The 144,179-nt window shown below is 38.6% G+C and overlaps 1 protein-coding gene across 1 annotated transcript; it reads left to right on the top strand.

Moving 5' to 3' along the window:
* The first annotated feature begins 32,016 nt into the window (after window positions 1-32,016).
* SLC36A4 (solute carrier family 36 member 4) lies at window positions 32,017-113,587 on the top strand. Its single transcript, XM_082780417.1, has 11 exons — window positions 32,017-32,112; window positions 44,857-44,980; window positions 45,701-45,791; window positions 47,014-47,102; window positions 48,034-48,129; window positions 50,500-50,584; window positions 57,769-57,996; window positions 59,164-59,262; window positions 70,443-70,612; window positions 75,489-75,658; window positions 109,334-113,587. Exons 1-11 carry the CDS (start codon window positions 32,019-32,021, stop codon window positions 109,633-109,635), a joined length of 1,548 nt encoding a protein of 515 aa, XP_082636543.1. The 5' UTR covers window positions 32,017-32,018; the 3' UTR covers window positions 109,636-113,587.
* Window positions 113,588-144,179: the final 30,592 nt, after the last annotated feature.

Raw genomic sequence — 144,179 nt, 5'->3', positions numbered from 1 at the left:
ACCCAGTTCACAACCTCCATTTTACTCCTCATTTTGCAGAAAGCTGTATCACTCACTTTTTTTTTTTTTTTTTTTTTTTTTTTTTTTTTTTTTTTTGCCAGGGCCCCTTCTTACAAGAAGGACATGGAGGTGCTCAACTGAGTCCAGAGAAGGGCAACGAAGCTGGTGAGGGGCCTGGAGAACAAGTCTTACAAGGAGCGGCTGAGGGAGCTGGGTTTGTTCAGCCTGGAGAAGAGGAGGCTCAGGGGTGACCTTATTGCTCTCTTTAAGTACATTAAAGAGGCTGTAGCAAGGTGGGGGTTGGTCTATTCTCCCACGTGCCTGGTGACAGGATGAGGGGGAACGGGCTAAAGTTGTGCCAGGGGTGTTTTAGGTTGGATATTAGGAAGAACTTCTTTACTGAGAGGGTTGTGAGGCATTGGAATGGGCTGCCCAGGGAAGTGGTGGAGTCACCATCCCTGGAGGTCTTTAAAAGACATTTAGAGGTTGAACTTAGCGATATGGTTTCGTGGAGGACTTGTTAGTGTTAGGTCAGAGGTTGGACTAGGTGATCTTAGAGGTCTCTTCCAACTAGATGATTCTGTGATTCTATGCAGCAGATCCAGTAGGTAGATACTGGCCACTTTTTTCTCTGAGGATTAGAAACTTTGTGAAAATAGAAAATTTCAGTTAAGCAAACTGTGAGGTCACATCAAATCTGATAAATAGTTGCGACTGGGAGAGAAAAAAAAAAAAAGGATAAATTCTGGAAATGCCAAAACATTTTGTTGTAACATCATCAGAATTAAATATTGTGTATTGCTGAAATACTCTGTTTTGACATTATCTATCTGAAACCTACAAAGTTTTGGATTTTTTAAATGGCATTAAAAAAGTCCTTCTTTTTCCAAACAAGAGCTTATGAAAAGTAGATAACAAGACCTATAAAAAGACTTAATAATAATAAAAAATAATAAAAAATAATCAAATTAAACACTTCATTTAATTCATAATTAATTATGAATAATTAATTCATAATTAATCAAATTATGAATTAATTTGATTAATTCATAATCAAATTAAACACTTCTTTAATAAGATTCCCACTTAGACCAAAACTTTTCTTCCCATTTTATGTAGTAAAACCAGTTGGACAGAAATGCTGTTATATTTTGTTTCAGACTAAATTATAGTTGTGATTTTTCCATATGGCTCCGGAACAGAGAAGTTTGCCATATGCCCATCTCTATTTACAGGGCTCTCGGTGGCTTTCCTTTTTTCCCAGTAACTCTGATCCTTATTTTCAACTATCATTTTTTATATCTGATTTATGTGTGTGCAATGGAAGGTAAGTACATTCTGGTTTTATATTACTAATGGAGAAAGATGTGGTAAGACTGAAGAATTTGGCTTCTTTAATCTTATAAACCAAAGGTCAACAAGAAATGCAATTACTGTGTATAAGTACATCAGGACAAACATGTGAGAGAAGGGAGAAATATTCACTGAGTACAGATGATTTAAACTGAAAGACAAACTTGACAAAATAAAAAAAAAACAACAAACCAACGAACATAATATGAAATAATTTAGGGAGGAAAGTTTCTAAGTATTGGAGAAGCAAATTTATGGAAACTAAAGGGAACAGAGAGAAGTGAATTTAGGATGGAAGCTGACCAGTTTATGAAAGATTTAGGATTTATGATATAGCAGCCCAAAAAGCTGTTATATCATACATAGCAGAATTAGATATATCTAATGATATATATATATAACTTTATATATATAATATATATATAAAAGCAGAATTTGGTAACTTTTTTGTGCCTTGTACCCATTTCAAGGAGGTGTAAGGGTTCAATTCTCTCGGTGCTCAACATTTGCTACAAAGCCAGCATTGAATGGGTCAAATGATCATAGCAGTACTGCCATGCAGCATGTCAGTAATGGTATGTATGAGTATTTTGCTGAAATGTATATTTATGCTGGACTGAATCCCTGATGAATTGAATCCAGGACAAATATGAAGCAGAAAAGCTGTTCTGGTCTACTTGCACATGTTGGCTGATGTCCAGAAAAGATCTTCATGCAATTTTCAGTCCTTAAAACCATGTTTTCTTCTTCAGTAGTGGCAATATATAATAAATAATAGTATCAAAAGTCTAAAAACCAGAATCATTATTAAATAATAATAATAATAATAATAATAATAATTATTATTATTATTATATGAATGTACATTATTATTATTATTATTATTATTATTATTATTATTATTATTATTATTATTATTATTATTATTATTATTATTATATTTATATTTATATTTGCTAATTCACAGATTTGGGGTGAATGTAACTCTTGTAGCACACAGAAACCAGCCAGGCAGGTCTCCACATGGTACAAACGAGCAGAGAAATTGCACTCTGCACGAACAAGGTGAGGTAGCAGAAATCCATGTGCCCAGAGGGAGACAAAGAAGATGAAACACTTGGTACTGCTGGTTCGAGTGCCCATGAAGACGTTGCTGCAAAGCAGCTCAGCTTCAACCCACCACCATCACCCCACAGCTGCTCCTAGACTGACACCAGATGGCTATCTCAATCTATAGGCAATTTTAGGTGTGTTCATACGTACACATAAGGAATGACCCTCCCGACTTGAACTTCTCTCTGATGATGACACCCTTTGCCCTTAGGTGCAGCGTTTCTGGCGAGCTGGATTCAACATCAGCCACAAAGGACATCTGCTGACTGCACCCTGCGGGGTCTCCATTCTTAGGACCACTGTCCCACAACTGAGGCTGGGTAAGGATGATGAGTTCTGAGCCTTCACGTTTGCTCTGATTTCCACTTGATGGCAGCAGAGCCCGCAGCACGGGAACGGCGGGGGCCGCTCCGGTGGGCATCCCACAGCTCTCCTCTATTACACACGCTCAGAATTATCTTAATTTTGATACTACAGTTTTCTGTTCATTACTGATGACAGAATGGAAACAAATTAGGCCTCACAGCGATGAAATGGCTTTTAAGAAGAATAATATAGTGTAAATATATTTCAGGCTCAAGCACCAGAGTCCTGTTTCCCAGACTGGGACACACAAATATAATGCCTTTTACAGGTGATGAAATCTCCACCACTGACACATGAGACCAGATTTATGCTAACTCAAGCCCATGTTCTTAAAAAAAAAAAAAATGGCTTGAGGAAATATTTCAGATTTCAGGTGAATTTTGCCTGTTTTCAGTACAAATGATATGTACAAATGATTCAGTACAAATGATTTGCTTTGAATTCCTATATGCTATTGTAAATAGAGAATAGCCAAATGTTTATCATTTCTGAGAGAATAAACAGAGAAGTGCAGAAGCAGTATTTTCTGAAAGATAATCACTGCTCTGTATGCAAGCCAGTGCTTTGATTAGGTCTATATTTGCAGGTGTTTCCTAAGAGACAAGTCAGCTTTTGGAAGAAAACATTATCTGTTGTAAACCAGAGCAGTTCTACCAGCTGCCGTGACTTTTTCAGCCCCATCTCCTGCTCAGCACCTGCAGGTCACCCGGCAGCCATGGTGTGGACAGAACTGACCTGGCACGCTGCAAGAGCTGCAGTGGAGGCTGCCCTTCTGCCTTTGTTCCAAGGTTTTGGTAAGAGAAGTAGTGTAAGTGTTTTCAAGTCTTGTCAGACACCCATCTGAAAATGGGACTTACATGTAAGCATTAGTGTCATCTTCTTGGAAATGTTTGCTCTTGCTAATTAGGTGCTCTCTGTTTTCTTGCCAGGCTAAAGGATAGTTTTTAAAAAGATGGACTTAGTCTTCATTGTAAATATGTCTATTCTTGTGAACTGAAAGAAAAGGACAAAATGTCAGCTGCACTGGTCTCTGCTTGACGCACTCTGATGTCACCTTTTCAGGACAGAAACATCCTGGTGGACAAAATCAGCCCTTCCCAGAAAGCCCATCTACTGTTTTCCATGGCAAGCCAATTTTTGAAGATGCTTACTCCTTGTGAAGTTAGATTCAATATGCCTCTCTATTATCTTGCATTTTTTCAAAAACACCCAAAACCTAGGAAATAAAGCTAAAATAAAAAGGACTTTCTTAAGGAAATCAATGAAGTAAATAGATGGGCATATAACTCCTTGTCCAGTTATACCTCTGTTTGTAGCAGGTCTTTGGTGTTTCACCTGTTGTAAGGGCCACAGAGGGAATTAACAGGAATAGCAGTGACATTCAGGACTGTGAATTATTTGCTTTTAAGGTCTTTATTTTTTAAATTATTTTTACTTTTATTTTTTTTAATGTTTATTTGTGGTTTAGTAACTTCAGCACTCTGAAGGTACCTGCTGTGCTAGTCACCAGTAACTCTGAATTGCTTATTCACTCTGTTGAGACAGGGTTATGAATAGGTTTCTGTGTGAGAAAATCTGTCCGTGGTCTCTTGGACACAGTTTTTTGACCTAAAAGTATTCTATGACTGCAGCGCACGATGAATTTTTAAAATTCCATGAATCATGATTTATTTCAGTCTTTGGGGAATCTGGAAAATACGTTACAAGCCTTTGGCGTGACTATCATAGCCAAGAGTGTCTGAGTTTTAAACTTGCCTAGGGCTTCAGATTCTCTTAATTGAGGGCTTATTAAAGGGTTAATACATTATTAATTGCTACAAATATATTACAGCTGTAAATCGAGCACAGGCACATCAAAATTGCTTATATCCTGTAGTCATGGACAAGCTGTTCACCTACTGGAGTCACAAAACCCCCTCCCTTTTGGCTGAAATAACCAGTTATTGGGAAATTTATTACACACGTAGTAACTTTTACAGCCATGCTTTGCAGGCAAGTTTGATCCAGGTTTAGCTTTTAAAGCCTGAACTTTCTTGGTAACAGCTGCTGTGAAACTTTGCATGAGGAAGTATTAATACAAGAAGTATTAACAAAATTAATGTGAGACTGCAGAAGGCTGTGCTCGTTAGGCAGCTGTGCTGGCTGTAGAGTAATGGGTTTTTCTAACAAACTATCCCCTGGAGCAGTGAGAGGCGTTCACCTTTGAAGGAAAGCTGGTGGTGTGTTCCAAAGGGTTACACCTGGAAAAGACATGTTTTTCTCCTCTGCTCCACTGCCTGGCTTGGTCTGCTGTATATAAATGATTTTTTAATGCTGCTGGCTCTATTGAAGTGTTCCTTTCACATGAATATCTCTTGCTAATTGGTGAATACCATCCTATTGTTATAAGTTTAATTACGCGTTAAGGCATTTAAGAGTTTTTCCTGGGAATAATCTGACTGTTATTTAAATCAAAAGAATGATATATTAAAGCTTCCCTTTGTTATTTAGAACAGGGTGCTTTAAACATAATTATTTCTCCTTATATATTATTGCAGTCATTAATTTAATTAGACCCTTCTGTATCTTCATTCAGGCATTTATGTGATCTTTGATATTATTTATAGAGTGGCAGCAGTCAGTAGCATGGCTAGATTTTAGTTACTGTTACTCACAAAGATTTGAAATTCTGGCATGAATTGGAAATGCCGAGGCATTCAGGTTAGATGCTGCTCTTCTAATGACTAAAGAAAATCTTATATATATATTTTAAATACATACAATAAATCCACAACTTTTTTTTTCCACATTAAACACTCAGGTCTCTTAAACCTTGTACGGTGTTTTATGGTTTTCAAATTTGCAAAAATATATTGAGAGGTTTTTTTGTTTGTTTGTTTTTCCCTGAATTCAGTAGAGGAATTTAAATTCAGCTCGGGAACTGGGAGAGGCTGCCCTGGATCTCTGGGTCCAAGTTCTCATAGCACAGGAAGCCATCAAGCATCATCCTGGTTGTACCTGGCAAAACCAAAGGCTCGTTTTCCTTTCCTTCCTTTATTAATCCTAACTGTGGGTTTTTACAGCCTCCAACATTCTTTCAATCTGAAGACTAAAACTTATTCACAACCAGTTACAGCTACACATCCTTTCTTTACCTTAAATATTTCTTCTGCTCTGCAGTTTAACTTCTAAGCCAGCTCTGTCTTATCTCATTGTGTTAATTAAGCAAGCTGAGGGCAAAACAAATTCTCTTTCCCTCTGAGTGAACTGAACAGAAATAAGGAGTCTTGAGGAGTTGGAAGAAGAATATAGTGTATGAAAATGTGGCAATCTCAAACTATCAGTCACACAATTCAGCTTTACTGCTAGAGCAATTCAAGAATAAAAGGGGAAGAGACTCTTTACCTCCTCAGTTGCTCGATAGGACCTGTAAATGGGTGATAAATAGAGCAATACAAACACCACTGCCTAATGCAGACTGAAATCCAGACTGTATATCCCTGCTGTCTCAGGGAACAAGCAATGAAATGGGACAAGGCAAGATGAGAGTAGCTCTGAGTAATGGCAATAGTTCTTATCCAGGGCTCTGACAGGCTGTTTTCTCATAGATGGGCAAGATCTGGACCTCACTGTCTCACAAAATTATATACTTCATGGCTTTCAAAACATTACATATGACATTCAGCTTTTCAGAACCATTCAGCAAGGCAAGCCTTGTATTTTTTAAGTCTTTCTTTGCCAAGTAAGCAATTTTCTTGTCAGATGGGAGTCTTCTTCATGCACACACACTTAGAAATCTCCTGCTGTGGGGTTACTTTCTGGAAAGAATTCTTGTTCTGTTTTCAGGAATAGCCTAAGTAGCCTAAACACTTTATGACTTACTTATTGTTATGTGGGAAGTATTAATCATCTACCAATTCCAGCATATAGGGCTGAAAAGATTTTGAGGTGGCTTTACAATGAATGACTGAGAAATGAGAAACACCTAAGTTACGGCTAGGAAGTTTTTGAAACTAAATTTATTTTATTTGACTGCTATATGGGTTTTTATGCTCAAAGCCAGTATTTAATAATTTCTTGGTAGATTAAATGTTGAAGCTACAATTAAACACAATATAGACTATTTTCTGCTGATTGAAAGTCCTTTGCAAAGTGACTTATCTTTATATTACTCTAGCCAGAGAAACAGAAAGACTGCAAAGAATCCCTATATCAGCCTAATTTCTTATGGAAATTCTCAGCTGGATTCCTTCAGATCAGGGTGCTCTATCTCTCCCCAGGCACACTTCTATTGATATTTTAAATGAAGCAGACACTTATTTGTCCAACTTTTAAAAACAGACCATGTTAGTAGTTATAATAGCTTGGATAGTATTTTCTTTCTGTCCTTCCCCTCTTTTGGCATTAGATCCAATAGAATGAAACTTTACAAGTTTTCAGTTTTCTCTTTTGCACTTTTTAACTTCAAAGAAAATAGAAGGAAAACAAAACAAAACACCAAGGCTTGGCAAGAGGGAAAGAAAGTACTGTGTGCTCTTCCAAGTACAGAGATTATAAAGTTATATAAATGAAAAAGAGAACAAGGAGAAAGAAAAACATTAAGAAATCCTGCACAGCTTTATTTCACTGGATCTTTTGGCCAGAAAACCAAAAATCTTGTCTTTCCCCACCTTCCCATGAGTTAAAAATGCTGGAAAAGAGAGTAAGGAAAAAAAAAAAAAGGCAGATAAATTAAAAAAATACTTGTTCAGAAACCAGATATCATAAATGAATATTATCTTTCCATGAATAGCTAGATCTCACTTATGTCATTGGAAATCAGAAGGTGCTTAACTGAAGTCTTGTACACTGCCACAAATATTTTGTAGCACAGTTAATCTTGAGATCAGAGATCATTCAGAGATATTTGTCCCATCGTCAGTGTCTGGATTTTCTGTTAGGACCTAGGCTTTGTCTGCTAGAAGTAAAAGCTGAAATTCTCAGTGTGCATCTCAGTCTTTTTTCTACCTGTCGTAACTTCCAGATTTTTGTTTCATACATAAAGGGTCTCCAATCAACACACAAGAAACAGGACTCAGAAGGAATCTCTGTCCTACTTTTAGTGAGAAAGCAGGAACCCAGGGCTTCCAATGGTCTCAAACTTTCAAAACTGGGATATCCTTCTGACCTCCAGCTGCACTCATGAAGAGCAGGAGAGCCAGAGGATAAGATCCTTTGCCACTAGGTTAAAAAAGCTACACATGTCAAGAGATGTCCTGAGAAAATTATTCTCAGGCAATTCTAATTACCTACATTTTTAGATCATTATTAGCTTTTAAATCTTAATTGGTGCCTGATGTGTCCATCATGTTGCCTGTAATATCATCATGATGACAATTTAAAAGTAACATAATGGGGCATAAAAGCCTAAGATTAGAGAATACTTAATGGTACTTACTGTATTGATCTAAAAATAAGAAATCACAAGGAAGAAATAGTACTAGATGGGCTAGTTCATAAAAGACCTGTACTATCCACCATGGATATGTCTAGCAAATTGCTGTACTTCTACAAATGGATGAAAGCAGCAGCTGGTGTACATTAGGACAGGTCCAATTACTTCAGGGGAATGAATGGAGCTTTCCAATGGCACAGAATCTGACCCTGGAAACTTCACCAAAAACAAAATGAGAGGTGATTGCTACTTAGCTTTATTCATAAATGATACATTAAATCAGTAAAAGTAAAGGGTGCTACTCTCAATGTTTTATTTAGTTTATGTAATGCTACTTTTGATCTTAGAGCCCTCTCTCCAAACATAACCAAAACAATCCTCTTTGCTCTAGAGAGCTCTACCACCTGAACAAGGAATAGGTTTGAAAATAAAAGCAGTTAAACAGTGCAGAACTCCAAAACTGAAGCTGCAACCTTAACTTGGCAGTTTTATCATGCTTTATGATTCAATTGTTGTAGATCTTGCTCCTGCATTTCTTTTTTCCAAGTACTAACTAGAGAGTACACATCAAAGATGTCCTCAGGCTGTGAATAAAGCTGAAGTCTCCAGACCTAAATCTTGATGCCATCCAGACTGAGTGGTGATATCACATCTACGTGATTAGATGAGAGTGGGCCTTGACCTTGGGCCAAGTCCACACAGCTTGAGGCAAATTCTCCATCTGCATCCACACTCCCATGCACTTGGGCACAGTCTCCTCTGAATGCTATTTGGTGCCGCTCCAGCCCTCCCTAGAGGTTGATTTTCTGTTTATACAGACACCTTTTGTGTCTGTAATGTTGTAAGAGCTGTTTCTGAGCCCACTGGTGTGTGGTTTTTTTTATTCTTGGGAAGACACTTGGGAGGTGTTTCGTCATTCTGCAATAGTGCTGGGCAAAGGCAGAACTGGTGTAGTCTCACCCATGCTGTGTTTTGGGAGCTGCCCTGTGAGTGAGGTCGCCCCCAGAACAGACTCGAGTCTTGCATTGGAGAGAGCTAGCTGAGATTTTTCTGAATGTCTTTGGCAGCCCAGAATTAGCTCCATAATCAGAGAAATAACACTTAAAGCTTCGAGCTGCAGGAAAGACATGAAAATAAACAGAAAGATTCAAAAAACCTCTGCACTTGAGACGCACCCAAAAATACCTGAATATGTATTTTGAGCTTAAAGGGAAGTTAAGTTATTTTGAAAGTCTGGTCTTGTGTGCTAGATAATGTGTAAGTTTTGTGTGCTGGTCTTGTGTACTAGATACTACACAAAACAAAAACTGTTGGGTATTCACACTTAGAGTGACCACTATGACATTAAAATGTACGTTTTTTGGAAACTCCAAACCTCTCATACTCAAACTGTCTTCTTATCTATTTACTTGCTCTGCCTTTTGTTATTCCAGGCACTGGTGACTGAAAACCAGAAAATTGTTATTGATCCTGGGAGAGTTAGGTCCCATCATATTCTAATGGGAACTGATTTTAAAATTGCCATTAATTGTATTTACTAATTGGGTGACTTTAGTTAAAAGTGAAATTGATATTTCTAATTGTGTTGGTTCCAGTCTTAAAATGAAGTTTCTTAAACAGTTTTGTTAGGATAATAAATGAGGAGAAGAGAACTGCAATAATTAAAAAGACAGTCACCATGTAGCAGATGAGTCTCATTATCATTCTTAGTATGAACTTGACCACATATTTGCATCTGGAAATATTGCAGCTATCTTCATTGCATTTATCTTCTGATAATCAGCAAGATAACCCTTTTCCAGAACTAATGTTGGAAGAGTTTTAACCAAAAAAGAAGTATTAAAACCAGGTTATTTGCCAAGGTAATTAGGTGCTAATGGCTGTCCATTCTGGGATGATGCTCTGTGGAAACAGCAGCAGTAGACCCATCTAGCCAAAGCCAGGTGAAAAAATAAACTATAACAAATTTGCCTGTGGTATTTGTGCTATGCAGTTTCACTGTTGCGTAGCCTACAGTAATTCCAGGTTCAAATGGGCTTAACGTGCCAGAAACCTAAATCTCAAAGCACATTTTCAGGTGCCTGAAAACAGAAGCAAATAACTATTGGGATCTTCAGCTGCTCTCAAATTCCTTATGCCTCTTTATTGACATGATAGCTGCAAATAGCTAGATGATATGTAGATGTATCTGTACCATATGGAATATTTAGTGTAGTGCAAAGTATACATTATATAGTATATATAATGTAGATATACTATACAGTATATAACACATATATAGTATGTATTATACACATGCAAATATATGCTACATATGTATATATAAAAATATAGAATCATAGAGTGGTTTGGGTTGGAAGGGACCTTAAAGATCATCTAATTCCACCCTCCTGCAGGGACACCTTCCACTAGATCAGGTGGAAATATATATGTATATAATCTAAACTGTTATATGATCTATATATGTATATATATACAAATCTCTCTATATTATAAAAGTAAGAGAATGGTTGCTAAGACAAGTAGCAATGCACTTGCATTTGAGCATGGAAGATTGACACTGAAGTTAAAAAGAAGTATTTTGCTGGTGAGGAGGGTGAAGCACTGGGTGGGCTGGCAAATTGCCTTTACTCAAAGCCTGTAAGAACGAGACAGGTGAGCCCCAGGACTATCTTCCAACTTCTGTGTTACTATACTTCCAAATTCTGTGTTACTATAAATGGATGCTTTTGAGTTTGATTTTATAATACTAAATTGCATACAAATCATTTTTGATCGATTTACTCTAAAATATACTGCTAAAGTACAAATGTATTGAAATAGAATTTTTGCCAAAAGTGTTCACATAAGCAAAACCAATCTTTAAAATAACCCAACAGTTTCTGACTCAAAGTTAAATTTGCTGTGTTGTGAGAATTTTTGAATGCTTGATAGGATCCATTTTTTAGTGGTTATTACTGAGGGAATATGTTATTTATGCCCTTCATTTTTGTGGATGGGTTTTCAACATCATATGGTGAATAATAACATAAATATTAATTGCAATAGGAATATTAGGTATATTTTTGTTTCTTTTTGGCACGTGTATAGCATGGTTAACCATAGGCAAGGTTGGATTATTCTTATATACATATATACATATACATACTTATATACATACAAGATAAGTACAATTTTTGTCTTTTTAACAAGTCTAAATCTGACCAGGATAGTCATATTGGTGCTTTTCCTCAATGTAATTCTTTCTTCGCTAAAGATGATCTCTTGCATCTCTTTCTATGATGTTGCATACATTTTTTAGTATTATTTATTGACTTACAGAAGTGTTTGTAAGCAAACAAACATGCTGTGCTGAAGAGGGTGGGACTGTGAGACAGAAGTGAATAAAAGGCGCTCTGGAAAGAAGTACAGCTGCGAGTGGGGAGGGTAAGCAGCTCCTGCTCTCTACAGACACGAAATCTCACCCAGCTGACATTTTTATAGCTGTGCTAGGCAGACTAACATAGTTTCTGGCAATCGTTTATTGTGTAGGAGGCCACGTGCTAAAAAGGGCTGTGACGTTCAGAGGGTCTGAACAAAACAACTGACGTCGATGTTCAGGCGAGCCAAGGGAATTCTGCTGATGGATGTTGGTTCTGCCATGAGAAACTGAGCTCGCTTAATGGATGGGCTGGGAACTGATTATAGTTATGGCTCTGCAAGCCATCAGGAACCACTGCCTGCAGCTGACACAAAGAGCAGAAGGCATCACACTGACTGTGGAGTGCCCGTTGGTACAGGCTGTACTCGTGTCACAGCGCCTGGGAAATGCCAGGTATCTCAGAGGGCTTTCCAGGCCATCCCTTGCGGGCAGTCTTCCACAAAATGCCTGCTAGCTTTTTGTTTGTGCAGCGATTTGTGGTAAGAACAACTTGCAGCCTCTCGCAGTGCTCTGGGGTGCTGCAGGCAGCCCCAGGTCATCCGGGGTGAAATGCACAGGACCCTGTGGAGACGGGGCTCAGCCTTCCCACACTTGACTCTGGCACTGTGAGCCTTTATTGTCGGCCAATTTCTGCCATTCATCCGCACTAGCCAGGTATTGGCTTTGGTCAATCAGACTATTTTTGTACAGCTTTTTATTACAGAATAGATATCAGAATTCTTTACGGCCTGTTAGGCTATTATGAGATATATTTAGAAACACAATTAGTGATCCTAATTCTCCATTCCTCTATCCCCAGGGAAACTCCATTGAAATTGTTTCAGGTTTAAGCCTGTGCAGCAAAATAATATGGCTTATCATATGAGAAAAACATTTTGTGAAAATAAACAGAAATTTAAATATTTCCAGTGAAAACTGCATTCTTCTTGGGTACAGAAAGAGATATGATTATGTGGCAGGTGTTGTAATAAATGCATTGTTCTCCATAAATGAGGCAAGAACAGAGCAGAGTTAAGCTACAAGAGTACTTGTTTCCCATTCCACATAACTGAAAAATTATATTTTAAAAATAATTTCTGTCCAACTGGTCTTTCACCTAATTTCTAAGGAGTGTTTTGACTACTTCTAACATATAAGTAGTTTCCAAACATAATGCTGAGTGCTGAGTAGCACAGTGCACCACTTCAGTCCTCTATTATCAGTAATCTCTGACTTGTCCCCTCTGCCCTCTTTAACTCCAAATTGAGTCACAGAACAGAGGCAAAAGCTAGGTTATCAGGACCGATCTACTGCAGATCTGTTGGTGGACAACAAATTCTGTCATAAACCCAAGATTTATTTGTCCCATTTAATTTGGAATGACCGTTCCTGCTATTGAGAGTAGATTGGCGGAGTAGATTTCATTTTCTGTCTCTACAAAGTGTGTGAAAGACCCACCAGGGAAACATTTTTTCCAAAAGAATTTTTCTGTGTCAGATTTACCACAATTACAGTTCCTGGAAAGTTCTTTTGGAAACACAGAAGAGGTGGGATGAGCTCCATGAAGAAAGGCAGCACAGGAGCAACCTCTTCCCTCACAGCAGAGATGTTGGAGACATTTGTGATGCCTTAGACTGGAGAGCTCAAGATGGAACTAGGGACCTCCACCTGTAAAAATTCAGGAGCACTTGGGAACTGGGAGATTATAAGTGGTGGCATTTTTTCACAAATTTTTCATATTTTGAATGATCTTGAGGTCTCTTCCAACCTAGAAATTCTGTGATTCTGTGATTCTGTGTGTTGCATTGCTGCAAGGTTGCCGGGTAAGAGTAATATAAAACATTATCTCTGGAAAGCCAGCTGGGATTTGTCACCTATTACGAAGTCCCTTACACAGCAGTGGCATGTGAAAGCCAAGTATGTAAAAAGTCTAAAATTAGTTGATTAAAGTATCCAGCTAATATCCCAGTCATAAAGCTATGACTTGAGCTGGTCATATGGGCTGGTGTATGTGTTACGCAAATTGCAAATTAGTTGAATGTTTGAAGGATAGACAGTTCCTGTGGATCGTTCCTCAACAATATTTAACTTACCTCTTGTGTTTGAAATTCAGCCGTGTAATAGCTGTTTCTTGATTACAACAGCTAGCTTATCCTTACAGGACAGACTTTAAGCATCTCCACACACAACCGTACACACATCTTACATATACGAAATCTCTCACAGGACATACTGCCTGCAAACACAAATGTTAAAGTTGATAATTGATGAAAAGAACTGTTTTTAAACAACAGGGTTCTGTTTTTATTTTGTTGTGTTTTGTTTTTAATGACCCCTCAGCTGCTTTTCCCAGTCATCTGAGGACAACTATTTATAGTGAAGCTGACTCTGGATGTGAGGACATGAAAACTGTAGATTAATTGAAATCACATAAATGACTGAAACTAATTATTAAATGACTTAACATCCTCTCCTAGTGTGAGGATGTGCATGCCAGGAAAGCATTCGATGGAAAACTATCTTTGCCACAGAGAGTGCTGTGCCTGTCCAGGGTGGGCTAGGCTGGCCAGAGCACTGGGCAGGAGCATAAATCAAACCATAACTAATATAAGTGACTTTGCAAGAGTGAAGCAAACTGAGGAGGGACCATAAGTTTTGAGATGTTATATGTTTGAGAAATTGAGGCTTTCTATTGAAAATTACTAATTAGCCATGTTTCTATTTAATGATCTGTTCCAGCAGGAAGGCAAGGATAAACAAAACTTCTGCTTAAAGGTTAGAAGGGAGAAAGGTGCTACATGAATGCAGAGGGATGAGATGAATTTGTATTTCTTGCTAGCTAAAAATACTAGATTAATGGTCCTGGCATTCCAAACACGAGCCACTCAGAAGTACTTTGCAGGCAGTAGTACTTTGCAGTCTGAAGACAGGGAATAGTCTGTATAAATCCTTGCACTCTGCACCTGTGCATGTGGAAGGCATCCATGGAGATCCTGACATTACTGTGAGTATGTGAGAGAAAAATGCGCAAAGTTGATGGAATTCAGAGTCAGGAAGAGTTCTTTCTAGTCTGCATGCTAAATATACCATCTTCACATTTATGGAGGAGATATTTTGATTTAAAAGTAGATTCTTCCACATTTTCATGAAAAAAAAATGCACAAACACTTTTCCTTAATGAAATAATATATATATATATATAAACATGTATATATATATTTTTTTTTTCAGTACACTAAGTATGAAGCTGAAAAGATGTTATCTTACCGTGGGTATTGTTTCTTTCTCTATTTCTGCTGATTTCACTGATGTAAGAGATAAGTTCCTTTCATTGATTTATTTGATTTTAGGGATCAGATCCTTGGAAAAGTTGAGGATCCTTTTAGACACTTTTAAGTAAAAATTCTGAAGTTGTGCAATGCTTCTATGCTCTCACACATGCAGTAAGATTTCCTTCATCACTGAAGTTTGCTAAAGCCTAGTGGAGCAATCCTCCCGTGGGACTAGGGAGGAGAAGAAATCTAACCAGTTTATGACTGAAAATGATGATTTTGGGAATGGCATTAAATGATATGTTTGTCCCATGATTGCAGGCAGCCCAAATGTCCTGCTGGGTCCCCTAATCCATAAATAAATAAATAAATAAATAATCTAGAAACAGGAAAAAAAATGCATCTTCTATTGACTGGGGTAAGTTTTGTTACGTTTCGCCACCTGCATCCCGTTAGCACTTCAGAATAAACTTGCGTGTACACTGATGATACCACTGCAATTACGTTGGCTGGCTGACAAGGGAATGGGGCCCTCAGTAACTCAGTTTACTGCTGTCACCAAATGTTATCGCAGAGCAATGCTGTTAGCAGCTGTTTTCCTCCACATGAGACGTTTGCCATTGTGCTCTAATTTGTACAGTTTAACTCCTGCAATGGGAGCAATTACAGTATTTCATTAGTAGTACTCCTTAACAATCAACTCCTCCAGGAGCAGAAGATTACCAAGCAGCCATAGCTAAGATCATAAAGTCCTACCTACTTCTTTGTACAGAGAATAAACCCATCAGGGTATCACTGGAGAACTGGCCTAGCCACGAGTGAACATTAATACAAAGCATGACGAACCACAGAATAAATCTTTACCTTTAAATAAATGCAAACTCGTTTTATTTAAGCAAATACCATCAGAACCTCTGATTAATTTACTTCCAAAAAAGTAACACAGGCTTTGGAAACACTGTTGGCTTATATTAAAATGCGTGCTGTTACTATCCTGCCCCATTATATCTCAGCAGTATTTGGGCTCTACCTAGGAGTACTTAAGCTTTTTTTTTTTTTTTTCCTCTCTGTTTAGAAATGACCTCCATATTCTGTGCCCAGCAATTCTCTGCGATAGATAAAGACATAATGGGATTTTTATTGTTTATTAAATGGTAAGCCAACCATGTCTCACAAGCCTGAGTGTCTGTAACATCTCTGTGAGGTGTGAGCTGGCATAATTACTTCTAATACTGAGAGCTAGCTGCTCAATGGAAACTAATTCCAAGAGTAGGCAAGGCCTGATTTTTTTTTTTTTAATTTTTTTTTCAGGGCTGCTTAAAATGAACTGGATGGATATGCATGTACGTAGCAAAACGATCTTTCTGTGTGACAGAAGAAAATATTTTATAAGGCATATAGCTAATTAATGCTGTTACTTGTCTACATAAAAACTCTATCTACTGCTCTGACTGTCCTTAGTTTGCAATGGAGCAGCTCAAGATGCAGAAGTGTACAGGTCCTTGATGTAGATGTTCTTTGCATAATGTGTGCATCCGAAGAAGGCTTCTTTCAGCAGAATAAAGGCACTAAGCAGGGCATGTCCGTACTTCTTCACACACTGCCTACCAAACCTATATTTGTATTTGCCACAGAATCATTGCAGGTAAGCTCCGTGTTTGCAAACAACACTGATAAGAACTATGTTTTGGTGCAAAGTCCTGTCTTTTATGGGTAAAGCCTAAATCTCTGTAACATAGCAGAGGTGGCTGATGTAGCTGTACAAGACTTAATAATTATTCTGCAGCAGAAATCAGAATTTTGTTTTAGGGCTTCTCCTTCTCACTGGGATACTTACCCAGACTTGTGGTTTAACACATCTTGTGTCTACATCAAAATCTTGAGCTCACCCGAACTTGATTTCCTGAGCTTGATTTCTGGCTGTGAAGATGCTGGGCTGGTGCTCAGGAACTGAGTTCTGGTTTCCTGCATATCGCTACATGAATATGAAAAACAGCTGATGAAACAGCAGTTAATGATGCTGAGTTCACATAAAAATCAGTTCTGGAAACCACTCTTCTGTAAGGAAAATATTTTACTACATTGCCCAAACTCTGGATCACTTGTATATGACACAAAGTCTCAGATTCTAGAGGTTTCCCAGATTTCTGCTTTTTCTTCTCAGTTTGTTAGTCTCTAGCTTTAACATCTAAAGGTTAAAGGTTTAATTTTAAGTTTATAACAAGGTTTAACACCTAAAGGTGACGATTGTTTTGCTTGCTTATTCCAGGTGGAGCCTAAATCCATGAAAGCCTACGAACATCTCAATATTTATGCCAGAGAAACCAGGTAGTTTCCTGTGCCAACAATGCCAGTGACTCCCGGGAATGCAATGTGAATTAATTGACAAAAGGAATCAAAAAGTCTTTTGAACTAATTGCTTAGAGGTTGCTAGAAAGGATAGCAGTATAACAGTGATATATTTCCTCTTTCTCAGTGGGAATAGCATTGCTTGTCTATATTTACACTGCAGTGCACATCAGCACAAAACCATTATCGTCACTGGAAAATCAAGTACCATTCAGACAGGCATCAACACATAAGAGACTGTGTGGTTTGGAGAGAAACTCAGTGGGCTTGATGTAAAATAAGCCTGATGGGTGCATGCTAGCCTTGTGTAGACATCACGGTAAAAACACTATTTTGCTGAAAACTGCAAGGATTTTGTATTTTCAAATCATTCTGAACACAAAACTACTGCCAGGGACAATGGGACAGCTGGGGCTTAGCAGGCAATAATGCTTCAAACTGTATCTTGTCACAGCATTGATCACACCACGGCCACCACTGTAGCATGTTGTCTAGAAGAACTCATTTTCTAGGAGAACAGGTGGTTTCAGTGCAGAAAGGAAAGTTTACCACAGCCATTTTTAACAGGCTGTTGAAATTTCTTCCAAGCACCATCTTTTCCTCACACCTAGATCTGGCTTTGGATTACTACACAGATTACCGACTTGTTTTTATTAGTGGAAACCTGATTCAAGAGTCTCGGGGCTCTAAGGACATTTTATTTAGGGGACTCTTCATGGAGTATCATTTATTAAACAAATCTGGTTGGCGTGTATTATAGCAGTATGCTATTTCCCCAAACTTGCCTGATTACACGTCTGTCTTGGATCAGCGATGATGATATTTATTCCAACAGGATCTCATTAGTTGCAATGCAGGAAATTATTGCTAAATTAAATGGCTCAAAATATTACTTCAGTACATATTTACTCCTAGAGCTATTTTAAAAAATAGGTGGGCTCAATAAGTATAAAATTCTTCCTGAATTAAGTGATGCACCCATATTAGTAGCTCAGTCCTTTGGGTCTTCCACTATTTAGGGCCCAACACTCAACCTATTGAAGTTGTAGGAAAGTTCCTGTTATCTTAGATGAGCTTTGGATCAGACTGCTGCTGATCCTTTAGATAATGTTATATGTAAAAGAGAATAAGGGTTGTAAGAGACTAAGGGTTAGTTTTATCCATTTACAAAGCTACCATTGAGCGTTGAAAGCAGAAATAGATCATGCAAGATTTGCAGAATGAAAAGAATGGCTGATTTTGGAATAAAATTTAACTAGGTAACTTCTTACAGAGTTTTAGAAATTTCAAAACAGCATTTTCAGCACTTTTGGTTCTTTTCTAGCCAACTCTACTTCAGGTGGTATTTTTAAAAGGATACTTGGTGCATTGAAGTGCAAATAAATAGACGACTTTGCAAATTTCCAACTCTTCTTATGTTCATTTATAATTGTCTGTTATTAGTTATTTATACATCTATGACACAACATTCACTGCTGCAATTCTCTGGGCAATAAGCCTGTTATTTTTACTGTGTATGGTCTTTATGAGGTATATAGCCTTTGCTATTTGAATTATTTTCTGCAGAAGGACTGGTTAAATATGTTGGACACATTCTCAGAGTTATTATTTAAACATCTTTGGAATTAAATTAACTGAATTGAACTGAACTGTTGGCCTTATAAAAGAAATACATCCCCATATCCAGAACAGGGCTCCTTACTGCAGAGTACTCACTGCCAAGGGATTTCTTGTCTTTTTTGTAAAGAATATCAATACAAATAAGAAATTAAATCTATATTTAAGTTTAACTATTTCCTTACATTCTCAGGAAAGAGGAGGACATTTACATGCAACAGCTCCAAATGTTGGTAACAATTTTGGACTCTGCGGGCAGCTTGTTTCAGCAAAAAAATCAAATTTCTGCAATCCATGATGAGAAGAAGCTCTCAAAACTCTGCATTTATGTACGTAAAATGATATTATTTAATTTTTCAGTCTGCGTCTTTTATGTCCCAGCAGTATGGATGTAGCCAAGGGCAATGTCTGGTGTACCACATTAAATGCATCCTCCTGCACTGGGGCCAACTTCCAAACTCTTTTTCCCTCCCAAATCAAGTGACTGTTTAATTGAGAATGGTGCATGGCCTGTGCCAAGTACTAAATTATGTCTGGGAGTTGTTTAGGAAACTTTGAGCATAAAAATACCCCAGGCACTACCCTAACAATTAAGTAGGATAAACTATAATTTGTTAGTGCCCTGGCATTGTTTAATTTACTGTTCTTGCTCATAGTGGTACATACTGGTGATACAAAGTATCTCAGATGATATCAATTCTGAGCCATGCTTAGATGCTGAATATAATTCAGCAGTGGATTAGGTCCTACATTGGAATAAACCCCAAAAGAGTTATTTCCTATTTAAGAATGAGAAACAGTTATTTATTAGCTATCATATTCTCACATGGGATAATTCCCTGTTTTGCATTCTGCCTGCTACACTCCTCAAGAGGGCGAATGCTTACTCTTTATAGATGTCTGATGAAAGTTGCATTCATTTGGGTCGTTTTCCCAAGCAGATGAGCGCCCAGATGAAGTCTGGCAGCCAGGTCCCTGTATGCATGCAGCTACTTTCCAGGAGCATCCTTCCTGTGACATCCTCACCGTGGATACGGACTCAGGTCGGGCCTCAGCCATGGCACTTACGTGTTCAGATGCTGTAGCTGCATCTCTCTCCTTGGGACAGAGCTTGTGACTGCCAGTGTTGGAGGGAAGGATGCAAAGTTGAGAATTTTTGTGCACTTAAGCTTTAACTGTAGGTGTTTTAATCCCTTAGGTATTTTTTACACTCTTCTGGAGTGAATTTTCTTGACAAGATTTCAACTTTGCATCTTAAGATGAAAAGCAAGCTTTCTTTTTCAATGGTAGCAATGCAGAGTTTGTGAACACAGCTTGCTTAGAAGGCTCAAAATCCTGGAAGCAACAGAAGAAATCTACATTTATAATATATATATATGTATATATATTTAAATCTCCTCACTTTCCCTCTCCTGCAAAGATATATGGAAGAAACAACAATATCTGAATAATTGGGTTTATTGACACATAGCAAAGTTCTTTATAAAATTCTGAGAAATGGGGCTATTACACTGCCCACTGAAGTTATCCTATTTCATTTAGTTATTCATTGCATGCTCATTTAGTTATAGAAAAACAATCTAATTGTCACTTCTGCTTAAAATCACTTGGCCTACAGACAAAGTACTTGTTCAGCAAATTAATTTAAAAAAAAAAATCAGAGTGAAATATTTGGTGTGTGAATGTAGCCACTAGATGGGAGGCAAGGGCTGGTTAGGAACTGGGAGCATCAGCTTGGATGTGCTTCAGGAGCTCTCATCAGCTGCCACCGCCAGCTGCAACACGCACACTAATACATCTGGGACCACTTCTGTAAGTGTACACAAGTAGCTTATTCACTGAACTGGAAAGCTTATTTATTTATTTATTATTAATAATAATAATTATTCTTTAAATGAATCGGCAGTGGTGGTGATGCATTGTTGAGGCAGTAAGGTATTTCAGAAATAACTGTGATAATTCTTTGCCTCCAAATGGCTTTGCCGTAGGAAATTCTCCACTTTCATCAGCCATGCTGGTTGATGTGAACATCCTTCACATTATCTCATCTACATGATGACTATTAAAGATACATCTGCCAAAAGCTTTTACGGAGCAAGAGTGGCATTAGTCTACGTGTTAAGAGAGGAGTTCAAGTCCCTATAGCATCACAGATTTCAGTGTAGCATCAGGCAAGCTGCTTTTTTCCTTTTTTTCCTCTGTATTTCAGTTCTTCCTATGCTTCTCTATTATTTTTCCACTATCTTTTTAAGTGGCATATAATGGAATTTTCTTTCTTCCCCAGTGGAGATAGATAGTTTAGAGATTGCACTTTCATAATGCTGTAAAACACAGAAATGTCTTTGAGTAATTCATGGATGTATTCTTAATAAGAAAACATCTGATTATTTATATATTTATTTGGTGTTGTGTGGCACCTTATATTTTAACTTTAACCAGGATGAAATAAATTTGGCCCAGGCTGTTGCAGCAGATTAAAAGGCAGATTTAGTCCAAACCCTTTGCTGAAGTTTTAAATATACAGAGACAGACAGAAAGACGTGTAATCTCTGACAAATGACTTCTGTAGAGTCCCAATAGGACCTTGAAACACATTGAGTGTGCATTCACAGTCCCAATTTTGGGAATAACAGTAGTATCACAGAGACAGAAAGAGGGAACAGAAGGATCCCTCAACTCCCCCTTTGCCAACTTTGGCAGTGTCTTGACATTGGACTGGAAAGATTGAAATTTCACAGATCTTGGATTCCTGCTGTTGGAGTTATGATTTAAATACGATACATGGGCGAGAAGGGTTGTACCTTGGAGAAGCAGGAGCATGTTTCTGGCAGACCAGAAACAAACCTGGGCTTCTAAAGTTCAGTCCCCCATGATGACACAGTCTTTGGACGAGCAGTTTCCCTTTTGCTTTGGCTCTAACCTCTCTAACAGACAATGAAACATAACGCTGTAGGTTCGTTGCAGAGATTGACTACAGGCTGGTTTTTAGCATGATGTTCTAGTTGTGTAATGTGTTAGCTATACTGCAACCATCAGGTAGGTCAACCAAATCTGAACCAGAAGGTTGGCGACCTCAAAGACATGAACTTTATTCCAAAAGAGGAGGCATTGATAACATTGTCTGCGTTTTCAAAGCTTATCTTCTGCATCATACCGAGAGTTAGAGGCTAGCCAGCTCTGGTGTAGCAGACGGACACAGAAACAAAGGTCAGAGTTTCCTGCATCCAGTTCTCCCTGCCAGTACTCAGTAACAGTGGCTGTAATGCCTCCTTTTTTTTTTGGTAATAGCTTGTTCCATGGCACCTGACTTGGCAGTAGCCAGACAATGGCAGTCACTGGTGAAAATAGGTCACGGTTATTTTTATGTTGGTCTGTTCAGACAAATTAAGGTGGTATGGGAATAAAAATATTGGCAGCAGACACTTATCAGCTGCTGGTTCTGGTAGCACAGCAGTGGGAGGCTCTGAGGAAAGCACGGATGTGATTCCTGCTGATTTCATCCGATCTGGGTCAATCTCTCCACCCCTACAGAGTTATAATTACCAGCCGTTCAATAGCATTTCACAAATGAAAGTGTTTAGCAATTTTCTCCCCTATTCAGCACAGAACTTTTGCTCTTAAGGGACAATCCCAGCCACGAAACAACCTGAGGCTCCATGAAGAAAGGCTGTCACTCCTTGGGGAACAGAGGGGGGAGAACCAAAGAAGCAAGGTCTCATTTGTATATTTGTATTCTAGGTATGCAGTAGTTTGTGGCATTTTGGCCTGAAGCCAATAAAAGGTTGATAACATGGGACAGGGAGGGCAGAATCAGAGGAGACAAAATATGGCTGGGCTAAGAGATGGTCCTGGACAAATCATTCCTATAGGGTGTAATGAAGCTGGTTTAGAAACCAGAAGGAGAAACAAAAGGGTATCTTCCTTCCTAGTAGCAGTATACGAGGGGTTTATGTGCTATTTAGTCCTCCACGAACACTTTGAATGAACCTCTGTACTGATAAGAGGGCACAAAAGGGTTTTCAATGTGGGTAAGGCTCCTGTGTTAGCGGCACAGTGGTCATGTAACAGAGTTGACTTCCTCCTCTCTGGATTTCACAGGCTCTGCAGGGGACATCAGCTCCTTTGGGACATTTCTGTATCCCATTGACCCAGCTACATGGGAGAGGAGGTGGTCACCGCACTGGTAAAGACAATGCCATGCAAGGTCAGTATTCCAGAAAACAACAATTGTTGTTAGTGCATTCTTCTGCTCCTCTGAAGGCTTTGCTTATGGGGTTTGGGACACACAGTTTTATGCAACTGATATCCAGAAGTAAGCATTACACCAAGAATTAGAGCTTTAGGTTCAAAAATATCTGTGACAGGACGTAGGAAGATTTATTTCTAATTATAGTGCAGCACTACTTTGTGAATAGAAGACACCACTTCATTGTGTTTACACTGAAAGCTGAGATGATGGCAGCTCACCTGTAACACTGGCATTTCGTGAATCAAATGGGATCGCTATAACATGAAAAGTGTGTGAATTTTCTACTGCTCTCCTCCTCCCTGTCCCTTGTGCACTTCCATTCATCCTGTTCTGGCTACCAGTATTTCTTACATACCTTGGATGTCTTTTGATTATTATTTTTGAAAATGTTTGCTTCAGTGCAGCTTTATTGATTCCGTGAGGTTTACCTTCATCTCATGAAGGTAATGAGTGAATGTAGGTGGGCACATCAAACTGGTCAGCATGCCAGTGAGAGAGGCTTCTACAAGTAGCTCCAGTTTTTGAAAACAGGATCAATACATGAGTAAAATCTTGGATTAAGGTCAGCATAAGGGAAAGGGATTGATTTGGTTGGCGGTTGCAGGAACTAAGGTAGAAGAGTAAAAAACATTAATAAATTTCCATAGCCTATTCTCCCTTCCTACCTTCACAGAACCGCAATTCTTTGGTTGAGGTTGGGAGGGACCTCTGGGTCCATCTGGACCAACCCCTGCTCAAGCAGGGACACCCAGCAGGTTGTCCAGGACCATGTCCAGGCATCTTTTGAAGGTTTCCAAGGAGAGAAGACTCCACAACCTCTCTGGACAACCTGTGCCAGCGCCCTGTCAGAGCACTCCTTCAGGCATTCTCGTTTGAGTGGTGGATATTATGAAAATTTCTGAGCACACCAGGTGTGTGGACTCAGCACTACCTACACCATGTGAAGCAGAACAGCCCAAAACCTGACCTCCAGAGGTTCCTTCCAACAGGAATGAAAAAGGAACGGAACCCGAATCAGTGCTTATGCACTGACAAACAGGAGTGTGCATGCAAGGAGAAGAAGTGGTGGCTATTCTTGATTATATTGCAGTGGTACAGATGGCCTATTGCTTGCTCGCAGATTTAATACATTATGCAGGCAGAAACAGGTCATCAATCATTTTCTGAATTACTCACACTGGGTCTGGCTATAAAGACAATGTGTGTGATTGATTTTTACCCTGTTTAATAGAAAAGAAATTTAATAGAAATTCTGTGGATAGAAGTACAGCTTCTAAATGCTTCCTGATGTGTTGCTGAACCTGAATTTCTAAAATAAATGCCAAATGGTAGATTTCTTAGTTTTCATTGAACATTAAATAAATCTAAGAGCAGATAAAAAAGAGTTGGATCACCATGTTCACTGAACAAACCAGTGCTACTGCAAGTCTTGTACATACAGACCAATTTCAGAACAGGGAATGCTGATCCTGGAAAAATTCTATAGATGTGCTCAGTGCAGTGCTCAGTGTCTGATTACAGATTTCCTAGGATTTTCCTGGCTCTTTCCAGATTGCACTAAATAGTTGTTTGATTGTTTTGTTGTTTGATTGGATTAATTTCTTCCTCTGAATTAAATGGAAATGATTTACATAGCCTTTTTTTTTTGAATTTCTTTTATTTGCATTTCCTGCAACTTTAAAAATATTTCCAGTAACATCTTTTAATCATTAACAGGCTATGATTTTATAGTGTTCTCCAACTAGTTTTTCTCCAGGAAGCTCAATAAGGCAGATAATCCTCTCTCCCTTCACACTCCACTTTGAACACTACTTCAGAGGAATACAAGGGCCATGAAAGCTGAAGAGAGAATTCCCACAAGATGCATGAAAGGAGTCCCCGCAGCGCACGTGGCGGTGTGGATTTTCAGTTGCTTTGAGCTGTGGTTCTCTGGAGGTTTTCTAAAATTAGAGCAGACTCTGAGAGTAATGCTCCGTGCCATAGGCTATGCTAGTTCTCAAAGCAGACGCGAATCATAGGAGCATGAGGGTGGCTGACAGCCACCCTGGGGCTCTGCTGCTGGACCACGTCTTCTTGTGATATCACAGCCGGCGCCTACAAAAGAGTTCTGGGCTTATGTATTGTCTGGCTCTGAAAACTAGGAATAGTGGAATTCCCTTTTAAAAAGGGAGAGATTTGTCATACAAAACCGTGATTCCTCTTCTTTCTTTTGTCATCTATTTTCCATTTTTGTATATGTATTAAATGCTCAGGGAACACTGCATGAAGATGTGTTTGAAGGTACAAAGGCTGCTGGAGTAGTGTTGGGGGACTGTGGAAATGGGGATTATTGCCCACAGTGCTTTTTGGGAGCAGGCTAGAAGAGAACTGTCCCTTGATCAGTGCCTGGACATAGTCTTCCAGAAATCTGATTAGAGGTCCAGAACAAGACCACAAAATAAGACCTTCCTGACCACTTTTATTAAGGAGCATGGATGCTCCCAAGGTTAGAGTAGTACAAGACATAACCTACCACAATTTGGAGACTGATGTCAAGGCCTAAAGTGTCTCTAGTTACATACAAGATTTTAGATGCTTACATAATTTCTCAAGCATTAAGGTAGGTCCATACAGATGTTCAGACTAAACGGTGTTATACTTCTAGGACACCTGCAGAGCTCAAGCACTCCTCTTCAGATTGTAACAAAGGCAAACTTAGCAGGATAGTGTGGAAAAGCATTGCAAATCTGAGAAACTACCCAAAATTATCATATGATCTCCTTTAGTGTGACTTAGTAAGTTTGTCATGCACTGTATCTGGTTATCTTTATTTAAAGTATTTAAGATGAATGATATAAGAACTTAGAAAGATTCACAGGCATCTAAATATCTGTGGTATTTTCCCAAGTGATCTACTTTCTTCTCAGAAAGAGCAGTCAGGCACTGGGACAGGTTGCCCAGGGAGGTGGTGGAGTCACCGTCCCTGGGGGTGTTCAAGGAAAGATTGGACGTGGTGCTTGGGGTTTAGTGGGTGACACTGGTGATAGGGGGATGGTTGGACCAGATGATCTTGGAGGTCTTTTCCAACCCTAATGATTCTGTGATTTTATGATACTTATTGAAGGGATGCTGCACTTTGGCTTTGAACAGTACGGAAGGGAAATTGACAGCGGCAGCCCATTAAGTTAAACAAGAAAAGAGAACCTTGATGCTGGCAACGCTTGACTGATAAGTCCCAGTATATACAGATCCATATGCAAATATAGATCTTTTATTTTCATTAAGTGACAGAAAAATATGTTACTTAGGCCACATGATGATGATTCACATTGGGATAAATCCTGGTGGCTTTCTCATATGTTCCTGATATTTGAACTGTGCTGAGAATTTCTGTTTGAAGCGTGAACCACCAACAGCACTTTTGACAGCTGCAGCATCTTCTGTAATCATATTTATTCTTCATCAAAGCTCAAAGAGAATCAACACACACCAGGCTTTTAACAATTTGTTAATCAACAGCTGTATTTTACAGATTCCAGTGGGCTTCATCTAAAATGTTGTGTTCATCTCAGCTGTAGCAATCAAATATGAACAGTAGTTTGGGAGTTTTAAGCATAGCTGTTGACCACAGTGGTTCCTTTGAGATTCGTGTTGTTAATTGGTGACATTGACAACATGACTGCAATCTGCAGCTACAAAGTACTTCTTGTACTACTCCTCAGTACAAGAGAGACCTGGATATGATGGACAGAATCCATCAGAGGGCAACCAAGATGATGCCTGGAGCACCTCTGCTGTGAGGAGAGGCCGTGGGAGCTGGGGCTGTTCAGCCTGGAGAAGAGGAGGCTTGGGGGGGATCTCACCAGTGTCTGTAAAAACCTGCAGGAGGGTGGAAAGAGGACGGAGCCAAGCTCTTGTCAGTGGTGTTCTTTGCCAGGACAAGAGGTAGTGGGCACCAACTGGAGGACAAGAGGTTTTGTCTGAACATCAGGACACTTTTTTACTGTGAGGGTGACCAAGCACTGGCACAGGCTGCCCAGAGAGGTTGTGGAGTCTCCCTCCTAGGACATACTCAAACACAGTCTAGATGCAGTCCTGGGCAATTGGCTCCAAGTGGCCCTGCTTGTGCAGGGTGGTTGGACCAGATGACCCTAGAGGTCCCTTCCCACCTCAACCACCTTGTGATTCCATGAATTTATTAAATGCAATGGAAAATCAACCTCCAGACTTTCTTCCAAAAACCTTTTCATGTTGAAGAAAGGCAAGCTGCTCCATGCATAGCATGAAACTTCATAGCAAGAAGGTGTAACAAAGCAGTCCTTGAGGCAATACACATCAAACTAACTTCCCCTATAAACTTCAGTCTGCTATATATTCCTTTTTTTTTTTTTTTGAGTAATACTGACCTTTAAGATGATGACATTTTCAGACAGTTTAGGATTTTCAGTGCTTGATATTTGTACTGAGAAAAAGCAAAAATAGGAATCCTTGGAAATGGGCCTTTAAAGACCAGAACACAGAAAAAAATAAATTTATGAAAGGAAGCTCACGTTTGTGAGCAGGGAATTTGAAAGAGGTAACTCTTTCTAAAAAATATATGTATACATATATTTTTTCAGATCAGTGATAAAATGACCAGAGATACTGATTTTTGATACATGGGTAAGCAATAGGCTATTTGGGATCTGATGAAATGGGGATGCAGTATTCATATTCAAGGTGATTTCACAGTGTGCTCTTAAATATGAAACAGTGATATGAACCTTGGAGCAATGCCAACCATTTGCCAGTCAGACAGGATTATAGTCGACTGGCAAACAGATGGCAACATAATAGAAGGCCACCAATGGCTCATTAAAACATCATACAAAGTAATCACCTTGTAAGTTAGCACCTGAGCAAAAGTTAAAATGTGAACTGTCATAAAAAGAAGTAAGAAACAGTCAGGTGCAGGTGAAAGCTTTTTAGTCTGTTTGTATGTCTGCGCTTTTAACGTCCCCAAATGAAAATGAACACAGAAGATCTAGAAAAGACAGAAGAAAGGGACAAGAATAATCAAAACCACTGAATGGCTTCTTTGTGAGAGATTAAATAGACTAGGAGTCTGTCTGAAAAAGAGATAGCAGAGAGTACATGATAGTGATCTGTAAAACCAAGAATGACTTGAAGATAAACAAATAATTATTTTTTATATTACAAAACTACAGGTGGACTGTTAAATACCAGGTAGCAGGTTACCTGATATTTATGGGAGAAAAGTCCAAGACTTAAGAAGTCTCTAACCTAAAGCTAGTTGACATTTGTGTGAAGGGATTGCATACAAAAACAATACATTTCTGTCTACTTGTTCTGTTCTTATATTTTTTTCCCCTAAAAATTTTGGAAGTTCAGCCAAAAATTAAATGTGGGTTTAGAAAGACCTAGCAGAGCAACTATTCTAATAAAGAGCATTTTGTAGCCAAAATTTTTCCTGAAAAGAGACTTTGAGGATTTCAGGGTTAACTTTGAATAAAAATAAATAAAAATAAATTAAATGCCAAGAAGCTGCATATCCTACTCCACCTAGCCTTGTTCTGAACCAACAAAAATGACATGAACGGAATCCGTGATTTCTAATAGGCAAGTTTCATAAGCTAGGGTAAATAAGCATTTGGTGGCTGCAATATTCACATCATGAAGTAAATTTGCACTGATGGATGAATTACTAGAAATAAACCAGATGTTTGCATTAAAGCAAATCTTCCTGTCCTTTCTAAAGAGGAACAAGACAAATATTATAAATTCACGAATATCCATCACAGCATAGACTCGTGAATTTTCTGAATGTTTATTGATCACCACTGGCTACTCAGGTACTTGATGCATTTATTGGAGCATACTACAGAAATCTCCCTAAACAGATTACAAACCTTTTCCCTGAGGAGTGATCTCTGATGCAAATAGTGGCAAGTAGTAGAAACAAATGGTTTTCCACTGGCTAGGATGTGAAATAATGATGTATTGTGTCCTTAAATCGTTTCAACGCATATGAAGGATTTATTGTGTTCCAAGTCCTGAAATGCAATGACAAAGTAGAAGGAATGAAAACTCTTAGCTGAATACACATTTTTAATATAGATTAATGATTGGATACACTTTTCTGCAGGCAACAAACTTTGGTGGTGTTCGAAACAGCAGAGAATATAGAATATCCATGAATATAAACAAAAAAAATTATACTAAGTAAGTGATTGACTCAAATATTGTAATTAGCAAGCCAGTTCCTTAAATCAATAACGTGCAGTCACAGACTGCCTACAGAGACCCCTTTTCCAAAATAAATTTGAGGAAGCCAAAAGCTCACATGCACAGCTCATTTTTGTAATGAAACTTTGGAGAAGCATGATACTATGAAATAAACATAAAACTGAAAAAAGGAAAGTCAATACTTTCCCTACTGAAAGGTATACTTTGTAGATAATTGAATTAATGATGCTTGTATGAAGACATTTGAAGCTTCCAAGAAGCTTCAGAAGATTCTTGCATTTCTCCTAGGTAGGAAAGAAAAAATACTAATTATTTCGTTGTACACTCCCATTGCAAAAATAGTGCTTTGTTTTAGGAAACCAGCAGCTGAAAACTTTATTACTTAAATCATATCAGGCATAGATACAGAAGTTGTGATGAAAAAAATACTGATGGGTTATTCTGGGAGCAACTGGCATGAAGATGCTAGTTAAAGTATGGGAGCCAGGTTAGTGGGAAATCAGTCTCCATGTGTTGAAAAGTAGCAAAAGAGTAAGCTTGGCTGGAGAAAGTTTTATCAAAGGCTGTTCTTTTTAGTCTAGATGGTATAATTTCAGCTGAACATCACTTGGAGTTTTATGTTTTTTTTTTTTTTTTTTTTTTAAAGGTAAAACACCATACCTTCCTTTCCCTTCTTCTCTTATCTCTGTATTCTCAAACAGCATTATATTAAGGCCTTCAAATAAAAATTCATGGAATTATAGAAGCTTTTATTGTACACTGCTTAAAGTGCATAATTTCAGAGTAAAGGTTCAGGGAGCAAGGATTCTGAATGTTACTTCGGAGTGACCTGGAGTTCTGATTATATCTTTGATTACAGACTATGGTTGAAATCTGTTTTAAAACCTTGAAAAACTTGTTTTCCAAAGATTAAAAAAGAAAAAAAGAAAAAAGGAAAAAAAAAAGCTATTTTGTTTGGACAATAATAAATATTACAGAAAATACTGTTTTCTTCTAATATGGCTAGAAACATTTAATATTTTCCTAAAGTGTGCTGCTTCAAATTGTTTCACTCTCTACGTTTTCCTGTAGTTTACTTTACTTATTGGTAAAGCTGTTAGGAAATCATACTCTTATCTACAAGAGTGCACAGAGAACATGTACTATTCATGTATTCAAGAAACAATTGCTTTTAAATAACACATCATATCAAAAACTCTTTCCTTGTTCCAGCTGTTGATGCATGATTAACAATGATTATTCCAAATGTCCTTCTGTGGAATAATTTATTGTTTTCATATAGGGAAAACTATTTGAAATTGTTGGAGCGGGTGTGCTTTCAGGAAGCCAGATCACAAATTACCAACAGATCTGTTAAGCGTTACTGAGTTCTTGACTCCCACCTTGTGTTCAGTCTTTGCTTATTAATTTCAGCTGGGTCATGACAGTGCCTTGTCTGAAACTGGGCTCCCCCGCCTCACAGAGAGTGGCAGATGTCACCATCCCTGGGGTGTTCAAGGAAAGGCTGGATGTGGTGCTTAGGGACATGGTTCAGTGGGTGACACTGGTGGTGGGGGAATGGTTGGACCTGATGATCTTGGAGGTCTTTTCCAACCCTAGTGATTTTATGATTCTGTGCCAGCAGGACTTCATGGGGCCACCAGACCTGGGACTGGGGCAGACACAAGAACCATCAGGCAGCCTGTGCTGGCCTAAGAACAGCTAACTCCTTAAAGACTATGAAGGAGATTAAAATGGATACAAGTTAATGTTGAAGCATTGGAAGGGAAAGCAGTGCTTTTAAGTGTACCAGGCATTGTGTACACAAGGGGCGAGCTTCGCCTCAGGTTGTGCTGCCCTGAGGGCTGATTACAAGGTGGAGACAGGAGTGTGGGGACTGAGAGGCCAGGGAGGCTGAGGGAAAGGCTGGGCCAGCTCTGAGGGCCACGAGGGGAGGACTACAGCAGCACTGACCCCTGCTGCAGCTGACCTGCAGCCCATCCCACACAGGGACAAGCCCCGCTTGTGCAGATTGAAGAAACTTGGGTATTTTAAAGGGCAGGAGCTTAGCACTCAGGGCAGGACTGGTGTGCTGGGGGGGTGGGGGGGGAACAGAGACGACAAGCACGGGGCGGGTGCTTAGCAGGGCACTCAGTGGTAGGACCTCATCAATGTGTATAAATATCTGGGGGAAGGGTGTTGAGAGGATAGGGTCAGTCTCTTTTCAGCTGTGCCCAGTGACAGGATGAGAAGCAACAGGCACAACCTGAAGCCCAGGAGGTTCTGGCTGAATATGAGGGGGCACTTCTGTACTGTGAGGTGACAGAGCGCTGGGACAGGCTGCCCAGAGAGGCTGTGGGGTCTCCATCTCTGGAGATATCCCAAACCCGCCTGGCTGCCATCCTGCACAACGTGCTCTAGGTGATCCTGCTCGGCAGGGGTTGGACTGGGTGATCTCCAGAGGTCCCTTCCAACCCCGGCCATTCTGTGACTGTGTGACTGATGTCGTGTTGGGGCACAGTGACAAGTGCAGGTGCTTAGCAGGGCACTCAGTGGCAGCCCTGGCGCTGTGTTTAGCCACAGCCACAAGCCGAGGGCTGAGGAGGCGCCATCCCCGCTCTCGCCCCCTCAGCTCTCGCCCTTCCGCCGGCTCTCCGCGGCTCGCCCCCGCCACCCGGGCGCATGCGCAGCGGCTGTGGGCGCCGGCCGGCTCCACCGTGGCGGAAGGAGAGGAGAACCGGCACCGAGATGGACGCCGCCGGCAAAGAGGAGCTGGGTGAGCCGCGCCGCGCCGCCCGCCGCTGGGACCGGCCTCGGGGCAGCGGGGCGGCAGCGGGCGGCGGGACGGAGCGGGGAGGGCTGCGAGGAGCCGCCGGCCGCTTTCCTCCCCGCTCCCCCCGGGGGCGGAATGGTTCGGCCCGCGGGGGGCTGCGCTCGGCGCGGCGGGGCGGGCGGGTCGAACCATCCCACCCGCGGCGGGGGCGGGAAGGGGCTGAGGGGAGCGGAGCGGGGCTGTGGGGGCTTTGGGGGCTCGGGCGACTTTGGGGGCTCGGGCGACTTTGGGGCTCGGTTCCCGCAGCCAGCAGCCGGGCTGAGCCGGTGGGAAGGAGCTTGTGGGGGTGTTAGGGGAGCAGGCGAAGGTGTTGGGAGCCACTGGAGGGGTGGGAAGACCCCAGAGCCTCCTGTCCCCTAAAAAACCCCTCCCCAAAGCCTCCCCCCCCACCCAACGTCTCCCCTCCAAAGCCGGCTTCCCCCTCAAAGCCCGACTCCCCCCCAGCCTCCCCCAGCTGGTTTTGGAGTTCTTTGAGAGGTTATGATCTCGGCTAAAAGTTTATGGGAACCCTTTCCGTTCACTGCTTTAGTTTTTTCATGAAAAATTCTTGTGTCTCGCGTGTCCGTGTGTGGGTATTTTAGCTGTATGCCTTGCAGGTTGCTCCCCAGACCCACTGTCAGTGTGTGTGGGTACCTGTACCTTCATCTTTTTACTTCTATATTCATAGATGGAGCTGGTTTAGTGCCGGGTATTGCTGAATTTCGGCTGGAGTGGGCATGCTGGAGGTCTCACCTCAAGTGTTTCACAGTAATCCGTAGAGTGCCTGGAGACTGACCAGATTTTATATACCCTCAGGCTGATCCGTCTTGCAGCGAGGGATTGCTGCCTAGGGACTAAAGCGAAAGGAGGAAATTTTAGCTTCCCTGCCAGCTGCTCAGGTTCACAGACCCACCGGAGGTCGTGGAATACCCAGAACCAGATTATTTTTATTTTACAGGAGTACCTGTTTAAAAAATGGAGATAAACACCTGATAAGAATTCAGAAGCTTTTTACATGGTTCCGTCTTATTGAGGGCTTAATAGAATTTAAGTTCCTGCTGATAAACTATCAGTGAACGCACTCCATCAGACTGCCAGTTATCAATTGGCAGTGTGTTAATCATGTAGAAATGTGTAGTTTGGTCTGGGCAGGACAGTGGATTATTTAAGACTAGGCTTTTTCCAAATAAATGATCCATTGTAGATGTGTTTCTCTAAGAGAGGAGAGAGCATAATAAGCTATGAAGGCCTTTGGCTTTATAATTCAAGTGTCTTTTTCTAGTCTTCTGGATTTTGGGGGTTATGATGCAAAAGCAGACAGTTCTTCCTGCCTACTGAGTGACATTATTGACTTCTCAACATTTATTGACGTTGATAACTTTTAGTCACAAACAAATGCTATCATAAAGTTGGATAAATTGACTTTATTACATTGCAGTCTGCCATAATAAAACATTGCAATAGCTTTAGAGTTCATGGCAAACAAACAAAGCCAAGGAACGGTAATGTGAAATGTTATTCTTCTGGAAAATGTATCTAGTGGTACTTTATTGCAATTAAAAAAAAAAAAAGTTTATTTTAACACAGATGAGATTTCCTTTTTAATTTTCATTCTGGAAAATGCCTTTTCTTTTTTTTTTGAAAATAAGAGGGAGATGATTTGTGTGGTTGAATGGGATTATCTGTTAGCTGCCCCTTGAGCTAGAAATAGACCCAAAATACTTCCAATCCAGGCAGTCATGCCCCTGGCATTGCTGTTCACCGTCACTTCATGTTGATCAGGAGTTTCTGTGTCTGCTGTGGGAGCACATGACTGAGTAACTGGCTACATCCCATGGGAGTCCAGTGTTTGGGGAGTACTTTACAGCTTGGCTTCTGCAAGAAGTGTTGTGAAGGTCCTTCATACATGTAGGTTGAAGTTTGGGGAGTGGAGGAAAGTATTTGTGGTTAAAGGATTAACTGAGGGTTATATTGTGAGTTGCTTACTGAACCAGCTGCAGTTTCTGGAAATAATGGATGTTTGTAACTAAATCTTGAGAGCCTTGGTTCAGACTGCTGAAAATTGAAGAGATCTTCCACAGCTTTTAGATGATGAATTTACCATCTATAAACTGAGTGGAGTTGCTGAGCAAGCCAAGTGCCTCATCTTTTCACAATGGTGGCTGTTCCCTGATGTTGATCTGTCTTCTGTGTTACAGACCAGGGGAGCTCACTGCAGGGCATCAGCTGCTCAGAGACTTGGTCACGAATCTTACCCTGTAGAAGCCTGCAGGTTTGGTTAGGTGACAGCACCTCTAGGCACGCATGTAAGTTACGAGTATGGAACTCTATGCTACGAGAAAATACCAGCATAAAGCCCTGTTGGAGCTAGTATAAGGCTTAAGTGGCTCTGATTTTCACTTCTGTGCAGCAGTCAAGGCAACAGCAAATTAAATTGGGTCTGTATCCCTCTTAGAGAGGTAATAAACCTTTCATGGGACTGAATCTTCTGTCGTGTTTCTGGCCGTGTTAGCATGTTCTCGTGTAGAAGCTGTGACTAACTGAATTATCTACCAGCCCCCCTTTGATTAATGCTGTAGTAAAACCTTTTGCACATTCAAAGTGCTGCTCCAGCAAGATCTGTCTTCCTTCTCCCTTAAACGAAACAAAACCAGCTGGTGTAAGTGATGATAAGCTGTATCCTGTCCCCCAAGCACTTTATACTTATATGTCAAATCCAGTTCTTTGTAAAATCGTACTGACTTCAAAAGCCCTCAAGGGAAAAAAAAGAAAACAAATTGCTAAACTGGATTTGGAAACCAGGTTTTAGACAGGAATTTGCCTAGGAGGTGACCTTCTCGGAAGGAACAATGGCAGATTGTATTTGACTGGTTTTAGTATTTCCTTTGTCTTTAACTTGTGAGGCAGTGGTGGCAAACTGCTTCATCCTTTCATTTCAGCCCAAAATGACCGAACCTAGTTTTTTCCCTTGTGATAATAGGTTCAGATAACTTTTGAAGTGCTAATTGCTTGAGCAGTACAGAAAAACCGAAGTTCTCAGTGAAAATTAATTTGCTTGCAGAGCTTTCCAACCAAGGGGTTACTTGAGTATGCTATGGCCAGCTTTAGAAGTAAGTACGTTTAGTTACAGTTCAACAATTTCTTTGTCAATATGTCCATAAAAAGGTTGGCAAGGTGCTGTCAAATTCTAGGGGGCAGGAAAATATACTTGAAGATAGGAAACTGGAAATATTGGTCAGAACAACTTAAACATTATAGCTTAATCTCCAACTATATAACTAGGGATTGACTCATGACTGAACTTCCACAAGACGTCCTTGAGTGTTGTGTGATTGTAGTGTGACACGTATTTGTAATGGATCAGTGATTTCTCCAGCGTGTTAAGGAGTCAGTGTAATGTTGCAGTGCTAATTTGTGGAGAAGTTGATATGCATTTTGTTGCCTCGCTGATAGTAGTGGTACTCTTAGAGGTTTTTTAGCATCCTTCTTAGGTGGGTGTTTGCAGAAGAAAGCAGAAACAATAACAGATATTCAAATAACTGGTAAGGACAATCTGGATGGATGATTTTGTCTGAAAAGAATTTTGTGGTAGCACAAGGAGAAAATAGATTTGTATGGGGTGAAGGAGAGATGGGGTTGAAAATTGCTTCGTGCTTTGGCTAAGTAAAAACAAAAGTATGCATGCATGTGAATTGCCTCATTCTGAGTTGTGGTGAATCACAAAAGATGATGCACATCATGAAATCATAGAATGGTTTGGGTTGGAGAGGACATTAAAAATCATTTATTTCCACTGCCATGGGCAGGGACACCTCCCACCAGACCAGGTTGCTCAAAACCCCATCCAGCCTGGCCTTGAACACCTCCAGGGATGGTCCACAACTTATCTGGGCAAAATTTTCAGTGAATACCTTAACTCAACTGGATCTTTAGTAGTGCTGTTTGTATACATTTGGGACAGCTTGGTGGAGCATGGACCTAAGGTGTGTGCTTTGTGAGACAACAGCCAGCTTCACCTCCGATTCAGGTATGGCATGCTTGTGCTGCTCTTGTGGAGTGTAATAGCCTATTTATGCGTACTGGACCTTTCTAGGAAGAAACCTAAGTGAATGTGTGTATTCCATGCTGATTTTCTGGCTGTGGACTTCTCATAACAGAAAGTTTCAGGCTAGATCCAAGGATGCAAAGCACTTGCTCTTCTCCTTTGTGGGTACGTACCTCCTTTATGAGGCAGAGAAGCCTTAAGCTTTCTTAGCTGGCATGCTCTGGACCACAAGGTTGAATTCATTAAATCTGGATGTTATGCAACTCTGGATGTGAGTGGGAGTACAGATTGTGCAGCTGGGACACAGCTGCAGTATCCCAACAGTTGAAATCTAAGCAAATGAAACCCATGCTTAGAAGTTGCATGATTCCAAATTTATATAACGTCCCACCACTGTTACTGTTAACTGGTTCACTTACTTAGGTCCAGGGTATACGCTAGTCATGGGATAAAGGACTAATGATGGGGGAGAAGAGGTAATTCAGGAACATTTATATTGTGTAGAACAGCGGCCAAATATTTTTGGCGTGCTTTATGTAACATAATATTTGCGGGAAACCTGTAGTAGGTGTCGTCACCACAATGTGAGTTGGTGTCTATTGCTGTTACCTGGGTTTTAAATCTCCTCTAGTGGAATTTATCCTCAAAGGGGTTATTATATTAGAATAGGACATGAACTGTCAGCCTGGGTGTACAGATCAGAAACAGATGTTGTGAGTTCTCAATTCAGCTATTTATGAGAACGTGGATGAATAATTGACTTGATCTTCTGCAGTTCCCTCAGTATCTGCTGCCCAGTAGTATGTTAAGGGATGTTTGAAGACACTTCAGCGTACTGTTATCATGGTTATGAATGGGTCCCACAAGACAAAAAATGTACATAACTAAATGTACACAAAGATGTAGATTTGAAAGTGCTAATTCTTCTGTTGAGTTTTACAGATGGTGTTTTAGTTGGTGCTCTCTCTAAAATCTGATTCTTCTACTCTAGATTATATTTTCAGAGGCTAAACTTTATGTTCTGGATTTTTACTGTTCTTTTCCTCTCACATGTAGATATATGTGAGAGATTTCTGTAGCTGTACACAATTTCTCAAGACTTCCTATGAGCTATATGCATAAAGGACACAGCTCTGTCTTGTGTGGGGAGGGCCATTTAACGATAGTAACATTTTTCTTGGTTGTCTACATTGCCAATGTCAAATTTGTTGCTTTTAACTTCTTTTTAAGAAAAGATTCTCTGTTTCCAGGCATGTGCTCAAGCTAATAAATGTCTGGATAATTGGGTTAAAATATCTTGCCTCTGGTAAAGGAAAGCCAGTCATAGAAGGTAATTAGTTAAAGCCTCCTACTGTGCTCCAGTTGTGTGCAATCTTCTTGTGACCAGCCACCAGCTGATGGCAGTGGCCGTGGAACTTTGAAAAGCTTAGTTTTATTTTTGAGATGCATTAAATGAACTTCTTTTTAGGATTACCAGTTTAATCTGCATTTAAGAAGTTTTGTTTAGTACTGCAGTGTGGTAAACTAATATCCAAATTAGTTGCAGAACACAAATAGTATGAAATCTATCAGCAGATATTATCTGCAGGAAAGAAACATGTACAGATGTTTGTTTGAATTTAATAAAGCTTTACATTTTTTTAGTGGGATATTTGGGAGATTATCATCTCCTTTCTGTGGTCAACTAAACTGATTTTCAATGTTCAAGGTGAAATCTCTTCCTTTCTCTAGAACAGCTGGTGCTATATTCTTCAGATAAAGAAAACCTCCGTAAGAATACTGCTTTGACACTTATCAGCTTGGAACGTGAATGTTGGCCGGCTTCTGGTGGTGGGATGTGTTTGGAAGAAGCATGTTTAACAAAATATTTATCATCCCATCATTCTATTAGCTTTTATTGACATTCAAGTCTTCCTTCATATCATCTTCTAGGCTGGTGACGGTGGACAGGTTAGCATGAGGAGCACTGGAGGCAGAATGTAGGTGATGTATTATGTAGCAGGATGTGCTACGTGTGCAGAAAAGGACTTTTTTTTTTTTTTGTCATCTTGTGACTGTAGAAGAGCAACCGCTCCTTGCAAACCAGGTTCTGCGCTATTGGGACTCAAGTTTTATGTGAAACTCTTTGCACTGTACATCCAGACACTTTCCCAATAAAACTTTAATGTGTTTTTCAAGGTAAATATTTTTTTTTTTTATGATGCATTTCTTTTCTGTTATCAGCAATAGTTCACAGCCTTCGGTTGAGAATGCGACAGACTATGAAATTGGGGTGTTCTGTTGCGTAAATGACATGAATAAAATAGCACAATAATGTGGGAGAACAGGTTCTAAAAAAAGCTGTTGTTTATACCTCCCTAGGATTTGGAAATAAATAGTGAAGTCACCATGATAAGTCACTGTGATAACTGTATTTACACATGTTTACACACCACGTTTTCCCTGAAAGGATGGTCACGTTCTTTCCCTAGCTAGTTAAAATCTGGGGCCTGTACAGTACAAATACAGTACAAATTCAGGAAAAGAAAATTGTTCAGAAAAATAGTGCTTCTGAAGCTGAGGAGAAATACAGGGGCTTGGAGGCAAGTGTACAAAGGTGAAAACAATCTAGGGACTGGCATGGAACTGAGGCAGGGGAGGGTCAGGCTGGGGGTTAGGGAAAGGTTCTGCACCCAGAGGGTGGTCGGGCACTGGGACAGGCACTGAGCCTGACAGAGTTCAAGAAGCATTTGGACAATGCTCTCAGCCATGGGGTCTGATTTTTTTTTTGGGTGGTGCTGTGTGGAGCCAGGAGTTGGACTCAATGATTCTTGTGGATCTCTTTCAAGTTGGGATATTGTATGATCCTGTGAATCAAATCTGAAGTATTTGTGTTATTTTGACTTGGAGATAATTTAATGGATCCACAAGAGAATGCCTGCAAGAGAAAAAGAACATGTTGTAAAAGTTGTCTATGCTTGAAGATCGATAATATGGAAAATCTTTTCATTAAAAGATTAAGAAATAGCACAATGAGGAAATAATCCATAGCAAGAATTCAGCCCCAGAGGCTCTCTGCTGCACCATCCCGAAGACAAGGGCTGTACGGTCACATCTCTCCTTTTTGGACAGCACGGCGCCTCCACCTCGCCTGCCCTGCCTGTCCCTCCTAGCACTCCAGGACTCATCCCACCAAGTCCCACTGATAGCAATGGTATCGTAGCTCTGGGAAATGACCAAAGCTTCCCATTTGTTCCTCATACTGTGTGTGTTGGTATATGAGCATTTTGGATGTGCTCCTGAACCTTCAGCCCTCCCTGGAGCATCATAAATGCTCCCATTAGCCTTGCCACCCTCAGGCAGTGCTGCACCAGCCCTTGGCTTAACCTCGGTGTTCCCCATGGTGTCTCCTTCCCCATCTATCCTAGTTTCAAGCTCTCTCAATCAGTCTTGCCAGGTTATGAGCCAAGAAACTTTTCCCTACTGAGACAGGTGGGTCCTCTCAGGCCCCAGCAGACCTTGAAGTCTTGAAGACTCATCCATGATTATGAAACCCCAAATTCTGGTGGAGACACCAGTCTTGGAGCCAGGCATTGACGACCTGGGCTCACCTGTTTATCTCCCCATTGCTGGAAGGGTTGAGGAAAACACTCTTCTGAACCCTTTAGTCATCTTCCCAGGGCTCCAAAATTTCTTGATAGGCCTCAGGCTTCCTGTAGCTACATCCCTGGTACCGATATGAAAAAGGAGGAGAAATGGGTAATACTCCAAAGGATGTTTAATGCTCACAAGGTTCCTGGTAACGTCCCTGATCCGAGCCCCAGGGAGGCAGCAAACTTCTCTGTAAAGAGGCCAGACCTGCAGGTGGGAGCCTCCGTTCCCTCCAGGAGGGAGTCCCCTATGGCTGCAACTGTGCATCCTGGAAAGCACAAAGGTTTCCAACCTTCCAAATGGCAAAGGATTTTTTTCCCCTAAGAACTACTGTATTGGGGGTGGCGGTGCATGAACAGACTTAAACATGGAAATACGTGAGGGCAATGTGAATGGTGTGAAGGATGGAGAGGCAGGAACAGGATCCTCAGCTGGGAGAGGCGGATGTTTTGGAGTGGGTCATCGGTGTAAACTTCACAGTGTGAGCTTTCTCCCTGCCTCTTTTGGAATGCTTACCTTCTCGTTACTGCCATAGGACCAGTCCTGAATGGAGGTGAGGTAAGTCAGACAAAGAAAAGATGGATTAATCTGCAAAATGGAGGTGCTGGCTCTCCAGAATATCTGTCATCCTGTTCTTCTGGGGCTTCCATGACAAATACAGTGAATTTAAATAAAAGGAATCAGTTTACTTTGCATGACCTCCATATATCTCCCTTCTATTCCATTGATCTGTACATCTAAAAATGCTTTGCTTTTTGTCAATATCAGTCAACTGCAGCATGGGACAAATGGGTTTGTGAACAAACCTGGGGAATAGGAAGGTGGCTGGGACACAGGAGCTTAGGGCTCAAGAGCAGAGGGAAGGTCGGCCAGGCGAACAGAAGGGTTGGTGTCAGCCACAGAGCACCAAGTGAGGAAGAAGAGGTGGATGAAGCTGTCTTTAAACAGCTGGAAGAAGCCTTCTGCTCGTAGGTCCTGGTCATCATGGGGGCCTTAACCACCTAAAACCTCCTGGGGAGGCGATGTGGCAGGGCCCAAGGCACTGAGGATTTATCTGGAGTGCTTGTGTTGCTTGCTGATAAAGATTTTGATACTGAAATCTTACTCTGCAGTACTTTAAAAATGTTTTAAGATGTTTCTGGTATGAATTAGATTACCAGTTGTTGCAAATATGTGTATCTTGCCCTGGGCTTATTTTGTGTGATATTTCCTATGTTTTTGTGGAACGTACTGAAATAACCATGACTTTTTTTTTTTTTTTTTTTTTTTTTACATAGATGATGAAATAAAATGTAAAAAACTCTCAAGGATTTTTTTTCTTTATTTTTGGAGCATCCTTCAGTAAGGATAACTGCATCACACACGCAGTTAATGATGGTTAAGAAAAAATCCTAGCTAGACTGGAATTAATTAGATTCTAAACTCTTTAAGGCAAAGGCTTTTTTCTTTGTGTTTCTGTGGAGCGGTTGCTGGCCCACAGTTAGCAGTCAGTTAAGCAATTATCAGGGCTTTGATAGCGATAACATCGACTCTGAGATTGCTTTAGGCAGGGACAAATGAATTTTCAAGGGAAAAGCTTGTTTTAGAAACATTCTCATTTAAAAAATGAGGGGAACACTGGAGTATGTCTAAATCTGTTCTTAATAACCATGTTTGCAACCAGGAAAAAAAAAGAAAAGAAAAAAAAAAAAGAAAGTTGGGAGAAAAGTGAAATGGGATGTTTATAAAATTTGCAGTCATCTGGGAGGGATCAGGTCCTAGAGAAAGTTACGTGGTGAACTCTGTGCGTTCATCTCTCAAGTTTCAGTGTCGGACTGGAATGGAAGAAGAGAAATTCACTTTCTTCCCCTGACTGAGCAGTTACTGACATTCACCTGTGCTGTCGGTCCTAAAAGTCGTGCTGGCATCTGGAAGGTAAAGAGGCAGAGCTGCTTACACCAAGGGCATGAAAGATGCTTGACAATCCCTGAGCGTAAGAAATATATTTATATTTTCATTGGCATACAATACAGGATGTGACCAAAGGTTAAAAATACAACTATAATTCATGCAGATTGAAGTGGTCCTAGCTGCAAGGGGATATCCAAGAGTTTTGTGTTGTCTCAACACCAAGATTAAAACATTGCTTTGTGCTCTCCTGCCTTACTCGTGGGGGATCCCTTTATCACCGTGTGGCAGGCACAGAGGATGTAAATGAGCTTTTGGTTGCCAGAGGTGTTTCTTTCAGGATTACTGTGAAGGAGTGGGCTTCTGAAAGTACAAAAATACTGTTAATTAATTACAAGTCGGGTGAGCTTTCTATCAACTAGAAGTGTTTCCTCAAGAAGGGTGGTTGTGGCAGCATTGTTCCTGAGAAAAAAAGCATTAATGGAAGCCTCCAATTCTGGAGGGCTCCCTGTTGAATACTCACGTATTTCCCACCAGTGGACCTTTGTCCCGGTCAGCCAGAGAGGGGAGCAGGATGAGACTGGTGCTTTTTGTATTTTTTCCTGTGCAGTCAGCCATGTGCACGTGAATATGTGTACAGTCTCCATTTTTCCACACCGCAGGTTGTGGAATCACATCCTCAGCATTGCCACGTCCTCCTAGGAAACGTGGAACCTGCACCAAAGCTACCAAACTCCAGGTATCACCAGAAGTCAATAGCAGCAGTGTTTCCCATCAGTAATTTTGCTAGATTTCCTCCAGGCACCTGCTTTAATTGTATTGTATAGGAGCACACCACAGGCTGTTAGGCTACATCCTTGGAAGTGGTGTAGCAGGCAGCGCTGGGAGGCTGCTGTTTGCCTCCTCCCTTGCTGCAGTGCTTGGAGGAGCAGTCCCCAGGGAGGCTACCCCCAAAAACGGGCAGGCAGTGGAGGGGGAGAGGCAAAAGAGACGTGGCGAGACGACAGCGTTGCAGCACAGGCTTCTTGATGAAAGCAGGTATGCAGCCGGACCAAAGAGATGATCAAAAGCAAGAAATTCTTGGAGGAGATCCCAGGGGTGATGATAGAGTTTGATGCCATCTGGAGCTGCTAGAAAGAAAGTGAAAAAAAGGCTTTACAAACACTTTTATCATTTTTTGGTTTTATCCAGCCAATTCTTAGTTACATCTCTTTTAAGAAGCAAGGTAGCGAAATGTTCTCATGATCTGGCTTGTGAGTTTAAGACGTCTTCCGTGTATTTCTGGGGTGCTTGATTTAAAGAAGAAAATGAAAGCAATTCTATCTCAACACTGTTAGGTCCATCGTACTCCCAGATAGGAACCTTACCTTTTGCACAAGCTGTCACTGTTGCTTAACTTTGCAAACACTGCTACGAAATGGAAAAGTAAAATTAATTAATGCTGATTTCTTCTATAGGTTGTTGAACCTCATGTGATCACAGACTTTGCACACTTTTAGTTCATTCTGTTCCACGTCAAAACATTTAATCTATCTCAATTTGTGTAATTGGAATATTGCTGAGAGTAAACTTGACTTACGCTGGACTTTCTGGTTGGGTCTCTGACCTCTGATGTTGTATTCCACTGGGCACCTCTTGCTTCTGTCAAAGGCTTTCAGCTTTATCAAAACTTAATTCAGATGATTTGTTCCTGTCTTAGAATAGTTTTATCTGTCTTCTGAATAAGCCTTCTTCTGTTTTATAGGATATATAATTGTTTTGTGGTTGTTTTGAAGTTCCTATTGCTTATGACTGTATTCAGTGCCCTGCTGCTGTGTTAGACATCGTTAAGGTTTCATAAAGACATTAAGGATTTGTTGAACACCCGATTTTCAGTGTGTCCTGTATTTCTGATCAGGTTTCGTGCACATATCTTGTTTCCACAATAAGTAGTAACTTTATTAGATTGAGCATAAAAAGTCCCCAAATAAGCATTATGTCTGCTTCTTGTTTTTAAACGCTTCTGCAGTCTCATTGGTGTTACAAATTTCACACCTGGGAAGTGAGCATCCCTATTTTTCTTATGAAATGGATAAGCTTAGCATGACTAAGGTATTTAAAGTTCACTCAAACTGTTTTTTTTTTTTCTTTCTTCAGTGAAGCACGTTTTAATACAATTAATGCTTATTTAATGTTTTCGGAGTTCTGTAATAATTAATGTGATAAATCAGTCAGATGTGCTGTTGCATTCTTAGAAATTCTCAGTAATTTTTAAAGTAGGTAGAAAAAGTTAGAAAGGCAGCATAAAATCATGTAAAAATAGGATTTTCTTGTGTGTGTGAAGACCACAGAGGTTGAGATTTTTCAATTGATTTTATGAATGGCTACTGCAGAAGGCAGGTAATCTTTTTGGTTTTGGCAGGATTTGTTTTCCTCAACTGTAGTCATTTAAAAATGCTTATAATTTAATCAACATTAAACTGCAAAAGCTGCTAGCTTTGCCTGAAAGCCGGTTTTGTTCACTGCTGGCTGTTGCTTAGCTCTCTTATTTAGCTGGATAGCAAGGCTGCATTTGTTGATGGCAGAGGCAGTTTATGCGACTTTAAAAAGTTCATGAAATTGCAGCTCAAGCATGTAGCATAAATCAGTTGTCTTGGTTTTCTCACCAGTAATGGGAGACATCTTCTGTTGTAGCTCTCAGTTTTAGGATGGGATGGCTCTGGGGGGTGCCCTTGCTCTCCACTGGTAATAGACTAAGTGCTCAGCATTGAAACAGCTAATGGCATCTAAGATGAATCTAATCCTTTCCTAACACTGAATGACTTTTCCGTTTGACATTGTATTAGCTTGCAAAATGGTCTAAACCATCAACATTTTGATCTTTTTTTTCCTTAGTTGTGTTTTTCCTAAGTTGTTTTCCTTAATGAAAAGCTTTAGGGTTTGACCATAAACCAGTCTGGTTTGAATAATGCGAATGTGTGCCCCCGGAAAGCGAGGCAGAATTTCTTGTGCAGGCTTCTTCTGTAACTATCTTGTGTGTTTAAATCAGCTTTCTACTTAGTAACACAAATAAATCTCATGAAATGGCAAACTAATTCAAAATCACCTTTTACTTCTAAACTGTACGCTTGTTTCTAATTCTAAGTTGTGTTAACTCTCTTGTATAGATTTGGAAGTAATGAAGCCTTTGATTGATGAACAGAATTCAGAAGGCGTCTCAGATGAAGAGCATGAAAATGACATCCTGCCAGTTGAGAAGCATTACCAACTTGAAAATGAAGAAGGCATTACGTATGTATTACTCTTAAGTATCAGCTTGTTAAAATTCCTCGCCTCCAACTTGTTTTTCATGAGTAGTTTACTGAACTCTTAGGGGGCTTACATGCAACCATGGTATGGTTTTATAGTGTAGTTCTATTTTAGGGCTTTGCATACTTCTACCAAAAACAGCACGTTTTGAGTAGGTTCTTTGGTTTTTGGAAGCTAACAATATACTGGCTGTAAAATATTCCAAGGTGACCATTTATAAAGTGATTGAATCGGTCAGAATCCAGGCATTGTTTACAAAGGGGTTTGATTGATTTTGTATTTTTTAATAAAGGAACTTAAGAAGACTTTGGAAATAGATTGTTACAGTTGTACTTAAAAGAGGTTTTTTATTTTTTTTTTGGGGGAGGTAAAGCTTTAGCTGTCAGCATTGTGTTTTGTAATTGGTAATTGTTTTGAATGTTATTGATTCTAAAATAGCATTGATGAATCTTTGACATTTTCTGAGGCCAAAAGACAATAACATTGCACAGAAAATAGCCTTTCACAAGCGGGGAAAAGAAGATGAAGATCAATCAGACCTGTATGTTCCATCTGATGGAAATCATATCTAGAGGTTAATAAGAACGTCCTGTAAATGTGCGGGACCACTTCAAAGTTGTTACTGCTCACAAATTGTTCCTGTGTGTTAGTGAATTATAGAGGGTGTGCTTTTAATGGGACTTTTCCTGTTTTTATCGTCAGGTTTATACAAACACTTACCCACCTCCTCAAAGGAAACATTGGAACTGGGCTTCTTGGTCTTCCACTTGCAATAAAAAATGCTGGTATTGTGGTAAGAATGCAATTATTTTTCTTAGTTTAGAAAAGTTACCTGGAAAGATATACAGATACGTGACTGAACCTGAAAAACTAAAATCTTGATACCAGCTGGTTGTACCTACCTACCTTGAATTATGTTCAATTTTTTCTTTTCAGTCTGGTGAAGTTATTGCTGAAGGTTGAGACAAATTAAAAAAAACAACCAAACATTTTTTCTTTTTTAACTGTGTCATTCTGAAGACTTTATAGCATGTTTTGTATTTTTGCTTAGCCAGAACGTTTTTTTGTGGAAAACATTTTTTTTTTTTCTGAAAACAGAAAGATTTTGATTCATTCAGACTCCTATGATGGCTCATGGGATTCTTTTGTGGGTTTATTTTATCTTTGTCCAGACTTCACTATAGCTGGATCATGTCATAGGATGCACTGTCATCTTAAATCAGTCTTTTGTTTCTGGGGGAACAGGGTATAGAACAGTCTAATAAACAAATAATGTTTATAAAGTTTATTTATATTTATTTATATATTTTAAGTATTTAAGTAATAAACAAAGCATTTCCTAAGGCAATGTAAATTTCATTAACTGAACTTTTAAATTTAAGACTATATAAATTTAATTCTTTATTACAAGATGTTTAGTTTAAGGATGAAAGTGACAATGTAAAAAGCAAGTACTTTCTGTGAAAAAGTTTTGGTTTAACTTCTATTCTAAAACAAATGATTTAATTCGAAGATTACCCTATTTTTACAAGTTAACAGATAATGATTATTTATTTTTTTATTTTTATATATTTTTTACTATACTGAACATTTTCAAGTATTCTAATGTAATGGAAAGAAGCCTTTAAAATGACAGTGTTGATGACAACAAAGGGATCCAAACCATTGCTTAGAAATGTGCGGTCTTCTGTCATGACAATTTTTTGGCAAATATCATAACGAAAATGTTCTGAGAGTGAAATTATTTCATGCCCACTTGCTATTTACTGCTCCATCACCCTTGAGAAACCTTCAGTTGAGCAATCAATTAGAAGTAAGGAATGCAGCAGAAATCTGCAGCAAATCTTCCTCCCAGGGGAAGAAAAAGTTTCATAAAATTTTAATTCCTATAATTTATGTATGCGCTAAAATATGAAATTTTTGCATGTAAAGATTTTTCCCCAGCATGTTTTCATGAAAAAAAAAATGTTTATATGACTTCAGTTGCTTTGTTCTCCCTTTTTTCTCCACACCAGATTGGACCAATCAGCCTTGTGTTCATAGGAATTATATCTGTCCATTGTATGCACATCTTGGTACGTTGCAGCCACTGTCTATGTCAGAGGTAAATGTGGAACTACTCATTTTGTTGCTGAGATTTTTTTTCTGAGTTTTGGCCTACAGAATGACACAATGCTGTAGCAGTTGCTTCAGGTCAGAATCTTGTACTTCAAAGAAGGAATACATGTTCTTATGGTGCAGCTAGAAATGATAGCTGTGCTTTGAGTAACAGTATGTTAATACAATGAAAAAATATTTCTTCTCTGGTCCTACAGAAAAATAAGTTAGTTTAACTTGTGTTGTCCAATATCCCATTCCCTGTTGTAACTGAGAAATAATCAGGTCTTTCTCACTGCAGTTTTGGTTGTTTATCTTTGGTCCTTAAGTACTTTTATATCTTCATAGCTTCTGAATCTTCATAGCTTTGAAAAGCATTCAGTTTATAAATTGCCAGTTTGTAAGTACTTTATAGGGCTACAGAAACAACCAAGAATTGTTGTTAATGTCTTTTGTGATTGTCTCTTTGGATTGTGACAACTCGATTCTTAAAAATTGTGGTGCTAAGGAATGTGGTAAGATGATAATAGTGAGCAGATTAATGCTAGATAGTCTTTCAAGTAAGATGTACAATAAAGTGCAATAAAAGTTCTTTAAAAGTGCAGTAAAGTTTCTGAACTGAACAGTAACATGAAACTGTTAGTGTCCCTGTAGCTGGAAAAACTATTATTAAAAACAAAACCAAAACCAGACCTGATTTAGTACTGTTGAATTAGTGAGCAGCAATTGTGGTTTACATGCTTGTAGAGTGCTGAATATCCCTTCCTCCAAGAAAGAAGCTCAAGAAGCCTAAACTATACCTCTAAAATTCAGCAACTGTGGAATGGTGTCACAGATGATTCCTTATAAGCCTGTGAGGCCAGCAGCATTTTCAGGATAGAGATGTAGGCTCTGATAGTTTCTAGTAACTCCATTCTTTCTTCACTCTTTGATTTCAGGTTGAAAAAATCCTCACTGGGTTATAGTGATACAGTTAGTTATGCCATGGAAGTGGGGCCTCTGACTGCTCTTCAGAAAAGATCTTCCTGGGGAAGGTAAGTCTGCAGTCTAGTTTTACAGTTCATTAGTAAAAATTATGTCTACACTTGGATTGGTTAGGACATTTACTTTTTAGTAAGATATTACTAGTTTTCAGAGGAAAACTAGTCCAAAACTAGTCTGTGCTTGAAATAACAAGTACCACCACATAAAAATATTTCCTGGGGTCAACTAGTGACGCTGGGGAGGACTGGGGAGTGTGTGTCTCGGTCAGGAACATCAATTTTCAGGTCTACAGGAGCTGTGAAGAAAAGAATTCTCTTCTATAATATAGAAAGAGATGTTGTATAACCAGAAGTGCAGTCTGTATTGTGTAATATAAGTTTTTGTCAGCTTTTACCACAAACACATTTCACTGCATCAGAGTGTAATAAATGGCTCAGTCTTCAAAATAGGACTATAATCAAAGTTTATGATTTATTAAAGGAATAGAGGTAAGCAAACAGCGCTGGGTGCACCAGGAGTCTCTGCTCCACCAAGACGCACACCAGTTACATCAAGCAGCTGATTTTTATGCTCCTAGGCTGATACATACTCATTACTACTTCTAAAAAAAACAGGGTTATTTTAATTAGTTTCTGGAATCCAAACCCTTCTACTGGAGCATGCGCATCAGTCTCCAGTGGTCCCTCTGGGCGTCTCTTGTGCTGAAGGCTTCCTCCCTCTTGTCCTTCTCCTTTGTCCAACTTGGCTGTATGTCAGAGACTTGTGCAACATCCCCTGCAAGCTTTTTCTTTTAGTTGTTCTTCAGCTCTCCCCATCTCCTTAATCTCCTGGCCAGATATTAGAGACTTGCATGGTGTCCCATGCAATAGTCATAATAGCTAGCAGTTATTCTGAAATCCCCCAGATATCAGAGACTTCAAGGAAAAACCTACAAATACATTTCCCTTGAAGCTCTCTATTGACATGAATTGCTAAACCATTCCTTTGCAAGATACAAGAATTACGTACATTAACCACTCTGTTTTTCTTAGACTTGTGGTTATACAAGGGTATGTAAGACAGAAGGTCACATTCATCATACCATGCGGCCCTAGCATTGTTCCATACTGACACGAATCAGATGAACATATCTCACAAGAGTTCACTCTCTAAGCAGACTGATACTGCAAACATAAATGATTTTATTTTTTTTTTTCTGAAAGGAAGCAAAGCATTTTTTGATTTGTTGAAATATCAAGTACAGATCATGGAGAAATACTTACTAGATTTTTGCAATAATGACCTGCAGATATTAATAGCTTGTTGTAGCTCTTAAGTGCTTTATCCATCTTTTAAAAAAGACTATTATGTATTTTTTGCCATCTGTTGCTGTATAGCGTTTATGGAGCTTACAGTATGACTGCATAGTGATGAAACTGAAAACCTGAGATGTTGTTCAATGTTAACTTTAAAGTTTTTTTTTTTCCTCTCTTGAGGAAGAGAGTATTTTTGCCCTGTTATTTTCAAGGATACAGCATCTTGTGTCATTTGTTTGTGGCTATCATTTGGTTTCAGATAAGAAAAAGATGAGCTAGTATTTTAAGATATTTTCTGATGACTGTGTAGGAATGGTCTGGAGCTGTACTAGAGGGAAAATTTTTTGTTTGTAGGAAAGTAGAATGAAAATACTGTAATGCACCAAAGAGTTATAAGCCATAAACAGCAATTCTATTTCCTGAGGCATTGTGCTACAGCAAGATTGTTCTCTGGGGCAGTTCTCTGCTGAATGTTGGACTAGCGAGAGGGTTTCATTATGATGCATCTTCAGGTCACCATCATGTGTATTATTTATCAAAAACAATATGAACCATACTTCAGAATTTTTTTTTTTCCAAGAGATACAGTGTCTGAATGTGTATTTGGATACATTCACATAGAGCCAGTTAGCTGTGAAAATGTTTTTTGTCTTGAATTGCTGGAACTTAACTTAAACTGTGTGAGACATTTCATCTCTGATCTCAGTGGAAAATGGCTATACTAAAGTGCTAAATTATTGCAGCAGAAGTTATTTGCACATTGAGTATATATGTCTGTTGTTTATAGCTGTTTCACATTGCTGTCTTTGAATTTCATTTTATGCGACTTTAAATGTGATATACCTTTTTTTTGGAGAAACTTTCATACCTATATACTGTTACCTTAAAAAAACACCACTACCACCACCATCACCAAAAAAAAACCCACCAACCCACAAAAAACATAAAATCACCTTATTTTGACAGAAGAGCAACTTTCATTCCAGTGTTCATGAGATTAATGTGATATTTGAATCTAACATCATGACTAGTATGAAAAAGAGTTTCAATTGTGTATTAGGTAGAAATGGATTAATCATTTGTATCCTAAGTATAATGTACGTTTGTTTATTTTTTCTTCCTCAGGTATATTGTGGACTTTTTCCTAGTGATAACGCAGTTGGGATTTTGTAGCGTTTATGTTGTGTTCTTGGCAGAAAATGTCAAACAAGTGAGTAAAGATACTGTATGGAAACAGTTATGGTTTTAAATTTGTTTTTCCTTACTTTTTTGTTTCGTTGTGAAGTGCCAAAGAACCTGTAGAACATGAAGTTGAGAGATGCACAGCGTAGGTTCTGCCATGGTTTACACAATACAGCTCTTGGAAAAAGGAGCAATGTGCAAGGTGATCTAAACTCACATCTTTAGGAAGTGTTTATAGTTTCATTGCCTTCTCATTTGTTCATTGAACTTAAAAATTAATTACAGAAATTATAGGAAACAAGGTTGAAACTGGTCTGGGATCCAGTTGTCAATGAACATTTCTTTTTGCCAGGACTTGCTGCTGACTTATTTATTCCCTGACCTTCTGAGAATATTTTACCCTTTTTGTGTCACAGGAATCTTTTGAATCTGTTCTTGTTTAGCCTCTTCCATTTTTCAGAATTGTCTCACAGTTACTCATCAGTGATGGGTCTCTTGGGCCCCCAGAGTACTGTGTGCAGTTTTGGGTGCCACAGAATAAAAAGGACGTAAAACCACTAGAGAGTGTCCAAAGGAGGGCTACAAAGATGGTGAAGGGTCTGGAGGGGGAGATGCACGAGGAGTGGCTGAGGTCCCTTGGTTTGCTCAGCCCAGAGCAGAGCAGGCTGAGGGGAGGCCTCATGGCGGCCTGCAGCTCCCTCACGAGGGGAGCGGAGGGGCAGGCGCTGAGCTCTGCTCTCTGGGGACAGCGACAGGACCCGAGGGAATGGCATGGAGCTGGGACAGGGGAGGGTCAGGCTAGGCTAGGGAAAGGTTCTGCACCCAGAGGGTGGTCGGGCACTGGGACAGGCTCCCTAGGGTCATGGCACTGTACCTGCCAGTGTTCAAGAAGGTTTTGGACAACTCACAAACATATGGTCTGATTTCTGGGTGGTCCTTTGGGGACCCAGGAGTTGGACTCAATGATCCTTGTGGGTCCCTTCTGACTAAAGATAATCTGTGCCGTTCTGTTTAGTTTTGATGATGAATATGGACCTCTGTCTGAAAACATGTTTCTGTAATTAGTGAGACAGGTGAGGAATAAGGTATGGCATGTTACCAAGCATTAATCATCCATATGGACTTCTGACCAAAAGATAGAATAAAGGTGTCTTTGAATAGCTTTATGTTATTGAGGAAGAAGTTTCCCCATGGACAGTCAATATGTAGTGGGCACATTTTTTTTTTTTCTCTGTGTGAAGTGAGTTTTTGTATTATGTTTAAAAAGTATTCTGAGTTACAAAAATGTCAAAGTGAGAAGAAACTGTGTATAGAGAAGCTGGATACTCTGTAATTTGTGTACTGGGAGGTTATGACAGTCCCACTGTCTACCTCAGTACCTGAAAATCCTATTTTCTATATGATGTCCTTTTGCTGGCCTTCTGAAGCAGGAATTTTTATGGCATCCTTTGTAATAAAAGTTTGAATCAAAACCTTTCCCATTGAACAAATATATGACCAACTAGTCATTATATATATGTTTTGACCTTAAGAAAAAGCAAAGACTTGTTTGCCTTGGCTTTTATAAATTTCAAAAAAAGTGAAACCTATTCAGAAAACCCACTGCTGCTTTCTTGAAGAATTGAAAGCTGGGAGCAGAACTTATAGAGAAAACAACTTCTACAAAAGTAGTAGCTGCAGAGACCCATGGCATGTACCCTGTGAATGAATTGAAGTCATTAGCAATTCAGAAGAGAAGTCCTATTTGCAAGTGTATTTGATTTACATTGCCCTGTGCACTTTGCTCTGGGAGGGAGGTTGTTTCCATCTGGGCAACCTTATAATGCAGAAATCTGTCCCGTAGAGGGCACCAAAGAACACAAGTTGGTACAGCTTTAAATCTGTTTTGGGTAGTGGAAGGATGAGGCATGTGAACGGAGGGAATGAGGGAGTGGAGAACTAAGATAAAGGAAAATCATGGTAATAATGTTAGTAAGCTTTTCCAAAGGAATACTTTCCTGGCCCACCAAAGAAACTCAGGTTTGTGTAGTTCTGGATATGGGGTCTTATTTATACATATATGTACGTATATATATGTATATATATAAAAAAGGGGTTTTACAGGTAAAAATGACTAGAATTGGAGAAGAATGATGAAACTGGAACAAAAATCTGAAGTTTGGCAGCAACAAGTGGGACAGACAAACAAATCTGCCCAGAAGATGGTCCCCTTTCTTGTCATAATTACTTCACTTTTCTTGCATGAGGAGTAGAAGATCTTAAGTCAAGAGTCCTGGCAGCTATCTATTTATTCATGAATATTTGCTGAGTTCTCTGAAAATGTGTCCTTTTCTCATTGCTTGCTGATAAAGCTAAAATATGAAAACATACTCTTGCTGTGTTGTACTTTATTAGATCTTTGACACTTTGAATGACCCATCAACTGGTTGAGCCATAGTGGATATAATGAAATTTTTATTTTTATATTTTTTGGAAAAAGAGAGGGGGGAAACACCTCTAGAAAAAAACCCTAGGCCACCACTTAGGCAGTTGTACTCAGACACAGAAGTGTTACAAATTTGTAGTTTGCAAAGTTGAGTACTGAGTAATAATGAAATACCAGAAATAAACTAATGAAACATATTTTGGGCCTTTTCTTTATAAATTACAGGATCACAGTATAGTCACATATACCTGATCACACACAGTTTTGGTGCTCGATTGGTCCCTGTGTATTGTATTGTATGTTGCTCTGAGTTGAATAAGGAAGGAATTACAGGAGCTGATCAGCTCAAGGACTGCTATTTTGATCCTACTAGATAAAAAGTTTGCAGACTGACAGATAGAGTTTGGGATGTAGGCAAGAGTGGTCTTGGTTAAAGAGACTAAGGAAACTATTCCTTATTGCTTCTGATGCATTTCTTAAATGAAACACGTTCATCCATTAAACAATTTTCTGGGTGCCTGATATCAAGAATCTAATAACCATATTTACACAAATGTGTGATCTTCATGGATACAGCAGAAGGCGGTGGATGCTGTGCTTGGGGTATGTAAATGAGACATTGAGTGAAGCACTCCTGTAAAGGAAGCAGTTTCAGACATCACACCGTCATGTGAATTAGTGCTTGAATAACGAAAATGACTTCTGCTGAAGTCACTCTGTGAATTCACTAGTCTTTGTAGTCAATATGCAAGTAGTAGTCACTACTTGCTTTCTAAAACTGTAGTGATATTTCCTTGTGGTTTAGGGAAATGTTTGTGGAACTTGCAGCTACAGTCATGGTAGGCACAGAAAAAAATGCATGTAGTGTATTTAGATTAGAAGTTGCTCAATGTGCACTGAGCCCTGTTACACACAGAAAGAACAAAATACTGTGTAGCAGCTCATGGAGTCCTACACAGACTTTATTACATCAGGTCTTTTGTCTCTTTTGTAGTCAGAGTGAGTACAGGCATAGTAAAATTTAATGACTGTTCTCTACAAATCAGAATTACTTTTATAGGAAGACATTCTCCGTTATGGGTAAGAGAGGAAGCCGTGATTCTTAAATGGCAAATGTACATTTCCATGTCTCAGATCTTTAGTGGGAGGATCTGAATTATGATTGTTTATAGAATGCGTTTTTCAAGCACAGATGTATTGATTGAGTAAGTGAAAACATTTGTCTAAGTTATCTGATATTCAGATAATATTTCAGACTGCTTTGCTTTCTTTAGAGGAGAGAGAAACAGCATGAGAAACAGCTTTTTATTTTTTATTTTTAAAGACACTTTGGCTGCTTTACATTGTTACTTGTTAGAATGGTTTTCAACCTGTTTACTAGTTTTTTTTAACCTAGTAAAATACTTCAAAAGTGATAGCAATGTTAGTTTGCATCTGAACAAATGAGTGTAATTTCATCTTCATTAGATTTTTCCTTTTCTACTCTTTAGCATCAATCCTCACAGAGCCAATTGATCTATCACAGGCAGAATTGTAATTTTGGGGGGTTAATTTTTGTATTTTACTTTCAGACTTAGTTTTCTTCCACTCACTGGCCTCTCTTGCCTGTTATTTAGCTCTCCCATAAGATTACTGTATCTTGTTTGATGTGCCTCTTCTGAGCCAATGTACAGAATCACTCTTCTGTCATGCCACAAAATCCACTTGTGTAATGTAGAAGTTCCCTGTGGTCTTGCCCAAACCCTTAAGTGGTGCTTGACACAGTGGTTAGATTGTTAACCAATCTAATGTGGATGCTGCTTTCTTGGTACAGAATTGATTTATAAGTGTATATATATCCAGAAAAGGGAATAAACTGTCTTTCTGTGCTTTTATATCTGTATAACTGTATCCATTATATCAATTACATGGTGTGTATATGTACATGTATATGTAAAATTCACCCCCAAACACAGTGTTTGATAATGCAGAAACCTGTGCATAATGAACATAATAAAAATGGCTTGGCAGTCAACAGTTGAACTGAAATGTTAAAAAGTTGTTTTTTTTTTTTTTTTTTTCTTTTTTCCTCCCCCCATAAAATCATAGAACAGTTTGGGTTGGAAGGGACCTTAAAGATCATCTAGTTCCAACCTCCAATTATTTTTCTTAAGTAACAGCAGTTTCAGACCTGAGACAAAGCAAAACTTTAGGCCAGTTGAATATTGGAACAGTTTGCCCATAGGGGTTATGCAGTCCCCATTCTTAGAGGTTTTCAGGAGAAACAGCCTCATTTGACCTCATATTGATGGAGCTTTGAGTAAGCTGTTGAGTAAGTCATGAGGTCGCTTCTAACCTGAATTATTCTATGGTTCAGTGAATCCCAACCTCCATTTTTGGATAATGTAATGGAGAATATATCAGGAATATAATGTTTCTCTTAGATAAGAGATGACAAGGTAAAGTGACTCAAATGAGAAATGGTGTGGAAGAGGAGCTTTTGAGTTAAAAATGTACCAGAAATAGGTGCTTTTTGTAACTGGGACTGAGACAGCTGTGACTGCAAATCTGTTTACTCAAAACAAATCTGAGTGGAGCAGGTTCAGAATTGCCTTTTAAAATTTTTTGTCCTTCCAGCTGGAATCTTTTTGCCCTGGCTTCTGCCTTTCAACTGTATTTCACAAAACAGGATCTTATGAGACTCTTATGAGTAATAACATTTTAGAGAATCCATTTAGCCTCTGTTTCCTTCCCCTGGTGAATACTGGGGCAGGGAAGAGTGTGGCGAGAAAGGGTACCATATTCACTGTGTTGTAAAGTGGCCTACAGTGTTGTAGTTTGTTACAGAAATACAACTCGTGTTTGAAGCACGCAAATGGGAATTGAGAACCCAGGGTAGGGGAGTCATATTTTGATAATTTTAGCTGACTGCTTTTTACAGATGTCTGTCACCTGATGTTGGTGGTGCAGAGTTTGTGAGCAGTAATAGTGTGTCCTTTCTCAGTGCCTTCCTCAGTATTTTTGTGAAAATAAAACATAATTTTAAAGGCTACATATGACCATTCTTTACTTAACACAACCTGGAGGTGTGATGTGGTCGTCGTGGCAGCTGTAGAAATCACAGTAGATCTGAACTCAAATAGAATTGTGTCCACAGAATTTTTTTAATAACTCCCTCTACCTCCTGGAAGTCTCAGTCCAAGTGATCCCTTGATTGCCTACTGTATCTCCAACTTGTCCCCTTCTCTTGTTCCTCAAGCTGGAAAATTAATATCATATTAATACCACAATAATTTTGTGCTGTTTGCTCAGGACTCTTGTGTCTACATTTAAACTTGTATGTAATAGTAATACTTGGCCTTTTTATTGAAGCAGCTTCATGTGTTTGACTTTTAAAAAGAGGATCTATGATCTTGTTATTTTCACTTGCACAGATAACTGGACATTCTAGAGAGCAAACCACATTGAAATAATTGCCCATAAATTAACCAGTGTCAGTATTAGGGTCAGAATATCATCTTAAGTTGCTTTGATATATATTGATTTCTCATTTTAATTTAACCTCTTTGTACTGTAAGGAAGCATTGTTTTTTTCCACTGTCTAGGTATCTTTTCTCATCAAGCCAAAGGCTTTCTGTAGTGTGAATGAATTAAACAGTCATATACTGATTTATAAGATGGCAAATAGGATCAAAGAGGAAAAGAGAGTATACCTTCCTAGGGAAAAGGCATAAGATTTATAACAAGTGGGTCTGAACTGTTCTCATTTTGTAGCAAGCAGTATAACTACTAACTCTTCATGTGTTGGTCATGGTGTACACACAGCACGTAATATATTTGCATAAAACAGATTTTGGCAGTTATAGAATCATAGAATATTCTGAGTTGGAAGGGGATTGACAAGGATCATCGAATTCAACGCCTGGGTCTACAAAGGGCCACCCAAATAAACAGACCCTGTGTCTGAGAGCGTTGTCCAAACACTTTTTGAACTCCAGCAGGCTCAGTGCTGTGATCACTGCCCTGGGGACCCTTTCCCAGTGCCCAACCAATTTTAACCACATGAACATTTTTCCAAAAGATGTAGTGGGAGTTGTGAATAGTCCCAAGCTCAGTCTTCTGAATTGCACCATGGGCAATTATGGTAATATTATATACAAGATATTTAGTACTTTTACACATTGTGTACTGCTATTTATCTACCAGTATGAATTTGTATTGATTTAATGGATAGAGCTCTATGCAAACTCTTTTTAGAGCTCATGGTTTTAAAGTTGAGTTAAAGGTGATTAATGGAAAAGTGAGGTTAAGAATAAAATCATTTGAACTAAAATAAAGACAGGTTCTTATTTTACCACCATTTCTGTGTTTATGTTGACATGATGTGGATTGCAAAGGCGTAAGGTTATTAGGCACTGAACCTTCAGAGAATAGTACTTGGTCATCTGAACCCATTCCTTACTTTTAGGAAAATTCACACTCCAGTGTTTAGGCCTAGATCCATCTCGCCCACATTTGTTTGACTGAATGCTTGCTTTCTAAAAGGCAGGTATCTAATCGAAACTGATCGTGGGGATTTCCTCCTTAGTCAATGGATTAAAGACAAGGTCTTTTAGGGCCCAATTTCATCATTTCACAAGGAACACTTGCCCTGTGCCTTGTCTTCCTCTCTGCATTGAGACCATAGGTAAACCAAAATGCCTGACATTCAGCAGGTAAAGTGAAGAGGTAAATTCCACCGTAGAGAAACAGCAGTGTGACCATATCCAGACACTCAGTGCTACCAGTATTTATTTATTTTTCTACAGGTCCATGAAGGATTCTTGGAAATCAAGTCTGCTTCTATAAATGTCAGTGCCGCCAGCAATTCTTCCGAGAAAAGGAGTACGGATTTACGAGTGTACATGCTGTGTTTCCTGCCGTTTATGATCCTCCTGGTCTTTATTCGTGACCTTAAGAGCCTGTCTGTGCTTTCACTGCTTGCCAATCTGTCCATGGCTGTCAGCCTTGTGATCATTTACCAGTATATTGTTAGAGTGAGTATAGCAAGTTTATAATTTGTTTTGATCTGACATCTTAGTGGTTGCTTGGGGTAGTTTTGGGGTCTCTGAAACATACTGATTGACAATTGCTGAAAGTCAGAATTATCTTGTAATGTGAGGTAAGGAGATGTCTTAATACTTGAGACATGCTTTAAAGAGACCTCTATGGTATTTTTTGAAAAAAATGGCAATATTACTGCGCTTAAGATACAGAGCATACAAATTTTGAAGTCTCTGAATCCTTGAGTGAGTAGAAGTTGCACCCAGAAGTTCAAAGGCTTCATCCGTGACCAGTCATTTCATTGCAACAGAAGAACAGTTTCAACAACGTTTGTTTATAGCATTTTTCCAGTACAATCAGGAAAAAAAAATAAATATATTTATCTTACGTATTTAAGAATAGATATTGCATACTTCTGTCTCCTGAGAAGTTGAATAGTTTTTACGTTTTCTGGGTTGCTGCTGTTTTTAACAGTTGGAGACATTTCAGAACAGAACAAATTGAACTGAAAGCTGAAAAAAAACCCACATACAGAAACTTCTACATTTTTTCATTCTTACAATTTTTGAAAAGTATAAATGGCAAACTGTTGTGTGCACAGTATCTAGATACATGGTCACTACTGATATTACTGATATTATTTAGAGGTATTGGCTATGGGAGGAGGTAAAAGTTACACAAAACACATTATGGGAGTTGAAGACTGATTAATTGTTCTGCAGGAATTCAGCTTGTGTTAAAAATACTCTTTTTTTTTTTTTTTTTTTAACTATCCCTTATGGTTATGAAGAATACTTATAAAGTATGAAGAATAAGATGTTCTCAGGAGAGCCTAATTTTTAGAAGGTTACGCTTGAGTTTTCCCTTTCATTTTAATTTATGCTCACTTATATATGCCAGAGTAACACTTTAAATATGAAAATTTCTAATGTCAGTAACGAGAACCTAGAATAAATACATCTGCAAGTGTCTGAGTGAGTGGGAAGGAAGCTATAATTGTGTGTGAGGGACTGTAAGCTTGTGGGGAAAACCATGAAGTGTAACTAGCAGTGTATACTCTGTTGTCAACACCTACAGATTTTTCTTTCCTAGACGGCAATTAAAACTGTAAGAACAGCTGACATTCTTTACATAGCACTGTTTTGCTTTGATTTCTTTAGGATATAGCAGATCCTCAAAAACTGCCTCGTGTGGTTGGCTGGAAGAAATATCCCCTGTTTTTTGGGACAGCAATATTTGCTTTTGAAGGAATCGGTGTGGTAAGTCTTTATCATTGACTCTTCAGAATACCTGGGTTTGTGACAGATGATGAAATGTAGGCAGTTTTAAGTTTGTTGGTATTTACTTTTTTCTTGGTGAAGCACTCATCTCCCAGTCATGAAATGTGTTACTTCATCTAAGGCAAAAGCTGAGGACAGAACATCCTTGTCAAAGGGTATTCTAGTGAATACTGATTGCTACTTGAACACTTAGCACCTTCCCTATTACAAGGATGTCTGTAGTTCATCGAAACAGATTAAAAATAGTTTTAAAATAGATTAAAATCATAATTCATTATTCAGCTAATAATATGATGATTCTGTAATTATGATGATTCAGCAGCTCAGTTTGAAGTGATTAGTGAAGAAAAAAAGAAACGTATTCAGCATCTTTCTTTTCCTTTGGGATCACAGAGGACAAAAATGATTTATCAAAAAAGTATTGTTCTTCCTGCCTCAAACTTTTCTATAGAGATGGCTTCATAGCAATGGTGATAAGAAAAAGGCTTGAAATTCCAGAATATTGTTTTGATTCGTAGATTTCAGATAATGAACTTCCATTCCTCATTGTTTCCTGAAATAAGTCAGTAGTTATTTATCGCTTGTAAAATGTTTTTTTTTTTTTTTTTTTTTAAGTGAATCTTGTTTTAATCTCTTATATTCATATCCTACTCCATCTAGGGGTTTTCTGATTGCATCTCATAGTAGCAAAGTTTGCAAATTAGTTACCACTTTTGTTTCACGTTACAATTTTAAAAGCAGCCAAAGAAGCATCTGGGAATGGTAGGTCATAATGTCTTTAAACTGTTGGGAAATAACTATATATACACTTTATTTTGTACTAATGTAACCACATACTTCAGCAGGTGTTATGTGCCTAAAACTAAAGCTAAAGAAACACAACAAAAACAAATAAAACAAAACAAATCAACCCTTTCCTTGCACACCAAAATGCAATATCCCCAAACCAGCATGCACTTCATCTGAAGCAATTATTATCTTTCATTGTCATAACATATTTGAAATCTCAAAACATCTTTTCATTTCTGGAACTGTCAGCTCTGAATCAAGGCAGTGTATTTGATCCAGCTGCTGTATTACCACTGCCAGAAGAGATGAAAAGCAAAAGGCCTAACTCCTAGTATGTTACGAAACTGTTTTCACAGACAGGATGTGTGGGTCTAGTGGCAGTGAATCTCCATTTCTCAAATTGTTTTCAGTGGTTTCTCAGACTGTGAACTGTAGGTGATGTAGTGTTTAAGCTACCATATATTTGGTAGTCATTTGGAAGTGTGTGTGTATATATATATACGTATATATGGCAGCTATTTGGTCATCTGGAAATTCTTTCACAGGAAAATGGCATGGGCTCTTTGATGCCTGTAGCTCTTGGGCAAAAACAAAACAACCCAAACCATGCTCAGTGAATCTGACAGGTTGGGCTATGTTAAATTCGTTGCTCTTAAATTGTATGGTCTGTCTGTATACCCTGTTTCCCAGACTGCACATACTGTGTGTGGCTGAATGCAAGGCATATACAGTAGGTCTGATAAATTTATATCCTGGTTGTATTGAATCTGTTGTTGAAGATTTGCGTGGGATGTGGGTATATAATTGTAGCCAGGAAATGTGTGAGTCCTTGAGAATCTCAGAAAAATGTGGAAGGCTTATTATTTGGTAGCTGTAGCTTACTGAATTACAGATAGCGAATTGATTTATGGTAATTATTTTTTGGCAAGTTAGATCCCACATTTGTCAGCTCCTTAAATTTACATCAATAGTAATAACACTGATTACTAATGTAAACCTTTAAGGAACTTTAAGGAATGCCTGGAGCATTGCACTTGATTGAATCCCTGGTTGTTACCAATGACATTCTTAAGAACTGAAGACCTTTTTCCTTTGTTTATTCAAGAGCAGGATTCATTCTTACTGTACTTCTAAAACATGAAAATATTGCTCAATATTATTAAATATTAGCATTGCATAGTTTTTGAGTATATTTCTGTATGATCTATCTCAATTACTTGATGATAATTTACTTTTCAAAGCAAACAAATAGTGCATTTTAGTTCTTTCACTTTGTTACTGATACTTAGAAACTAATGTTTATGTTCATTTTGGTTTGATATTCTGTGTGTGTACATCACACACAAGACCACTGAAAAAAGCGTGTTTGTCTTTACAAATTAAAACTAATGTCAAGGTCCCTCTGGATGGTCCCTGCTGGTTCACCAAAGGGCCATGCTGCTTTCCCGAGGGACCTTGAAAGGCTGGAGAGGTGAGCTGACAAGAATTTATTGAAGTTCAGCAATGAGAAGTCTGAAGTCCGGCACCTGGGGAGGAACAACCCAGGCACCAGGGCATGCTGGAGAGCAGCTCTGCAGAAAAGAACCTGGAGGTCCTGGTGGATACCAAGTGGAAGACGAGTCAGCAATGTGCCCTTGCTGATAAGAAGACTACTTTTGTTTAAGAACCTGGATGTTTTAGGCCAAGTATCAACAGCAGGTCAAGAGAGGTTCCCCTCTGCTCAGCATCAGTGAAGCTGCACCTGGAGTCCTGTGTCTGGTTCTGAGCCACCCAATACAAGAGAGACCTGAACATACTGGAAAGAGTCCAATGGAAGGCTACCGAGATGACTGTGAGACTGGAGCACCTCTCCTCTGAGGAAAGGCTGAGAGAGCTGGAACCGTTCAGCCCGGAGAAGAGAAGGCTCGGGGGATCTCATCAATGTCTGTAAATACCTGAAGTGAGGCTGCAATGAAGACAGAGCTGGGCTTTTTTCAGTGGTGTCCAGTGACAGGACAAGAGGCAGTTGGCACAAACTGGAACACAAGAGGTTCTGTCTAAACACTTTACTGTGTGGGTGTCAGAGCACTGGCACATGTTGTGGAGTCTTCTCCTTGGAGAACTTCAAAAACCACCTGGATGTGCTGATGGGTAACCTTCTCTGTCCCTGCCTGAGCAAGGGCTGGATCCAGATTACCTCTGGAGGTCCAATCCAACCTCAACCATTCTGTGGGTGTTTGGATGTAAAACTGAAAATCTAGAGTGTAAAGTATTTATTTCTTATATGCAGAATGATACTAATATGTCTGTGTTTCTCAGGGATATTTTGAATGTGCATAATGTGTACTGTACATTCCTATACTGTAGTTGCATGCACCATAGCGAAGATTTGAAAAAAAAAAAAAAAAAAAAGAAAAGATTTTATGTATGTGAACAGCTAGCACTTCATTTAGTACTAGACAAGTTGTTTAAGCATGAAATCAAAAAGATGAGCAAAGCAAATCGACACATTTCCACTTAACATAGTTAATATTTCATACAATTCTTGGTCATTGATTTAATTAGCGATTTGTTATTACAGCTCAATAAGTCACCGTCAGAGATGAACTGTGATTTGTATGTGTGTTTGTGACCTCTTGCATATGTGAAGTGAAAAATGTTAGCTTAAAATTCTTTCACTGAGATCTAAGATAATGAATTTTGCTCCAGTTTGCAGTGGATTAAGAATACTCACATAGTCAGTTGCTGTAGTATAGTTGATGTGTGATAGATAACCTGTTACTCTGTGTCTTAATTACTGGCCTTCTGATACTCAGATACTGATATGGTTGAATTGTTCTGTTAAGGAAAAAGCAAAAAACAGACCAAAACATTTATTAAATTGTCTCTTCTGATTGCAGGCAATCAAGATTCCTTGATATTGGTTTTTATTTTAGAGACATATTAGATTTTATTCTGGAATGTCTTGCAAGTAATATTTAGTTCTGTGAAATTACCTGAACATTGCATTATAAACAGAAGCCTTAATGTCTTAGTTTCATCAGATAAGTTTATTATGGTTGATTCCTGTTATGGAATAAATTAGTCTTAAACAGTTCTGAGGCCATAATTGTTTTTTTCTTTTCCTTGGCTTGAAATATGCATAACGCTAATTTTTACTGTATTCATTGGAGAGCAGCCAGATTATTAATGGTATGAATATTGAAGCAAAATAATTTATTTTATTTTTTTTTTTGGCAAGTTCAGTCATCTTAAGTAGAACCTGACAGGAGAGGAAACATGCCCTCCATGTGGTTTCTCTACCACTGTCTTTCTCTGTAGAATGGTCTTCCTTCTAGGAATACATAATGATAAACTTTTGAACAGAGGAATAAATAATCTATAAGGTTATAGAAAATAAAGTTAGGAGGATTTATTGTTAAAGACACTTGATTTATTCTGCTCTTAGTAGCAGGGAAGTGGCTAATGTAGAAAGAGAATAGTTGTAAATTCATAATGACAATACACAGTGTGGAAAGTTCTGTTTATATGGTTTCTTTGAAACAAGTAATAGACCGTAGGGGAAATATTCTGACACTGATTTGATTGAAATTGGGGTCACATCAACTGGGGACCAAGGAGTTGGACGCAGTGATCCTTGTGGATCCCTTCCAGCTTGGGATATTCTATGGTTCTAACTCTCAGTGAACCTCTTTGTGGACAGTGTCCTGCTGGGGATGGGAGAGCATATGCTGCTGCTGCCTTCCATCTGTGCTTTAGCTTCTCTCAGGCTGTGGTTCCCTGTGCTGGATGAAGCTACCCGACAAGTCACAGGGTTGGTGCGCAGACCACAGAAGAGAAGAGAGTACTAACCATACATATTAAATACCGGGCCTGCAGGTGATGCATACAATGAATGTGTTCACAGAATGTGTAAAACTGTTTTTAAAGAGCTGTGTTTGAGAGCCTCTTTCATATTCCACTGGTGAATAGGTCTGTTTTTATAAAGAATGTGAGATTTTTGTGATTGAATTAAAAAGTAGCTTCAGACTGTGCTGCTGAGTGGGCCTATCATGCAGTTAAAACTTTTGGACAAACTTTTCAGAAGAGTATGAAAATGGAGGCTTCAGGCTTGGATATGTCTGTAGCATTACTGTGTGTAGGTGATTACTTTGCATAATGTTTTATCTATTCAATCACAGTTATAATTAATAATTATTTTGCTATGAAATTCCATTTGACTTTCTTACTCGAGGTATAAAAAACAGATCCAAAAGTGGAAGTGATATTTTAATACAAGCTTTGGGGGAAGGAGGATAAATTAGATACATAAGGTTTTAACAAGGTATATAATTTGTCTTCTGTATTGCATATAATCTTGCTCAGTTAAGTAAAATCATAGGATTCAGTACATTCATTTTTCCTGTTGAGTGCTGCAGACTGATTACCCTAGCAGAGAGAAAATGTTACTTAACATTAACATAACTTAACAATTACTTAACATTAATTTCAGGTTTGTAATGTAAGGCTTCTGATATTTTAGCCTTTTTCTTGAAGACATCTATTAAAACCACTTTTAAACTTGGATATCAGAGCTTTGCAGTAGGAGGTAGGGTTGTATTTGTATACCAAAAGACAGGCTCTAGAATCCCATTAGGCAGCATCTAACCAATTCCAGGAGATTTAAAGTGAGAAAACTAAGTGGATTATCATTTCTAAAATGTCACTATTTGGACTTTGAATGTGATGCAGAGGAGCTTGTTAGGTCTGTGGTTTTGAGATAAAAGCATCTCATTGTCAAAAATTCTTTTGCCAGATTATTATTCTTTTAAAAAGTTAATGAAATCTAATGACACTCTTCTGTTGTCATTAAGACCAGGCTGCTTTCGACAGAAACAGACATTTAATGGGTAACATGACATCATCTAAATCTACTTGGGGCATCTCTAGATTGGGGTGCATAAATTTAATTGCTGTTCTTTTGAGACATTTCAGATGCAAAGGCTGTATCATCAGAGGATGTTTTTACATTTGGGCACCCAAATGTAGGCAAATGGATTTGTTGACTGTGAAAATGACCTGTTTGTAAATTTACACGGTAATTCTGGTCTTTAAATGTCAGTGAGAGGTATGTATGCCTCCTGCTCCTGCGTGGGCTCCTCTCCACGGGCTGCAGCTCTGGCCCGGGGCCTGCTCCTGCGGGGGCTCTCCATGGGCCGCAGCCTCCTCCAGGCCACATCCACCTGCTCCACCAGGGGCTCTTCCACAGGCTGCAGCGTGGAAATATGCTCTGTACATCTAACAATAAATAAAAATGAAATTAAAAACAGTTAAAAACAACAGTTTTTTTAAAAAAAAAAGTATGTGATTTTACTATATGGCTCATAACATGCGGTTTTGTCAAAGTATTTCTAAATTCAGTGATCTTCTTGAATGTTCACTGAAGAATAGAGCTCCTAAATCCAGAACTTTTTATCAATACATGTTTTGCTGGAATACGAAAGAGCCCTAATCATCCACTGTTGAACACTTTGTCATGCTTCGGCATTGGCTCTCTTATAAACTTTCTGCCTTAAAAGTTACATACTGGGAGAGGAGATTTGTCGGGAGCAGTAGAAGAAAATTGTAAGGGAAATAGGGGATGTGGAAAAGAAAAGAGTCATAATGCCGAAGGCATTTGAAAATTATACTAGAAAGTTGAGTGTTGTGTATTCCTAAACTTGTATTTGAGCTGTTTCAGTGCTTCACAGAAAAAAACAGCTAAGTGGTTTAGATGTCAAGGTGCTGTGCCATCATTTCAAATGGAGGCGTATGATGCTCTCTGTTCTTCTGAGGGAAAAAAAAAGGGTCAGTGTCTTCTCTTCCTTCTCCTATTTCAGGTGTATTGATTTTTCAGAATAGGATCATTACTCCTTTTGATGATTATCATGTTAAAATGTCAGGTGTGATTCACAAAAACGTTTATATTGCTAGGGCTTCTGTGCTGGGGTCCTGTCAGTTTTTAACTGTCTCAGTCCTGGAGCCTGCACAGCTGTTTTTCATGCTCCTTATCCCTTTTTACTTGAAATACTTATTAAAAAAATATAAAGGAGGAGGACTGCTTCATTCTTGTCATTTTAGTGGCAATTTGTGAATGAAGGGAAGATGAGCATATATATTTAAACATTGAGCACATCTGTTACTGAGTTATCCATTAAAAGATTAGTTTTCAGCTGCAGTGACAATTCAATCAATGTGCTTATCTGCAGGCTGAGTTATCTTGTGCTTGTAATTTTGGGTCTGGCAATAAAAAATGTATAGTAGATATTTCTAATTAGAATTAAACAGTCCCCTGGAGCTTACGTCTAAAAAGCAGTCTAATTGTAACCAGGATATTCAAGGCAAGTAATGAGGAGACAGCATTGTTACTGGGGGGTGGTCCCAGGTACTGCAAGCAGCTTGAAATGAAAGGGGTGGTACTTTAAATGATTTGTGATGGCAGAGAAGCCAGGTTATTTCAAAGATTAGACTATGCTGCTTTGCCAGTGAATTACGGGCAGTTTTGAGTGGATTAAGGGGAGATGGATTTCTTCTAAACTTACTTTCTGTTAAATTCAGAAACCAAAGGTTGATGGTTACTGAAGGAATCAAGTATTAAGGTCTAAGGAAGATGATAGTAGCAGCATGTGCCCATGTCTCAGAAATGATAGGAATATCTCACTGAAACAGGTGACAGAAAAAGATGGAAAATTTATCAGCTGAGGAGAGAGAAAAATGATGAAAAAAAAAGAATTTTTGAAAATGATCAGGTTTTGGTTTAAAAACTAATTTCATAGGTGTTTAGAGCTATGACAGAGAACTAGTGTGGACTGGGGGAGAAAGAGCATGAAGGAAGCAGACAGAGCGTGGAAATCATAGGCAGAGAAAAATCCGCTCAAAATAAATCCCCCAAACTCTGAAACTTAACTCTTCTTCTGGACCTCATGGTTCTGTGTTCTGCCTCTGGTGACCTTGCTTGGGAGAGAACATTATTCACTGCAGTTATCCCTCAACGTAGTATTTCACATCACTAGGTTGTGCAGTGGTTATATATTTGGTGATTTTTTATAAGTCTGAAGAGTGGAAGGCATTGGACTAGGCTGATGATGCTGCCTGTTAGAGCAGAGGTGGTTGTTTGAATGAGCAAAGAGCAGCATCGAAGTCTTGGTGTGAGATACTGGATTAATGCAACATCTCTCTTGAGAGAATATTTTCCAATGCCAGTCTTGGACAGAATTTTGGAGGTGTGTTTGTGTTCTTTCAAAGCCATTCAGTCATCTAATTAGGCTTTTAGCTCATTAAGAAAATATTTTAAAATAATTGGAGAATTAAATTAATTTCTGGCTCCAGAAAAAAAGGACAAGAAAAGTGTTCAGCTTTGGTGGTCCAAAAAGAAAGCAAAAAAAAACCTGGAAAGCATTTGCAAACAGAGCCATACCTCTACTGCTGTCAGTTAAAAGGTTAGGCTACATGAAGTCATTGCAACTGGGGCTATACAGGCACTGAAAGGAAATTCGGAATGAAAAATCTCTCCAGCAGCTGCCCAACAGTGGCATAGAAAGAACAAGCCCTAGCTCATGTCACACCTCCTTCAGCTTCTGCCTGCTTTGGAATCACTTCATGCACCTTCCTCACGCTCTTTTCTCTGGACAGGGAATGGAAGATATTCTACAATTTAATGTAAAGTGCTATATATGTGTGAAATGTTATTACTAATGATAGTTATTAAAATCTGTTGTCTTGGACTGCTCAGTCATGTAAACGTCTTTTATTCTTTTAATATTCTTCATAATGGCCATAGCCAGCGTTTGCCATAAACATACAATATTGTGCTATTTTGTTGAAGGTATAGCCAAAAAGTAAGACGTTTATTTGTTTCTTGTATTTTTTTTTATGAGTAGCCTACCAAAAAATCAGCATGGCTTTTTTTTTTTTTTTTTGGTCTGAACGAAGGCATCATAATGAACAGTCCAGTGGTGCCAGTAAAAGGTCTTTGATTTGAGCTCCCTCTGACAGTGAAGCCACAGGATTTTTTTTTTCCCCCCATTAGTAGTCTCCTACAGATTGCTTTTGCTGCCCTTCCTGCCAGCAGTCTTGGTGGGAAACCACCAGGTTTTTCATGCCTGGCATATGTATCGGAGTTCAGTGCCCTCCTGCCAGGAACATAGGAAACGAATGCTGGAACCCCTGGAAATTAAATCTCAGGGCCTGAGAACTTATTAAGAGTCTCCTCATATTTGTAAGCTGGGCAAGGATTTGCCATTAAAGCTCTTCAGGGATGATGTAGCTTGGAATAAAGTCTGACTGTAACAATTTATGCTATTGGGACTCCTGGAAGCTGTAGGACATGGCAGAACTTAGGCAGAAAATATTTATAAATTGCATTTATAACCACCAGAGAATTAACAGGTATGCACCAAACGAGATTTTTTACTACTTGTTCAGGCCCAAATGCAGCCTGTTGATTCTTTGTTTCAGAATGTTTTGTGGGAAGTCAAGAACGGGAAATTTCCAAATTAAGGGGAAATTTCCTGTAATTTGAATTCTTCAAAGTTCTTAATAAGGTGATATGCTAAAACAATCTAATCCCAACTGAGGACAAAAGAATCTGTCTGTCCTGCCTGGCAGTAAATTTAATACTTATAGCCACATCTCCTCCTTTTGTGTTTTTCCTGCTGCACACCACTGTCATTTACAGCACAAGCACATCCTGCTTACTGGAGGAGAAACTTCAGCAGTGGAAGCTCTGAATTATAAAGAAGATTCTCAGTTAAGGTGTTTTAACTAACCGAGGATGAACAGAAAATTTGGAAATGCCTCCAAATGGGCATCTTTTTAGAGATGTGTTCATTCCTAAATGAAATGACTTCTTCAGTTTATGACTTCCAGTTTATGAGAAATACAGGATGAGAACATACAGGATGGAAAAGCAGTGGTGATACTCAGTGATAGGTCAGGAAGCGTCAATGGGTGAACATGAGGAATGGATTGCCCTGGAGCCATATGGGGGTAATTCAAATATAATTTGTTTGTTTAATTGTGGATGAAACTTGCTGTTTTTTTTTCATTATTTATTAAATTGGAAACAGTAAAGATTCAGTCATTTCAAAAGCAGTTTGGGGTGAAATGGAGAGTGGCGTTTATAGGGCAGCCCTGTTGCACTGAAACTGTTTTGTCTGCATTAAATCTCACTTCAGTGGAAGCCAGAGGTTAAAAACTAGTTTCATTACAGTGCCATACTGTTCACAGAATATAAGCTGTATGTCTACTTAAAGTTAAGCTGAACTGCAGTCTTAATTCCACTGACTATACCAACTAGATCTTCATTACCAAGCTTAATTACAGAAGCTTAGATGTTTTACTCACAGGCAGACATAGAGGATTAGCTGTTGTACTCTGGGACTGTATCCCATATTAACTGGTTGAGATGAGTGTATGGTTCTGAATGACATGGGGAAAGTGTGCTTGTCTAGGAAAGTCTGCATGCTTTTGGTCTGCATCTTCATTAAGACATTAAAGCCTCCGTTACATTGATGAAACTCAAGGTGAGAGTAGCAGCACTATTTGCTTCTTATTGTGACCTTGCTGCTTGGATTTCCTGTCCTGCCTTGAAATTCTATGTTGGTGACTACAAGGTTATATTGGAGCTTACTACACACATTTTTCTATGCCCTTTATAATACACATAAAAGGAATTTCTCTAACAAGAGGCACACAGTAATGGTTGCAGTGCCTATTTCTTTGAAGTGATGGCAAGCCCAGCAAGCTCGCTTGGCTACAGTTCAGGTTCAAAGCACCCACTCTACATTTAGGAAAAGCACTGCTTAGTATGCCTGGGCACACCTGTGTCAGCAAAATGAATAAGAGCACTAAGAGCACAGCTCCATATTCTAGGAGCTCATGCACTCAAGCTTCCCCTCCAGGGAGAGCTAACTGCTCAGCATCAGCTTGTGTGTTAACCACCTGCATGATAGGTTTGTGATGGAGACTGACAGCACAGACCTTCCTAATAAAAACTGGGGAATTACTCTGGGATCCTGAGCATAATCCATTACAAAAACTTAATGGTACTCATATTGTGTATGTGTTTTCATCCAGGCACCATAAGTTTCTCTTGTTAGTTTTCCTAACCCATAAATATGGCTTCATATCTTCAAAACGATGCTGTTTTCCAACCATTTCTTGGTTGGTGCTCTTCAGTAATTGACTGAGCATTTCTATATGGCTTATAAAACACGGTGATCTTCCAGGCTGTAAAACATTATTGTAGAGTAATCTTATTTATTAATAACAACCCCTTAAATTTCAGAAATTAACTTTGAAAGGAAGAAGAAAAATATTCTTGTTCTGTACCATGAGGACATAAAATGTGACTGCTCTCCCTCTGTTTCCAGGTACTGCCACTGGAGAACAGAATGAAGGACACCACGCGGTTCCCCCAGGCACTGAACATCGGCATGGGGATAGTTATGACCTTGTATATCTCACTAGCCACTCTGGGGTATCTGCGCTTTGGGGATGAAATCAAAGGCAGCATCACTTTAAACCTGCCACAAGATAAATGGTAAGTGAGAATGTGACTTTCAAATCCTTAATCTAGAAGGCAAAATGAAAAATAATAATAATAAAAAAATGCATGTGGTGAAGGGTTTATTCAATGCATCCCTGCTTAGCACTGATAGGTGCTTAGACTTTTAAAATTGCACTGTGTGTACTATCTCTGTGCCTTCCAAGGCTTAGCAGTGACCCTAGTCAGCAATTGCTTGCACATTAGAAGGAATTGAGAATGATCAGGTCGATTGTTGTAGTAGAGGATTCCATCTCCAGCAGGAGCTAGTTCCCAGGGTACAGAAGGATGATGCATACAGTTTGCATATACAGTATATTATATTTCTGAAACCAGCTAGTTTTAATGTGGATATCCTGGTGATATAGTGGCCTTTTTTTAGAGGAATGACTGAGTTTAGAAGGCAAACAACTGGAATAGAAGACATCAAAGCTGAACAGGTTCATAGTTTAGACACAAGTTTGTGTATAAAGTATTAAAACAGCTTCCTATCAGGAAAATGAAGCTTATACTTGCCTGTGTCTTGGGGTTATAATTTTTATTTACCTTTTTTAAAAATGCTATGGGAGCTCCACATGTCACATGGTGAACTGCTAAAGACTTCCATCTGCTTAGCATTTTTTGTTCTGTATCCATCTACAGATGCATGCATATGGTAGGTATTAAAGTCACTGTGCTATTTTAGTGTTTTTCAAAAGTTTTGTTCAATTGCCTGATTCCAGTAATAAATACATGAAATGATAAGAAAATGTGTCTTGAAAGATTTTTTTTTGCTTTTTTTTTTTTTTTTCCAGTTTGCTAGGATTCCTATTAATAGTTTGTTTTGTGTTTGGTTGGGTTTTTACTTTATTTTGTTAGAGTTGTTCTGTTTTGAGGTGTATTACTTATAATACATATTTAATTGTGACCTTTCATTCAGCATACATAAACATTAAAAAAACAAACAAACAAAAAAAACCAATCAAACAAAAAAAATACAAACAGAAGTCTTCAAACACTTACTGCATCCCTTTATGTCTATGTGATGCATCTGAAAGGGAAAATACTTCCAGTTATGATGTTACATGGTATTGCTCATTATTGATAAAATTAGTAAAAAGTTTGTTTTAAATGGTAGCTGTGGGTTCCTGTGTCACAGCCCGAGGCAGCAGGCAGGTCCCTTCGATAGCTCAGCTGGTAGAGCGGAGGACTGTAGAGGCACTGCCTGTGGGAATCCTTAGGTCGCTGGTTCGATTCCGGCTCGAAGGAGACATCATAATTTTAAAGGTTTGGACCTGGTGCTTAGGGACATGGTTTAGTGGGTGACATTGGTGGTAGGGGGATGGTTGGACCAGATGATCCTGGAGGTCATTTCCAACCCTAATGATTCGATGATCGTATATGCTGCGAGAATGCAGAATAAAGTTGCTCACCATCTTTCTCAGTTGCATTTTGTTGAGCTCATGCAAACAGGGTGAGGTTTATGAGCTGCTGTCTAAATTCAAATATGAATTTTCAAAGAGCTGTTGGCTACAGTGAAGATGTGATGATAGGATGGCATTTATCCCGATGCCTTTATAGACCTAATGCAAAGAAAGGGAAAATAAAAGAGATGGAAACTGGTGCTCTATAAGGTGGGGAATTGGCATTATAAGTTAATAACCTCAGAGCAGTTGCTCAGTACACATATGTAGAGATAACAAATAGTCTGTTTTCCTCTCGCCCTGGATGGGACCCCAGAGCCCCACCCAGAATTAGGAGCAGCAGCTCAGTGGTACACCCGTGGGTTATGATGCACGATGCCATCTACAGCTTTGCGGTACTGAGGGTCTACTTGAAACAGTATTGCTGAGCAAATGTGTGCAATTAGCTGTGCTATCAAAACAAATTTCCAGTCAACTGTATGTCAGTATTTTGTTGTTTGTTCCTCACATAAAAAGCCAGTAAATGGCAGGATTGGATTAAAGAAATGCAAGGAGCAGACAAGTTTTCAGAAGAAAGCGATTGTGCGAGAGAGCCTGGGATGTAGCTAAGCAATGACATTTGGCGTATGTGTTTAATTCCAGATGGACAATCCCTGTTTTAAAAATAACTCTTTCCTGATAAAGAAAAATAAAATTCTGCTGCTGTGCTTTTTTTTCTGCTTTTTTTTATTTTCCCCATAAAAGAATTGATCAGAAGGCATATACAGGCCCTAGACCAGTTAAGTCCTTAAGTTTCATTTAAATAGAGGACTGTTCCTACTGCAAAAATAATAAAGTCAGAGCCTTGGGATAAGAGATTTGCTCCAGTTCTAATTTAGAAAGTGTTTTGCAGAACAAACTGTTGGGTAGCATAATATCTTAATTAGAATATGTTGAAAATTGGCTTTATGAAAAGAGAGTAGTGTTCAACTCTTTTTTTTTTTTTTTTCTCCTCATCTTTAACAACAATAACTTTATGAAAGCATTCTCTATTACTACATCAAATATTTTTTCTTTCTTGCATCCAGTTATTTATCTGGGTTGTAACATATTTGTAATAGTTTTGCATATCCTTATAATTATGCAGAGGACCTAGTTTCCAATTTTCGTGTTAAGAGGTTCAACAAAATCTAAAATGTAGACTAAGGAGGGGAGGACCTTTTTTTAACTTCTTGTAGCACATATAAATGATTTAAAAATTTTAAAGGAGCTATCTTTTCCTGATTAGAATATAATAGCAAATTATCAGTGAGGTCAATTTAATAATGTAAACAAAGATTTCTTAATTTGAGCCTTAATTTGAGCCTTTGTAGAGCTAAAAAATTAGTGTAATGGAATCACTTGCTTTGAACTACAGTGTTTTAAAGCTTTGAATCCTGTGTTTGAATTTCTGTCATTATTATTATTATTATTGTAAAGTTTTGGGGTGATGTGAAGCCTGAGGATTAAAAGCTAGTTGGGGGTAGCTGGTAAAAACCATGCCAATGTACCAAAACCATGCAAAACCATGCCAGTGTACCAAAAGCATTCCTGTGTTTAGCACATCCGTCAAAATGCTGAATGATGGAGACTGTAACCCTGCAGGTAGTCATCTGTGACAGCATTTCACTGTTCTCTTCTCTTTGAGGGCCATTTCCAATACTGAACTAAGCCTCACTTGCTGCTATTTAATCCTGCTATTACTTCTTTTGTTTGGACATGGAGGACAGTGTGCCAACCTTGTAAAGCAATCTTTTAAGTATCTGAAGATCTTTGTTATAACTTCCCTCAGTGTCACCTTTTCTAGACTAAACACTCCTCATCTACAAACTTTCCCAATAGGTCACATTCTCTAAACCTCTGTTTAGTCTCATTATTGTTCTCAAATACTCTACATATTTTTAAGTGAGGTTTCATCAAACCAGGACATTCAAGTGCTGAACATTTCACATATATTTTGGGTATTATTCCTTACAAACATTATGAGATATTGTGAATAAGGTGAATATAACAGCGGCAGCGTTTGTTATCCACCCACCTTTTCTGAAGGTTTCATTTCAAGTTAAGGATAAAGACTTACACATCTCCTTATGGAATCAATCTTTTTTTTTTTTTTTTTCAGACTTTTTCTCTGATTTTTGAAGGTCATTCTGAATTTGAAGCCCATCTGTTCATAGGTGTGCTGACAGCTGTGTATGGTTACTACCCAGAGATGTGTGATACATATTCTTTGTCATGGGTTTCATTACTAAAAGAGTTGATTAGTAACAACTGCAATGCAGATCTGGGAGGAAAAACATTGCAGTTTTCCAGTTCTGATACTGAACCTTGTATTATAGCTTAGAACAAGCTCTAATTGCATCAAAGATGCAGTTACCTTGCATATGGCTCACTGTATACATATAAGGTGTTGATTTCCAGTCCCAGTAAAGTTTATTTTATTAATGCATGCAAGGTTCCTGATTAGTTATTGGGTTTGCAGACAGGTTAGAATACAAGCATAGAAATCTCTAGGTCACAAGGTACCTGGGGAGGTTTTTATTAAAAAAAAATAAATAAAACATTTAATTTGATCAAACTAATTTTCTTTTCCATAGTAACATATACTGTTAATCCACTACTGGCGTAAGTTTGACACAGCTTGGAGCAGTAGAACTTGGTACTCCTTTGTGTTGCTATAAACCCTATGAAATCCTGTGACAGATGATACTCTGATACAAAACTTTTTTTTTTTTCCTACATTATTGACTCTCAATATCAGGGCCATTTCTTACACTTGCACCAACTCATAATATATGACACAATACTAAGCCAAGCTTCCTCAGTGTTATTTCTCTTTTCTGCCATGGCACGATAATTTAATAGCGTTCTGTATCTAGTGTGTTTGAAGAGGAGGTTGTAGACAACAAGAAAATTACATTTACAGATATTTTCCAGCTTTAGAAGGTACTTCTTCAAATCTTAATAAGTAACATTTCCTGAGATGTCCTCTCTCCAGTGTGAAAAGTCTTTTTAGAAACAATCTGTCTACAACTTCCATCTGTTTGGAGGGGGTTGTTTTATTTGTCGTGTATTTTTTTTGATATATACTTTGAGAAAAAGCTACCATCATTAGTCAAGAATAGCCCTGGGGAAGTAAATTATAGTCACTTTACCAGTGCTTTTAGTTAACAACTTAACAACCGTGGAGACTTTTTTGTAAAACTTACAGAGAAGAGAAAAAAATTCACTGAGTACATTTTGTTAGGCCTTAAAGCTTGTTAAATATACGGAACTTAAATATGAGATAAAGAATCTGGATGTAATTAAAAATATGAGGGTTTACTTACTTAACTATTAATGAATTCTCAAATTCATATGTTAGAAAATTACCTAAAAGAAAAAAAAAAAAGTGAGATATTTTTAATGAAGAATTTTCAACTTACCTGAATGTGCATAAATGTTTTGAACAGGTTGTATCAGTCTGTAAAAATTCTGTACTCCTTCGGGATTTTTGTGACCTATTCGATCCAGTACTACGTTCCTGCAGAGATCCTCATTCCAGCCATCACCTCCAAAGTGGAACAGAAGTGGAAGTTACCCTGTGAACTTGCGGTGAGAACACTGTTAGTCTGCTCAACCTGTAAGTATGTACAGAACACCCATAAAAAGCTTGCTATTGTGTGTTGCTGAGGCCTGCTTGTTTTTTACATATTTTGCTGGAGGCTAGCAAATAAGATTTTTTTTTTTTCAATGATTCAGTATGTTTTTCATGAACTTGTGAATCTAATGGTGTATTATGTTTTAAGCACATTTTTCTTAGTAGGTGTGACGTATCTTCCATCAATAATACTCTGCCAATAATTGTTGCCAATAGGAAAATATTTTTTTAGAATAACATTTTTGAAGAAATACATATTGCTATTTCATGTCAACATTTCTTTATGTGATTTGCAGTATGTGCTGCTCACAAAAATGCTTCTTCTGTTTTGTCAGCCTCAGGATTAAGCCTGTGGTGTGCCGCCCTGTGCCAATAAACTAGCACTGGCAAGTATAGATATTTGATCAGAGTTTATGGAGGGCCAGTTACTTTCAATGACAGTGCTCTAAAGTAGTTTTGCATCTCTGCCCTCAGTGTCTGTTACTTCTTTCTACTTCTTCCCATCCCTCCTGTTGCACCTGGGCTTCTCACACACCTAGTCTAAACACTGGAGACAGCAGTAGCCATGGTGAGCATGAATGGTGAGCGTGGTCTCATTCATGTCAACCTTCCTGAAGATGATGAACTGAGGAGGAAGTCAGTTCTCTACAGCTCTCATCAAAAGTGCTGAATAACATTTGAAGCTTTTCTCAGAAGTGTTATAAAAAATTGTTTCCAGTAAAAGTTCATGACTCCACCATTTTTACTAAAACCAGATGCTTGCTTCAAAAAGAATCAAAAGCTACAGTTAAGCAAAAAATGCTAAACCATTTTTTTCAGGGGAGAAAATATTGATGGAAAAGGCAAATACAGATTTTCCTTTGGTTCTCTTGGTGAACACTAAGCAGTGGTTAATGTACTGGGCAGCATCGAATAATTCTGTTGTCTAAGGAACCTGAACATCCAGTGAGACCTTCTTACAGTCAAGCCTGTTGAGAGAAGCTGTTTAATGTTGGTACAATTTAATTACTGCAGTAAGCAAAGGGAAATGTCATTGTTCTAATAACTTGCTGCTCTGAAAACACATCTGTTATGGGCAATACATTAAAAAAAAAGAAAATGAAAACTTTCTTGAGTAAGGAACTATAGATTTCCTTAAGCATGAGATAGCCCATATCGTACTTAGTGTTCATGGTGTGTAATTGAACTCTTTTAAGATTTTAAGATTGAGGATAGATGAATAGCTCTTGTGATACTTGAGAGACACCTTGATCAAAATGCTTCAAGCTCCAAAATGTTTTCTAGTGTCTTTCCACCCCAATAAACTCCCCGGTCTTAACTATATCTTGGTGTCCTGTAGCCCTCCACTTCCACTCATTCTATATTGCCTTTTATGTGTCCCTTATAACTTTCCTTGATAAAGATAGGATGGTGTATTTGAAAAGCTAAAATACTTGCAGATCCAAACAGTTGTTTACAGCTGTAGGCTTCGAGAGTTTGTAGGTGAAGGATGCACTCTGAGGTGCAAGCAAAGCCTGTGGTGAATAGGTTTGTACGTTTGTCTGTTTGACTTGGGGAAAACTACAAATGACTCCATGATATTCAGCCCTATTTTTTTTTTCAAGTTTATTATTGCTATATTTATTATATTGCTATATATATTATTAATGCGTAATCTGGGAAGGCAAAACTGGGGAACAATCTTAAAGAAAAGGAAGTAAAAAAAGAAAATGAATTCACTTCAAAATCTGGAAGAGGACTCTGTGAAAGGTGAGAAGAAATAGAAGCAAATAAGCATGGGGTAACCTTATGAGCTAGACTTGAAAATTGAGTGGTTGCCTTTGGGTATAATTAACTACAGTTGGGTGAATCGTGACAGGAAGTATCCAATAAAGCATGGATTGTGGTGGGTCCCTTTCTCCCAGAAGTATGTAGGTATCTATTCTTTTTCTCTTCTTATTTTTATTTTCAGACAATTGTCCATTGTGATTTTTTCAGGTACTTGATTGTTTCATTACAAGGCAGCAGCTAATAGTCTTTCTTTTTTGAGATCAAAATGAATACTTAAAAATGATTTAATATAATGTGGGTGTTATATCTTTATTTCTTAAAAAAAAAAAAAAAGAAAAAGAAAAAGAAAAAAAGAAAGTATGCAAAATTGGACCCAATTTGTGTAATTGAAACTTATCTGTGATGCCATTCTGTAAAACGGACCTGCTACAGATGTTACTGGGATATCTGAAAGTATTGAATTGTTTACTGCAAGGCACAGAAATGTACAACTGAAAGCTTACTCTTACATGTTTAATATTTACCAGGCTGTTGTAGGGTCTGTTGTGTTTATCCTAGCTGGCATTTCATTTTTTGCCAAGTGGTTTATACAGATTCTACTATTCTGTTTCCCCCAAAAACATTGTGTGTAAGCTCCCATGCTTACACTCCCCTTCTGCTTCCCATTTCTCTCTGAATTTCATTTTCATTGAATTCTGGTTATAAACCAAAACTGATTTAAATAATGCTTCACTTTCACTAAATGCAGAACATGGTTCCTAATAAGGTTCAGGAAGTGTTTCTTTATTTAAAAAACAAACAAAAACCTCTTTGAAATTGAATTTTAGAAGAGAGACATCAATTTCATGTCGGTGACAGAAGATGTTGTAATGTCTGGACCATTCAGAGGTCATGCACTGATGAAAGGGACTCTGCCTGCTGAAAATATACAAATATATTTCTAAATAGAGAAACTGTAGCTGCATTACTAAATACACATTAGCCTATAAAGAGGAGATTTGAAAAATCAGTTGATATTTATTGCTAATTTTTTTTTTTGGGGGGGGCTGCATTTTTCAAATAAAAATCAGTGAGGTCATGGTTTTATTATTGCAGTATATCATAACATTTGCTAGTAAAAATCATATTCTGAAGGTTTTTTCTTTGTTCTGGTAAGGTTTATTAGAAAGAAAGGACTTGACAAATTGCTAGAGAGGCAGTGTGCATCCAAAATTTTTCCTTTTGCTTATGGTTTTCCATTATTTAGTTGATCATTTCTTGACACCTAGTACTGCAGGAGGATGGTCACAAACATGCTTTGTGTTTTTAGATTTGTTCATTGTGTTTCCTCTGCTTGTGCTTCACAAAAGAGACCTTATCTGAAGTGTGCAACATACACTTCACCCCTAATGTGGTCCATCTGAACCAAACCTTCAAGCTTGGGACAGGGGAAGAATGCACCCAGCTGCCTGGCTGAGTAATTAAAGCTGTTTAATAAAAGTCTTTTTTTTTTTTTTTTTTTTTACCATTTCAGAAAGGAAGTTATAAATAGATTTAAAAACAATGTTATCTGTAGCTATCTGAAATTTCAGATCTGTTCTTAGCAGCATTTTTGAGATTGACGCTATTATTCAAGATAAAAGCAAATACTAAGGAATATTTTTCCTGGAAGAGTGTCAAAGGCATACTTCTCCTTTGGTTAAAATCCCTTATTTTGCTTTTTGAATGATGACACAGTGAGTGCAAGCGACTTGACAGACCTTGTTCCCTACTGCTTTTGTCCTTTCTTCCAACTTAGTTTAGTGTGAAAATAGTATCTTTAGAATTGCATGGGTAAAAATGCAAGTCAGATACTTTTGAATTTAAATAATTTAAAGATTTCCACTTCATTTGATATTGAACTCTTCTCTCCATTTCATTTGCAAGAGACGTACGTCTCCTCATTCACCGTGTATGCTGTCACAAGTTGAAGGATCACACCACACTTCATAAATCATGATACTAAGGTGCTCTTTTACAAACTCAAATGAGCACCTTGTGCATTGGCAGGCTCTGGAGGGATGAGCTAGACTTCGGGTGAAAGTCCTGAGTGGAGATGGAAACTAGATTTGGTCGCTGTTGAAAGCAAGTGAGAGCTGGGCGTGTGGATAGGCAGGCAGAAATATGACTGAAAGGTGGGCTATGCATCACTGCAGTGGGGTGAAGTTAGAAGTTAAGAACAAATACAAACAGAGGTAGTGGGATGAGAGCCCACACAGGACTGGAAAGCACTGAGAGCAAACAGGGGGGCACAGTGTTGTGTGGATTGCCCTCACCTCATGCCTGGAAGGTCATCACGTGCCTGAGGATCTCCAAAAGCTGCCTGCATTGCAGCCCCTGCCTGGAGACTGGCCAGCTGTTGTCCTTTGGTGAGTCAGTTCAGCTCATCCCTGATAGTTCAGGGACACATCTTGTAAGACATAAAAGGACAGAAAATCTATCTGATCGTATTCTGATCGTACAACTGCACCCATCTAGTTTCAGGAGGTTCTGTTGCTGTTTCATTTGTATTTTTATTTGAAGTGTAAATGCTTTTTATTCGTTTTTCTCTTTGAAATATTTGCTGGGGTGGAACTTTTATAACGTGAAAGTGCTCCTGGTGATTTTACATCTTTAAAATGCATCACGAAGATAGCTTGGGTCTGTGTTTGCTGTATCTGCTTGGATAAAAGTTGGGCTCCCTGCCCAAATCTTGCCATAGTTTTGCTGAGCTTCTTGCGTGATGGGATTGCTGCTACTGGACATTGGGATTGATTGTATGAGTGTGAAGCCTTTCCGTTTGTTTCTGAAAAATCTGGACTATTCTGGCTGAATTTTAAAAAGCTCTATAATTCCTTTTAGTATCTTTACATAGAGTTGTAAAAGTTTTGACAGACCAGTTTGTCTGGAAGAACAAGACAAAAACCTTTTACCCAAATGAGTCCTGTGTAGTGAATGGCTTGAAATGAGTTGCTGTTATATCATGAAAGTATTGAACTCTTCCATTCTTACCTGGTGCTAAAATCATGGTAATTTTGGCAGGGGGGCAGTTTGGAGAAGTTTTGTGGAACCTTACCAGGAACCTTACGTTTCTCTTGTATTAATAACTAGAAAATAAGCTGAGCTCAGAGATGGGAGACCTTGAGATCATCTGCTTCAATTGCTAAGCATTAGTCAATATTGATGATAAGAGCATCAAACTTATTGATTTTAAAGACTTTTTTTGATACCGTCAAGACTTTTATTGATACATCTCTGTTGAAATTGTGATTAATAAATTTAGGATAGAGCAAACATACACATTTTTTTGATTAATGTAAATGTAAATTTGTTGCCTGATGTCTAGGAAAGTTTTAATTCTGTGTTACCTGGGAAGGGTATTAAAGATTAAACTGTGCTTGCTGGAGGTGCTGGAAGAATTACAAAAAAATGAAGTATTGAGAAAATAGTTTTCATCTGGATCATAGTATTACAGAGTATCCTGAGTTGGAAGAGACCCACAAGGATCATGGAGTCCAACTCCTGGCTCTACACAGCACCACCCAAAAATCAGACCATTTGCTCAGAGCATTGTCCAAGTGCTTCTTGAACTGCATCAGGCTCTGTGCTGTGGCCACTGCTCTGCAGAGCCTGTCCCAGTGCCTGACCACCCTCTTGGTTAAGAACGTTTTCCTAACATCCAGCCTGAACCTCCCTTGTTGTAGTTTCATGTTGGTCCCTTGGTCAGCGGTGGCAGCAAATCCATGAAGAAGTGAAGGAATAAAATAGAGAAGAACAATTTAAGTAGTACTTAGTTTTTAAAGAATAAGTTGCTCTTGATTTATTTTTAGGTAGTAGTGATATATATATATATATATATATATATATATAGTGATTTGATAAAAGCTGCTGAAAAGCATCACCAAATAGAATGAATAAAGCTGGAATTGAGAGGTAATAATATCTCTCTTTCATAGAAAAAATAAAGATATTTCTTGTATGTCCGGCTTAATTTAGGGCTATATTCCAGAAGCCATGGTGCTCCTGTAAAAATGAAGAAATACTGCATGTGAATATGGATGTGGAGATATCGGTGAAATTGTCAGCTGTTTTGATTGTTAGCTTGAAATGAAACAAATTTGAATGGCTGATCCAGCTGAGTATGAACTGAGCTGTTAGAGAGCTTTTTCCATTAAAAAAATTTGCCTGAGCTTGCTGTGTAATTTTAATAGGAATATAAGTCAATTATTCACTTGAATTTATCAGTCGTGCCTGTCTAAATATTTCCCAATTTTAACTCCACTTGGCTTTAGAAAAGAGCAATTCTAGATGCAAAACAGCTAGGCACAAGATAATGTGACGGTTACCAGATCTGTTACACTGTTTAATGGTATGGTGCCAATAAAATATTTAGAATAGCTGAAGCGTAAGTAAAATGGAAGAATTTTAAGATCTATATATACATATTAATTTAAAATATTTGTAGTTACTTATGCTACAGTAACACTTAGTGTGAAGTGCTGGTTGAAGATCCTTAATGCCATTTACAACATAAAACTAAGTGATGGTCTGTGCTCTAAAGTTTTTAGGTGATACATGGCTTAAGGTGCAAGGCGCTACATGAGTTGAGTCATCTTTTTTTAACATAAAATAATAAAATGGTCTGGCTTGCAAGGGACCCTTAAAGATAATCTTGTTCCAGCCCCACTGCCACAGGCAGGGACATTGTTCACTAGCTCAGGTTGCCCAAAGCCCCATCCAGCCTGGCCTTGAACACCTCCAGGGATGGGGCATCCACAGCTTCTCTGGGCAGCCTGGGACAGGGCCTCACATCTGTTCTCTAGACCTCTGCACCTGAAATGGTCATCCTAGCTAGACTCCTTATAAGCAAGGAAGGGCACAATTCGTTTGATCTATTTTAGATATTTCCTTTTGGATGAGTTGAATTGGGCCAAAGGAATGCTTCTTTCTTTCTTTCATTGGTTTGTTGAAAGATGAGAAATATATCTAGCATTTGTTGTGATGAATCTTTCTCAGGATGACAGAGGAACAATGCCAAATATCATGCTCAATTACTGGCAGTTCAATCCCGTTTTCCCTGTCTAGCAATAATTTTAAAATGCATTGAGCCTGCTTTTGTCTTTTGTTCCACTTCATCATTTCCCACCTGTATGTTTACAAATAAAATGAAATGGTGATATGTCCTAATAACAAATACACATATATAAAAGTTCTTTAGCAGGAACTGCGGATCAAAACTCAACTTTTTAAAGTATTCATTACTTTGTTATTTTGGCCCATCGTATTAATATGTGTAGTATGATTCAGAAGGGAATTTAGTTTATGAGGTGCCTTCTTCAACAGGAGCCAGTGATTTTCTGTCATGTTCATTGAGTGGAGTGGCTATTTCTCCATGTATTCCTTGCCTGTTTCACATCTGTCCAGCAGGTCACAGACTTGAAATCTCCGTAAGATACAATTCCTCAGGGTGAAAACAGGGAAAAGGCAGGTGGAAAAGCATCCCTTTCCTAGCACTCAGATCAGAGACAATAGGTAAAGGTGCTTGACATTGTCAAAAATCTCCCCATTATTTTCAGGAAACTGACATGTTTTTCTTCCCCCCTTTTGATATGCAACAACACACAGTTGACAAGGTGTATTTTGTTAATTGGAACACCAAAATGTTCCACAGTGTAGATACTGTGATAACAAGCCATGTTTAAGTACAGTTTAAGAGCTGTATCACAAGTGATATCCCATTTACTTTTTAATCCTTCTGTTTTCAAAATGATGTTCAAGGATTTATCTGTTTGATGTTCTTTCCTGTTGCTGTGCATCAAAAGAAATCTGAATAATCCCTAATGTAGGAGTATAAAGCTGCAGAGTTTGGGAGGCGCTTGAACATGGAACAAATGTAATGAATAATTTTGAGTCATTGCTTTATTCTTACTGTTAATTGCTTATGGCTTTGAGGCATTAAGTACATCTGCAGTGACATGAAGCAGACTTGAAGGGTTGTGAACTTACTTGCTCACAGAGCTGAACTTGTGAATCGGAAGGAAAAATAACATCAATGAGGCTGCTGATTGACAAGTTACTCCCTTAACTGCAAGTGCACTGTATGGATTCCTCCCCACTTGTACCTATAGCTGGCATATCCATTGGCAGTGTTGTTGCTTTGCTGGCATAACTGCTCATGGATCATGCTGTGAAATAGTTCAGGGAACTGATCTGGCCTAAAAGTATCCTCATTTTTTTTCCCGTTTCTCTGCATTTTTTCTTCTTAATCTGGAACTTTTCCTACACGTGATGTGCATTGTGGCACTCAGACCTTCATGCAGGTACAATCAGAGGAGCAGTATTTTATGGTGCAGGAGATGGAAAGAAGAACAGGAATATCCTTATAGTATGATTTTATGATACATGAATCAAATTAACAGCTTACTACTTACAAACACAGGATATCTTACTCTTTTTTCTGTCCTACTGTGGCATGAAGTGCTTCCATCTTCTTCCTTGTGCTGGCTCTGGCATTTCATCAGAAAAGAACAGATTGGATTGACTGATCAGCACAAAACCACACATTTTGTATTTAAATATTTTGCATATTTTGTGTTTCAGCAATTGATGGAGTGTATTGTGTTTTGACTTGCAGTAATTACTGATCCTAGCTATTCTGCAACACATCAAAATATAAATTCTGTGTCTTGTTCTGCAGAGTTAAATTGCTTTTTCATGTTATGTAGGCTTTTCTGGTAAGGTTATCGAGGCTGTATTTCTTAGTGAAGTGAAAAATACATTGACTCATGTTAGTGTTGTGTAAACTGGTAACTCATTAGCAAGTCATTTCTCTGGAAGAATAAAGTGTGCATAGGCAATGATTAACCCATAATTATACGACATTGGGCAGTCCATTCTTAATTGTGTGCTTGAAAATTGCAACAGGCTCCTTTTGAAGTTTAGTATATTCCACAGTGTTTCAGCTGAGCGACCTACTTACTGATACCTCATCTTATCAGAGGGCAGTTTTGATGAAATGTCTGAGGACAGAGCACCTGCAGATCGGATGTCTGAAGCACTAGAGGATTCCAAAAGATGCTTTTCTGTAAATTTCTGCTTTGATTCTGCATTTGAGGTTCAGGTGCCTTAAATTTTGTACCATTTTGGTTGATTTTGGGGGTAATGTTTCACAGAGACTCTGTTAATGGAGCTTAAATGAAAACCAGATCAGAAGGGGAAGTTGCTCTATGCAATGGAGGGGCTGGACTGTACAGAGCCTGCAGTTGGCAGTGACATAGTTGAGAGACTCTGGGTAAGGATTAAGGGACAAGCAAATAAAGAGGATATCATTGTGGGAGACTACTAAAGGCCACCCAGACAGCATGACGACACCGATGAATTATTCTTTAAGGAACTAAGAGATAACCTCTAGATCAGCTGTCCTGGTCCTTATGGTCACCTTTTGGTGACTGGTAGTGTCCATCTTGGCCACAGAGACCATGAAGTAGTCAAGTTTAAAATCTTTGGTGACAGAAGGAAAATTTTGCCCCTGGGTATGGTGAGAGCAGACTTAAAGCTGCTCAGGGAACTAGTTAGGAAGGTTCCCCTGGAAAACTACTTTTGAAGGTGTTGGGGTCCATCAGTGCTGGTCACTTTTTAAGTACCACCTCTTAAAAGCACAGGAATGGTCAATTCCAAAATACTGGAACTCAAGCAGGTGGGGCAGAAGGCTGGTTTGGCTGAGCAGGGGTCTTTTAGTAGAGCTCAGGTGGAAAAGAAATGTGTACGGATGTTGGAAGCAAGGCACAGGAGGACTACAGAGATGTTGTTTACCACTGTAGGGAGAAAGTTAATGTGGCCAAAGCTCAGTTAGAGTTGAAACTGGCCAGTACCATGGGGGATGACAAGAAGGGCTTTTTAAAGTGTGTTAGCAGCAAAAGGAGGACCGGGGGAGACATTGGTCTGTTACTTGATCAAGTTGGTCAGCTTACAAACAGGAACATGAAGTAGACACATTTAAGGCCTTCTTTACTTCTGTCTTTTAATGCTAATGATGGGCCCTGGGACCCCTGGAGCTGAGCTGGAGGACTGTGACTGTGGGAACAATAAACTCCCAGCCAGTTCCAAACGTGTGCAGGATTTGCTGCTCTAGCTGGATGCACATAAGTCTATGGGGCCCAATGGAATTTGACTCAGGGTGCTCAGAGAGCTGGCTGATGTCATTACAAGACCTCTCTCAATTATTTTCAATGTTTTTGGGAATCTGGAGAGGTCCCAGTAGACTGGAAGTTGACAAATGTTCCAATTTTCCAGAAGACTGAGAAAGGAGACTGTGGTAGTTACAGGGCTGTCAGTCTCACTTCAATCCCTGGTAAAATTGTGGAGATTAGTCTGGGAGTTACTGAAAAACACTTGAAAGACAATGCAGTCGTTGGTCACAGAGTTGTTGGTTCATGAGGTGAAGGTCATGTTTAGAAAACTTAATTTGCTTTCATGACAAGGCCACCCACCTAGTTGACCAAGGAAGACAGTTGATATAATCTTCTTGGATTTCAGCAAAACTTTTGATATTGTCTCTCACGGTGTCCTTCTGGACAAAATGCCCAACATACATGTCCAAAACATGACACAATGGGTGAACAATTGGCTGATGGGTTGGGCTCAAAGGGTTATGAATTTTAAGAACCTCTTCCATCTGAATCAGTATAGATGTAATGGTAATGCTTTTTAGATGTAATGGTAATGTTTTAAGGAATTTTTAGAAATAATTTATAACAGGCAAAGAGGTGAAAATTCCATGTAAAATAAGTGTTATTTATTGCATATAATCCAATACCTGTGTAAAATTAGAGATGAGTAAGTGTGCTGTACGTATTATTTCTCTTGAGTTATTTCAGCTGTCTGCTGTCCTTTTCAGTTGCATGTACACATGTGCGTTATTGTACCACTGCAATACAATTAATAGATGAATCGGTATATTTGTATAAATACTCTCTTTCTGGATAATAAAATCTTTCATTACAATGCTATGCTCTGAATATAAGAGGAATTATGTGTGGATTACCATGATTCCATGAAATATTTATTGGTATTACCCACTTGGAATTTTTGAAATAAAATTGGAGACATTTAGTTTCAAAATGTCTTTTAAGAATTTTCTAGGTGTCACCTGGTTTCTTTTGTATGACTGTGGAGTGGCTTTTTAGAAACACTACACAATTTCTGTGTATCAGCTTACTACTTTTTTTGACATGCTATAAAGAAGAAAATTCAACTTGTTCAGGGATAGAAAAGGAAACATACTTGGAAGAATTATAGAATCATAGAATATCCCGAGCTGGAAGGGACCCACAAGGATCATCAAGTCCAACTACTGGCTCCACACAGGTCTACCAAAAATGAGAATTCAGACCATATGATGCATTTTTTTGTTTGGTTTCATGATTTTGTGGAACTTGACAACCAGTTAAGATATTTGCAGTAACATGACAATTGTGGGATGTAAAAGGAGTTGTATGTCTAGATCTGTAAATACTTGTGCTTAAGTTTTGAGAGGATAACTAGCTTTTTTAGTGTTAGAATCGGTATCTTAAGTTTTCTTATTAAACTAACTCTTCCATTTATCTTCTTCTTTTTTTTTCTTGAATTTTGAGCTTTGTAATCTTGTAAATGTAAACGATTTGCAGAGGTGATGACTTCCTGCCAGTTGCATTTAACTTAAAGTGTCAGATATTAAGTTCCTGCTTATTAGAAGCTTATAAAAATAGTGAAGAAGTAGAAGGATGTATTAAATGCCAAAGTTGTTTTGTACTGTAAAGAAGAATCCAGGACAGATAAACTGTTAAGCAATTATTTGCTGTAGAATCACTTGCCTCAATTCTAATGAGCTATTTCTATTTTAGTTTGCTTCACTCTGTGAAACAATTTAATAAAAAATAATCTTTTTTTTTTTTTTTTTTTTTTTTGTCATTTTTCAAGGAGAATATGTCAAATAAGATTTAGCTACAGGTATGGACTGATTAGTTTGAGACATAATTTCATACTGTTGAAGACTAGTGGGTGTAAAGGTAGGTTTCCTAAGGAATTAAGTGCATAAAATTGTTCCACCTATGTACCCCCTGTAAGCAGCATTTAAAATCATAGATTAATAGATAAAATTAAGGTTAGAAGGGACCACTGAAAGTCACATAGTTCAGCCTTGTGCTCAAAGTTAGACTAACTTCAGAGTTTTCAGCCACTTCTGAAAGAAGGATGCTGGTCTGAATAATGAAGAAATTAATGCAAACTTTTCATAAAATTTGTCTTAAGGCTGGAGAAGTGTGTGCTTCCAGTGCAGGAAAGACAGGTGGAATTTGATGCTGTGTGCTCTGTTCAGCATTAGCAGTGCTTATTTTTGTAGCTTATTTTTGCTTTTTAAGCTTATTTTTTGCATTTTTAGCTTATTTTTGTGATACCATATTCTGAATCAGGGTATCTCAACAGACAGGGGTGGTGCCTCATTAGCAGGGAGGTATTGCATATAGGCCGCTTACTGCAGCTGCCATTTCCGAGATCAGGGAAGAGCAGGATCTTCATGCATCTTTTTGCCCTTTTAACAGTTCTGTGAGTGTGGCAGGTCAGGAGCACTGGCTAAATCTACAGAGCTACCTCATTACCTTTTTGGTTACTCTTCCACCTCTATAATCTGATGACAGCTGCTTCTAGTAGGAGTGCATCTTGTGCAGCTGGGACTTACTAGATCTTTTTCGAACAGTTACAGCCTAGGGAGTGTGTGTGTATTTATACATATATATATATACATACATAATGTATATGTAATGCATATATTTATGTGTTATATATAAAAATACATATTAAAAATAGAATATAGCCATTCACAGAATGAAAGCAATACTCTGCAATATCATAACTAGCACATATATATATATTATATTGTATTATATGCATTGTGGTATGTATTCAGATTTTTGTTCTTCCTTTGCTAATTTTCAGCCTCTTGTTTTGTATAGATGTGATTTCAGATATATCACAAAAAGTCTAATTGCCCTCTTGTTAGGAATAAATCCTTTTTTTTTTTTTTTTTTTGTATTATGATGTCATACTGACAGCTCATCCAGCTCTTCTTCCTTGGTTCCCAATGATGCTTCTCTTGCAGTAGGTTAGGAGAAATCTTGTCTTGTCATGCGTCTTCCTTTGTAGCCTCTGCTAGATCCATCTGTCTTTGCAGGTTTAAGTTCAGATGCTACATTTTTGTTCTTCCGCATATCTCAGCAGTATTTCTGTCACCTACTGCTTTTTCACTCTCCTGGTACTGCTTATGGTCTTTTTTGTAGCATTCTCCTTGAGCTTTCAGATCTCCACCTACATTTTTTGCAACTTGTTGGAAAAGCCACTCCATCTATTCTGTATTAATCTACTGCTCATAGAGTAACTGGAATCCTTTTGTAACTTTCCTGGGTTTAACTTATTTTTTTCATCTTTATTCTTATGCCTTTTCCTTTATGCTTGTCTGTACTTTAATTGGATGTCATAATTCATTGCAATATCAGACAAGGGGCCAGGGGATTATTAGTTTGAATGCATGGAACGAGCCATTATTATTATTATGTGACATGTAGGCAGCTTGACAGAATATATTACAGATCTGAAGTCGAAGTGGCTTGTCTAAGAGCGCTACAGTTATGTGGTTTGTGTTTCCTTTAATTACCCCTACTTGATAGTTGCAGAATATATTTCTTACTGAAATATGGAGGCAAAATGATTGTAAATACTTGCTGCAAGTGCACCACTGAGACTATGGTAACCGTTTAATTTTAGGACATGGTGCTTAGGAATATAAGCTAGGCTAAAAGAATTTACTTTTCAGTTAAATGTAAAATGATAACTGTATTTGAGGTCTGAGTTAAAATTTTGATCTTCTTTCTAGGTTGTCACCTAGAAGTTGGATATTCTGTGGACATATCCAGTAGAATGAAAATGCTGCTTAGAGACCTTAATGAGTTTTGATTGCATAAGTACATATTCCAGATTTGTTACTCTTAGTAACAAATGTTAGTCATTTTTTAAACAAATTAAATCTGAAATAATAGTTACTGGACTAAAATTGGCAGGCAGCTAACTGAGGTTAAGGAGAAGTTAAAGTGTTATGAACGAAAACTAAAATAATTCAGTTTTGTGACTTTGTTGAGCTGGATGTCTTAGATCTAATTCTTACTCAATTTTGTGCTGAATTATCTATGGATAATAATTATCTACTGATAAAAAACCTGCCTCCCGGGGGTAGAGCAGCCTGATGTGGCACTATTGGAAACTGAATTGTTTGGCAATGTTAACAGTTGTTCAGCAGAGAAAAGGTGACCAGGATCCTTCGTGTTTTGGCTCTTGTGCACATTTCGATGAATCAATAAGTGTTTTAGAAAGGCCTTTTTTTCTTTATAGCTCTTTCAGTATTATCAATAGAAGGAGCCAACGTCCTGTGTGACTCTGGTCTGTTTCAGTGCAGGGAAGAAGAGTTGAAGTGTCAAGCATATCAATCTCAACTAAAAAGATAATTCTAGTGGCTTATTACCCTCACTGTTTTGTTTGTATATTTAAAATCTTTTATTTGCTTGTGTTACATTTATTGAGCTTCAACTTTTAGTCACTGTGTCTGTTTATCTTTTATCTGCTAGACTTCAGCATCCTTTTTTAACATTCTTTCCCCACTTGTTAATGGGAGCAGACTACAATTAGTTTATACTTTTTGGTAAAGTAAATAGACTGATTGTAGGAAGCATTTTCCCATCCTTATTTAAGAGGTTCCTTTTTGTGCAGGCTATAGGAGAATTCTTTTTTAACACTCACACAATCTCTTTCACATCTGCCAGATCAGAAACAATTTTCAGTACAGTGCAATAACCTCCCTATTTTAATAATGTTCTCCCATACTTATGGCTACATTATCACTTTGGGTTGTAATATTGGCCTCACGTTCACCTGTGTAGCTGCCCAGGTTCTCAAGGCAGTAAAGCAAAGTCATTCATTCCAGCCCCACGTAGCTAGTTTATGGGTAGTATGTCCAGCAACAAATTGTACTTCTAACCCATAAATGCATGTTTGTCAGGAGTACTGACCTGATACATGTCTCACATAAATGCGGGTAAGAATTGTGCATCTCTCACCATATTTTGTCCTGAGAATAAATTTTCTTATGCATTCCAGATATATTCTCAAATAATGCCCACTGTCAATGTTTCTTAATTAATCAGTGGCATAAATAATCATTACCAAACATCTATTGGTGACAATTACTTAAGAGTATCAGGTGTGGTTACTTATTTATAGTGTGAAAAAGAATTACTGGTGAGTTAGATGTGTTACTGCTTTCCAGAAATTTCATCCTATCAGTGGAACTTAATGACAACTCTAATTTACTCTGACTGTTGCTGTGCTGTATTATTGTGTTTAAGACTCACGTCAAGTCTGTTTTGTCCTGTCAGATGTTCCAAACTGGTTTTATGCTGCCCCTAGGAAAATGTAAATTATTAGATGTGGCTTCTCAGCTCCGACATCTGCTAATACATTTATAAATTTAATTCTTGCACAGAGGCCTATCTTTACAGCTCAATTTTATGAGATGCTAGGGCAGAATAATAAGAATAATCCTATTGTCTTTTTAAAAATGGTATTTTTATTCCTATTTTATTCTTTTTGTTTATGATGCATTTAAGAATACATACTGCAGAATATGGATAAGATAATGTACTGCTTGCCTGTCTTGCAACTATAGCTGTTGCCTTTAGCTTCCAATAAGCAAGTTAGTAAAAGCCATGCCCTATGCCAGACTTCTGTGGTCTTTCTGGTAAACAGACCTGGGTAAACATTTTACTTCTGTTGCATGGGTAGATTCAGTCATCTCTGATTCTACATAGGTACCTTTATTTAACACAGCTACTTTTAACTTCCTTTCATCACTCTTGGAATTTTGACATCAGAGTTTTCCACAGAATATTTCCTTCTTCTGGAGAATAATGTGGATGGAGCTTTATTAACAAGCTGCAAATCCATTTCACATTAAAATGTAGTCTGGAAACTAAATCATTTTCAAGGTCTTTCTATTTACATTAGTTTTTAAATACATTGTGATGTGTATTCAGAATTTAGTATAGGGAAAGTGAATGGTGGGAGTTAAAGTAGAAAACCATATTCTGTGGTTGTAAGTGCCTAATTTTAAACATGTAAGATATGATTTTTCAGAATACTTAGCATTGTATAGTGGAATAGAGTTCCTCATGTAGGTTCAAAGCAGATTCCACTGGCATCAACTGCATCAGAAGCTGCTCTGAACTTGTGTGATCTCCCCCCTTTCTCTTGAAGTGCTTTTGTTTGTTTGGCAAGTTCTCGTGGGCAGTGTCTGTATCATCTTGTGCATGGGTGCAACACTTAAGCTCCATCTTAATTCATAAGAGACTAAAGTCACAAGGGGAGGATCATATATAACGATATACATTACAGTGGCACCCTGAGTACCAAGTAGAAACATTATCTGTCCCGTTTGCCTAAGGATGGCATTGTTAAGTTCCATGTCCCAGCAAGTAAGAATGCCAATACTCAGCATTGTGAATTGCTTTGAACTCACTCCCTGAATGTTACTAGTTTCGTGGCTTTCAGATGCAAGAACCTGCAATAGTCTGCTGCACCAAGTGCCACATGGCCCATCATAGTTTTTTTTGTTTTTTTTTTTTTTTTTTGCAAAAACATATCACACGATGTTTTATTATATTCAGCCCTTTGTTACAAATAACATGAAGATTGATAATCTTTAGTGAACGTAAAATGCTACCCTGCTACTTTGGTAACCGAATCAGTAGCAATGTTGCTTTATTTTGCTATCAAGCACTTTGTTCATATTTAATCACAGCAATTATTTCTATTGTGCTTACCCCCTGTTATTTTATATTATGTAGGATGACAGTTATTTGCACTAAAACAATTGCTCAAAATATTTTCTGTGTTTACTCTTATTGTGATTACTGTCATTCTGGCTCTCTCACTGCAAGAGCAAAGCATTCAAAAGTATTCATGTACAGACCATCTAATACCTAAGCTGTACTTTTTCTTGGGATTCAACCATCTACATAAGAAAAAACAAAAACACACTGTGCAAAAAATGAAAAAGCAAACCTCTCCTACTTGCCAATAAAAATTATAATAGGACCTTGAAAAATGTTGCCATATTCTCCATATCTCCATATTCTTTTTTTTCCTTGGAAGTATCAGGCCTTTTTTTTTTTTTTTTTTTTTAATATCTTAAATATATTAATATATTTAAGAATATCTTTTAATCACAGAGCTGAACCTGGGCTGAAATCTCCCCTTTTCTGTACTGTCTCTCACTCCAGAACATTCTTCTCAAAACATAGAGACCAGAAATGCACCAGAAATTAAAGTGTGGGGAAATGAGTTTTACGTGACAGCAAAATGATGCCTTGTTTTCTGACATTTTAATTGGCCTTTTTGTTGCCAGTACCCCAGTTTTTGTTGCCAGTATGGTTTCAGAAGCCTGTTGACAATGTCTCCAAGATCCCTTCTCATGTTTTAAGGGGTACTTCGAAGTCCAGCACTATGAAAGTGCTACTGAATTATCTTCCCCATGATGCATTACCTAACGTTTATCTAAAATGCATTCAATCTGCCAACTATTTGCCAGCTTCTCATCTTAGTAAGGTCCTTTTACGATTCCCCACCAGTGACATGGCATTCAATTACCCTCAAGGTCTGATTTCCATCTTCATCCCTACTAGACCCTTTCTATACATGTAAGTTCTATTGACAGCTGGCCAGACCAAAGACACACAAGCAGTTTGGCACTAGTTTACACACAAAATGAAATGGTTTTGCATTTTAGCACTAAGATTCCTCAGGATTATTGGGTGCATAGAGTGAATAGGGAAAGACAGGTCTACAGAAAGAAGCTAGTTCACCTCATCCCATAGAGTAAACCTTAGGTAAATACCTTTAATAAGAATTGTACCATTCTCGCCAAAATCCGGATGCCTAAAAACAAGCTAGTTGTGTAGACTCCATTATATAAGGCAAAGATCTAGTCAACATTGTAAATTAAGTTTTGGGCTAAATTCAGCTAATCAAATACAGAATTAATCTTCAGAAAGCAAGACACAATTCCCTCATACTCCACTGACAGGATATTTTCACAGTTTTTGATTGCCACCGTCCTGCAACTGCTACATCACACATTGCATTCCTCATGGTTAAGACATAACTAAGCAGGCTTAACATGTTGATTACACCTTGTCAAGCATTTCAGGCTGCTCCTCTATACTTAACTAAAGTAGATGTTTTCTAGAAGTATGGCTCTCCAGCAACAGCACTGAATTTCGGACTGTGTTAGGTTTTATTTCATAACATCTTTGACAGTAGTATTATACAGGAAAAGATTTTCTTTAAGTTGATTTTTGCTTGCTTGGATGGAGAAATGTAATTGTTTTGGATCCTTTTCAATGTCATCTCTCAAAGGTTTCATTTTTAATGTACAGTTTTATGGGCAGCTGAATAATAATGTAGAATAGACTGCCTTTTTACTTCTGGCACTGTAATGCAAGTCTAACAAAATGTAAAAATGCTTAGCATTAAAGGAGGCAGTTATTTTTGTCCTGATGTGCTACTACGGCATTTTATTTTACCTACATATGTTTGGTTATAAAAGATTCTCCATCGATTTTATCCAATGATAACATTAATAATGCAATTGGCTCCTTCTTGCAGTCGTCCCATGTTTCTCAGATATCTATTTAGAAGCAAATTGTTCTGAAGTCAAAAGGGAGATTCTCATTCACCTCAAGGCACAAGATATTTGCTGAAAGGAAATAGTCTGTATGAAATAAAATCGATTGTGTTTTTATCTGGCACTTAGCAGAGCAAGCTCCTGCCATAGTTAATATTACAGACGTCCAAATATTAATCATCACAGTGTCTTACCTTACTATTGCATTCATTATTACTCTGATATTTCCTTTCCCTGAGAATCATTACTTTTTCTTCTGTTTCACCTCTATCCATCTCCATTTCTTTTACTGAAGCTAATTCAGAAAAGCTGCATTAGAGCCAAGTACCAGAATCAGTCAGTGCACTGTTGTTTTCCACTACTCATAGTGATACAGCTTTGTATCTCTTTGATTTAGAACATTGAACTGAGAGTGAGAAGTTTGTAAGTATTAAAAGTTGTGTCAATTCAGATGAAAAAGTGAAATAATGTCTCTCTACTAGCACTGAGGAAAATTTGAGCAGAAAGCTATTTAAACTGCAATAGAGCTGTATAATTCAGTGCTCGACTGGCTCTCTGGGTGCATCATCTTTCTGCCTCTGTAACTCCCCTCAGATGTTTTCTCCTTGCATCTTCTTTTGATTGCATATTGCCTAGGGAGGACATTCAACCATGGCTTTTATCACATTCCCTTAAATTTTCTTCAGAGAATTTAAGCGGGCTGCTCAAAGACATATTGTTGCCCACCTGTAGCTTAAGTGGATGTGCTTGGTTTTGGAAATCTGGCTGCTGTGTTAGAAGCCTAGTGCAACTTTTATGGCCTATTTAAAGATTTAAGTTGTCAGTGATTTAGTCTGTAAGAAGAACTCTTTTATCTGTGTCTCCAATTGAAAAGTTGTAATTTTGTTTGCAGTGTGACAAATAAGAATAAGATGTTCAGTCACTTTGAATAAGTATCTGACAGAGTCTATTGAGGTCCCTGCTTGAGACCCATACCTGTTTATTAAGAACCTCTGAACTCTTCCCATGACATAGCTTTTGAGTAATTGTGTAACTCATTATTTCCTTTATTAAAGCCTGGGCCAGTAGGTCACAGTTTGTGTCACCTGTATGTACTTCTCAGGGTCACTGCGCTCCTGCACTGTGTCTATTCTTTTATAGGTGTTCTGGGTAAAATATTTGGGCTTATCTAGGAACAGAAAGTAATAGGTTTAAAAAAAACCAAAAACACAACCAAGAACAAAGCATGGAAAAAACATATAGGATTTGTAGTTTTTTTGTTGTCGTTTGTTTGTTTGTTTGTTTTTGTTTATATTTGTTAGTTTAAGTCTACCAGAGTTATAAGTTGGTAATTGTTCAGCAGTAAGTTGTCATTAATTAGAAGAAATAAATATTGTAGCAAGAGTTAAAGCCATTCCAGGGCAAAAACTTGCTCTGTCATGTTTAGCAGAGCTAAAGCACATGGCTCAAGGGGAAGTTGTGCTGAACTGTTTGATGTGGGCATTAAAGATGAAAATGTAAGACTTTAGTTTTCTAATGCAGAGGTTTTGAAGAAATGCTAACATTTGGAGAAAATTAAACTGTCATTAATAAGGATAAAAATACCATAATAATGGAAACAAAAAGCCAATGAAAGAAGTGTAATCTGAATATAAAGATATCATTGTGGTAATATGTCTTACATAGTAACACCTTACTTTTAGTATTTGAGCAGCAGCCAGCTAAAATGATAGCTTGTCCATGACAGAAGTCCTCCTTTAAACTTTGTTTTGTTTTGCTTTGTTACCCATTCCCAACTGCTTCATTATTCTTTTGGTGGAAGTTTACATTTCAGAAATTCTTAAAAATTCATATGCCTTTGACTGAAAATAGATTTTCACGGAATGTGCCCATTTCTTTGTAGAGGCCAGTTTATAAGAAATGACCAAATGAGCCTGTTGCCTATAAGGTGACTTCTCTGTTTTAGAGCTGTAAATGAAATAAGGCTGCTTTTTTAAAAGGTGTCTTGTTAAAGAAAACATACTTTTTTATTATTATTAATTCTCTGCATAGCAGAAAAGTTTAAAGAGTTAGTTTCCCAAAGTTACGGTAATTTTAGGGATAAATACCCTGCCAGGGGCTGGTTTATCTCATATACCTTTACTCTTTCTGACTTGTGCTGCTAAGTTGAGCTGTGGTTCTTGCAGAATCTCCTTACAAGCATGGCTTAAGAAAAGGGAAACACAACTTTCATGTCGTTCCCTCGTTCCATTGGGATCTATCATATTTTCTTCCCTTAATTATGAAGTTACATTTGCATCCTGAATAGCATCCAGTCAGTCTGCTGAAAAATATTCAGCAAAACCAGCCACCCAGTATTTGCTCAAATAAATTCCTCTGACTAATTGACAATGAAGGTTAGCAAGACTCAGCAGGGAGTCTTAAGATGTTATTTAATATACTTTTGAAGGTCACTTAGGTACAATTCCAAGTTGTTTCCTGATACATGTTATAAATAAGACCTAGTAAGCATGCTGCTAAGCAAAGGAAGTAATATGACTGGGGAGCAAAGTAATTCTATGTGGAAAAGAAACTGAAATGTACTATCAAAAACATGGAAGGTATTTATGTTTCCCCTCAGGAATATATAAAACGCGGGGCAAAATGCTAGGAGATACCATTGCTACCAGTCTTTGCACTTACATATAAAAACCATTTCTGCTTTGGAGTAGTGCTACTTCAAACAACGAAAAAAAGAGGAAAAGGGACCGATAAAGCACCTCTTGTCTATGGGGTTTCATTTCTCTTTGGATGTGCTGTCCTCACAATAGGCTTGTGAAAGAAAATGAACAGTAATGCTAATGGATGAGTGAAATGCTTCAAGCTATGATGTGCAGCACATGGAACAAATTTACTGCAAGGCAAGAAAAAGCTGACTCTACTCAACATACCTAGGTTTATCTTCGGTTTACAAATTATTGGCAGTTTGTTTTAGCTTTCTAGTGGTACTTATTTTTCCAACCTGTGAGAAGACCAGCGGCAGTTCCAGTAGGGGCAGTGTGGTCCAGTGAATTCCCTGCTATGGACTCTACACAGAGCTTACTGAAGAACCGACATTCATCTATGCATACAAGCATGTGGCATTCTGGATATCACTCAAATGACAGCATTTAAGTAAGATCTTATTCAAATGGAAGAGTGGCAGGGAGCAGCAGTACTTGGTACAGAGAAAGCACATTCCCAATCAGTATCTCAAGTTGATTGCAGTCTTGTGTGAGTTCATGTAAAATGAGTGAGAACTCTTCTTCACCATCAGTATTGCTAGGTTAACAAGAAAGAGCATTTAAAATTTAAATAGCAAAATAGCACATCTAATAAATATATATATATATATAAATAAATTGATTGTCAATCACTTAAAATGAGCCCCAGCATGATATCTGTTGCTAAGAATGGGGTGGTTTAGCAAAACAGTTGCAACTAGCAGGAGGTCCTGAATGCAGATTTCTAATTAGAAAAGCCCTTTACTTTCAAAATAATTTCCTAATTTAGAGATAAGGAAAAAGCATTTATATGCACCTGTTTAGAGAGCCAAAAGTGAGGAGTTTTTCTTTCAAAGTGCTAGAAATTATAGGCAGATAGGAGGTAAGCCTTTGAAGACTGTAAAAGATAAAGGCATCAACAGTGTATCTTGAAAATATTTGAGAGCTTTTTCACTTTATACTGAAAACAATTGGCAATAAAGAAAATACTCAAGGCCACCAAACTATGGCTTTTCTGCCATTTAATGTACTGGCATCATAGTGCTGCTTTTTATTTTCAATTGAAGTGAAACATTGCTTTGAATTCTTTGCTTTTAAATTCTTTCTTAAAACTTTTTCATAACTGGAATTAGTCACTCCAGGCATTTTCTTTGCTGGTGCTTCAAATAAGCATAAGAGCTAAAATATTAATGATCCCTCAATGTTATTCATGATTAGTGGCTTGATAAGCTGATCCTCACAACAGGCTTTCAAATGTCTTTCTAATGTTTTATAAAGGTTTGAAGAGGAAATGGCTTGGTGGTGGTAGTTTGTTGTTTCTTCTGAACTGCTTTAGGTCAAAATTAGCAGTTTTATAAGTTTTATTTGTTTCATTTCCTATGCCCCCAACATGTACAATGAGAAGCAAAATTGACTTTGAGTCTTGAGATCCATATGGAACCGTATGAGAATGAAGTCCTCCATGACTTAACTATAATGTCTTCAGTAGCCTGCAGGAGATTTAGGACTTTGAAGATCTGTTGTCATAATGAAGTTGTGTTGCTTTAACACATCAGAGTAACCAGCGTGAAACTACCGTTTGTTAATAAAATTATGAAAAAATTTATAGCATGTTTTAATCTGCTACATCCCTGTGATGTTACTTTTTCAGATGAATGTTTTATTTTCATTTTACATGATTTTTCTTTCTCTGCCATATTTAAATTTTTTGAAGTATTCCTGAAAAGGAAAATGCTCACGAGTGACTGTATCATCTGCTCAGATGGATGTACTTGATAAATTCATGCTATAAATGGAAGGGATGGATAAGACTTTGTCATTTAATTAACTGGTTGAAGCTGTGCTCCAAGTACTCTGCCATGACTGAGGAAAGGACATAGTCATTATGCTTTTCAGGCAGAGGAATGTTCATCTTAATAACAATATACAATATAAAAAATTATGAAAAATATCTTTGATAGAAGGAGAATTATGAAGTTCAGTGTGTTATGTGTAGTGAATAGTTAGGGGACTTCTGCTAGTGGTTAGAGCTTTGATCATCAAAAACAGATACCAAGTGTTACTTGTCTTTAAGCTGAAATCACACTAATTCATATTAAAATATTGGAAAATGCAAATTTTCATTGATGAGGGTAATTGAGCTGGCTCACCTGTGGAGGCAGCACATCTTCTCAGCAGGGGTAGCGTTCAGCACTGTATGAGCCTCTTAAATTCTTGCTGAATCAGGTATCGGTGCTCTCACACACAGTTTTGCATGAATGAGTGTGTGGAGTAATTCCATTTGTGCTGCATCTGCCAGTGCCAGGTCAGCATCCAACATGCAGCCTCGGACATCAGGGGACTCACCTTGGAAGTCACTTTGTATTTTGTATTTTCATGATATGTATAAAAAGAAGGAAGATGATACTTCTTTCTCAGCCTGGCCTGATGCTTGGCAGTCTCCTAGGGAAAGGGAACTGGCAAGCTTGACCTCTCTGAGACATGGATATTGTGCTGGACTCAGCAATATAGGAAAATGTTAAGCACCATCAAAATAAATCTTTCTTTCAGAGTCTGGACAGGGCACAAACATGGAGATGACTGAATTCAGAATCCTAAATCCCCCTGAGAAACCAGATTGTAAGTGCTCAGGTCAGTTACACTTGTGGCTTTGTGTGGTGGAAAAACAGCTGCTCTTTTGGGATTTTGTCCCAGCTGACCAGGATTTCACGCTGAGCGATGCTGTCCCTTGGTATCACCATCACAGAGCTTTTGGGTAACAGTACTTTATGTGATGAAGAATGATTGTCTTTAATTGTCTGTTTATTTCTTCATTATGCAACTAAGTAAAAACATGCTACCTGATTTAAAGCTTATTTAATTATTTTATCTGAAATTGCCTCCCTTTGATGCCTATTTTTTGAGAATGAAAGGAAGATTGACTGATTAACCCAACAGCAATAGGTGGGGAAAAATAAGAATAAGAGCTTTTTTTTTTTACTTTTTTTTTCTTTTTTTTTTTTTTTTCCCCATGTGGGAAGTTAAATAATGATTAGACATCAGTACCATGCTTAACTCTCATCTTGGATAAGCTATAACTGGAGGCATGCTTGCTAGACTTGCCAGGTTTTCATATCTTTATTTGGAAGGCTACCAGCAGGCACCATTTCTGCTTTGTGTAACTGATACTTTCAAGGACGATGGCAGCAGAGATTGCAATACCTGCAGATTAAAAGATGGTGTTGTAATACAGTAATATCTTAGTATTGCCTTTTATCCTGTGGGAGTCCGTACTGCTTTACAAAGTGTATTTACTCACAGCTGTTTCATTGTCCACATTAAAGCATTACAAGAGCATTATGGTAGAGTTTGGAAAATGCAATCCCTAAAATTGAATGCAAAGCATCTGAGGATAGCCAAGGAAGGTGTCTGATTCATGTAACAGGAGCTCAGTTCCTTATAAACCATGTAGGCACATGGACAAATAGGAGTAATTCTCTTTGATATTAGAGTTCCAGGGGAAGCATTAAAGCTCTAATAGCTACTGCAATGATATTAAAGTTCATTACTTTCATATTGTTTTTTATCTGTCACTGTCAGGGTACCTTACAAAGGAGCTCACTATCCTTACTGCCATCTTGCAGATAAGAAAGCCAAGGGGTATGCCCAAAGCTACTAAACAGACCTGTGCAAGTGAAATATGCTGAAAACAGGTTTACTAAGCACAGATTTAAAGCTTTATTTCTAGGGCTATAGTGCATTCCCTTTGCTTATGGAGCCACAAAATTCCAGGAGGTACAATCCTGAGCCATGGGGGATTTAGAAGCTGTTTGAGAGATTATGTTCTGGTACTTTTATAGTGTTGAAAATCACTTTCATTGACTGTTTCTTTAGACCAGTTGCATTCCTTGTCTCCTCAGAGACTAAGAGAATATTCATTTTCCTGTCTAGGGGCTTTCTGGTTCTTTGCTGTCTTTTCAGATAACAGAGCACCAAACAAGCCCTTATTTCTGAACAACCTGACCATATCTTACACAGATCTGTCACATCACTGGCTCTTACAAGGACTTTCTTCAGGAAAGATATTTAACTCATCTCCAGACAATTTATGGCAGAAGTAACAGTGAGGAAACTAGGGATGGTTTAAATTTTAAACTTAAATAAAAAAGGTCTCATTTAAACAATCTTCTCTTTTCTTTTCTTTTTTTTTTTTTTTTTTTTTTACAAACATGATAATGTTTTTGAAACCTGCTCTATTTACACAAGAATAAATGGTAAAGGAACAGTTACCTTGAATACTGTTACATACCTTAGGACCAAGACTAACACAATATAAAGTCTGTAAAATTTGTCATTAGAAATTGGATTATTTTTTTTTTCATCAGCCTTAGTGAATTTATATTTTTCCCTATCATTCTGAAGTTCCAAAACTGAGTTAATGGATATTTTTCTTTGAAAAGTTGTGGCATTTAACAGCACCTATGTTTTTCGTAAGAGATGATGGAAGTTGCCATAAAGAGAAAGAATTCAGGATTAAAATGTTGTCTTGATGCATTCAATTCACTTTCATGAAATATACAGCTAAAGGAATTTTTTTTTTAAATATAGATAATGAGAACATTATGCTTCAGTGACCTTGCTGCTTGTTTGTTTCCAAGTGTAAATGAAGTTGGCCAGTTACAGAATAGGTGTATATATTTAAGGTGCATTTGAGTAGTATAATTGTGTATTTTCAGCGTAACCCCTTAGATTTTTTTAATGAAATGAAATATTAGAATTCACCTTAATGCAACTAATTAAGTGAATATAGACTTCAAAAGAAATTACCTAAAATAAGATGACATACCAATGATGTTGTACCTGTTAGCTGTTTGTCACATGATAGGTCATTGGCATTGTCAGCTTAGTAGGCATTTTCTTCTTAAACACTGATTATACTGGAAAAATGGAGGAGTCTTTGCCTGGCTTTTGAAGTATGTAAGAAGAGATAATTTTGTGAGAAAGATAGTAACTACTAAAGCACAACGTTGATAATTAATATATTCAAGGATTTATATATATGATTATCTTTTATTTCATAGGATACATTCTATCTTTTTGTATTCTTCTGTCTTAATGCTAGAATTTCTATCTGTGAAATTTTGAAATGGGGAAATGCAAGTACCTAAAATGTCAGTAGTCATGAATTAGACACTGATTATTAAAAAGCAAACAAACCACAAAACAAAACAGCAAAGCAAACACACAGACAACACACGGAAACTCTGTTTGTTTGTTCTCTGTTCTGATGATGATAACCGGAATATGCTGAAGTTAGGGGAGGGGAGGGAGGAATCATAAAAAAAAAAAAAATAAAAAAAAAATCCAAAGGAAACACCAAATCTCAGGAGGTTATAAATGCTGATAGGTTACTCTGATGCCAGTCCATTTCTCAAGGGTCATATGTCCAAGGCTTCTGAGGTCTGTGAAGAGTAACGTTTGCATTTCCATGGAGAAAAGAGTAATTATATTCCTAAATGCTTATGAAATGTTTTTTTTTTTTTTTTGTAAATAGTTTTTTGTTAATACTTCTGTTATTGTGATTTTCTATTCAAGTCCTAACAGATGATATGATTTTCTTTAAGAAATTTCTGTTAGTAAATATGAGTCACTTAAGGCAGCTATCTGGAAATTTATTGTAAAACAGAAATGAAGCTTACCTCTCTTTACATCATGAAACTATAGAATTAGCTGCATGTGCAGTGAGAGGAGATGTACTGTAAGGCCCTCAACATGCAGGTGTACTGCTCTGGCCATGCCTATGCAGGGATTGTTTGATTCAGAGGTGTCTGCTCAAACACAGCGCTGCCTCTACCTTTGTCCAGTTTTACAAGGGGTGGGTGATCAGAGTGGAAGGTGATGATAATTTTGATTTTTCTTTGAATTACTATTGTATTATTATTGAAAATCCTACTGAGAACTCCAAATGAGACTGTAAAAGTGAAATTCACCTCACCAAACCTCAACCATCTGAAATTCAGGTACCAGTTCTAAATACCTTCAAGCACCTCGTCATCCTTCTTCAACTCTGGAGAAGGACAGAGCTGCAGGCACACAGTGTCTGTGTTTTGGTGTAGGGGCAGCCATGCATTTGGCAGCCAGGTTTCCTCACATGATGAAGCAAGCTGTTCTCTGAACTTCACCTTGTGAGGTGAAATGTCAACAAATTAGGATTAAAAGCATCTGTAGACGGCTGTATTATGGCCTGTAAGCCATAATTTAGTACTTCATCTGCCTAAGCCTGTGATCACAGCGAGCTGAACCTGCACGTGGTTCTCCCTGTGAGGCCAGGGCACTTGGCAGCTCGGTCTTTCTGTATCATCAATCTACACAGCAGGCTGTAACTGGCTTGTGCCTGTGACACCAGCTGTTGCAAAGCATTGTTTTAGAAATACATTGGTTGATGGTTGTCTTTTTATGGCCGTAATTCTCGAATTTAGTTTTAATATGCAGCCATGAATTCACAAGCTATTTATGTGTATGTCAGTAATAATGCAGTGCACTCATGCAGTGGATATTGATTGTACCAAAAAATTCTCAGTTTTCACACCTCCAAAATAAGCAGGCAAATTTGGATACTTAAAAACAACTTGAAAATCCAATCATTTGCTTCATTACTGCAGCACCGCTGATGTCCACACCGCTAGGTGAACACATCTTCTTCCCTGTAAAAATGAGCTGAAGTGATGTAACAATTCCACAGAAGCTCTACATGAGGAAGGACAGCCGTGTCCGTTCCCATGATGACATTCCCAAATCCTACTCAATGTCAGAGGTTACCACAAAGAACTGTATTTCGTTAAAGTTTTAAGGGTTTGGTCTAGAAATTTAGTCTGTACTGGAGTGAAACAGATACCTCTGAACCTGGGGAGGAGGAGAAAGAAAAATCAGGAGAGTGAACACTTTGTGCCTCAGAACATCTCTGTGATGATCCCTTTTGCCATCCTCCGTATGAATTTCTCACTCAGCCTTTCTGGCATCCAATGTGTTTGGTCTCACACGTGTCCTGTAATCATACACTGAAAACCGGGTTCTGAAGACAGCTATCAGAAACTTGAAAGCAAATACCAGCTTTTGCTCAGTTCATGCAGTAATCGGAAGGTATATAGTAACATTATTATTTTCAAGGGTGAAGGCAAGAAAAGCTGCTTTTTATACAAAATGCTTTTAACGTATTACTTCCCAGGTCTTGTTTTTGGCATAGATGGCAAAGTACCCATGTGTCACAGCCCACCTGCGGGGAAGGGGGGAGCGACCCTGATTCACAAATCCCCTTGATATATATGTAGTGCAGCCAAGAAAAGACTGTGGAATACAGAGTGATGGCAGTGAGGGGAGGGAAATACAATTTTCCAGCACCACTGGAAGCAGCATGACTGATTCTTCAAGGCTTTGCTGCTGCTTCCAACTCACTTCTTTACCTCTGCTTCCCATGACAAAAACATGTCTTGTCCTTGAATGAGCAACATTCATTTTTGCTTGCACTGTTGGGAGCCCTTCAGCTGTCTCAGAGTAGCAATTTATTTTAAGAGACTGAAGTAGAGGGGACAGTTTAATAGCAAATTTATTTCTAGTGGATCTATAGGATCAGATGCCTGAAAGAGACTGATCGGCAGTAAGAGCAGCGTCAGGACTGTAATTGTATCAGATCATCCATTTGGAGCTCAGTATTAGTATTCTGCTGCATGCTTTACACTCATTTGTTGAATCTAGCTGCACATTATACTTGTTTAAATTGTTGTGCTAAAGTGCATCTGAAGAGATTTGTAAGTAGCAGTAGCAAAGCTGAAGTAAATTTACTGCAGAGACAAATGAATAAATGCAGCATCTCAAATCTAACAGTCTAGCCAGGTGTCGTTTGTGGGCCCACGGGTTATTGTTCGCTGAACATTGAAATACTTTTGCAGGTAATTCAGTGTGCTGTGCCAAGCACCTGTGCACGTTGGCTTTAGGAAGGCCACTTGGTGTTGCAGTTCTGTGCAAATTGCAGCATGAGGGATTTGTAGGGCCTCACAGCCTGGTTTGCTTTCCATGCTGGCATCCAAAAGGGTGAATAAAAGATGAATTCCACACCTTTGAGATACGGATGTGGAGGGCTGGGGGAAGGAATGGAGCCCCTGCACTGAGCAGGTTGTTGGGGCTCTGCTCTTTGCCAGGGCAGTGTCCTTTATTACCTCTCATTGTGAAGGACATGGTTATTTAGCCCATCCTCTCTTGAATGACTCTAGGCCTTCCAAGTAGCATAAACCAAAGCAATCATAAACAGGGAGTTGTAGTGAGAGGGCAAAGGGAAGGTTAAATGAGAAGGACCTTATCATTAGTGATAATGGTCGTACTTTTCACTCTAAAGGGACCAAAGCTCAACCACACGATGTATGTGATTCTCCTGCATGCGAGCTGCCTCTTTTTTTCTCCAGTGTGAAAATAGAATTTGACGCTTTGTAGTACAACTAAAATTTATTTTCTCCTTTGTTTTGTTTGATTTTGGTTTTGAGATTGAACTGTTGTTTAGAACCATGCATTTAAAGAACTTTTGTTAAGCAAATTACTTTTTTTTTTTTTTTGTGAAAATGCAATCAATGTTTAAAAAAATAATTTTCTGTATGTCTCACAGTCTTCTAATGTCTCAAAGAACAGCTAGGACAAAAAGCACCTCAAACCCTATGTTAATTAACTTTTTTACCCAGAAAAAACTAATTTTCTAATTCATGATTATGTAATAGCAGGATCTTTATCTAAATCCTTTTTTCTTAAACTTCACCCACCAATGTGTATATTTTTGCTAACTGCGTTCAAAGCCCTGAAAATTATTCACAAAAGCTTTAATTATTTGCATTAGACAGTTTCTCTTCAGATTAATAACAGGTTTCTACTTGGTTTTGTATTCCTTTGTATATACGTATCAAAACAGTTTCATTTCCATTGTGGAGCTCTCGAGGAAGGCATTCTTCATATGAGGGGGGAGCACAGGCTGGGATATTAAAATAGCAAGGAGGATTCAGGCTGGTATTTTACAGTGTCTTTTTGCCTGCAGACATAATTCTTTGGCAGACATTTAATTGTAGGCACATTTTTTCTGCCTGAAAGGGACTCATTCCTTGACATATCATAGGTTCCTGTCTTGTTAAAAAACACAGTTTTGTTTTATGTTTTTAGGGCAATTTATTTTTGGACAATTGTCCTGAAAACGTATGTCAAGCACCCATTTCTAATACATCAATTCTCTTGGAAAAGCAGTAGTAAAGAGGTGATAAAACCTTTTATTCCCCACAGAGATCACACTGAAATTAGTTCAGCATGCAAGTCTGCCTAGTAGTATACTGACTCTGTAATGGAAATTAGTAAAAGAAGAAGCACTATAAAATGAACAGAATAAAATTAATGCTATCTTTCCACTGGCTTGATATGTCCCTTAGGAAAATAGAAACATTCTGCTATATTTCCCCTGGGTCCCCAAAAGCCCCAGCTGACACAAATGTGTTACTACATGATAGAGACAGGCTAGAGAATTCATTAATACTAGTTTTTGTGAAATTAGGAGAGTTTAAAGTAGAAGTAATGTGTTACAGTCCTTTATATCTCTGTGAGATGCTATGTTCGTATGGCTCTTGCTCCCAACTCTGACATTAATATTGTAGGGCTTCTGTTTTCAGTTGGGATTCCCAGGGCTTCCAAACCAGAAAGTTTCATGACTATTGATAAACGTTCAGAATTTCTTCTTGACTTGGTATTTTGAAATCTATATATGGCTGGGAAAATCAGGCTCTGTGCCTGTCAAAGTGCCCCTTGTATACTTCTCCCGGAAAACGGGAGAAGCAACTGGCCCCATTCTTAACTGTTGAGGGCATTTTTGGTAGATAATAAATAGGGCTTGCATTTCCCTTGGATTGTTAGAGAATACATAAGATACACAGAGAAAAAAATACATAAGTCCTTAAAAAAGGTTTCCAAACTTCCTCACACAGCAATACCCAGATTCATACAAAAACATGTAAGCCAAACATTTGACAAGATTCAAACCAACACACATTTTGCTTTCCATAATCCAAAGCAATTCTAAACTGTAGTTTTTCTCTTTTTCCAATTAAAAAGTATGAAAAATATCCACGTTATTTGTAATAAAGCAGGATGTTTCAAAGCAAACAACTATAAATTAATCAGTACCTTCTAAATTCTGGACAGATGTAGACTTGATGTTAGTTACAAAAATCTGGACAGATGTAGACTTGTAGGTCTATTACAAAAGTTGAAAATCTATGTTTGATGAATACACCAGCAACTCAAATTGGCAAGATAATAAATGTGTAGCCCTCCCCTATGCTTCAGAAGATCACATTAAGGATATTACCTAAGAGTCATTGCAAATATACTTCAACTGCAGTTTCCAGTTACTTACTTGTCGTGCATTGCTGTACAAGTATCATGTACAAGTATGATGGCCTGAGCAGAGTTATGGCCACAAAAGTTATAGAGGTGGGTAGTGTGTGACTTCTGCTAACTCTGATGTAATTCCTTTGTCGTTCTATTCAGCTTTGTCCTAGATAATATGTAAACATTTGATATTTCCAGTCTATTAGTGTCATACTCATGCAGTGGAAGAAACTGTTATTGAGTAGGTCTATCATAACAGTGGGGTAAAAATTTTGGCTCATCAATTTTTGAGTGTCGTGGTGTTCTTAAGGGTTCCCAAAGGACACCTCCGTCTCTACCCAAGCTCATTGTGTCTCTCAGATCTCTGTGGAATCACAAAGTGTTCATGAACTATAGTCAAGGCAAGCAAGAGCAAGTTAATAGGGTTTTCTTGCCATATCTGTGCATGATATAGTTCTTTCAAATAGGATGGGATGGAGAATCCTTAATCCCTCTGTGGTCTTTTAACTTCAGCCATGCCTCTTTTTTAAGCGTTACCTCTGTAGGGAGGGTTTTTATTAAAATGCGTAGCAAATGGTGCCTTGTGGCAGCTACCTGGTAGCAGCAGGTAACTGTTGTGTTGTGCAAGTGAATTTTTATTATATTTTCACAAGACAAGACTGAACTCCTTCTGCTCATGATCATTTCAAAATTGGAAGTGCAGAGAAGTTTGGTACACTCTTAGCAAAATAAGTGGGATGATGTGTTGTACCACATCTGGAGCCAAAATAGTTGCTACTGCACTGCAGTATGAGCATTTACTAACCCGTGTCTCTGTTGTCACAAGTATATTTGCCATTGCAGATTTCCTCAAGTTGGATGTTCTCAATGGAGAACGTTAGCAATAACATAATTTGGCTGTGTTGCCTTCCATAATCAGATTTCTCAGAATTTCAGGTTGTCAGTGGCAATCAGCCCCCAGTGAAGATGCTCTGCAAATGGAAAGTTCAGCCCCAGAAATTATGAAGCCAATACACACTTTCTGGTTTACATCCCTACATGTTATATGAGGATTTCCTACCTGCTTGGGCCATTTGCTTATTACCGTAAATGTTATTTCCAGAATATTTAGTTATTGGAGGAGTTGCTCTAAAGCCAAACATGTTTTTGTTATGGCTTAAGAATTAAGAAGGGAGGTAAAAAACATATTATATGCTATTTTTGGTATTTTGGTGTTTACAGCAGTTTTCCCCACTCCCCTTTTTTCCAATTGCTTCCTTCTCCCAATCATACTGGAGTCTGTGCTCAGCTGGCCTTTGAAAGCTGTTTTCTAACAGAGAAACAAAAACATTACATGCATTACATGACAAACTGGCATAGTGGGCCTTGGTTTCAGAGTTGTGTCTTGGCAGAACTAAATTCTCATTCAGCTAACCGTGCAACTAGTATGGTGGCATTTCTTACATTGAATGCAGTTGTATAGACCAAGATTTTTCAAGAGATGAGTCTGTAGATAGGTGATGGAAATGTTTGAGACTGCCTAGTGGCCAGTAGGTTTTGTGTCCTTTTTGAAGAACTTTATGTAATTTTATGTTATTAATAGTGATGTATCTTTTACCAGTATCTCCTGAGCACCATGCACCACCTCCTTCTACTGTTTTGCCTGAACTTTATTCTTCTGGCTTAAAAAAAAGCATAAAAGAGTAAAAATGTCTCTGTACAATTTCATATCTCTCATTTCTCTGTAATTTGCAGGCCGAGTTTACGTATCATGTAGCTACAAGAAAACTTTAACTTAGAGCTATGCCAACTCATACAGAAATTAAAAATTAAAACCGAGTATCTCACATGAGCATGAAAAGGTACCCTGCTCAGAAATACATACATTAATCTACACAGTGCACACCACTCGTATCTGGAAACATAGTGAACGATAGAACTTTTTTAAAAGCACGAGTCCCTAGGTTATGTGTTTGTCACAGTTTTATTTTTCATAAGGATGTTGAATCTGCAGCCAATATTGCTCTTCTTGTGTTTTAGGTGCTGTAGCAGTTCTGATCCCTCGCCTGGACCTGGTGATTTCTTTCGTTGGAGCAGTCAGCAGCAGCACTCTGGCACTGATTCTGCCCCCTCTGGTTGAAATCCTCACTTTCTACAAGGAAAACTTAAGTTTGTGGACGATATTCAAAGACCTTTTCATAGCTGTCATTGGAGTCGTTGGCTTTTTAACAGGGACGTATGTGACGGTTGAAGAAATCATTTACCCTGCATCCACGGCTCTAACTAACACAACTGAGAGCATCCCTGCTGATTTAAATGCTACAAACTTGGTGGTTGGCTAAAAGAAATTACCAGATGCCATGAACTATTTTGTTCCTTAACGAGAATCCAGGATGGATGGCAGACCTGCACATGGGTCAAATTCCAGTGGATTTTAAATGAATTCTTGAAAAAATGCATGCAGCCCTTTCTCACTCTGTTATTTGTTCATTCTCTCATTACTTCAGATCTGCTACCTGAATTAACCTCTTTGCTCTCAATCTTCTGTGCTCATCTAGTGAAAAAACTGAATTGGTGTCAGGATTTAAAATACATAGAATGATACAGGAAGGTGAAGTGATCTTAGATTATTTGCAAAACAGAAGAAGGGTTTCCTAAGGAAGTTAAGTTGCTTTCCTCCTCAGAAAAGGTGTAAGTTAGTCCATCCATCAGATCTCTACACAAAGCCTAGGCACTACTGTTTTCCCTCCAGCTCTGTTTTAAGGGCTTGTGTGGGAGTTCAGTGATGCACAGACCTTCTCTTGGCTGTCTCTAGTGGGTTGCACCCCAGTGAGCCAGAGACACTAGTTATAGAAATGAAGACCTGTGTTTTTTATTTCCATTCTGGGGACTGTGATGTTTGCCTTGGCAATGCTTTTGGGTGATTACAGTTGTGTAGCTCTGGTCCCTGGGAGCTGGTTTGACTGGAATCACAGTGCATTGTGCAGAATGACACCCACTCTTCTTCAGTCTTTCCACTCCAAGGGGAGCTCTTCAAGCAACTGGAAGCACCAAGCCCTCCTAATACAGTTTGGTAGAGCAGACTGTGGTTGGTGGGTTACATGACAGTGAGCATAAAGGCACTTTTTCATGCTGACAGTCTGACTATTTAAGCTGAAAAATATACAAGACTGATAGAGGGACAAGGCTTAAAGACTAGATCCTTTATTAGAGCAAAACTGAGCCAGGTAGGAGTGCTTTTGACATCTTGCATGGTCTGTTACTATCTGTTTCTGTACCATAAGCTGCTCAGCATGGCCAGACCCTTGCTCCAGGGAAATGGCATCCATGGAGCTCTGCAGAGCCATGGGGGTAGGGCTATCCCAAGCAGCTTCAGGTTTCTTGATGGTAACTTTTTTTTTGAGAAAGAAAAGGACGAAACACTACTTTCTAGAATGGAGCTTATGCCATGCTTTCACACATATAAGCTGTGGGTTATCTGTGAAGGAACTTGTAATTCACAGCACTGTGAATTGCAGGGGGGCCCAGAGGGTGTCCGCTTTGAAGCCTATTTTCCCTAGAGTGCCCCACCTGCCTGCAGGCTATCTGAAGGTGTGGGTTGTCTCAGGACTTGCTTTCGACTACTGGTACTGTGTAGAGAGGTACAGCTTATATGAGATATAGGACATACATGTGAAAATGATATTTTTTTAGCAAGTAATTATTTATCTCCTTTGGATTTTGAAGGAAATGTTACAAAATGTTGTTTATTAGAGCAATATTACTTTCTTCAATGAAGCAAAAAAACACAACACCACAAAAGATAAGCAGTTTATTTTTGTACATTTTGGTAGCTGCTGCCCTAACCCATTTTTACACTATTACTTTATCCTTAATTTCAACTGTACAAATGTATAAAATGGTATTTTTTCCTTTACATATTGCTATGTACATATTGCTAAGTCTGTAGACTAACTATATTTCTACTGGAGCATATAATAATTATTTTTGCATGCTTATGTTCTGCCTTAAATAGGATCTAACATGCCCTTTACTAATTTTTGCTTCTTTTGTCCATTTTGCAAGGAAAAAAAGAACATGTTGATAAGTTGGTAATTGGGTAGAAACAAGTTCTGTTCAGCAAGCCTGCGTGCTGAGTCCCCAGCCAGAGTCCTGATTTTCAGGGCTCATATTTGACTTTTTGGCTCACACTGCAAAGATGACTTTCACTCCAAATGCCAAAGCTATATTTTTGGTCTTGTTTCCTAAAAACACTCTATATTTTGTAAAATAATAGAACTCTGTTTATCATAGTCCTTTCTGTTATGAAGAAATTCCTTTTTCTAAGGAATATATTTAATTATAATGTTCCTCCAAGACATATGGTATGCCAAAACCTCTTTATTATATTCATACAAATGAAGATAAGAATATATATAGTATTTTGGTTGCTTTCTGTATATTCCTCAGAAATTTACCCTTTGGCAATCTATCATTTTGCATTACAGTGCTAAAATAATATAGAGATAGATGTATCTGCATTTATATTTTCTCTTCAGAATATTTCTCCAGTCATCTGCAGTGTGGTGACTGCATATGAGCACTTTCATCTCCACTGAAGGCATTTCTGATAGGGATTTGTTACAGCATGCAGTTTGAACTGCGTGTCCTTGTTCAAGCAATAGTTCTGAGCAATGTTCTTATTTTAATTTTAGCGTGGACGAAGTTAAATACTTCACAGGCGCTTTGAAGGGCTGAGTCTCAGCCGGTTTAATGCTATGGTATTAACCTGTTGTATAAAAGTGCCACTGAGGAGCAAACACAGGTAATTATAGGAGAGGCAAAAGGTAACTTCAGCTTTTTGTCTTCAAGGCTTTTCAGTCTTTAAGCTGTTTTGAAACACATTGAAGATAAATGTTTCAGTCTGCTTGGTAATACACCTGCTGTGTACATAAACCATACACTACGCACTGATAGCATTTCTGCGCAGCATATTTTACATGATACTAAATATTTCTACATGGAACATTTTTAGTGGGACCAATAGGATTTAAATTAAAGCTATTTTTTCCAATTTGCATCTGTCTACCCACATGTTTGGAAAATAAGGGATGGTCAAGTCCGTTCGTATCATCTGTTCTTCAGTGATTGTGTCCTAGTGAACACCTCTGAGAAAGTCTTTCTGCCTGGGTGCAGAAGTTGGCCAGCTCAGAGTTTGGTGGTAATTTTTGACAGGTGCAAGTGAATACTGACATGAAGATTTGCTGAGATGGGTCCCTATAGCACAGGTGAATGCAGCAGCTTTTTGAAATTCAGGCCACCTGTTTAGAAGCTTGATAGGTTTGAGGAATCTAATCTGAGCCGTCAAACTTAGGATAAGCTGGCCTGAATACAAAGCCTTACAGATCTTTCTACCATGTCTGACTATGGAACAGCCTGTCAAGGGGCAGATTTTCAGGCAGATGTATTGCCATTCATTGATTGACCAGGTATGAAGTAGTGTTTTTATGCAGTGGGTCACTGTTGCCATATCTAATGGTGTATCTTTTGCATCTTTAAAATGTTTATTAATATATTTTATACAATGTTGGTTTTCTCCTACAATGTAGGATTTTCATTATTTTAACACTCATACAGGGCTTTGTGTGGCCTGCTCTTTCAAATGGAAAGAGTGAGGAATCAGAATATCTTGCTCTTGATGCAACTAAAATGTCACTAATAGAACTAGAAAAGAACTACTATGTCTGAATAATAAGAGTGTTCCTGTGAAACATTGCCAAAGATTTAAAAGATGGGAAATCTGACAGAAACCTCTTCTGAATAATAAAGAGTGTTCATTCAGCTTTTAAAGTACTGTAATAAAGTTCGAGTTAAGATGCAAGGAGTGAAACTCCAGATTTAATGGGTATGGTTTACATTAATATATATTTAAGAAGGAAATGTACTTTAGCACAAGGTAAATTAAACTGAAGAATGTGATTGGCTTATGTTCTTGGCAAGGAACAGAAAGCTATTGTATTTATATACTGAACATGCACTTATATTTTACAGCATGATATTGTTAACCATTTTAATGTAATCATTAGCTGCACTATAAGTAACTGGATCATTTCTTGTCTGTAGCTGTTCATCTTCAAATAGTGGGTGAGGAAGAGGGTGGCTTCACCTAATGTTCTGTAACTTAAATCTTCTGTATCAATAAAGAAAACAATAATAATCCTCTGCTAACTTACTCTTTTCTGGGATATCGCCACATTACATCATTACAAGAAATAGCTGCCTTAATGCAGAATTTACCTTTGTTTTTATTTTGAAGTTATCCAAGGCAGGCAATTGACATGGGACTGTCAGGCATGCTCAAGAGGTGAAGGTTCATTGATAATAAATTGCACTTCAAAGTAATGTGGGTGCTCCTTAGAAATCCCACTTCTGCGCCAAGGTTGTTCACGAGACAACACTTAAAGTTAGGTTTCTGCGTCTGTTCAGAAGTGCTTTAGTAAATGAGATGATTTCTAACTAGAGAAAGGCAGCCAGGAGTTTCCACTGAAATTCCAGTTCATTTCTGAAAACTGCAAAGAAAAAGCCTTTTTTAAAAAAAAATAAAAAAAGGCTGAACCCTTATCACAGTTGGGTATGTACTTGGCCTTAACTGCAGTATTAGCCTTGCTTAAGTATTGAGTTTTGGATAATTGGGTATAGAAGAAATCAATCTGAAAGTTTTGTACTTTCTAAATAAAACTGAAATTACTAGTTGGAAACAAAACCGAAGTATAAGCTTTCATGTGCTCTCGAATTGTCAGATTCAAATCTGGAGATCTGATTTTGCAAATATACTTACGTTCCCCATTATTATACAAGGCATTTCAAAGATGTGCTCAGTTAGGCATCCAGAGTCATTCAACCTATTACTGACTTGCCTGAATAAACACAATTTAGACAGAAACTGTGTACAAATGTCCCTGGGAGTCATCCACCAAAAAGAAACAAATTGTTTTATGAGAAAGACATCTGGAATATTCTGAAGCTCCCTTCACACCAGCAGAGAGACTGGAAAGACGGATTTCAAACTCCCTGCAGTGAGGAAGAATTTGAATCCCTGTCTCCCTAAAGGATAAGCAAAAATTCTCTCCTGGGTCTAGCTGTTAGTGATGTGTATTTGTAGAAGTTGACTTTCAGCAACACTCCTACCTTTGAGAGTCCAGAACTTTTAGTTCAGAACTAGTCAGGACTTTAGCCTGAGTTTTCAGTTAAGTTTTATTAGCACTTACAATAATTATGTCTGTTTATTTCTTTAAAATATTGGCCCTAGATGACTAGTTATTGAAAACACAAAATTCCTTTATTCTCCTCTAAGATGTGGAGAACAAGTAATTCCAAAGAAATGCACTTTATAGCCATCAACTATTGGATGATTTTGGATTGTTTGGTATACCTCAGATACGTGAGACAAAACCACTGTGTCACAAGTGTAAAACATGAGGTGAATCCAAGAATGCAGATTTCCTTTTTCAAGAGTTATTTATTAAGATGAAAATCAATATATACTAACTTCACTATGTGGGAGGAAAATTAATTTCCAAGATATGAAAGTCCTCTGAGTTTATTTATTTATTTTTTGCATGTAACTGAAGCAAAATCGATGGACTTGATGCTCTTGAGGTCTCTTCCAATCTAGACAATTCTGTGATTCTGTGAAAATCCAAAAGGAATAAAATCATTTAATAATTTTCCTCTCTCTCCAGTTTGAAGCCCTAATCTTGCAATAAGCTTGATGCATAGAGACAAAGTAGTGAAAAATTGTTGAACAGGACTTAAGAAGTATCAATACAAATATTCAAACATAGGATCTTTTGCCCACACATGGCATGGCCCATTTTTTCCAGGACAGATGCCAATAGTGAATCTCCTCTAATGTTCACACAGGGGTAGTGCCATGGTACTGCACACATACCTGTTCTTGCACTCAGCAAGGAGAGCAAGCACAATCTTTAACTCCTGGTTTGATTAATCTGTTTATGAGGGCATGAATTCAAATTACTGAAGCCAATTAACTCCTTTCTGCTCTGTTATAGCACATGCACACAGAAACAAAGTGTCATTTTGGGAACACCCCTATATGTATTTGCCTTTTTTAATGCTTGATGCACAGATGCTTAGGGAAAATTGAGTGTTCTGCATCCTAGCAGCTTTCCAAAATGGTATTGCAAGCACCTCAAAGTTCAAGTAAAACATATTTTAAAAGTATCTTTTCCACTGAATGTTGGCATAAAAACACATTGGAATGTTCAGAGTTTATTGATCCTTTTACCACTTTCATATCTAATACATTTGCTTTGCAGAACAGAACTGTTTGTTTTTGTTGTTGTTTCTTCCAATTGCCAGACCTGAGAAATCAGAGTCTTGGGAAGCCAAGGGCAGTTCTCTGCTTTTCAAACTTCATCATGGTTAATAAACTTGTTGCAAGGATTAGGTAGTCTCTTAGCATTGTTTGTGCTACACCATCTTCTTCAAAGCCCATGACACTATTGCTGTTAATGAGTTCATGTTGATGCAATTTAATGGAGCAACTCTCTTGGTTCATGAGGGAAAGGATCAGCCCATTCCCATAACTGGGCAGTCTCTGGAGGATGTCAGCCTGGCTTCAGCAGACTTATTGTCACTGAAGTGATTAAATATGATGCAGCTGTATGTAGGGAATAAGTCTGCCAAGGAAGAGCTTGACCTCCTTCATCTCATCAGTCTTACAAACCACGCTTGAAAGGGTACCCGGTATGTGGGTTTTCCTGTGTATGCATTAGGTTTTACAACACAGGCACTACTTTACTTTCATCTCTATAACTTCTATCAGACTTCTCAAAATATGGATATATTTTAAAATATATATTATAAAATATGGATATATATGGATAGTTGGATCAGATTCAGGTACTTGCTTTTCTCTCTCACTTTATAGCTCTTTGCTATCCCAAGCTTCTATCAGAGCAGGTGGTGCATAAGCTATCAGTGCAGGGTTATTGCATAAGAGCGCTTGCACTCCTGAGTCCCATGAGTCCACAGATACTTTTGTGATTTCCCATCACAGTGCTTCAACTGTCAATTAGCTATCCCTTATTTCACTAATTTTTAGCTTGAATCCTCTGCTTTTCAAAGTTCCTTATTTCTATTGTTATTGCTGAACTCCTGTTGGCTCGCATGAAAGGTTAAGCCAACATGGGTTCACTAGGGGAAAGTCCTGTTTAAATAACTTAATTTGCTTTTATGACAAGGCCACTCACCTAGTTGACCAAGGAAGCCAGTTGATGTAATCTTTTTGGATTTCAGCAAAGCTTTTAATACTGTTTCTCAAAGAATCCTTCTGGACAAAACATCCAACATACTGATAGACAATTGCAAAGTATGATGGGTGAACAACTGGCTAATGGGTCAGGCTGAAAGGGCTATGGTAAATGGGGTGACATCAAGCTGTCAGCCCATCACTGGTGCAGCTCCTCAGGGGTCCATTTTAGGTCCAGCTCTTTTAAATGTTTTCATAAATGACTTGGATGCAGGACTCAAAGGTTTACAAAGTAAGTTTGCAGACAATGCTAAACTAGGAGGAGCTGTTGACTCTGCCAAGGGTGGAGAGGCCTTGCAAAGCGATCTTGACAAATTAGAAAGATGGCAAAATCACCAATATCGTGAAGCTGAACAAGAGCAACTGCCAGATTATGCACCTGGCATTGGGCAACGCTGTTTGTATGTACAGATAGGGGCACAAGAGGTTGGAGAACAGACCCACAGAAAGGGATCTGGAGGTTCTGGACAATGGCAAGTTGAAAATGAGTCAACGTTTTGCCCCGGCAGCCAGGAGGACCAACTGTATTCTGGGGTGCATCAAGCACGGTGTTGCCATCTGGTCAAGGGAAGGAACTGTCCTGCTCTGCTCCTTGCTGCTGCAACCTCACCTCAAGCACTCTGCGTAGTTTTGGGTGCCACAATGTAAGAAAGACATAAAACTACGAAAGAGTGTCCAAAGAAGGGCTATGAAAATGGTGAAGAGTCTGGAGGGGAAGGTGTATGAGGAGCGGCTGAGGTCCCTTGGTTTGTTCAGCCCAGAGCAGAGCAGGCTGAGGGGAGGCCTCATGGCGGCCTGCAGCTCCCTCACGAGGGGAGTGGAGGGGCAGGCGCTGAGCTCTGCTCTCTGGGGACAGCGACAGGACCCGAGGGAACAGCATGGAGCTGAGACAAGGGAGGGTCAGGCTGGGGGTTAGGGAAAGGCTCTGCACCCAGAGGGTGGTCGGGCACTGGGACAGGCTCCCCAGGGCAGTGGTCACAGCACCAAGCCTGCCGGAGTTCAAGAAGTGGACAACGCTCTCAGACATAGGGTCTGATTTTTGGGTGGTGCTGTGTGGAGACAGGAGTTGACTTGATGATCCTTGTGGTTCTCTTCCAACTCAGGATATTCTCTGGTTCTAAGAGTTTAATTTATATATGTTTATATATATATATATATATATATATAAAAATATATGTATATAAATCTTTCATATGTATTTACTAAATTTCTACATTTTCTTCCTGTCAAAGCAATTTTCTTGCAAGTCACTGCTATGTCTGCATCCAGTGCTATTTCCTGGTTTAAAATGCAAGGCTTGCTCTGTCCCTGGCTCTCAATTTTAAACTGTCACGCTGCTTGTCATCCTGCTCTGTGCTGTTATTTATGCTCTGCTTTGTTCATTCAAAACACCGATATATCATAAGTCCATATCTGAATTAAAAGTCTTGCAGAATCTCAAATTTCTGTGTATTTTGTTGAACTCAGTTAGCACAGCTGATTTTAGAAGATGAGAATCAGAGGAAGTTTGGCAGTGATGCTAATAAGGAAACGTGCTCACATTTGGTGGATCTATCTAAGAAACAGGGTATGTTCAATTGTTGTTGTGGTCCTGAACCACACGTACCCTTTCAGTTACAGTGGTGCCAAAGATTACACTAGCAGTGGTGTTGCAAAAATCATGAGAAGAGCATCTCGTTGGTCAGTGCTCACAGTCTCAGGCATTAATGGCTGAGGTCCCCAGGCATCCCCCAATGTTTGTCTCCTTGCATTTACTCCATCTTCAGGATTTTCCCCACTTTCAGGATCATATCTCCTGCCTGGGTCTTCATCTTCTTCTGTAATCTTATCTGTTATCAAGATTTACATCCAGCCAACTTGCAGCAATTGTGTTGCAGGCTTCTGCTTCAGAGCTCAGAAGCTCAGTTTTGCATATCCCTCCCCCTCCCTCTCCCCCCTCCCCCCCCCCGCAACACACATAGATACATGCCTAATTATCCTAATTATCTTCTCCCTGTATTCACAACTAAGCTACTAAATGTCCTACCAAGTCCTAAAGTGTTGCACAAGGCACTGGACAGGAAAGATAACATCCTGGCATGCCCTGAAAGAGCCTGAACTGAGCCACTAATAGAAAGTTTGGCTTGGACAGCCTGGAGCTCTTCACCATTCTTTTGATGCAGTTAAAATGCATGGTGACAGTGCATAGAGACTGTACATTGCAAGACCTGATTTGCTGCTGAGAATACCCTACAGCAAAAAGGAGGTGCCCCAGCTCTTCCCTAAAGCGTTTACAAGCTGTTTTTGGACTCCCTGTCTTTCCCACCTATTTTTTTTTTTTTTTTTCAGCCTCAGAATACACAGTTTTGCTGCTGCAAACTCATTTTCCCTTTTTGTTAAGCATTTTGGATCTTGCTTCATCCACAGAAATTGAGCAGTTAAACTCTTGTTCTTCCTGCGATTTCCTTCCCTATCTATTCAGCACACATCTTATGTTTTCATCGGTTTTAGCCAGTTTGGCTGATTATCTTTTCTCTTTACAAATGTATTTCTGCCATGTTACATTTTATTTATGTAACATGCCTTGGACTATCACATGCAATGCCAGATGATATCTACAGCCTCTATGCTTTTGTCCTATAAATGTTGGCATTTGCTTGTTTTGGAAGAAATATTGTAGTTAGTAAGAAGCTTGTCAAACATTTTATTAGAGTCCTGGACCTTTACATTGGAGATGTTTTATTCATAATATGGAACCATTTTCCACTGTTAAATTGTAAGTGCTACATTTCTTAATTAAAATACAGCAGGGTGACCTTTCTCAATGTCCTGAATTATAATGCTCATCATTTCTTTGTACAGAATAGAGGTATGAATTTTGGAACTGCTGGAGACAGCCATGTTGTCCAACTCAATAAGAAATGAACCCTCACAGACATTGCAATGACAGCAAAAGTTGTTGATATTTGTACCTCTTCTAAAGTCTTGACTATTCTCGTCTATAAACAGCTTTAGTTCCCTGTGAATTATCTTGAAATCTCTGTAAAATGAATGTCCAGGATGCTGTTATTGCAGGATTCAGATTTGTACTTGCTTCAGTGAGGGTTTGGCTTACTGTGGCAGTTAAATAGTTAAGAATAACCAATATCTTTCCCCTTCCTTCCCTTCTTTGCTGCTGAAGGAAGACAAGAATAATAATACAATATATTCCTTTCAGAAGATCAGGGGTAAAGGGCAATTACCTAGAACTGTCTGAAGCAGAGTCTCTTTTTTTTTGCAAAGTCTCAAGTCAGGCATCCAAGCAAGATGCTCAAGTTGCCTAGTTACTTTTGAAAATTTTTGTCTCATACTGACACAGTTTTAGTTTGGAAGGGATAGTCCAGCACATAATTATGGCAGATGTTCAGTGCTCTACATACATAGATGCAGATATGTGTGGCTCACTTCAGGCAATCTTTGCCGTAAACTGCAGGTATTTGTTTGCTTTTCCTTTCTTTACACAACAAAATTTCCCAGTAAAAGTTAACATGAGCAGTTAACTGGGCTTGCTGTCTACTTAACTCAAGAATAATCAGTGCTCTCTTCAGCCATATGAAGAGCTCTGGCTTAATTATAGATTTTGAAATGTGTAGAACTTCAACTTGTGCTGCAAAAATAGTGCACTACAACACCATGGGCTCTAAGCACAGCCCTCAGCATATATGGGCCAAATACCTGCAGAGCTCAGCCTGTCCCTTTCTCTTTCTTTTTCTCTGTACAACATACATGGCATACGCAAATACATGCATTAGGAAACAAAACTTCCAGCTAGATCATCCTGAGGAACCATCACCTTATGTTTCCATGTGTCAAACATTCCCTTCTGCTGGCTTGATTAGTCTTCATAATCCCAGCCAGGACTCAGAACTTTTCACCTCGTTTTATTGCAATGAACAGAGGTAATGCAAGAAGGGCACTGTATCTTTCTAACTTACAGGTACTTGGGTAAGTAGGTGCTTTGTTTAGAACAGTTGCACTTTAAAACATTTTAAATCAAGAAAGCTCTCCTGCAGCATATTGCAGGACACTCCACACCATGAAGTATTGGTCAAATGCTGGAAGAATGAAAAATCTAGTCTATGTGTCATTTCTTGGCTATGTGGGCTTTATGTTCTGCGAAGACATGGAGAGAAGACTCTGGAATTGAAAGGTAATATCTGAAGGGTAGAAAAGTGTAACAGTCACAAGCAGTTAGTTATATTGTTCATTATCCATTACTGCCAAAGAACAAATTACAAATTTTGCTTTTTTCTCTTTTCTATTTTTCTTTCTCCTTTCTCATAAATATGTATGGCCTCCTAAGCTATTAATTTTGAGCAAAGTAAATTTATTACCTATGGGTGAGTTAAACTTTCTTTTATTTTGCAATTATCTATGAGTAATAGCTGTTTAGATGCATTCACTGGGTTCTCAAATACTGTCTTTCCATGTGGCTATTCCTGGCCTTGTTTGGCAAAAAGTATACACCTTTGTGGTTTATTCAACTGTTTAGGGTACGGCTGCTTCAGAACTGTAGTATTTTCAGCATAATCTCTACATAGGATATTACAAAATCCTTGGCAGAAAGGTGGCTCCATGATGCATGATGGCTTTCTCTGCCTTATGTTCCTGGCAAGAAGTAGTTCCTGTGTGAAAAAAAAAAAAATGGTGTAAATATAGGAGAAATAAATTACAGAGGAAGAAATGGGGTACCCAAGAAGCAGTTTCTGGGCCTGGATTGTGCAAGCAAAAATTAGGTGCAGACACAGGTGTCTGATAATGTCATTAGTATGCTGCCCTCCACCTGTGCTATGTGCTCTGCAGAGGTTTTGTGTTCTATTTTCTCCACCTAGGTAGGATTTCTTCTTGTTTCAGATCCAATGCAAAGCCTGCACATTAAATTAAATCTTATTTTTAGGGCTTAATTCTTAGCAAGATCACAGGTTATTTGGGGACACTGCATTGTGTTTTGGCAATGCCTCACCTTTCTTTACCTCACCACAGAGAGATCTTTTCTGTTTAGTGTGGTCATTTTTCTGGACTCTGCTGTCACCTTGGAGACATTTGAAGGCTTTTGTGGAGCTTTTTCCTGCCCCAGCTGAAGAAAGTATTGGGCATAAGCTTATGAACCTACGCAATCCCATGTCTTCAACATGATCTATTAATCTCTGCTCCTGAGATGCTGTTTTTTCCTCCTCAGATCTCCTTTTTTCCTGTTTTCACCAAATGAACTAGTAATGTCATATGTGTATCCAAATATTGTTTGAAAGAAGAAAGAGAAGGAACATAAGGCATCTAGCTTAACCGTGCCAGCAGTTAAATGTTGCTTGTATTTACCCCCACTTTGATTATTTTAATATTAAATATCTGGAAGCTGAAAGTTTGGAAGCTCTTACATGTATTCAGTCCTATACATTTTTTCTGTCAGCTGCTCCTGATTAGGGTTGGTTGAGTTGATCGTTGGGAATATATTCTGCTTTTGAGTTAAACCTTCTTTTTCCACCTCCCTGATTGTGAATCTCCCAGCACCTCGCTGAGCACTGCTGCTATCATCTGCCTTGTAAATCATGTCTTTAATTGGAGCTTGAGAAAGAGGAATGCATTCAGATTCCCCAGTAATAACAGTATTACCTTCATCTTGCAAATGTAATCTTTTTTTTTTTTTTTTTAATTATTATTTTATTTTAAATGCTTCTGTTAAGGCTATTTTGATTGGTATCACAATACTTTTACATACAAATACCTGCAAGAAATAATGCTGTTCAGGATAATGACGTGCTGCTGTAAAGCCTCCCAGGCAATATAAAAACAAACAAACAGCAACAACAAATTGTGAAATATATTTGTGAAAATGCTGTATAAATATACAAAATAAACTTCTGTTTACTTGGTTTCACTTCATACTTTGCAGACTTTAACTGGTATGTGAAAAAAAAATATGGAAAAGTGCATACCCAGGAGTAGAATTAAGGAACTAAGCCCACTTCTTTTGTTCATTACTGGAGAACTTGACTGTTGCAGCAGAAATAGATGTATTAATAGATTTATTAATAGAATTTTAATAAAATAAGCACTGCTCATAGTAAGGCTAGGCAAGAGGTTTTGGATTTCTCAGTTTGTCTAGAGACTGGAACAAGAAAAGGAGCAGCTACAAAAGTGTAAAGGCAACAATATTCACAAATTCATAGAGCTGAGAGATGAAAAATGGATCAGATCAGCATACCTGAGGCTCATGCATTACAGAGTATTACTTGACACCCAGTAACTTCAGCCCTTAAACAAAAAGGCATCAGTCATTATGTGAGAACATCAAAAGGATGAAAATTCAATATTTCCTGTGGCATTATGTTCAAGAGTTTAGTCTCCCTCACTGCTAACATTTTGGCAGTAGCTTCATATTTTTGTTTGTCTCTTTTGTGGTTCCAGGCATCTTTTTTTTGTTGTTTTGTTTTTCCTTTCTTATTCCCTTCTGTACTAAAGAGCCATTCAGGACTTAAGACATTGTATTTTCTCCTAAAGTAGTATTACTACATTTGAATCAAATGGTTTATTGATTATTTTTGAAAACAGATTGAACTCTTACGTCTCTCAATGAACCTTTTGTGATCTTTTATTTATGCAGCTTTTCACAACAGATCTGCAGTGTGTGCTCCCCTGTCCTCTCTAACCCTCACAGATTGTACTGTTTCCCCTTGGTGCATCACTGCATTTCCTTTTCTCAGACACACAAGTTTGCAGTTACCTCACAGAGTCACAGAATGGCTGAGGTTGGAAGGCACCTCTGGAGGAGGCCTTCTGATCTAACAACCTGATAAAGCAGGGACACCCAGAGCAGATTGCCCAGCACAATATCCATGTGGCTTTTCATTTGAATGAAATCACCTCCCCAACACCAGCTTGCTCTAAGTGATGCCCTTTCTCCACTACTATTTTTCACATTTTTTTTCCCCCACCATCAGCTTCATGAAAATTATCTGCAGTGATTTGATATTTACTTTTCGATCATTGTTGAAAATGTTGAATAGTGTCAGGTCTAATATTCATCCCCAGCTGTCACAGCTAAAGCACTTTTATGCTGACAAGGCAGCGAGAAGCTCTGGATTGTTTGCAATAAGGCCCCAGTCAGGAGATTTTGGGGTATGTATGAAGAAGCCAGTGAGAAGCAGCCTTGGGGCAGTGTTACAGGATGATACTGCTGCCAAAAATCAGGGAGTATTGCTGCATGGACATTAAGGTCTTTGGTGCTCTCCCAGAGCCACCATTACAGACAGAAGGTCTAAAGGATTTCCAGCAAATATCCTACCAGAAAAGGAGTCCAGAGAATGTGATTAATCCTCAAATCCAATACTGATCTGTGAGGGAACTTTGGATAAATTTCCTATATCCCTTGTTCCTTAGGTTTCCTGTAGGAAAAAAAAAAAGAGGATATCCACACAGATACTCAAAGTGCTTTGAGTTCATAGTCAGAGTGCCTTTGACTATGGCCACCACAGGAGAATTTTGAACCACTGTAAGGTCAAAGTAGAGTAAACTGGCTTTGTGTTGGCACCATTTTAAGCCTTGAATGTTTACATGGACAAGTGCAATGACACAGAATACCTTGTGAATATGAGCTCTTTGAGAGAAATATATATATATATATATATTATGTTTTATTTTTTTTGTATTTCTAGATGTGAAGGCCAAAATACAGCCTTACTACAGTCAAAATGACATTTAGCATAACATGGAAGGTCATGCATACCCAGTAATTCCCACAGCTGGCCCTGGGAACAGTAATGATTCTTGGTTTAAAGCTGTGTTAGAGAGCTGCCTTCTCAGCACTTCATCTGCTATGAGTGCCATGTCAATTGCTGTTTTTAAGCTATTTCTCACTGCTTAAAAGCTGCATTTTATTTCCAACATAATAATCCTTGCTTCAGGCCATATCCTTTGTGTCTTGCTACAGTGTTCATCAGTCATAGAGAGAACGCTTTGCGTCCATTCCTCAAGGAGGTGTGAAATAATCATGTCTGGATCATCACTTAATTTTCTTTGATACATAAATATGTAAAGTTTCTGTTCTCTCTCTGTAGATTATATATAGACTTCACTATTTTCTCTCTGGTGAAATTTTCATCTGCAAATTTTGAGATTTTTAGTCTGTTATGCCAAGAAAATGACTTACACAGTTGCACATGTGGATATTTGCTTGCCTTATCACTTTTGACTAACCTTGACACCTTCTGGCTAATTCACCAGTCTGGCAGAGGGCATAGCCATCACTAGTTTGACAGTCTAAATTGTTGTCAAAACTGTGACTCTGGGAAGGGGACTCAAATGAATCCTGTGTGGGCATGATCATCACCTACTCTGACAAACCCACTTCCCCACGAAGTGTGATGGTCCATTGGCTCTGCTCCCAAACCTTGTAAGCAGCTACAGCTTAAGGCATCTCTTGCTTCTTCAATTTTGGGAGATGAATGGGGAATTTTGCTAAAGAAAGAAGGAAGCAAGAGGCCATGAGTGTCATTAAGCACAGACCTGAGTGATATCAGGCTTCCTTAGATTTGGTCTCCATGAAGAAACCTGCTCACATGGCAAACACCAGCTGTGATCAACTAAGGGGATGAGGTGGATTGTTAGTTTACTAATTAGTTTAGTTGGTGTTTTTTATTGTTCTCACATCTCACTCCAGAGTTCTTCTGCATTTATAGTCTTTCATCTGAAAAGAGGGAACGGCTATTCTATAAAATAGAAAAGTGTTTTTTCAGAGAAAAAAAAAATGCCTGGAAAGACATGAAGGCACCTCATTATTCTTAACCTGGTTTTGAAAATAGAAGGAATACTGATGTTGGTAATGTCAGGGTTTTATCTTATTACCACAAAACCAGAAGAGAAATGTGGAGAAATTTGTCAGTGGGCTGCAGCTGTTGAAGTAAAAGTGACTGGTTTGTGCCATTAGTTTCACACATGCGGAACAAATTGTTGGTGGTCTTTCTTCTATTGGCTGATATAAAGTCTAGAAAGTCTTCTGCAAGTCTAGTGATGTTTGCAGCACAAAGTGCTGGAATGTCTTTGGAATGTTGCTCTTAATGGGAAGGCCAGAGGCTGGCAAGTCTTGTAGGCTTGTCATTAGTTAATTGCAGAGCAGGCTTCATGTTTATTGATTGGTTTTCTATGAATTAAGGTTATTTTTCAAATGATGCATGGGAATAAGGCATATTCCACAATGTGACTCAATGGCAAGAAGTATCAACTCATAAATGTAAACTCTGTGGCATAAACATTTAAATTTTATGGACAGACAAAATTAAGCTTAAAATATATCTATATATATTTCTAGCATCTGTTTTAGCAGCTTAAAAGTCATATACTTGATTTAGTTTATGGCTGTGTGTATCATATCTTTCCCTTGCTCTTCTGGATAAAAACTCTCCTCTCAGAAGGGGCTGGGAAGGTTCAGAGTAGTTTCCTCTTCCTGAGCAGAGGTCATCTGTACGGTCACCTTTTGAAGTATTTATGCAAATATCAGATGAAGAAGAGAGCTTTTGTTCTGAGATTAATGTACAGCTCCCAAAAGGTGTGTTTTGCATCAGAGCAATTATAGCTTAATTTACTGAAACATGTCTAGTCTGGATTTCATTCAAGTTTGGAAGATTTCTTTGTATTTTTGGAGTCCAAGGGTAATAGGCAATTTGAAGACAAGGATTTAGAAGACTTGTATTGGCTGGTTAAAATGGAAGAAAAAGCACCAGGAAAAAACACACAAACTTCTTATCCTATCAAGTATAAACTAAAAATCACGACTGTTACAGTGTGTGTATTTTGCAGTCATACATGACCTACATGGCACAAAGGGGTAGATCGTATTTTGAGTAAGGCTTGTATTGCCCAAATGTTATCTTCCTCATGTTCCGTATTTCAGTGATTTATTCTGGGATAACAGCCCACCCTGAGTCTGTGAAGGACAAAATATAGAATGATGAAAAGTGGCATTTCATGTGTTAACAACAGTAATATAACCACAGCCAAAGTATAATAATTTTCAATAGGGTAATAGAAGGGAGGAAGAAATAAATTATGTCTATGAGGCTGTTTACTGGTATGTTCTTCACTAGCACTTTATCTGAGAGTTTAATGTACAGTAACATATTTTTTCTCATAATATACCTTAATGATAGCAAAACTGTTTTGTATTTCAGGACAGCGAGTTTACACAGGAAAGAGGAAAGCTTGTATTTTAGAAAATTTGTTAGTGCTTCTGTGTATCTAAAACAAGTGAGAGTATTCTCGCAAAAGAGATACAAGATGTATCAAAATGTGTAGCCAAACTCCAAAACATGAAAATGTCAATATGGAAAATAATGGAAAATAATGGTTAAGGTCATATAAAGAATCTTTGACACAGCTGAATATTGTATCTGGAATTTCTTGGCTATAAAGAAGAAACTCTGATAAAATTTTTTGTGCAAAGTTTGCATAGTGTTATTTACTTTGATGGAAGTATTCCAGCCAAATAGAGGAATAGGTAACTAGCCTAATAGAGAAACTGTTTTGGTCTCCAGAAGAATGAGGAAAAAACTGAATATGTTTATAAAAAATAAATCTTGCTGGATTATTTTTCCCTCCACAGGATTTCTATAATAATAATTGAAAACAAAGCAGTTGATCTAGTTTATTACACTATTGAGTTATGTCAAATCGTTTCATTAAACACTAAGCATGATATACAGTGTCTCAAAATCCCACACTCAGAAAGAATTCAGATAAACCTGAATGTGAGCTCTCTTGGGATTGAAAATGAAATGAGGAACATAAAAGGTTAGGACTAAGGGTGATAGTTTTAGCAGAGCAAGATGATAAGCCAATTTCTGTTGTAAGTAATGTCTTCCTTAATGATGCAGAAGGAAAAGAAGAATGTGTGTTAATGTGATTGAACATTCTAAACTGAGAGGAGCTGGGTGAAGACAGAGGTGCTGAAGATGGAGGTCGGAGTGACAGAGTTATTGTGGACACATTGTGGGGGAGGAGGAAACGGGAAAATTATTATATTGGAAATAAAACCTGCTGAAGGCTAACGATTCAGTCTGAGGTGGTTTGAGGCAGTTTGAGGCTGACAGACTATGTGTCAGGGCACCAGTAACCGTTGTGAGAAGTTAGTCAATGAAAAGATGGTCCCTGCCTTCTGAATCCAGCTGCTGAAATACTCAGAAAATACAAAGAATGAACCCACAGAAAAATGCATACATCAAAAGATGAGCTGGTGGGGAAGAAGACCAGCCTGTCTGAACAGAGAGGTTTTGCTACAGCTCAGAAAGGAAAAGAGAGTTCATGACCTTTGGATCAATGGGTCAAGGCCCACTGTATGAGGTTCAACAAGGCTAAGTGCCGAGTCCTGCACTTGGGGCACAACAACCCCAAGCAGTGCTACATGGGAGATGGGTGGCTGGAAAGCTGCCTGCCAGAAAGGGACCTGGGGGTATCGGTCAACACCTGGCTGAATATGAGCCAGCAGTGTGCTCAGGTGGCCAAGAAAGCCAACAGCATCTTGGCTTGTATCAGAAGTAGTGTGGCCAGCAGGGCTAGGAAAGTGATCTTCCGTCTGTCCTTTTCCACAAGCTGAATACAGGGAGAAAGAAATGGGTGTCACGATTTGTGGACCAACCACATCAAGTTCCAAAGGGGAAACACAAAATATCTGCATCCCCAAAACTGCAGAATGCTTCATAAAGGGATGAAATATTTTACCATAATCGAGTGTGTAACTTGGAACAGTAGACATGTTTTATCTTTTTACAATCTTCTTATGAATTGCTAACAAACAAACAACCAACAACAACAACAAACAACATGAATAATAAATAAACCAGGACAGTTGACTTTGCTCCACTCCTTGTGTGTGTGAGCAGCCTGGAAGGAGCATTTTCTTCCATTATTACATTTATAGTCAGTGTTAAGAGGATAGTGTACAAATCAGAAGATGGAAACCTTTGACAGACAGATAGAACAGATAACCATGTGAGGCCTCTTTCAAGTTTATATTTTTTTTCTCTCTTTTGGTATTGGGGTGTTGTCCAAACGCTTCTTGAACTCTGGCAGGCTCAGTGCCATGACCACTGCCCTGGGGAGCCTGTCCCAGTGCCCGACCACCCTCTGGGTGCAGAACCTGTCCCTAGCCCCCAGCCTGACCCTCCCCTCTCCCAGCTCCATGCTGTTCCCTCGGGTCCTGTCACTGTCCCCAGAGAGCAGAGCTCAGCGCCTGCCCCTCCGCTCCCCTCGTGAGGGAGCTGCAGGCCGCCATGAGGCCTCCCCTTGGTGTACTCTTCTCCAGGCACACATACATGTATATGCACACATCCATCCCTCCCAAGCTGCCCCATACTCATGCTCTGACCAGAGTACTCATAAAATCTCCCAAAAATGCTGTTGTAAACATTTCTCCATTCCTCCCTTCTTCCTACATTTTTTTCCCTTTCTTTTTATCTTGTCCCTTAAATATTTGAGGCTTATCATTTTCTGAATTTTCTCTTAAGTTCAAATCATCCCCAAATTCTTTTAAAATGGAATACTTGTAAAATGCTTGCTTAGAGGAATGTTTTAGAAAGCACTCCTAATTTTCTTGCTTTAATTGAACCTGACTTTTATACCAGTGTCTCTGAAACAAGGGAGAGAATGGTCATTCTACATTTGCATAGAGCTGTGACCCTGTGTTTGCAATGAATTTTGATTTGAAGCCTTTGAGAAATATAACCCAGATTTGGATCTTGCTGTCCTGTTGCAGCAGGAACCTGAATCCAGCTGTTTAAGAAATACAAATAGACCTAGATTGTGGAATAATAACTAGTTAGTGAAAAAAAAGAAAAAAAAAGAAAAAAAAGAAAAAAGAAAAACAAAACAAAACAAACAAACAAACAAACAAACAAAATAAAAACAAGAAAGCCCTGCTTTAGCTCTGGAAAAACAACATCAAGTATACACATCACCTTCCAAAATCAGATCTAAGATGTGTTTGGACTATTCTAAATCCAGTCCTTGTGGTTTCTTGGCAGAACAGTTCTTTCAGCAGTGATGTGCTCCAATAAAGAACATTTCCTAAGCTTTTCTGGCATCTTCTTTTGGAGTATTGCTTTCACTGGACTTTCATTGAGGTACCATATAGATATAGTTACTCGTTAGCTAAGAAATGTTAATTCTTTATTGCATGGGCCCAGAAAGACAGACTAGCTGAAGGCTTGTGGCCAAGTAATACTGTTTCTTTTAACTACAAGAAGTAATCATTTAATCTCCCCCACCTTCTCGTGTTTTATGTCCTTTCTAACTATACTCCCTTGGTCTATCATGTCTGAAGTGTGATATTCATTGCAGCAGGGAGAAGCAAAAATAGGTGATCAGACCAGCTCCTCCCTGTACTGCCTACACCTTTCCCACACAGAAACTGAGCTCTAAGCCTCTTCTTCTGACACACTTCCAGCATCGTGCATCACCTCACGTCCTGCAAGCCAAGGGCTCTGTGGCTGTATGCTCAGCTGATGCAAAGTTGTTTATCTCTGCTGTAGCTACATAGGCTCAATGGGTGGAATCACCTGAGATCCACATATTTTTTTTTAAATCACATCTCAGACGGAAGCATTTTCTTTTTGTCATTTCAAAGATACAGTGCACAAAATATCTTAGGTGTTATCCTGCAAGCACTGTGTATTTGTGTACTAATATCTCAGTAAACTTCTGAAGGCCCTTTAGAAGATGGGAGGTTTGTGTGATGCTTTCAAGGGACAGCTTCTGGCAAAACCTCCCACATCACAGAGTGATTGACGTTGGAAGGGACCTCCAACCTCATCTAGTACAACCCTCCTTCTCAATGGCAGCACAGCCCTCTGGGTTATCAGCCACTCCTCCCATTTTTGCGTCATCTGCAAAGCTGCTGAGGGTGCACTCTCTTGCATCATCCAAATCACTGATTAATAAGTTGAACAGAACTGGACCCTGTACTGACCCCTGGGGGACACCACTAGCTAGAGGCCTCCATCTAGACTGTGCCACTGAGCACAACCCCCGTGAGCTCAGCCATTCAGCCAGTTCTCAATCCACCTCACTGTCCTTTCATCCAGGATGCACTTCCTGAGGTTGTCTATGAGGATGTTATGGGAATGGGAGACAGTGTCAAAAGCCTTGCTGAAGTCAAGGTAGACAACATCCACTGCTCACCCCTCATCTGCCCAGCCAGTCATCCCATTATAGAAGTCTATCAGCTTGGTTAAGCATGATTTCCCTTCAGTGAATCTATGCTGACTACTCCTGATCACCTGAGCCTCCACATGCTTGGAGATTACCTCCAGGACAAGCTGTTCAATCACCTTTCTAGGGATGAAAGTGAAACTGATGGACCTGTAGTTACCTGGATCCTCCTTCTTGTCCTTTTTGAAGACTGGAGTGACATCGACCTATTCGCCAAATAATTTACTCTCTCCCTGTTGTGTTCACTTATGGTTGGTCTTAGAAAATTGGACTATGCAGCACTAGCAGCATGTAGAGTTTGGCTCCGGTCGTGCAACTGCACAATAACTGGCTGCCAGTCAGAATTAGGTGCAAAGATGTTAAAGAGTTCCCTTCTGAAAAAAAGAAAAAAAAGAGAAAAAAAAAAAAAAGAAAGAGAAGTAGTGGGAGTCATTCTCTTTCTCCAAAAATTGCTGCCATTCAGCTTGTCTGAAATATTCCCTCCTACACCATGTATTATGTCCAACCAAGTAGGATTTAATAGTATTTCACTGATACAAGGTATTAAAGTAATTCTTATTGCTGATGACACAGCACACTCAAGAAACTTTGCTCCCACTTTCATTTTTTCCTATTTTTCCAACGTGATTCACCCTCCTACATCTTTTTTTTTTTTTTTTTTTTTTTTTTTTCATTGTCTCGAATAATTTCTCTTCAAATGCCTCAACAAAATGTAATGCTGTATAAAAGCTGGAAACTGCTGCTTTTGTATTGTAGTTACTATTAATAAGACTGGTGCGAGCAGTTCTCTGATCAACGCAACCTAATTTTTCCCTTGTGAAGTGTAATGTTCAGTTTGTAAAAATTGGACAAGATACAGATCATTCATTAACAGTTTCTCATAACTTGAGCAGGGTCTCAGATATTCCCTCTGCTCTAGTCTGTCATTAGTATAAGTAGGTTCCACACGAATACCCTTTTTGAGGTAAATATCATTCCTGCTCTGCAGTGATATTGTCAGCCACGTAGTAGAAGCAGTATGAGAAGGTACAACAATCCACGTGGCATTATGTTTTCTCCCCAGTCTGGGCAATGAAATGGATACTCCTTAGAACAAGAAGGTGCAGCAGCCTGGGATCATTACAAAGACAAGTTAGTCAAGTTATGTTCAACAAAGTCTAGCAATGTCCCAGCAGTGATATAGAAAAGGGAAGGCACTTATCGGCTCATTTATTTCAGTTTGTTTAATGGCAGCCATCTGAAAATAAATCACTAGTCTCCCTTTGCTATCAGCAGAGACAAGGGCACCTTAAAAAGCCATTAATGACACCCCTAGGTGAGACAACCCTGTGGAGGTGTCTGTTTCTCTCCATTCAGTGTAGGAAAGAGAGACAACTGTGAGGAGATGCACAAAATGCAAGAGAAATTCTACTCTGCATTGTACAAAACTGAGAAATGTCAATGGGAATTTCTAGACCCTCAGATCTTACAAAGGGAAGAGCTAATCTGGTATCCAGTTTAAACAAATGCTGTACCATTGCTGGAATAACTGAATGAAGTTATGAACTCCAACAGCTTTGAGGCGAATACTATTACCATGATTTTTCCCTTTTAACCAATACTGAGTCAAGAAAGGGAGACCTAACCGATGTACACAGCTTGTAATACAGAAAAATCTACATAATAGCCAAATGCCTAGGATGCTGTAATTTTGATCAAATGTATAGGACCAAAACAGAACAAAGGCCTTCAATGATGGGAAGGAACATTTAAATATTCAATGTAAAAATGAATAAATAAATACATTTACATTTATGATTCCAAGGATTTTGTACTGAGAGAACAGAGTAAGAGGTCAAGTCAGAAGAGTAGTCAACAGCTGCCATTCCATGTTACTGCTGCACCCTCATACTGAGTCATTCTTGCAAGGCACTGAACAATTGCTATGGGTTATGAGTTATCCTACTACTGCCATAGTTCCTAGCTAGAAACTTTTCCACCTAGTTGAAAATAACCATTATGTTTGAGCGGGATGCCCAGACCCCTTGTACAGCCAATGGTGAGAGAAAAAATCATCAGAGATGAAGGATTCATCTCACCTCTCCTACTGCCAACTCTTAGAATATAAAGAAATGCCCTCCAAAAGGCTTTTCACAGTTGTTCTCTCTGTTTGTCATGAAGAGCGGGAAAAGAGGTGCTATGTGGCTCTTTTAAATTCTTTTGACTGACTTGAAGATGACTATCTTCAAAAGCAACCCCTGTTGCCTCTCTGGAGGAAAGGACTAGTCTAAGAGGGGAAGCAGCAGTCTGAAAAAAAACCAGCTGTTTTTGTACCAGTAAGAGAAGTACTCAATGCTGTACGTTGCATGGGCAGGAAAGAAGAATAGCTCCAGCACGCTCGTCAGGTCCTTTGCAGAGAATTAGCAATGACTGTGCTGTTGCTGTAATGCCCTTGGAAACAAAAACTAAATTGCATTGCAGAAGGTGATTTCCATGGTATGGAAAATAAATGCAACAAAAAGACTATAATTGTATGTCATAATAACAGTTGTAAATGTCAGGCTGGCGGAATGGGTTATTTGGAGGAATGCAACAACTTCATAAGCCTTAGATTTTTCTGCTTTGGACTTAACAGTGTTACTGAAACAACTTCAGAGATATTGAAGGTTCAACAATAAATTGTTATGCTGTGGAAAAGCCATCTGCTGCTGGAAAATGCAGATTATCCTTCCAAAGCTACAAGGAAAATTATTTTTATTTATTGCTCTGGACAGTTTTCAAAAGAAGTGAGCCTGTGTCTCCCAAACTAGATATGGGATGTATGAAATGACCACTGTGACGGAATGCTACTTCTGCTATGTATTTTATCCTCTGATTTCTTTTAATTTTAGTCTATTGAAGTCATGGTGACATTCCTAACATTTAAAAATGAATCTAACAAAAGCTACATAGACATGGAATTCCTAATTTAATTCCTTCTGATGAGCAAAGATTTCTTACTGTGAGTAACCACTTCCCCTCTTTGAAAGACAGCAGCCCATTTTTACCTTGAGAAGGGTATGCACATGCAATCTACTTTTACTGTTTGTCTCAGCTTTTTACATCACATCTATCTTTTGGGGAATCTGGACATCTTAGTGCTATATTAGCACTGGTGATGCAACATTTTGATGTGAAACCTTAAAATATCTGAATCTACTATTTTAATATAAGGTAACCTTTTCCATCAGAATACTGAAGTCATTCAGGTACTGAAAGATAGATTTTTAATTTCTCTTTCCATGCATATATCTCTTTGTACTTTAAAGACTTGTTGCAAATCAACAGCAGAGTTAACCTTAAGAACTTGACCTGGATGGAGGAGTTAGTGAATGGCATTAGCTCCAATGAGGATGCTAATACAGATGGAGTGCCTGATTGGTAATGAGAGATTAAATGTCAAGTGGCACTGTAATAAACAGCTGATGCTGCTGTCACTCAGATTTAGTCATCACTTCCCTAATCAAAACAACGCAAATTCAAACTTAGACTGACAGGATGGGTCAGAAGCAGGAGCAAGAGTCATAGAGTCTCACCAGCTTTAAGTAGATGCACAAATGTGAAAAATTACATTGGATTTTGAAACCTTCAAGACCTAGTTTGCTTCAGTTTTCATAAAAAAAAAAAAAAAAAGAATTGTGAAGAATTGTGACTAGATCCATAATGTGGCATCAACAAAACAAAGACTAGAACCTAAACTAGCAAAAGAGCGGCTGAAGGGTAATGAGACAGGTTAAACATGCCAAAGTTGTCAGTGAAATGTGATAGACAAATCAATCTGGTGAAATTTGTTGTTTGCTGATTGCTGAAGCAATCTCAGAATTTCTACTAATTAGTTTGGAGACGTTCTGGAGGGCAAATGGAGCCAAGAAAAAAGAGAAAGCGAAAAGGTTTTGGGGAATAAATTTGAGTAGCCTCATTTCAAATCCAGAAAGATCTCAGTACAATAATGAAATTATAAATTTATCAATCTTGGAGGCGAGAAGGGAAGTAAAAGAGAGACATCACAGTTTTGTCAATGACAACTTGAGCCAAACCAAACTAATTTCTGTCCTTCCATGTAGCTGGCCTAGTGGACAGGAAGGAAGTCATCGTAATTAAATCTTCTGGTTTTAGAAACAATGTTGGCACACCCCTGTTACAGAAGACAATACAGCCTACCTTATCTTATTATAGGGTGGATAAACTGTAGTTGGCATTAACAAGAATCCACAAACTTGAAAGACTTTTAGGTAAGGTTCCCCCATGATTTTAATAATCTTTTTCAATGGCCTAAGGAGTTAATTTGAATTTGCAGATGACACTTGCCCAGGAATGACTGCAGAAACTATTGGAAACTGGGTTAGAATTCCTCAGTCTTTTTCTAAGAAAAATAGCCTGAAATCACCTAAAATCAATGATACAAAATGAAATTAAACAAAACAAAGCAAAACAACAACAACAAAACACAACCAACCAAACAAAAAGAGAGACTGCTTAGGGAAGTGAATGGACAAATAGAAAAGGTAATGCACAGAAAAGAGTTGGGAAAATAGTGAAGCACTAAGCCAGAAGAAAAGGATCTGGGACAGCATGAGACAAGTTATCACAAGCAGCTGGTGTGACAGCTGTACAGAGATATGCTCTCCCAGACACCATATGCAAGGTCTGGCAGCCGAGCAGTCTTTTCTTTTTATTCTTCTTATCTTCATCCATGCCGATTTGGCCTCAGGCAGTGTGGTCTACTTTGACATCATGTTTTCAATGTACAGATGTGCATTTTTAGAAAGAAACACACAGTATTGAAAGCCGATACGACAATGATAACAATGATGAGAGATATAGAAAGCAGAAGTGAAGGCTAAGCAGTTTGCCTTGCTGATTCCAGGAAAGCAAAGACATGACAATTGCATTTGATTAAGGTTTTTATAAGGAAGGCCTGTCTCAGCAATATTGTAGGTGGAAGGCATTTTGCATTACTTCTACACCTTGTGCTGGATTCAAGGCTGTCAGAGTGAACTCAGAGCTTCTAAGGAAATTCACTGGTTAAAATTTGATACAGATTTTTAAGATTGCATCCTTCAATTTAGGTGCCTACTTACATTTTAGCATGGGTTTAAAAGAAGTGCCTCAATACTTTGGACCAGACTGATTTCTGATATTCAAATACCCAGTGTGCAGAAAGCACAGGATTCCAGTTAAAATTTGGGCAGTGTCTTACAAATAAATACATAGGAGATGCTGGTCAGCAGGAAAGTGGTTTCTTTTGCTTTTGCACAGCTGCTCAAATGGGTAGTGGGGTGAAGTGGCGCTCCAGGGCTGTGCTAAAGTTAGGTGTGAGATTTATGAGCAAGCCTTCCTCCTGCCAGCTCCCTGTCTTGATACTGGGGAGCTGCATGAAATGAAGATTGCCATACTGGAGGGATGGTGATGTTAGGTAGGATGTCTTGGGAAGGTATGCATGGAGAACACCCATAAGAAAAGGTGAAGAGGCTCCCTGAGATAAGAGGGCTTAACAGTGTCTGGGATTGGGTGAGAGCTTGGGCTGTTGGTGTTAATCTGTTGTTGTTGTTATTGTTATTATTATTATTATTATTATATTTTAATTTATATTTATTTCATGCCCATGTGCTGACAATGAGCTGCAGGAGGGTGCAGCCAGCAGCAGGACAAGGCAGTTGCTGCAAGAGGGTTTAGTCAGGACCTCAGTTCTGGACACAAGCACTTGAGTGCTCTTCTATATCAGGCTCCAAGTGCAAAAATGCAGAGATGATAATAAAGCCCTCCATCTTCTTTAGCAGTGATCTAAGAGTACTCTTGACATACTGTTTTATCATTTTAGAAAATGCTTGAGCCCATTTTTGACAGAGATATAGCTGCTGGAAAAACAGGAGGTTCTTTGTTCTTCTCACATCAGTGCCATCAATAGGCCACAACTTAAGGCCGTATTTTCTACCGCGTAGTGCAGCTCCCTGGTTAGGGAGAGATGAGGTGGTGCCAAGTGAGCTAGGGTATCTTCATGGCAAAACTCAGCGTCTGCATGTGTGCCAGAAGCAGCAGAGCTCTGCCGACTTCTGCGTGCACCTTTCTGAAGTGAGCAGTCTGTGGGGTGGAGATCTCCCCACAGGCCCTGTGTCCAAGTCTCTACCTTTAATTAGTCGGGATCAATCTTGTCCTGCATTCTGTACTTCATACACAAAGCTAATAATTGTTTATAAACCCACCAGTTATGAAACATCTTTCCATGCTTCAAAAAGTCCTGCAAGGTTTGCAAGTGTTAGATAAGGTGGATCTCTGTTCTTGAGATGTCCTGGTTTTGGATGGGATAAAGTTAATTTCCTTCCTAGTAGCTTGTATGGTGTGATGTCTTGGATTCAGGATGAGAATAAAACTGATAACACTCTAAGGTTTAACTGTTGTAGAGCAGTGCTCACAAAGAGCCAAGGTCTGCTCAGCTCTTGGTGCTGCCGTGCCAACAAGGTACCTGGGGGTGCACAAGGAGCTGGAAGGGGACTCAGCCAGGAGCTGACCCAGACTGGCCAAAGGGATGTCCCACACCGTGTGGTGTCATGCTCAGCAATAGATATAGGGTGGCTGGCTGGGGGACAGGAGGCCATTGCTTGTGGGAGGGAGAAACACTGGTCAGTGGGTGGTGAGCAATTACATTGTGCACCATTTGCTTTCTATATTCTAATTCTAATTCTAATCCTAATCATTATTATTATTATTATTATTATTATTATTATTATTACTATCTCCCCTTCCTTTTCCATCCTGGTAAATTGTCTTTATCTCGGTCCATGAGATTTTATCTTTTTTTCCTGATTTTTTCCCCTACCCCACTGTGGGGCTGAGGGGAATGAGCGAATGGCTGCATGGTGCTGATCCACCTACCAGGTTAAAACACACAGCATTGCTTTAACTGGAGAGAAACTAAAGAAGGTGGGTTTGATTTCTAAGAGCTTTGAGTTGCTGAGCTGAGCTGTATCACTTAAATAAATAAATAAATAAATAAAGGGAAGTGTGACTATGAATGAAGAAATAAAAGTTAAGTGATAAAGTGTTAAGGAATGATCATTTATTTTCCCTTCGGGGTCTGTACTTTTCAGAAAGGTTTTCCCTTTCTGTTTGAGATGGTCTGAATGCAAAGGATTTTCTGCTGTAAGTTTATGTGTTGTCTATTATTCTGTTTAGAAGGGAAATGCATATTGACACATTTAGTAGGTGATTTACAGAAGAAGAAGAATAAATCTGATTTTTCTATTCCAAGGCTCTTGGAAAAGTATGGGTTTAAGGAGTGGATAAAAAGATGGATAGTTGATAAAAACAATAAATAATGAGATTATATGAAAGCAATAAGAAAATGGGGACAGAAAACATGATCTCAATGAAAATATGTCTCTGAAAAAGGTAAAGAGAAACAAAGAGAATGAGGAGGCAAATAAATTGAAATTAGAAAAAAAAAAAAAAAAGAAAATTGAAACTTCAGGACAAATATAATATGTCAATAAGAACAGTGAATTTGATACAACTATGATGAGTGCAATAGGGAGAGAACCTCTTCTAGCAAGAGGGCCTGGGTCTTGTGGCCCAGTGTTCAAGGACACTGCTCATCTCAGGTGTGAAATGCTGCAGTGCAATATGTCTTTTTCAGGACTGAAGTCTCCAAAACTAGTTAACCCTATCAGAGCAAAATGTTAACCTCTCATTCAGAATCTGCTAAGTCAATACAAAGACTGAGGGCCAGACATAGATATCCACATCTGACAGGTCATGTGAGGCTGCCTCTGTAGGCCCTAGAGAGAAATGGGCCCTGATGCACCTCATACTAAAGCAGTTGACTGAAATTGGCCAGAGGAACCCCAAAATGAAATGGTGTTTCACTCCACGGGTTAAAAGTGCCGACTGAAAATCTAGATTTAGGTAAAACAGATTTAGTGGGACAGATTAACTGGCATAGTGTGGTGGCAAAGTACAGTTTGTTAACTTCAGCACAGCACAGGGATTACTCTCATCTGATCTATGCCCTGCTCTGCTCTGGGTTTTCATAGCTGTGTGTACCTGTGGTCTTGCTAGCTTGTGTCTTTCCTTGGTTCCACTCTATCACTCTGCTCTTCAGAGGGGCAACAAAGCCCTCAAGTGTGACTGGGGAAAGCCATCACAGTCCCTGTCCCATCATGTTGGGTGGGCAATCCATTTTGTGTATGAAGTTGTGTCTCTAATATGGGAGGCCTAATTTCCATTACAGAACTAGAGACATGTAACAGAAACTATTGAAAGTAAAAATGAATGGTATTTATTTGGATAAAGAGTACTGTGCCATCACAAAGCAAGTGGTATTTTCAGCTCTGCTTCTGCAGCTCTCAGGCTGCTGACTGCTGTCAAAGCAGCAGCAGTGAGGAAGCCAGCAGTGACTCGAGGTTTACAGAGTGGGCAATTAGCAAGCAGTTTTAGACCATCTTCTCATGCAATCAATAGTGCTTGATGGTCATTGATTTTTGTAAAGCCAGCAGAAGGCATGTTGTCGCTATTTGCAGTGATCTCCTAGCATTTAATTTAAAGTGTGACAGAAACTAGGGCCATGCCAAAGCAGTCATTGATGGCTTCTACAAGGGCTGCTGAATCCTTGTCCTTCTGGGAGCCAGGCTGTCCCAAGCACAGGTGGCAAACACCATTTTCAGGTAGAAAATAGGCAAGGCTCAAAGAAAAACAGCCTAAACTAGTCTAAAATAAGAGTATTTAGCCCATACTCTCTTATGTTGTATTGCTTCCTACCCTCACAGAAAAGTAAGTTTGAAACTTATCCTCCAGGCAATCACTACCTAAGTTTGTGACTTCTCTTGCATATTAGAGAGCTTAGACTATTAAAGAATTATGTACTGGGTTTGTAGCACAGAGGTTAAATAGACCCTTTTTTTTTGTGGGTATAGCACTGCAAAGGTCCTTAGTGGGGTTCTGTTAAGAAGATGAGAAGAAAGCACAAGAACTGCATTTCAAGTAGTTGTGAGTCTGTAAGTAGCCAAAAGTGACTCCAACTTAGTATCTTCACAGATCTAGTTTGGTACTTCTAAAGTGACGAGGACTCTGGCTGTTTTGCAGGCTTTCTCTATAACCTTGAGTGACTTCTCCCAGCCAGACCTGCAGAGAGCGACCCGAGGTGCTCCTGCACCACTGAGCATCCCTGTCCCTGGGAGAAATTCACAGAGCGGAGGGAGGTGTAACACAGAGGAGAAAAATGTGCTTTCGATCCCAGTTATACCCTGATGACTTGTTTTCTTTTACAATGTATCACTGCATCTCAGGAAGACTGCATGTATCCTTTATTGTCTTGGGATCTAGGCACCTATCATCCTTTTTAATTACAGATATTTTACCCTCGTCTTTTCAAGAAAGTAAGGGCAGCATTTATACTACCCAGCTTTTATGTAACAGCTTAGTCAGTAAAACACTTATTCAGACATAAGGGATTTTTACATAATAACATGGGTCCTGGCAAAGCCCCATGTTATGATGAAAAAACTATTCACTGGAGAAAAAGAAAGAAAAATAAAAAGGAATAAAATTCAAATTAGATATAGTATTTGAACAATATTGCTTATTTATTTATTTATTTTTATTTTTTGCATTAGTCTGCCTAATTCTCTCATCAGAGTTCCACAGATTCTTTTGGGGCAGGATAGGTTTTGTTCCAGATCTTATATCACATTTATTTGCAGATATCATATTAGTGCATTAAGGAAATCATTTGGTTATATGCTCATAGGTTAAAAAAGAAAATTTAACAGAGTTGTAATTTTCTCTATGGCCTTTTATAATGAGAAACGCTTCAGGAATAGGCAAATTTAAAAACCATGATGTGTTTCTCCCTCTAGCCAAAAGCCTGCAGTCACTGATGTAAGGGCCTTTCTGCTCTGCAGCACTAATGCAGAGTGCGCATCTCCATCTAACCAGGTGGGGGGCTATCAATTCATGCCAAATATTCTGGTACTCTTTCTTTACCCGCAGGGGACAGGAACAGCTGCAACAGAACAACCACTTTTTCCCTCCCTGAAGGTCTGAACTCCTTCTCTTGGTGGGAATGGCATTGCAGTCTGTGAGCCAGATGCTGGGGCCAGTCCTAAGCAATTTATCCCTACAGATGATCTATGGCGATGGGAACCATTTGCTGGAGAGATCCCCCTGTTGGAGGGGAACAAGAGTTATCAAACCTTATTCACTCTGCAACAGAGAAGTGGTACTTTTGCTTTCTTATGTTACGTTATTAGGTTATGTTACTTCACGTTGCTTTGAGGTCATAAGGGGATAAGGGAAGAAAAGATTGCAAATGGTCACAGAGCTTTTTTGTTGTCACGTTGAGTAAAGGCCCAGACGTGAAACAATCACTCCCCTGAAAAAAGATGTCAGAAAAGGCTTCCAAAAGCCTTCCCAGCTTTCTGCTACAGCTCTGAGATGGAGCCCTAGTGGCAATTGTTGTGAATAACAATTTTTATTGTTTTATTTTATTTTTGGTGTGAATAAGTGTACAGGAACCTGTTTTTTGACTAAAAGTGGTGCTGCATCCTTTCCCTTATTATCAGTCTTTCTGATCTATCACAAACCCACTGCATTAACATTTCAGACTCTCTTTTAAACCCTCTTCTCTCTTTCAATTTTGCAGTCCAGTGGAATGGGTTGTCTTACTTAAATCTCTTGGCACTGTACCGCAACCTTTTTTTTTTTCTGAAATTTGCATCACTTTGAGCAATGTTCAGTTGCCGGCCTGTTGTCTTCTTTCTCTGACCCAATTAATTTAGTCGTGGTCCATTTCATCCTTGGATGGTTTGCAGATGATTGCATTGTTGCATATTGTGTACATCTTTCCCTGGAAGTTTCTCTGTTGGTGATACCAACTGCCTGTCAGCCCATGTTGCACATTCAGAGGTACCATTCTTCCACAGAACTCATGCCAGCATCTCGGACAGAAAATAAGGGTGCTCTTCATTCATGCAAACCTAAGCCAGAGTTACACTCAGCCTCTCCCACAGGACTGACATAAGACTTGCACGATTCCAAAGCAACTGCTTTTTCTCTGTGTAAAAAAAAAAAAAGTTTACAGAATAATTTTAATTTTAAATAATTTTAAAAATATTTTAAAATAATTTTGTAAAGACATTGCCTTTATATGGGATTAAATCTTGCATGAATAGATCACACTGAATGCAGTATGTGGCTGAACGTGAGGTGGTGTAAAAGATGTCTTTTATTTCCTGCACAGGATCAGAAACTCATTCTTGCTATGCAAATACAAGTTCAGAAGGCCCATCCTTAGCTGCTGCACACAAGCCACGTCTGACTTTTGTAGCAGAAATATGCAATGCTTTCTGTGTCTGGATGGATGATTTATTCTGCACCTTCACAGATATGATGAGGAGATGTTATTTGTACTTTTCTGCAGTACTTGTGTGGAATTTTGAGTAGGTCTAGACCAGGGCTTTCTACACGTCTATTTGTTTGCCTGAATCATTTTGGAGAGTGGAGGAAAAGAGCCAAGATGATCTTTTTCTTGAGTCATTTTAAAAATTGTAAGGCATTTCATCAAGGAAAGTTAGTGACCTTCTGTAATCTACAGCAGTGTTTATGAAGGTATGAACCTGCTGTCAGTAGGAAAATGAATAGCATTTTCCAGATTAACATTTCAAAGGGAGTTTTAAAGAAATTGTTCCAGAGCTAGAAGCTTAACAGAAGAAAAGGATAAGAGCCGTAGAGCATAAAGCAAGCAGTAGCAGGAGGCTCAGTAGCAGGTAGTACTGAGGGTAGCATTTAAAATGGTTACATCTACATGGCACTGCCATATAAAAGCTGCAGTCATAGGAAAAGTCCCTTTAGCCCCTTTAGAATATGCTTACAGTGAGGTAGGTGATGAGAAGAAAGCAATGAGGGACACATGGAGCAGTGGAAAGCTGATTTTGACGTGGTGTCTTGTTATAGCCAACCCAACCTTGACATTCCCATGATTTCTATGGAGATGTAAAGTGTTGAACAAAAACAGTGTTCCCACAGCAGTGCTAGCATTTTAATAGCAGGATGGGTATTTGAAGGGTTACTGCAAACTCTGTCCTATGCTTGGATCCCATCCTTTAAAATCCTGTCCATTCACAAAGCCATGTAAGTTGGAAGGGACTTCCAGAGATTGGGTAGTCCTCAAACAGGGCCAGTTCAGGCAGGTTACCTTGATAGGATGAGTTTTGGATACATGTATCTCTGGGGATAAAGACTCCTCAGCCTATTCCAGTGTTTGGCCACCCTCATGGGGAAGGCATTCTTTTTGTTTTTTCCTTTGTTTAGCTATCTGGAATTTCTCATGCTCCAATTTGTCAGTTACTTCTTGTTTTATCTCTGTGAATCTCCAGAAGAGCGTGGATGTGTCTTCTCTGTATCTCTTATTGGATAGTCTGGACAGAAGTATCCTGTCCCCATGTTAGATTTCTCTTTTTAAGGACAAGTAAACCCAGTTCTCTTGGTGTCTCATTTCATGCCATGTCCTCCTGTCCACTAACCACTGTTGTCGCCTCGGTTGGACACAACCCTGTATGTCAAAGATATAAAGAAGCCAAAACCTGGAAGTGAAATTCCAGATCTATTGTAACAATTACTTTTTACAGAGATTGTTTATTAATCCCACAGCCAAAGGAAGAACATTTATTGAGACTTTATTCCTTGTGAGAATAAAAGAAAAAAAAAGATTTTTTTTTCTCTCTCTCTTTTTTTTTTTTTTTTTTTTTTTTTTTTCCTAGAGGTCCAAGAGAAAATTTATTGACAGGAAACTGTTTAAACAAATGGGAAAGTCTATAGATTGGAGTTAAGCACAGCATAAGTGCTTAAACCCAGTGACATATTTATCATGCTTTTTCCCTTTTGTTTAGAGTCCTACATGTTAGGAGGTAGAACTGATAATGAAAACAAATATTTAATCACTTCAACCTCATTTATTAGCCAAGAGCATTCATGCCTCTGTCTCCCAGAATATTCAAGTTTTAAACAAAGGAAAACCTTTTCTTAAAGTCCCAATGGTCTTTTCAGGTAGATTTTCCCAGTGTTCTATCTTCTTCATTTTAATTTCATTTTCAGCTGTTAATCTCCCTCACTTCTACATTTACTCTCAGTAAAACAAAACTGCTGTATTCACTGGCTGCAGTAAAGATTTAACACAGCTTATATTATTATTTACTATCTGTGTTGATCTTAAGCCTAATAACTCAAAGCCTTGGCCTGATACAATAATGGACAGTGGACAAATGTTCGACACAGTTCTTTCATCCTAATAGAGACAAGGCACAAAAAAGTCCTCTAATCTGAAGAGACATGTCACTTATAATGTGGGAT

The sequence above is a fragment of the Aythya marila genome (genome assembly GCF_965140915.1).
Source record: "Aythya marila genome assembly, chromosome: 1".
Taxonomy (NCBI): Eukaryota; Metazoa; Chordata; class Aves; order Anseriformes; family Anatidae; genus Aythya; species Aythya marila.
The sequence above is the reverse complement of the archived record's forward strand: the minus strand, read 5'-3'. Positions and strand labels throughout refer to the sequence as shown.

Coding starts and splice junctions, on each gene's coding strand:
- SLC36A4 (XM_082780417.1), top strand. CDS start 32,019: ATGCGCAGCGGCTGTGGGCGCCGGCCGGCTCCACCGTGGCGGAAGGAG. Junction 45,792..47,013: donor TAAAAAATGCTGGTATTGTG/GTAAGAATGCAA, acceptor TCTCCACACCAG/ATTGGACCAATCAGCCTTGT. Junction 59,263..70,442: donor CTTTTGAAGGAATCGGTGTG/GTAAGTCTTTAT, acceptor CTCTGTTTCCAG/GTACTGCCACTGGAGAACAG.